This window comes from Trachurus trachurus (assembly GCF_905171665.1).
Source record: "Trachurus trachurus genome assembly, chromosome: 21".
Lineage (NCBI taxonomy): Eukaryota > Metazoa > Chordata > Actinopteri > Carangiformes > Carangidae > Trachurus > Trachurus trachurus.
In genome coordinates, this window is record NC_139899.1 from 22366423 (window position 1) to 22480251 (window position 113829).

General features: G+C 41.9%; 8 protein-coding genes across 12 annotated transcripts; 6 read left to right on the forward strand and 2 right to left on the reverse strand.

Annotated features, from left to right (window-relative positions):
• Window positions 1-10773: 10773 nt before the first annotated feature.
• On the reverse strand, window positions 10774-34592 carry arhgef7a (Rho guanine nucleotide exchange factor (GEF) 7a). Of its 5 annotated transcripts, none has more exons than XM_083997115.1 (21): window positions 34530-34592; window positions 29304-29388; window positions 29035-29168; window positions 28002-28203; window positions 27105-27193; window positions 26118-26212; window positions 25798-25893; window positions 24351-24473; window positions 23024-23162; window positions 22882-22941; window positions 22649-22795; window positions 22003-22089; window positions 21771-21849; window positions 21002-21141; window positions 19050-19271; window positions 18408-18501; window positions 16765-16854; window positions 12412-12511; window positions 11822-11876; window positions 11446-11564; window positions 10774-11152 (listed from the first exon to the last, which is right to left on the reverse strand). In XM_083997115.1, exons 4-21 carry the CDS (start codon window positions 28198-28200, stop codon window positions 11131-11133), a joined length of 1956 nt encoding a protein of 651 aa, XP_083853241.1. In that variant the 5' UTR covers window positions 28201-28203; window positions 29035-29168; window positions 29304-29388; window positions 34530-34592; the 3' UTR covers window positions 10774-11130. The 5 variants fall into 5 exon arrangements, with proteins under 5 accessions (XP_083853241.1, XP_083853240.1, XP_083853238.1 ...); XM_083997114.1 differs by lacking the exon at window positions 34530-34592 and adding an exon at window positions 33957-34063 and having other exon boundaries at window positions 11502-11564; XM_083997112.1 differs by lacking the exon at window positions 34530-34592 and adding an exon at window positions 33957-34063.
• On the forward strand, window positions 21501-86674 carry txndc9 (thioredoxin domain containing 9). Its single transcript, XM_083997117.1, has 5 exons — window positions 21501-21506; window positions 84625-84832; window positions 85125-85243; window positions 85756-86010; window positions 86479-86674. Exons 2-5 carry the CDS (start codon window positions 84659-84661, stop codon window positions 86597-86599), a joined length of 669 nt encoding a protein of 222 aa, XP_083853243.1. The 5' UTR covers window positions 21501-21506; window positions 84625-84658; the 3' UTR covers window positions 86600-86674.
• On the forward strand, window positions 46238-62619 carry aff3 (AF4/FMR2 family, member 3). The gene is made up of 19 exons (XM_083997111.1): window positions 46238-46420; window positions 48044-48088; window positions 51768-51842; window positions 52316-52346; window positions 52472-52529; window positions 53576-53627; window positions 54065-54099; window positions 54295-54487; window positions 56557-58587; window positions 58742-58869; window positions 58962-59124; window positions 59219-59322; window positions 59819-59882; window positions 60391-60527; window positions 60981-61052; window positions 61170-61263; window positions 61414-61463; window positions 61576-61781; window positions 62396-62619. The coding sequence occupies exons 1-19, from the start codon at window positions 46349-46351 to the stop codon at window positions 62515-62517; spliced, it is 3732 nt and encodes a 1243-aa protein (XP_083853237.1). The 5' UTR covers window positions 46238-46348; the 3' UTR covers window positions 62518-62619.
• Window positions 66750-82559, forward strand: rev1 (REV1 DNA directed polymerase). The gene is made up of 21 exons (XM_083996128.1): window positions 66750-67076; window positions 68455-68530; window positions 69050-69182; window positions 70249-70417; window positions 70847-71359; window positions 71906-72762; window positions 73396-73494; window positions 73625-73741; window positions 74238-74364; window positions 74491-74619; window positions 74710-74864; window positions 74953-75072; window positions 75951-76171; window positions 76269-76441; window positions 77159-77594; window positions 78724-78993; window positions 79319-79418; window positions 79535-79740; window positions 79865-79994; window positions 80542-80644; window positions 80745-82559. The coding sequence occupies exons 2-21, from the start codon at window positions 68465-68467 to the stop codon at window positions 80854-80856; spliced, it is 4236 nt and encodes a 1411-aa protein (XP_083852254.1). The 5' UTR covers window positions 66750-67076; window positions 68455-68464; the 3' UTR covers window positions 80857-82559.
• Window positions 86675-88402: 1728 nt separating the features above from the next.
• On the reverse strand, window positions 88403-91171 carry mrpl30 (mitochondrial ribosomal protein L30). The gene is made up of 5 exons (XM_083996355.1): window positions 90895-91171; window positions 89924-90007; window positions 89350-89496; window positions 89109-89182; window positions 88403-88982 (listed from the first exon to the last, which is right to left on the reverse strand). Exons 1-5 carry the CDS (start codon window positions 90919-90921, stop codon window positions 88850-88852), a joined length of 465 nt encoding a protein of 154 aa, XP_083852481.1. The 5' UTR covers window positions 90922-91171; the 3' UTR covers window positions 88403-88849.
• Window positions 91172-91706: 535 nt separating this feature from the next.
• mitd1 (MIT, microtubule interacting and transport, domain containing 1) lies at window positions 91707-95332 on the forward strand. The gene is made up of 7 exons (XM_083997481.1): window positions 91707-91940; window positions 92713-92814; window positions 93030-93166; window positions 93719-93805; window positions 93911-94023; window positions 94225-94285; window positions 94906-95332. The coding sequence occupies exons 1-7, from the start codon at window positions 91796-91798 to the stop codon at window positions 94999-95001; spliced, it is 741 nt and encodes a 246-aa protein (XP_083853607.1). The 5' UTR covers window positions 91707-91795; the 3' UTR covers window positions 95002-95332.
• Window positions 95333-99122: 3790 nt separating this feature from the next.
• Window positions 99123-105354, forward strand: cracdla (cracd like a). The gene is made up of 9 exons (XM_083996311.1): window positions 99123-99235; window positions 99446-99590; window positions 99703-99838; window positions 99928-100089; window positions 101106-101342; window positions 101436-102603; window positions 102790-103769; window positions 104631-104751; window positions 104847-105354. The coding sequence occupies exons 1-9, from the start codon at window positions 99187-99189 to the stop codon at window positions 105038-105040; spliced, it is 3192 nt and encodes a 1063-aa protein (XP_083852437.1). The 5' UTR covers window positions 99123-99186; the 3' UTR covers window positions 105041-105354.
• Window positions 105355-106500: 1146 nt separating this feature from the next.
• On the forward strand, window positions 106501-111550 carry creg2 (cellular repressor of E1A-stimulated genes 2). The gene is made up of 4 exons (XM_083996515.1): window positions 106501-106985; window positions 108793-108962; window positions 109470-109583; window positions 110319-111550. The coding sequence occupies exons 1-4, from the start codon at window positions 106572-106574 to the stop codon at window positions 110458-110460; spliced, it is 840 nt and encodes a 279-aa protein (XP_083852641.1). The 5' UTR covers window positions 106501-106571; the 3' UTR covers window positions 110461-111550.
• Window positions 111551-113829: the final 2279 nt, after the last annotated feature.

The window sequence follows — 113829 nt, forward strand, 5'->3', positions numbered from 1 at the left end:
TGCTAAAATGACTGCTATAAGTGATTTGATTGCCGTGTGTCAAGACATGATAACATTGACTTGATTTAATTTGTGATTACACTCGGCTGTTTACAGCTGTTTGACAGAGCAGGAATGTAATGCTCCATCAGCAGCAAATGGAGTAACCCATTCAGCACCGATACCGCCGCAATAAGAGACAGGAAGTATATCTTATTTGCCCACAATACTTTTCTAAATGGCCTCATGGCAAAAGTGATGAGTAGCTTTTGAATAATTGCATTTTCCTGCACAGACAGATTTCCTGTGGGAGGAGAGGAGTGGTAATTCAGATCATTTTCTGAATACACCTATTGCATTTAGCACAAATTACATTGTGTTTGGTATGTGAATATAAAAAATGAATTAAAAGATTTAGTAGGTAAATATACAAATCACTAAAGCGTCAGAATAGAAGCACATAAAAATATCTTTTACCTTATAATAACAAAAACTCACAGAGGAAATATCACTGCTTTTTCCCCCTTTCTCACTTTCTCTGCACACACACACACACACACACACACACACACACACACACACACACACACACACACACACACACACACACACACACACACACACACACACACACACACACACACACACACACCACAGGCTAATAATGTTATCGGCTCAGATCACCAACTCAGCAGATCTCAAACCACATGTCACCTACGATAACTCAACGTATGCACACACACACACACACATAAACAACACACACATGCAGAGTTTCTGTGGCCCTTGTCAATAGGACGTTAAGGGTTTTGGCACTAATGACCAGTGTAGAGATAAGAGAAGAGAGGTTAATGTGTTGCTGTGGGTGATCAAGATAAGACCGATCCCTTCAAGCCAACAGACAATGAGACAGTGAGAAAGGGAGAGAGAGGATACAACAACCTGCATGGGCCACAGGAGTTACAAAAATAAATAAATACATAGAGAAATAAGCAAAAGCATTCTTGATATGAGACGAGATGGACGTCTTTATGCAAAAAAAAAAAAAAAAGAAAAAAAAAACCCTGCCTGTAAACTACTGTTTATCATCATTTGATGTTTGAATAAGTGGATTCATGCAGATTCAGTCCAGTAGCGCTGCTGTGCACATGAATATGCACCAAGCACAGCAGAGTACGAAACACTAAAAACTTAATGGCCACCACCAACCAGTCCAGCTTTTCACTGAATGGGTTATCAGTGCAGCTCAAAAGACAGAGCGAATATACAGCCGCTGTCTCGCATACAAAAGCCTTTCTTTGGAGGCTTTTCTTTGTGCAGGTCAGGATATGTGTGTTTACATGATACAGCACTGCACTAACTGTGTGTGTATGTGTGTATGTGTATGTGTGTGTGTGTGTGTGTCTCACATGATTTGTTTGTTGAGTGTATTCTTAGCGGGATACAATACAATTTACTGTGATTGCTATATAAGTACTTGTTCAGCCTTAGCAGACACTCGTAACATGCATATATGTACACATCTACACACACACACATGCACACACACCTTCCTCCCTGTGTGTGAAAGTAGCATAAAATGGCTGCCCACCCCCCCCGAACCCCCCCCCCCCACACACACACACACCCCACACACCCCTACCCCAACCCTAACCCCCCCCCAATCTGTGTGGCCGGCTGGGTCGGCTGACATTTGGACACTTGTCAATCATCTCTTTCAATAGCAAAGCGGCAGGAAAAATGGAGTCGGGGGGTCAGCAACTCAGTGTATCGCCATGGCAACAACTGCACTGAAGTTCATATGCCTGCTGGGACTGTTCTAAGTGCACGCATGTTTGTGAGTGTGTGTGTGTGTGTGTGTGTGTGTGTGTGTGTGTGTGTGTGTGTGTGTATGAGTGAGAGTGTGTGTGTGAAAATGTCCATTTTTGTTTCTGGTTCGAGTGTGTGCATGTGTGCGTGCATGTGTGGTCCTGTGTGTTCAATTGTTCCCCATCAGCCAGAGGCAAATACTCCTCCCATTTTAGCTCCTCCACCTCTCACCTTGCAACCTCACATGCAGCTTTAGCCTCCCCTCTCCCTCCCTACCTCCCTCCCTCCTCTAGCCAGCGGGTCAAGGAACAAGGCCCTGCAGGAAGTACAGCATCCAAAAAAAAAAAAAAAAAAAAGAGGGGGTACTTAACCTTTCAGCACCTCGGCCTCTCCCTCTCTTTGCCCCACTGCCTCTCACCGTCGTTCTCCTCTTCCTTGCCTGCCTCCGTTTCGTTTCTCTCCCTGTGATCCTCCACTTGCACCTGCTCTACATCTAATTGTTTCCTCATCTTTAATAGTTGCCGCTTTCATCTGTTCGCCAGCAGCGCTGCGTTTGGACTTTGTTGTTGAGTGGGTGAGAAGTGTTGCACGTGTTACACCCCCCCCACACCTCCCAAAAAAAAAAAAAAAAAAATTGTGGTTCACATGTACTGTATATACGACCAGGGGGAAGAAACCGGGGCGACTGAGCCACGCCGCAAAACACAGCCACAACAAACTATATGGAGTCTGCTGCTGCGCCGGTGGTGGCCTGTTTATGGGATGAATACGGTGGATAATTTGTGTTCTCAGTCAGGGAAAATAGCTCAGATTGAGCCTTGGAGGACAATCCACTGACCCGTTTACCGAACACTTATCGCAGAGAGGTTCACCAGCACTATTCATCCTCCTGGGACGCCAGCAGCAAACACGCACACACACACACACACACACACACACGGACACACATACACATACACACAAGCCCGGCGACTAGTCCCTCCTATCTACCCAGACTTTAATGACAGCACAGTGTGCAGTGACAGCAGCCACACAGTAATGAATTCAACACAATGCTCCAAATGGCTTGAAAAACCTGTAGCTCAGGGGAATAAACACCTTTTATGACAATGTTGACATACACAACGTTTCCACAGCAGTTCGTTGCAGATTTTTTGGGGGGATTTGATGATAGTTTTAGCGAGAGGGCTAAACGCCAAACTTCTGTTCCATTAGATTTGAGCAGCACAACTGTTTCTTTTTGGCACAACAAAAAATAACCTCTTGGAAAACAAAACACTGTGCGAGAGAGAGCGAGAGAGAGAGAGAGAGAGAGAGGGGGGGAGAGAAAAGTACACACAGGTTGCTAGACGTATGTTAATTCTGTGTCCTTTCCTCTTCCTGTAACTACTAGTGAGTTTTATGACTAAAATCTGCTGCTAATAGCTGTTTGATGTGGATTAACATGCTCCATTACCCCAATGTACCAACACTGCCAGAATCATTACAGAGCACACACACACACACACAGACAGAAATACACGCTGCATGACACAGACACCAACACTGCTGCATCCAAATCTCCCCGACAACACACACACCACACACACATATACACACACACATACATACACACATACTTCTTGGTCCAACACTCTCCTTCTTCCCGTTCCCATCAATGGACGAGGCCCTGACTGGAATGGCGTAATTCTGGGGGATAATTCATGGATAATTTTGGGATAATCTCCAGCAAACCATTCGGAGCGCTGCCACCCAGTTTGCCCGCAGCCTGATTACCAGGCGCCGAATGCCAGCCACTTGTAGTGACCAGCACCGCCAGCAACCACTTTGCTACATGCAAATAAACAAAACAAACAAGGACCTCCAGCAGGGACACATCCAGCTCTGCTGCTTACACAGACACACACTAAATACTGCAGGTTAAAGAGGTGCAACAAACACACACTGCTAAACGCACATGCATATACACGCACAAACTAAATCCAAAACACATGGATGTAAACATATTGTGATCTGCAAATGCATGAGCAATACACAGCCAGCCTCCTCCATGCCCCCTGACACACACACACGCACACACAGATGCACACACACAATGAGGATTCTTATTATGTGTGATTGCCATCTCGTGGTGGGAGTAATCATGTAATTAAGAATAAATACATGACCTTTACTGTGACATGTAATCAAATATTCTATGTTATTTTGCATAGCTCCACCTCGGACACATGCAGCATTAAGTCAATTTCCCCGTTTCTCTTTCAGGTCATTTCACCAATCTGCCTGCTGCTCGTTAATGTGGAGTTATTAAAAAATATAAATTAAAAACACTGCAAAAGGCAACAACGACAGAGCGTTTGCTGTGTGTTATCTTGAGTTGGCGTTATATCTTTACGTCATTACCATAAACACAAATCATGTGGACATGTGGGAGAATATCAGCACATATGTTGAGCTTTAAGGTTAATTTGGATTTGTGTTGGTAATGTGTGTTGGGGTGGGGGGGTGGAGGGGGGGGTCGTGCTGCAGATCTGGTTCATAAGTTGATGAATACTGACATCTAGTGGCTGAAAGCAAAAACTCACAGTAACAGATGCACAAGCACCAGAGATGAGGATGGAGGTAAATACCACCACCTCTTGGCCAATTCACCCACATGACAACATCCAACAAGAAGGAGGATAAATATTTTAAAAAAAAACACACACACACATTTGTTTTTGTTGATAGACATTTGCTTATTTTTCTTATAAGACTTAAAGTTCTTCTAAGATCTGTAATATCTTCTAAGATATTAGAGTATTACTATTTTAATCATAAGGTATAAAAGAACTGATGTGTTTTGCATTCTTACGAGGATATAAATTGATAATGTTACCTTTCCTCCAACACTGCAACCTACACTAGTCTCCATTAGTCCCACACTTTGCAATGCATTCAGAGTGAGGTAGAGGACTACACGTGCATGCACACACACACACACACACACACACACACACACACACACACACACACTGCAGCTTAAATGTTTACACAGGTAGGTAACTGCAAACACACATCTGTCATATAACATTTTGCAATTATCATGTAAATCCAGTGTTCAGTTTTCACTGTGTTTGATGCTCTGCACACCTGAGTGAGTCGACTGCTGACAAGTTGCACAGTGTGAACAAATAACTGATGTTTTGTTTTATGCAGAAGGAGGCTGGTGGCGACACTTGACACTGCACTTATGTTTTGTTTTGTGTTGTCCTATCCACACTTGTGTTCATATTGCAAGTGCAGAAGCATGCAAACACACTCAGATAGATGGATGGAAACAAACACGCATACACAAGTTCAAGTCCATTTCAGGGTTACTCACCATCAGTTAAGAGCTCTATCTGTTACACAGAAAAAATCAAATCAAAGGGTGTTTACAGTGTCACGCTCTGACTCCACTGTCACAAAACTTCTTAGTCAAAAAATGTGACAAAAACTTAAAAAAGAAAGAAAGAAACTGGGAGTCAAAACTGCAGCACAAGTGTAAAGTATTTCCAGCAGAGAGGGTGTCTCCAATCCAACGGTTTGTATGAATCACTCCACAATTAAAATGGTAAAAAAAAAAGAAAGAAAAAAAGCCTGTGATATAAACTGAAACAGCTGCTCAGAGCAGATACAGGAAGCAGGGTCCCTTCAGTCAGCCGTCACTCCACACAGCACTTCAGTCCAGCACTTTGTTTCCTCCCTCTCTCCCTCTGTTTGAGAAGGTCAAACAGTGAAACTTACTTCTGCAAGAAGAAGTGTAGACTCAGCTGAAGATCATCGTCACACCTGTACGATCACAGAGGACAACAATGAGCCATGATCTAGAGGCAAACTGATGCATTTCAGTGGTGAGGGGAGAAAGAAAGAAAGAAAAGAGCTTACCTGTTTTCTGTAGCCACCCATCACGTCTCCAGGCGGTGAAAGCCTCTCTGTCAGCTTTTTTAACACCAGCGCAGAGTAGCCACGCTGGTCTCCTCTCCTCTCGCCTCGCCTGACTGCTTTTTGCCTCTGCTCTCTATCTCTGCACTTGACCAATCCACTCTATCAGCTCCACCACACTCAACTCCACACCGTGCAGCCTATTCATTTTTCTGATACTCTCGCTCACTTGCCTTCTTCCTCTTCTTCTTCTCCCCCCTCCTCCTCCTCCTCCTCCTCCTCCTCCACACCGCCACCGCCGCCGCTGCTGCCAAGCCAGTCACCTGTAGACTTGGAGGTACTCAAAACCATTTCCCAATCTCCCGCCCTCCTCGCCTCGTTCTTATCTTGCCTATCTCTCTCATTCCCGTCATTTTCACCTCCCTCTCTCCCACTCACTTCTCACCCCTACCCACTCTTAGTCCTTTCACTTCCTCAAGTCCTCTGCCTGTACCCAACCATTACCAATTTTCCCTGACCCGCTATTTGTTATTAGCCCCTTGTCTTCCTCCTCCCCTTCCTCTTATCCCCTCCACTCTCCATCCCTGTCTCTGCCTATCCTCCTTATATATCCTCAGCCTTCGCTTTGCCTTCTCCCCATCTCCAGCGGCATGAATATATTATTATCTACACAATGGGGCCCTGCTTATTGTTTATGAATTACCAGCCTTGCGGCCAAACAAAGCCTATTTTCATAAGAAACCTCCATTTCATTTCAGCTCCAATTAGATTGGGGGCTAAAGAATAGGAGTCCTCAGGCCTCAGCCCCTAAGGATGGCAGGTCCATTCAGCTTCATTCAATGGGGCCTTATTGCTTTCCCATACAAAAGAGCACGTGGACGGGCTTTCAGACTGAAACACCAACCAAAAATGACTGTGAGACAGTACTGTACAATAACAAATCTTTAAAGAAAGGACACTGAGTGCTTATCCTCCCATCCATCAATTCATCCCTCACTCTTCGCTTTCTTCTTCTCCTCTGTTCGTATATTGTAAGACCTGGACATTAATGATAGACAGTTGAAAGAGAAAGGGAGTGAAAGAAAAGAGAAGAAGAAAGAGGCAGAGCAGCTCAGTTTTTCACAATACATGTCAAGTCTAAATGATCACTGGCTGCTGAATAGACAGAGGAAAGGGAGAAGAAGTGAGTCATGTGTATGTATGCGTGTGTGTGTGGTGTGTGTGTGTGTACATCTGATTGATTCTCTGCTTTGAAAAGAGAGAGAAAAGAGTGAACGAAAGAGAGAGAAAGACCTTGATGCTTTTTCTGAGCTCCACAATAGTGGAAGGGGGTCTGAGCCGTATTGTGGAGCACCCACAGTGACAAGCTGTCACTCCATCCCAGCGGTCGGAAGAAAGAGGCAGAGAGAGTGAAGAGGGGCCGGGGCAGGTCAGCACCTTGATAATACACGTCTGTCCTCCTGAATTCACCAGACTCTCTCACCCACTAGACACTTGACATGAAGACGAAGACTCTTAAGTTTGTCCCGGTAAAGTGAGAGCAATAGAGAAAAGTTGGTGCCAATGTGTGTAAGTATTGCAATATGTACTTCTGTACCTCCACCTGGAAAAACAGGTGATATCAGCTGCTAAGACGAGTCGTCGACCGTGAGTAAACTTCTCATTTTCGTGCTCCGGTTCATTACTGGTGGTGGACAGTTTGCCAGCCAGATAACTGAGTGAGAGTCAGGGCCAAGCAAGGTCAGAGCAACGACAGCCAGCGCTGGCCCCGGCTTTATCTGCCAGGATCTGCTTCACAGGATGCATGTGAATTGTGCCTTTTGTTTCCTACACGGAGGGAATATTCAACACGAGACAAAAGGCAACTGTTTTCATTACTAATGAGTGGACAAGGTGAGAGTCACAGTGAAAAGGTTGACATCTGCGCTTATTCATCCAACAGCAGCAAAATGGGATCATCTCCCTCCACAAAGCCTGTCACGATTATCAGCGGACACAATGGCTTTCAATAGGCCGGTCGTTTCAATAAGAGCCGGCACACGCACAAACACACACACAAACACAAACACAAACACACAGGTGCGTTGATTTGGCACATATGTATGACATATGAACCTGCTAACATAAAAAAACACTTTAACTTTTACTAAGATGCAACAATGGTTTCAACAGAGGTGGGCAGAAATATGAATATGAATTATGAGCTTGTGCATCTTTTCAGTCTTTTGTGACCAATAATTACCTCCACCACACACACACACACAAACCCACAGAGTTTAGACCTCCTTTTGCAGCAACACAACAACTCCTCTCTCCTCTGGCACATGCACACGGACATGGACGAGCCAGGAGAGACAAGGAAGAGGCCAGGTTTAGGGCACACGTGTATGTATGAAAATGTCAACACAGCAGAGATAAGAAGGAGAGAAACTCACGTGGAAGAAAACTGCAAGTTGGAGTTATGAAATGCTATATGAGCAATAGCTGCAGTAGCAGTATGATGATACAAATGTTACAGAAGAGTCTGTAAACAAAACAGCTGAGCTCAAGTCAGAGGGTAGATGATAATCAGCTAAATCAATAAAAACAATTTGATCATAAACATTCAAACTGTGTGCACATAGAAGATCAATTTAAAGTCCTAACCTGATACCAAAACACACAACAAGCACAGCTGGAGAGCAACAAAAACACAGCCACTGTTGGACACCTCAGACCACAGGGGAAAATATTATATAAAAAACCCAAATGCAGCAATCATTAAGTGTATCAGCAAAGACATGCATACTCCCTTTGATTGAACCATAGCATGAAATATAATAAAGGAGGACTGTAAATAAAAGGACCCACGAAAAGTGTAGAAACAACAGAACATCTACAAACAGTGTCACACACTGCCAAACAAATAGGCTACATTCATGATAGGCTACTAACTCCTTCACCAATTTCTCATTGACACACAAACACACTCAGATTGGAGCTGATTGTATCACACAGGATTTCAACCATGTCACACACACACACACACATCCTATCAAAAACAACCAATTCAGACTCTCAGTGCTGCCTACTTCAATATGCCATATTATGGATATTTTGTTGCTGTTATTAACCAACAGGCCTAAAACAAGTCACTCATTCTGGCGGCTAATCAGCCAAACGCTAAAAGCAGCGTTAGTTTGAACCAGGTAATAAACTGGTACCTACCTGCCAGGATCGGGTTTTTTCCAGTGTAGCTAGGACGAGGGCGTTCAACAGGTGAGTGTCGCAGAGCTGTGTTTCTCACAGGTAGATGAACTTCTTCTTCTTCTCTAACATCCGCAAGAGCATTTCAGTTTCGCAAAATATCCATGTTCACACTTCGTTTTTACGACTTCCCTTCTCCAATGTCTGTGTCCATACATGATGTTTACAGAAACTTTCCCTCCTCATCTTTTTAACAGCTTTGGCGCGTAATTCCCGCGGTAACCTCTGACCTGAGTTCTTACCTCTGTGACGTCACAATGCTACGACACGGGCAGCAAACTAGTCCTACAATTATATTTCTACTTTCTTGCCAATGAAGTAACTGCATTATATGCTTCGTATTTTAACATACATCAAATGTATTTATGTGATTATTTATTTAAATACAAAAAAGCTAATTAAAGGTGAGCCCACGCACAGTGGAGGAGGGAGGGAGGGGGGGGTGTAGAGACGCCCCCTACAGGTCGGAGGTCACTATTGTATTGTGGCCCAGATGGCAGGATGGATAATCCATGCTTGTATTCCAATGGTGTCATTTAACTCAACTCTGTCACTCACAGAGATCCAATACAGCATTGAAAACCCGTATTGTGTTTGTCTACAAACAAAGCTTAATTATTTTCACAGTCTGCCAGATAGGCTACATGATTGATATTGACACATACTGTATCTAGAACATGCTTCAACTGGTGGCAGCAAAGTCTGGCAGCTCTGAGCTTTTACTCAACCTTTGCTTTATTTTTGTTGTGTGTTTTTGGTCATATTTTGTCAACTACTAACAGATACTTCTTTGGGGAGATGAGTTTCTTTCATTGAAAACGGAGCAAGTCTGGAGGACGCCACCCTGGTCCAGCTGAGATGAAGAGGTGTTTTCATGGTTACCATGCAGGTGCAAAGGTGAAGGGTTGGAAGTGCCGTCAGTCATCATGGGAAGTGTCAACTCTCTGCCCAACAAGAGTGATGAGCTGGAGATATCAGTGAAGACTCAGAGAGTAGACTTTTTTTTTCCAAACCATAACAACACTTGTGTAGCCTACATCCCGTCAAGTTCCATGTGAAGTTCTCCATGAAGCCGTTGCTAGGATACAGACTAAACATCCTGAGGCACTTTTAATAATATCAGGAGACTTCAATCATGTTTCCCTGATGGATTCACTGGGGGATGTGGTGGAGAGATGCACACTGAAGATTATAGAGGCCATTTAGAAACATCTTGAATCATCTACTTCATAAAACCTTGATGGACCAAAAAATGGTGGAGGACAGAGAAATATAGAAGATCCTTTGTACCTTCAGCCATCAGGCTTTTTAATTCTTCTGCAACTGGTAGCCTAGATGAGCTGCCAGACAAATGAATTTCCATTTGGGGATTAATAAAGTAATTTGTATCATATTGTATGTCGTAATCTTCTACAGCAGCGTTACAGTAACCTGCTGTTTTGTAAATGAATGAGTTGCAACATGACGACTTCATCATGAACTAGTAGGCTACTCAGAAAGTCAGTCTTGATCATGTGATCAGTTATAGTTACAGTTATTGGAAACAAGTGCACGACTGACAGGCCTAGTTTTCATTTATCTAATTTTGAGATAATTTGATTCAACAACCAAACAAACTTTCCTGTAAATAGGACACAACCCAAAACCTCTTACAAAGTCCTGAACAACACCCAGAGCCTCAGCTGCCAGCACTTACCTGCTTTACATAGTAACAAAGGCCCGATATGTAAAGAGTTTCTTTGCTCCTTCGTTTAATACATTTTAGCAGAAACTCAGAGTCATATTTCTAAAAACACATTTATTTCTCCCAAAGGACGAAGGCTCATCTTTTAGCAGTATTTACATCATACAGTACCAAGTCAATATCTGTACAGTTCCCTCAGGATGTCAAACCGCAGTGGTCAAACAATAAAGAGGACAGAATAGATGTGGGAAGGAGACCAGACAAAAACAAAATTAATTCAAAAATAATTATAATTAAATTACAAGAGAGGTTATGAGATGGTATGGTTCAAGTTTAGGCTTGTCCAAGACCTTTGTGACCATTAACACCATGAATGTACCGTTTATGTACCACTGGACAGCGTCCTGATAAATGATTGTAAACAGAGGGAGAGGATCTCTCCTCACTCGTCTTCCAGCCAGAGACAGCGATGATGGATGTTGCAGTGATAGAAATGTGCGGCTTCCTCACGTTCTCGTTTGGTGTTTACTGTGAAATAGATGATTGAGGCTGTTCAGCATCACATCCCAGTGATTCCTGCTTTACAAAAAGGGGTAGTAATGACAACCCTCTCAGAGCACAGACACACACACAAGCACCTGTTTCAAACAAGTACACAATCCCTTGCTTACAGATGCACTCTTGCCCTCGCTCACACAACCAGGCGTAAATTATGTATGTGAGTGTATGCATTTCACACACACAGTGCAAGCAAGTCCACACATGTACATGCTCTTTCTCCTTTCAGAGCTCCAGATGGAGACGGTGCACAAGAGCCTCACAGGTTGGTCTCATCCCACGTTGGGTCATTCATGCTCTTTAAAACCCTCCTTACAACCTTTTCCAGATCCTTCCGAGCTCTCTGCTCCTCTTCCAGTGACCTCTTCATCTTCTTATTATCCTGTTGTGAGAAGAAGAAAAAAACACTCATGTAACTCGTGGTTTTGTAAAACACATTGAGAGAAGGTATTTCGCCCTGAAGCTGAATCTAACATAAAACCCTAACCCATAAAAAAAAAAGTTATTTCAAATCAATTTGAATTCCTCTTAGCTGATATTACGCCCTTCATGTGACTCAGATAACATTTACTTTTTCTAGATTAACTTGAAGTTTTATGTTCAATAAATCACCATCACGATCCGTCATAAAACACTCACCTGTTTTAGCTCCTGAACCTCGTCCCTCAGGGCGTACACCACGTCCACCAGGCTCCTTGAAGACGGGCAGATTTACAGGTCAGCACTCAGGCCTGCTCATTACAGGATACGTACACTGCACAACTCTCAAGGTCCTCTGTTATTTTTGCAAATAACTGTTTTTGTCCCCCACTCTTTACATGAGGAATAAACTTGACAATCAGTGCGGGCAGGAGGAACAATTATATGAACAATTCAATGTACAAACATGTTGTTTTGTGAAGCATTTGATCATATGTGAGCCTACCCCCCTGAGCTCAGAGCAGCATAAACCAAAAGCAATACATTTTACTTATTTTACTAAATAATAATACATTATTCTGGTTATACAATACATTCCCTCAATGTCGATAAAGCCAATGAACAAAACAACAACTAACAACACGTTTAAATAAAGGGAGACTTGGCATAACTGATTGTTATTATGTGCTAAATGAATATATCTTTACTTAATCACGATACTATAATTAAAACATCCCCATTCTTTACGTGGGATTAACATTAGGTGTAAAAATAATGACTCAGGAATAAAGAGGAGCACATTATCTTACTTTTCTTCAGCTGCAGTTCGTCCGTTGCGACTGCGATCCTCCACAAGGACTTTCTCCTCACCAGGGATGATCACATGCAGCCCTGTCTCCGTCCGCGGCCCTGTTTTCAAAACACAAGAGCACTCAGCGTTTGGCGCTTGGCTTTGTCTCACCTTGTGTAAGACGAGTCAGTACTGAGTCATCTCCGGTACATTACTTTTCCAGACACACAGTCTAAACTTCTATATTGGAGAGAGAGAGCGACAAAGAGAAGCAAATATACACCACAATTGGCGTTAGCAGCAGCAGCAGTGTGTTAGTCATGCAGAGACGATATCAGACAACAGCCAAAAGAAAGGTGAAAGGAAATGAGAGGCTGTGGAGATATGTGGTTAAAAAAAAAGAAAGAAAAAAAAAGACCCACACAAATCCCTCCATTCAATCACAATACAATTCTCCTTCGACCTGAAATTAATGAGAACTCCACCGTCCTCCCCAAATGAAAACACACGCCAGACAATCGCATCTGCAGCCCTAACAAACCACCAGAATGCCAGCGTCTACCAAATGACAGATTTATTCAAAACTCATAATACAGCGTTTGGGACTTGAACACTTCAGCAGTGTAGAACAAATACACTGAAGGCGCTGTTTGCAGACAAGACATGGTCACATGTGTGAACTGAGTACAGCATTAGAGCACACAGAGAGAAATGTTGGTCAAAGACAGTTAAGTCTCTTCACCCTGCCTGTCCCGTAGTTTGACATAGTTTTTTTTTTTTTTTTTTTAATCACAGAATACACCTGTCACAAAGTATAGCACATGATGTAAGGACAGTGATATTCTTAGCTCAAATACTCATAGAAGGTAGAACAGATTTCTTTTTCCTTGTTCCATGACAACTAGTATTTACAGAAAGGGAAACTATGTGCTCTTCATATTTCAAGTCCACTCTGACAGTATTCTGAGGTTGAATGAATAGTTCACATACAAATGTTCCTATATAATCACGGCCTCTTTCTTCTTCTTTTTTTAAATTTAAATTTTTTTTTTTTTACCCTCAATGCTTTCAAAACACCGAAGGTGAGCATTTACACTACGAATGAGCATTTTACTTTACAGTAACACTGAATACTTAAGTCTACCTTTAGGACTATATCATACACACTCTAGGTAGACGACAAAAAGTACAGAATTTAACAGATTCCAACCCTCCCGCCCCTCCCACTGGCCCGTTACATGATTGTGCAAAATAATCCAAACACTTCATGTTATAATTTCAGTGTAAACTTTGATACAGACCAATAAAATGTTTGTTTTTAAAAAAAAAACAAAGAAGAAAACAAATGATTCTCCCAGGGATCATTTTGTAAACATTGACATACAGTAGAACATATAAATTAAAAAAAAAGTCTGTATACAAAATAATGAATACAATAAAGAAATCATTTTGGAAACATTAAATAGTACTGTAACTTGGACCGATATATTCCATATGTCACTCACATTGCTTACTGTAAGAGGAGATAGACTCTACGTGGATGCCAAACTGTACTTTTAATACCAACACTGGAAAAATACTTCTTCATAAAAATAGTCATCAATGCACGATACGGTACGGGAAGCCTCACAAGCCGGACGGCACACCAGGGACGTCCGGTTTATGAGGCTGTAGCACATGTACCAGTTTGTTAGTGACACAAGCGATGTTTCTTTTTTGACGCTACGTTGCCCCACGTCAGCAACAACTGCTACACCTTAAAGAAATAGTTCAACATTTTAGAAAATTGACTTGTATGCTTTCTTGATCGATACCACTCTCACATCTGTACAGTAAATAAATATATCTTAGTGCACCTGCTAGTCTCGCTAATTCAAATTGATGAGTCGTTTTCGGTTCTCCTGGTGCATTGCTAGAGGATTAAAGCATAAAGTTAAATGTACTTAACAGATGAGAGAGTGGAATCAATATAATACAGCAAGAAAGCTATTAGCATACTGTATTTCCTAAAATGTAAAACTATTCCATTAACAAGCAGGAGACATGTTCCTATCAAACCAAAACATTCAATTCGTATAACACAACTGTAGCGGTATGAGGTTGTAGTTTACAGTTGACCATCCGTGTGTCTGACTGGCATGCTTTGCTTGGTTCTATATGATTCTCTTTTTTTTTATTTGTTTCATTAATGGAGTAACTTGTGAAAACATATTGTAAATGCAACCCTGTGGAACCACTGACAGACAGCAACATTACTGAATCTAAGATCAGGCTTTAAAGGATGATGCTTTGGAGACTACACAATACAGTAAATGATTAAAATGTTAACTTAAAAGGGCCAGTTCACCAAAAATACAAAAAAAAAAAATCCATAATATTTCACTTCACTCTGGTGGTATGGTCTAGACATGCTGCTAAAGTAAAGCTTTTTGCCTCCAACTTCATACAATGGACATGACTGAAATTTCATTTGCTTTGTCCAGATTAATTTAAAAGAATCCCACATTGTGTCCAGACTGAACACCCATTAAACTATTTCCATACAGACATTTGTTCAGAAGTGCGGTGAGATTACCCAAGGTAATGGAACAATGTTTCTGCAAAGATTTATTCTTTCAAAATGTTTTTTACATTTTTTAACATTACAGCAGACGAAGAAATCTCTAAGATAAAATCTAAAAAACCAGGACAAATAAAACAAGATCTATCTGTGCAGCCAGACACTCCAGAGGGAAGTGAGAAAATGTGTCTTTTGTAATGTGGGTGAACAGACCCTTAATTCACCGTTCCTAGTCCACTAGCTTTTATTCAGTTTGTAAAAGCCTGACTAGAGTGAGTTGTATGTGATGATCTCCTCTTTCTGTAGCAGCAACTACGGACTGAGTTTCGCAAACTATTGAAGGTTAGCAAAGGGCTTTGAGTATTCAGCAGTGGTCTGGTTGTGTTGAATAGAGCTCTGCTTAGGGCTGGCAACATGAATTGAGCTTCAAATTATGAAAACAGCAATGATAGAAAATGCTAAGAATTTGGATTTTAAGATTTGCATGCTGCTACTGTATATTATTATCAGGCAGCTGGGGCACATGTGCCTGAATCTGTGTGTGTGCGTGTGTTGCATCTGTGCTATGTTTGAGCATACATACTCTAAAAACACATACTGGAGAGAATTAGTACATGGTAAATAGAATATACTCGTTCCTGAATTACATCTGAATATCAGACAGGAAAAGCTCAGTCCCCATCTCTCCCTCCCCCTGGGTCTCCCTCCCCCATATATTCCACTCCCGACATCCCTCTGCTCTCCGCTAAGAGAGGCTGCCACTCTTATGGTCAAACAAGGGGAGTGGTCACATTCAAGATAAATTAACAAGAATTATCTAACACTTACTGCATGACAACTACAGAAAGAGAGGAGGCACATAAAAGGGAAAGTGGCAAAGGCAACAGGGAGATGCTTTAAACATCTTCAAACAAACTGTCGAAAAATAAATAAATAAACTAAATAAGTTAACAAAAGAATGAACAAATATATAATATAAAATAAATAGATAAATTAAAAAAAGTCTAGTTTCCTTTAATACATTGAAGGTAAAAGAGGTAAACGTGCTGTACGTTACATTACAGTACAGCATGGCAGTACTGTACGTTCTTTAGTTCTGGTGAGAGATGCAGCTCTTTCGCGGCACCGAGCCCATCCTGTAACTGTGAGTGGTCCAGATGGAGTCATAGTCAGAGTCCTCCGAAAGGTCAGAGCTCAACTCTGGCCGCGACACGCTGCTACGGCGGCCCGGCGAGTCCACACAGGACCGGTCCACGTCAGCCAGCACGTGGTTGTGCATCAGATCGGTGCCCTGCCAGGCTGGTGGGAGGCGAGGGCCGAGGTGAAGGTGACGGTGACGGTGCAAAAAATGTAAAAAGGGAGGAAATGTTGGGGGGGCGAAGGAAGAGAGATGACGGTGCGGGAGGAAGACGAGGAGGAGGAGGAGGAGGAGGAGGAAGTAGCGTACGCAACACGCAACAAATGTCAAATCATAAAAACCAATGAGAGATGGAGGATGAGATGTGATGAGACGATGGAGCAAATCAGAATACATGGAGAAAAATTGTTGTCACGGTATGGAGATGAAAATAAAAGTAAAGAGGGAAAACCAGGTCGACCAGAGCAATGCCAAAGAGTGAGGAGTGGAGGAGAGACAGAAAGAAGAGAAGATACTGTTAGAAGGATCAGCTCAGAATACAAGTGTTAAAGAAAAGCACTGAGTCACAGGTCACAGATATAGTCATTAAAAAAGACAGGAAGCACCCGTATGAACCTCTCTTCTTCTTCTGTGCATGCACGTGTGTGAGTCACAAACATTTTGTGTTTTCTTACTGGAGTTCAGAGTCTGTCTGGTCTTGGCGCTGGTGCAGTACGCCTCGATAACTTTCAGGATCTGGGCGTCTTCTTCCAGAGCAGCTGTACCTAAAGAGCGAGAGGAGTAGAAAAACATTTCAGAAAAAAACGAATTCTCTGTTCTTCTGACATGAAAAAGATCTCACTCTTAGTGGCTTTGACTTCTGTTTTAACAATGCATTCAGGCATCTTTTAGTTCAGATAGTTCAACATTTTGGCAAATTGCCCCATGCCATAATCCCTATAGTCTTAGCAGTAGGTTTGTTACCTTTAATTGTCAGTGCAAGCTATTTTTAGAAGCCACAAGCTGCTCAGAGCTGCACTGCAGAGGCTAATGGGATTTCTTGGTTTCCCTCATCAAACACACAACCCAACAACTCCAAAGCGCTCTCGTGGACAAGTTGGGACACCACGCTATGAGATAATAACGAAACATTACAGGACAGAGATATTTTCAAGACAAATGCAGAGACTGCTTGCCGAAAAACTACCCTGGAAAGGAACGCGCATCAGCGGTTTTGCATGAATTTACCTCTAACTTAGTCTCGTAACGTTCTGTTAATATCTCATAGTGTGGTGAATGTGCAGGTCACAACTTGTCCACCAGAGCGTTTTGGAGTTGATGGATTGTGTATTTGATGAGTTTGAGGGAAATCAAGAAATCCCATTAGCCTCCGTAGCGTAGCTCTGAGCAGCTCGCAGCTCTGCTCCACTGTTCTAAAAACAGCTTGCACCGACAATTAAAGGTAACTAACCTACTTCTAAAATTATAGGGATTATGGCAATGTTGAACTATCCCTTTAACAACAGAAAACATGTTTCAAAAAGGGTTTGGGGAATGTTTGCCTTTAAAGAGAGAGGGGAAGTTCAGGGACAGGGGGATGACATAACAAAGGCCCATGGGTAGGATTCAAAGCCCATGGCCACTGCAGTTAGGACAAAGCCCACACGTGGCAGCCGCTCCACCAGGTGAGCCACCGGGGCGTCCCTGAAGTCATGCTCTTAATTATTTATTGGGAGTGTTTCAGGTATAACATCCGATCAAATCAATCACAGTGCCATCTCCCGTTCCCTTTAAAAGCCGTGCACTGTTTCACATTGAGTTTGATTCTGAGTGAATCATCACATTAAGTGTTATATGATGAGAGGTGTGAATAACCTTTATAGTTCATGATGCTAATGGATGGAAACACCGGTGGATTTTTCCAGATAGTGAGAAAGAAACCTCATGTAAGAGACACCCAAAGCATGGTTTGACCCTCTCTATTGTAATGTCCAACCATCTAAAAACATTTTCAACACTCTCTGCTTGTGTGTAAAAGTCAGTGTGTTTTCTTTGTGCCAAATATTATTCTCTTGACAACACACCTCTTAGAATAACAGTGAAACACTGCACCACTGACTTGAGACCAGGGTTTTACTGGTCTATCCAGGAATCTTTCTTCACTGCCTAAACATAGCAACGCTCCAACAATGTATTTTCTGTTTAACTAGTGTGAGCACAGGACGGGAAAATGACAACTATGACTCTGAACACACTTGCATTATTGTGCGCTGCGCTGATTTACACCAAATGTAAGATAGGACCCTTTCAATTAAAAAAGGAAAGACTTTGAACTTACTCTTCCTCAAGGCAAATTCCTCCTCAGACTGTTTCCTCTCAGGTTTGCGCTTGGGAAGAAGTTTCTTGACACTCTTAGGACTTTTACTAAGATCCTGTGAATGAAATAAAAACAGAATAAGAATTTGAAAAATCAACATACAGCACGTTAAACACACTCACTGCCCCTTTGTTCCAGAAACTTCAGATTCTCAACATTTATAACATAGATACTTATCAAGTGTTTCTTTTTACATATAAAGCATTACATGAAGTGAATATACCTGGTCACTTTAAAGATTATTTTAGACCAATCTCAGAGGTTCACTCTCATTACTGTGGAAAAGATACTCCCATCTAGGCAATAAATGTATATCAGTGAAATGTTTCAAAAGGTGTTTAAAGAAATATTTAATTGCTCATCAGTAACTTGTTCAGTATTGGTGTTAATTTTTTTATTTTTGTTTTGTTTTAGTTCTGTTTTATTTATGAGTATATATTTTTTTGTAATTAGTGTATTTCTCTGAATGTTGTAATATTTTTCCATAAGCTCTTTTTGCCTCTTCCTGCACTGTATCTTGTATGTCTTTGTGTGTGAATCTTGTTTGCTTTGGTGCAAATTAAGTTAAAACTTAAAAACTAAAACTGAAGCCAAGTCCCTCACCTCCTTGTAGCAGAGCGCAGCAGAGGGCCGTAGAGGGGGTGCGGGCCGCAAGCAGCTCAGGCTCCACGGTTTGGGGGTGTTGGGTGGCTCCAGTGGACCCCACATCAGCGTGCTGTGCGAGGTGCCATGGGAGGAGGGGTGAGGCAGGGTGTGGTAGGTGGGGGCTACTGTCATGCCCCTCCCCTCGGCATGCCGGGACGGGGTGAGGGGGTGAGACGGAAGCTGAAGGACAAAACAATGAGGTTTGTTTAATGGACAGTTCACTGCTGATTAACAACTGATGGTCTATAATCACTGTGTGGTTCAACAGGAAGACACACTTTACTCAGGCTGTAGTAGTGATTAGTAAAATCTAAATCTATGGTGCACTAATCTTAAAGGGATAGTTCAACCTTTTGGCAAATTGGCCCATTGAGGCTCATGGGATTTCTTGGTTTCCCTCATCAAACTCATCAAATACACAATCCAACAACTCCAAAACGCCCTGGTGGACAAGTTGTGACCTGCACATTCACCACGCTATGAGATAATAACGGAACGTTATGAGACAGAGTTGTTTTAGAGGCAAATGCAGAGACTGCTTGCCAAAAAACTGCCCCCGACGGGAACATGCATCAGCGGTTTTGCATGAATTTACCTCTAAAACGGCTCCTTCTCGTAACGTTCTGTTATTATCTCATAGCGTGGTGAATGTGCAGGTCACAACTTGTGCACGTGAGCGTTTTGGAGTTGTTGGATTGTGTATTTGATGAGGGAAACCAAGAAATCCCATGAGCCTCCGTAGCTTACGTAGCTCTGAGCGGCTCACGGCTCTGCTCCGCCGTTCTAAAAATAGCTTGCACCGACAATTAAAGGTAACGAACCTACTCCTAAAACTATAGGGATTATGGCAATGGGCCAATTTGCCAAAAATGTTGAACTATCCCTTTAAAGTCACAGACCACACTTTGCGCTCATGATCGATTGTTACCCTGTGACCCAATTAATAATCTGGCAACTGTTCTCAAAATGCAGATATGTAGCTACAGCTGTTAGATACAGACAGATTATCATGACCAAACAATCTGAGGAGAAACTGTGGAAGCTTTTGTTAGTTTAACTGTACAAAGAGAAAATGTGGTTAAGTTTAACTTGTTTTTGTAAAATGCAGTTGCCTTAAAGAAATGTTAGCTTCAGTGGTGGCACATGAACGAACAAATCAACAATATACTTTGTTGCATTCAAGTTAACTTGAACTAACTTGAGGATACAGATCCTTCAAATTTGGTTTTACCATAACTTCTACCAACGCAGTCCTACAGAGAGTGTTTTCGGTCATACACAAGGTAACATTGGTTCTTTCTGATGGAGACGAACACTGTAGAGAAATTCATCCCTCAGTAGACCAGATGTCCTATTTCTATACCCCTGACACATCCTCCAGCACCTCCTGGGGATCCTAAAGCATTCACAGAGCAGACAGGATATGTAGTCCCCTTCTCCCACTGGACATTCCCAAAAATACCTCATGATGTGGAGCAGCAAGTCCCTCACAATGACGTCCTGCAGATTGATTTCTGCCTTTTAAAGTTATTTTTCAGACAATTATGAAAGTGCCAGAGTGGAGCCCGGCACAAATGCAATTGGCCTACTGCAGATAAACTGATCGTTATTGTTGATTGTTCATTCAAGAGCCAGAGCTGAATGTTTATTAAGTGCAATTGTGTATTTTACAGCCGTTCTAGTGAGAAAATAAACCACTTCACACGAGGCTCTACACCCATTTGAGATGATTGCTGTGCGCTGTGTGAACCAGCCTCTCAGGTCATATTGATTTTTGGGTAAACACTGTAAAATTGGCCAGAAATCAACATATACACAGTATACTCATAGTTATATTTACACAACACTGGGAATGAAATGATTAGAAGGAAAATCATCTGTATGTAGGTCTGTGATCATTAGCTCCTGACCGTGTGGCAGGGAACGGTGAGGGGTTTGTGGCTCGGCGCTGTGGCTGTGGTGTGTTTGATCTGTCTGGTCAGGTGCTCCACCCAGTCCTGCAGGTCCTGCTGGTTGGTGCACACCACCTGGAGACGGTCAAACATGGTGCCTGCGGGGACAGAGACAGAGACAACGTGTTACATATAGCAAAATCAAACTCTTACATTTTTATTATCTCATGTCGACCAGTGGCAGCTGCTGATAATTTCAAAGAGGGGAAGTTCATTTTTGGCCTACATCATAAAATGTGTCCATTTATTTACCCCAGCCTATAGTTTACAGTGTGCATGAATGAACCAACTAACGGAACTATATTAAACTTAAACAAGGAAATGTGAGAATTATATTAAACCGAAACAAGGAAATGCTATGGTTATGTTTAATTTACAGTGTAAGATATGTACAATGGTTATGGGCTATATTGCCAAGCAAATAGAAGAAATTAGCTGCACTTTGTTAGTTTGCAAAATCCTCTGGTAGTGGTGTATGTTTCAAAATAGTTGTCAATCAAAAGAGGATTCAGCCTTTAGACTGATCTTCCAATCATCATGCAAAAGCCCAGCGTCCAGAGCATCCTGCGATAAGAAGCTGATTCTGTTCTAACGCATTCTTAGTCAATGAAATGTAAACACAACAACAGTTCATATTTGACATTGACATTTGACCTTTTTTTTACATTTTAGAGGAAGCAGAGCTTTCCTTGCAGTCTTACAGCAATCGCCTCTGATGTTGACTTACCAATGAGCTCGAAAGCATTTTTATGAGCTTCACAGTCTTCTAGTTTGGTCACTGTCATCGTGGCCAAGGGCAATTTTCCCTGCAAATTAAAAAGGAATCACCAGAGCAGACACAACACATGAGAGAAATTACCTTTCATCCAATATAATATGTTTTGAACTCTTGAGTTTTAACATTATAGAGGGAATGGCTGAGGCGCATTGGATCCTATTTATCTGTGTTAATTGCTCACCTGGAATATGAAGCCACTCATTCTGGGGCTGGCCGACAGCATGAGGAGGACGTGGGGGAAGAGCATGAGGTACCGCTCGTTCTTCTCCTGATAAACAGGAAGAGGTTCAGGACAGAGAAATAAATGAACACAAGAAATATTAAGATAAAAGATTCACAGAGTTTGATCAAATCTAAACAAACTGGCAACTTTTCCTCACTTTGAATGTCTGACATGTACTTTGTATTTTAATATTTGTTTGTTTTCACTGTTTTTATTGTCGCCCTTACTCTAGTGTTTTCTTCCTCTTCCCCATTGTTGGTTCTTTTTCTTTATTTTCTATTATATGTACTGTAGTGTTGTCTTAAACTGTTTTTACAGATGGAAATTAGCATTTTAGCTACAGTCTGGCATATTTACATACTTATATGTTCATCAATGTGCACTGTCCCATCTAAATAAACAAATACATACTTATACTTATTAACATCTTTATATCTCTGATGTCCCATTAAATGCTTTATGACTCTATTCTACAATGAAAATGACAGCCTGTTAATATGAATTACTTAAATGGCAATGGGCGCACTGTGATTTATGCACTGTGATGTTAAATTCATATCTTGTGGACTGAATTACAGCGTGAAGGAGGTAGAAGTGCTCGTACCTCTGAGCCAGGACTCTGGACCAAGACCTGGCTCATGTAGAGCACAGAGCCCAGGGTCTTGATGTCGTCCCCCTCCCACAGCCGGATGGACTCGGTGAGAATCTGCAGCTCCAGCTCTTTACGCTTCCGCACCTCCTGGCACTGAGCCTGGCATGAGGGGGAAACACAACCGCTCAAAGGTCTGCTCTCAGTGAAGTCTTATATTAAGTCTTGGCTACATGTTTTCAACTTACAGACAGATTTTTGAAAGACGCCATGCACTTCTGAATGTCTGGTCTGTCGGGGTAACTCTCCTGGAAGACGAGAAATATGTTGGTTATCACAACATTACATCACATCAGGATTAAATGTCTATATACACACACACACACACACCTCCATGTGCCTCTCCAGCTCTTTCAGTAAGGTCGGGTATTTGTCGATTCTCATAAAGGGTTTACTGAGGCCTGTGGTCAGGGTGAGGATCCCGGGACTGACTGCACCCCTCCCCTCCATAAACTCACCCAGTGCTTCACTGCAACAAGAAGAGAGAGACAGAGACAGAACATAAATGATTTATCTTATCTGGCAACCTTAATGATACTGCAGTGATTTTGAACAGTTTCTCAACAGAAATCTCTTTTTGCTTCTATTATTTATCTTACATTGATTTCTAAAACAGTGGAAGATATGGAGGTCAGATGTGTTCATGCCTTTATAATGAATAGTTAATAGGGACTGGCTAATTAGTGAAAACTTTCAGTAAGAAAGCGTGGTCACATACACATACAGATGGAGCTGTAACTATTGAAAACTGCCTCTCACTATTCTACTAGTACTTAGAGAAGGTGACGTCTTCAAATGTCTTGTTTGACCAAAGATAAAAGCGGCAAATCTTCAGAGAAATGTTATGAAATATTATTATGTAAAATATCTCTCAAACACCAATATGTACCAAAAAGGAAAACTATGTAAAGATAAAGAAAATGGTTAAAGACACTTATAAAATATATTTTCTTTGAAACACTGCAAATTATAGTTTTGAAAGATGACAACATATTTATAACAACACCTGTCACACGAATGTGCTGCCAAATGTCATGGCTGACAATATATAACGAAAGAATCTCTTAAATATGATTAAAATGACTGATAATTAAATAACACAGCCAAGACTGACACAGTCCAGATGTGCCTCAGGTCAACGTCTACCGGCTCAATTATGGAGTATTCCTTAAATAGACATCTTCACAGGTCCTCTCATTCCCAAGTAACCAAGACTGTTGGCTCAAAATCAATTTCAGCCTAAAACACACAACCTGCTGCTGAACCGCAGGTGGAGCATGTTGGACTCAGGGCTGAGCACATAACATCAGTCCAGTTCAGGTGTTCAGGATTTGGTCTAAACCTTTGGACTTTTTCCCTCCTGCACTAAAACAGCCAACACTGCAGTCTTTTTTTCTTCTTCGATTCGCTCTCCTTCAGTTGTAGCCTATACAAATTAAAACACAGTCTCCACTGCTGTTGTGCTGATGATGGAAAGTAGACTGCAAAGTTTGCACTTTGTGTCCGTGTTAGCTGCCACAGTCAGCAAACAGCAGGTAACTACAACTGTGAAACAAAGACAAACTCCACAATATAAGCAATCTCTCTATCTCTGTGTGCAACATGAACATCATCATCTTCTTCTTCTGACATGTGACAGGATGAAGACAGAGCATACCTGTACTGGGTCAGCACATTAACTGCACACGGGTGGTTGGAGCAGTACCCGACATAAAGAGCTTTCATCTGTGGCATGAGGTTGAGGAAGAAGCCTCCCACCCTCTGCTGACTTTCTGGAAGCCTGAGGGAAAAAAAGAAAAGAAAAAGATTAGACACACTGATAAAAATACAACTGTGCAAACTCTCTCACACGGACATTAGAAAACAGACTGGAGCAGAAGAATCAAATGTGTGACATGAGCTTAACATCAAAAATATACACTCACCAGGTAGTTTATTATTAGATACACCTTTCTAACTGCTCTTTAACCCAAACATCCGATAGGCCTTTTACACATGGCAGCAACTCAGTGCATTTAGGCACATAAACAATCAGCAGAAGTTCAAACCAAGTATCAGAATGGGGGAAAAGGTGATTTAAGTAAATGTGTGGCATGGTCGTTGGGACCAGATGGGCTGGTCTGAGCATTTCAGAAAACTGCTGATCTACTGGGATTTTCATGCACAACCATCTCTAGAATTTACAAAAAGAAAAAATGTCCAAAAAAAAGATTAAAGATCCAGTGAGCGGGAGTGAAAACGCCTCGATGATGCCAGAGGTTAGAGGGGAATGGTCTGACTGGTTCCAGCTGATATAAAGGCAACAATAACCCAAATAACCACTTATCTCAATCATTACAACCAAGGACTGCAGGAGAGCATCTCCGAAGGCACAAAATGTCAAACATTGAATCCAAAGGGCTACAGCTCACCAACATTTGGGCAATAGTGGTTTGGAGAAACGGTGCCTGTCTCGATTTCTGCTACGACAGCTGGTAGGGTCAGAATTTGGTGTACACAACAGCATGGATCCATCCTGCCTTGTATCAATGGTGCTGGCGGTGTAATGGCTTCTTGGCCGACTTTGTGCCCCCTCAGTACCAAATGAGCATCATTTAAACTCCACAGCCTCCCTGAGTGTTGTTGCTGACCATGTCCATCTCTACCCATCTCCTGATAGCTACTTCCAGCAGGATAACGTGTCATGTCACAAAGTTAAAACCGTCTCAAACTGTTTTTTTTTAACATAACAATGAGTTCACTATACTAAAAATGGCCTCCACAGTCATCAAATCTCAATCCAGTAGATTGAGATCACGTTTGGGATGCGACTGGGAGATTTGCATCATGAATATACAGCAGCAAATCTGATGCTATCATGTCAACATGGACCAAAACCTCTGAGAAACGCTTCCTACACCTTGTTAAATCCAACGCAGTACTAGTAAATTGTACTTAACAAAGTAGACAGTGGGTGTATAATGTATAATGCTTTGTATTCCTCAGGCTTCAGTTTAATCCCATCCCTGTAGTACAGTCAACCCAACACTAGATGTCCCTCTGCTTATTATGAAACAGTCAGGATGCTGCAGTGGGGCTGTGTATATGCATGAGGAGGGACTAACTTGGTGCACTCCTCCAGTGATTGGACGAGCATCTGCTGGAAGGTGCTGATCTCCTCCAGGTTTCCAAGAATCAGAGCCACATCCGCGCTGCTCAGCCTGCAGGAAGAATTGATAATGGAAAGAGGCAAAAATGATGACTATACTTATTTATTATCACTTATTATCTAGGAGACGTGTAAAAAAAAAAAAAGGTCAGGCACTTGATCCAAATTTGTTATTTGGAACAAAAATCTGATTGATTGTGCTTCCCATTACACAACAACATCACTAAAATAGCCTGGCTCTGGTTTGATCAAGCTTTATGTGTAAACAAGTCGTACTTGTCTATGTTCTGAAGAGGTCGCAGGTAGTTCGTCAGGAGGCTCTGCAGGTCCTTGGAATATTCTGTCTCTGTTTCCAAAATGTTTTGCAACACCTGCAATAGAAAGAGGAAAAACAGCTTTAAAAAGAAAACATCTTTAATATTGAAAGACTAGCAGTGTTCTTTGTTGAGACTTGATTAGTTTTTAAACCACAAAAAATATTATAACACACATTTACAACATTATTAGAGATTAAGCATTTAAACTGATCCTGCAGACCAGCAAAAAGCATCAACTGTATTGAATATGTGCCTCAATTAAAAAAATTCTTCGTGAACTTAATGAAAAATAACTCTCTTCTACCGAAATTTAACACCTCAAGAAAGAAACTACAACTCAGCTTCAGTTTATGCCAATGGAGAATCAGAAGGTGACACAAAACTGATAGTGGTGGTGAAATCGTGCAAAGACTGTGTATATAACTAATAGGTTCTTTATCAGAGTGGCATTGATTAGTTCTGCACAAACATATGGCATCATAATCAAATCAGAGGTGTGTGAGGCTACCTGACTAATTAACAGTGCGTTTACACTACAAGAAATACCTCGAGATGCCTCACACAACGTGAGAGTGTGTAAAAGAAAAAAAAAAGCGTTATTCCACTGTGCTCAATGTGCAACTGTGATCACAGCTTCGAGAAGGACACCTGCCCTCAGCCGCAGGAACATTTTCCAAGGCAATCAGTGAGCGTTTTAGTCAAGAGCACAGCAGAAAGTGTGTCAATGAGTTGTTTTGGAGTACGCTGTGCGTGAAGAGGCCAGAGAGTTTTTATAATAGTACTCCATATGATTACACGTAGGCAGGAGAATTTCAAATTGCTGAATGACAAAAATAACCCATGGATAGATACGGACAGAGATACAAAACAATGTGCACATAAACCTTTTCAATGTGGTGTTAGTGAAAAGAGAGAAGTAAGAAAGCAACTGAAATAACATCCTTACCAGGTTATAATAGGTCTTGCTGATTGCAGAAGTGTCAAAGCCTTTAGGTGGACTCTTCAGGGTGCCAGACTTGGGCGATACTTGTTTGTCTGTGACCAGAAAGAACAGAAAAAGTCACACAATAATCAGTGACACGGAACTGAAACACCACAGCGTTTTCAAACCGAGGCTCCTTCTTCCCAGGTCAGAAATAAAAATATATTGGCTGCATAAAGAAACGTCCCTCTAACAAATGCAGATTTTAGTGGCTGTAGTTTTACTGCACATCTAAAGCACAAAATAGCTTTACACTGCTCTCATCCCACAGTAAGGCACATTTATATTTTCTCTATACTTCTCCTAATTCTTTATATAGAATAACATATTTACATTTTTGTGCTGACTCAAAGCAAAAGGATTGATGAGAACCAAAGCCGCTGAAAATATACATCTCTAGGTCAGGTCCTTACACTCCTTAAATCAGTGCTAAATTGGTAAAGAAATAAATGTCGTTCAGACAGAGGATCAGATTTTGAGCTGCTGCCTCTCACCACAAGGCATCTCAACCAGTTTTACAAGCGAAAAAACAACAAACCACAGCGGGCCCTCGAGAGGCAGCAGATGTGGGGCTGTGCTATTGTCACAGGGCCAGATGGAACAGCAATGACAATGGCAACTGTGATGTTGTCTATAATTTGGCAGTTTTGGTGGGAGAGACGTGAAAACGTCTGCTTGAGAACATGATTTAATCTGTCAAGCTTCTGTGTTCAGTCGAACGAAGCAGTCACTACACTGCTGTATTAATATCATGTGTAGTGAGTTGTGTAGGAGGGCGGAGGGATTGTCTCTGTAAAAATAACCCGGGTTAGTTATCAATATCATGACAGAAAGTTGTGTTCAGATCTGTGAGGTACCTACCGGAGCCTTTGATCTCACGAACATAGTTACTAGGAAACCAGCCAGTCTTGCCATTGAGCATCCCCTCCCACCAGCCTCCATCCTCCTGTCGAGTCACACCGATGATGTCACCCTTAGCGAAGGTGAGCTCATCTTCGTTGTTTTGCTGGAAGTTGAAACGTGCCTTCACCAGCAGCTGCTGTCCGCTGTTCTCCGACATGTCCTGACAGAGGAAGAGGTGGACCACCACGTTACTCCAGAGAAGCACATCAGAGAGATGAAAGACGACAGCATGATGACAGCACAGATTTGTTGTGAAACATGCCGAGCCTTATCCGTTTTGTGCACACAAACATTGTGCAACATTAATTACTCATTACACATCATACTCAGTATTTCCATCTGTTTGAGACGGCTATGTGCAAACACTTTTTGAGTAATAGTTGGCTGCTGTTCTCCTGCAAACTTTTCCATGTGTCCCATGTGTAACTAACAATAACTCACTTTAATTGGACTGAAGTGTGATTGATTGTTGTTGTGAAAAACAGCAGATTACGTATTTCTTACACTAACTATAGAGTTCATATCAGAGGAAAATGGAGAATTAAAACACCTGCTGCAGTGCAGACTTGAAACTTGCATTGTTCCTGATAGTTAACATTTAAGGAACCTTTACTTTCCTATTTCATATTGAAAATAATTCATCTGCCAATGGTATTAACGGCAAAAACCGGGTGTGAAAGCAGCTTTAACATGAGGTCTGGTGACACAAATGACTCAGTGTAGTTCTGACTGCCTTTAATGCTGAGCTGAAAACAACATGTGTGGGTGCGCGAGGTCTGTGACGAGCCATTTACACATCGTGACACAAGTGTTTGCATTAACAAATTGAAAACAGTAATTAAAGTATTTCTCGCTAAATGACGGGACTTGATTAACCATTTTGTATAATTATCAATTATTCATAATACTTGAGTCCTGTGACAAATTAATCAAAACACATCACAAGCTTTCGACGGTGTTTTTTAAACAGTGCTGTCAGCGTTGACCTCACCAGACTGCGAAACTGGTTCTGCAGCAGCTTGGAGGATCGGCCCAGCGAGGCCTGAGAGGACAAGGACTCAAATGACTTGATGCGGTGGGCTGAAGAGTGTCGGGCGCACACCGAATCACTGCCCACGCCGATATCTGTACAGGAAAAGGAGGGAATCCATAAATACACCAGACCTGGTATTTGCATTCAGCGCCCACACACCTACAAGTACACATATGTCTTTCACAAAAACACACACACACACTCATATTGCACATATTTTGACTAACCTGCAGTCACTTTATTCAGTGCAACCAGACTGCTCAGCACCTTTGCAAAGTTGAGTCCCAGCAGCAGGTCACTGGCCTCGAATGGCTGTGGGGGGGAGAGGACAGAAAGGGGGAGAGAGTTGGTGACCATTGACTAAGAGTCATCGATGAGTGCGTTTCCTCTTAAAAGCCGATCGCTAATTCCAGCACAGCACGGCTGCGTCATCACTTGGCCGCGCTTCAAACACTGAACAGTTGATCGATAACTCTTGTTATCTTTGACAGAAGTAGCTGGTGAAACACGCTACAAGTTCAGTCAGTGGACACATGACTGCAGCAGATACACACAGACAGCAGGGCGTTCAATAAAACTGTTTGACTCATGGGCATTACTGAGGTACGGAGCTCCTCTGACTACTTCACCAAGAGCAGAAGCATCAAAGGATGAGACTGGTCATATTCAAAGACCAAAAACCAACAATTTATCCAACCAAAAACTACCGCCTGCAAAGCCAGAGTTTTATTTCCAGGGGCTAAATTGCTTATTCCAGCTGTTCACTTTCATTACAGAGAACCTACTGATAGAGCTTTTTTCCTTTTTTCTTTAGACTTTCATACAAAAACACCTGGGTCACTCTGTTGCTCATAATGATTCTTATGATGAATATGGGCACTGTTTCAGTCAACTGCATCCTCTCCTGAGTCCTGAGGTCTATCAGCGCCAAATGCATTAACTTTAAGTATTTTTTTTACAGTATATTAAGTCCTGCATTGTTTACATTCATGTATGCTAGTAGCAAGACATTCAAGCCTCTCTTTGCTGCTTTTTGATGCTGTATCCACATCACACTGGATGTAACATTAAAGAGACCCCGAGGAGTTTGCTTTTGGTTATAAAAGAGTCTCATATTAATGTGGATGAATCTACGTTACCCACACTTGTTAATGGGTCCATTTTCGATAAATACTGTATATCGTTTTGTCTTTATAGTTATTTTGATATTATTATTTAGTGGTCGACTCGCCCAGCATTTCCAAGCTTCGGTTTCCCGGACGCTGCCCGGCGGGTCATGGGAATAACGCTGCCAAATCACCGTTTATGGTCGGAACTACGACGGTATCTGATCGTCGAACCTCCGACTTTCATTCTCACGCTTTTGTCCGTCTTGCACCGCTCATGGGAAATGTAGTGAGAAAACACTTCACTTTCCAAAACTCCTTGTGGTCCCTTTAAGATGTGAACGTATTTACATCATCAGACAACACAAGGAAGTTGAATTACCACAGAGTTGCTGTAGCGATGGTTAAAACGCCGGTGTACTGACAAAATAACATAGCGGTTATCAGTTATACCTGGGTTTAATTACATTGAAAAAGAGTTTGGTTAGTTAACCCTGCTTGCCCTGTTTCAGACATGTCAGATAGACAGTTTTTAAGCTTTCAGCACTACTATATTATTTACCAATTGGGAACTTGTGACTATTACAATATGAACAGGGCAGGGAAGTCTGAACCACTGATAAGTGTTAATGATTTTTTTTTTCTTCGTACGATTTGCTGAAAAAAGGAAAAAGCCAGCCTTGTCTATTTAGCTGCAGGAGAAATGCAAGCACTGTTTGTATCACTTTCAGCGTGACTGTCACTAGCCTCTTGGTTAGTATGAATGGCAGCGATTGTATCTGTGTTGATGACTGTAGTTGTCCTCTCTCTTCCTGTGTAACGGCTTCAGATGATTAGCTACTCCTGCCTCAGTTATATTGAGGGTGAGTAACTGTCAGATATGAGTCTCTTTCATCTTCCGCTCTGATTGCAGATATGTCCTCGGGGAAAATGTGAATGGCTGTTGAATGTGTGTTTGCAAAAGAGAGTGCATGTGTGTGTGTGTGTGTGTGCGTGTGTGTGTACAAGCTGAAAAGACTCGCTGTCCTTGGTGAGGTATTCATGTGAATGCACCCACTTCCTCACCCATCCATACTTTTCAGTGGGTTCCCATGATAACTGTAAAATGGGAGCTCGTCTTCCTACACCTTCAGAGGCAGCGTCTCCATTAAAAAACTGTTACACATCTCTTAACAGTGAAACAGAGCAAATGGTGCACATTAAACATTCATGCAGGGAGAGATAATGAACATTACTAGCATGACAAGCTCAGACACGTCTGCCAGCACGGGCCTCAGCATCACAGTCATGTAATGATCCCTAAGAGCAGGCTGAGACAATAGTGCAACACCCCTCTGTGACTCAGCAAGCTACAACAGCATGGCAAATCGCTCCCACACTTCTAATGATTGAGGAAAGAGTGTTTACATGCACGGGGAACTACAACTACCCCATGTACGCGCATATGCTGTGTCGGAGTTGTCTCCATCCTGTCGGGGTTTATTTCTCTACAACAACCTGCTCGCTCTACACTATCCATGTCTTATTGTATGTATGTATTCACAACAGTGACAGTGGAGACAATAAAACAAAAACAATAGGAGCACAGATCACAGCATTTCAGTTTGAAGGGTAGGTGTCACCACATTCATAATAGCCAGACAGCATTGGAGACATAGTCATGACTCATAAATACACAGACGAGGCAACCAAGTGGTTTTCTATCTAACTTAATACTGTGACGTTCTCCTCAAACCAAGAACCAACCTCAAAACCTCAAACCAGCTAATGATGTGTCTCAGTTCTTAAAGACGAGACAAAAGACTAAATGCACATGAGGCGAGAGAGACATCAAGATTACAGCCTGGACTAGTTTTTAGATTTGATTTGATATATCAGCGTGGTCCGTTTATCTGTCTAGTTCTGGTGAGGATGGCTGCAGTACAGACCTGCTGCTTGTGTCTGTGGGTGAATGGTTGTAGCCTATCATTGACTGTGATAAAATAAGAGCCTTCCATTTAGTTTTGATACTTACTCTTAGTGAAATAAAGTAGTGTAATTTAATATAAAAACAGTCCTTCATGTGTGCAGAGCTGCAGGAGTGCATGCAGTGATTATTTTCATTGTTGGTCAGTTTCTCAATTATTTGTTCAATGCAATTAATCAGCTGATCGTTTGGTCTCAACCACAGTTTCCTCAATCCCAGAATGGTGTATAATTTAATGCAAGGGGAGGAAACACAAACTGAGAGTCCATTTAAGTTTGGGATTTTTGCTTCAGAAGGTGGTGGAGATGATGAGCAAATAATAAAATGGTTGCCAAATTTTTATCTTGACTGTGTACCCAAATAATAGATTCATTGTTAGGTGTTAAAATTAAAAGGAAAAAGTCACAAATTAACCATTATCATTTCAGTTCATGATTAACACAGACAAAATGATTGACAGAAAAGTAATGGATGATTAAAAAAAAACACCTCCTAGTCGCACCACAGAAAATAGACTCTGGCCAAATACCTTAAACAGCCTTACAGTACATGTCTACTGTGGTATACAATACAAGCAACACCTCTTATTTAAATTTTTGATGGTTATGGATCCAGACTCTCCCATTAGTTGAGACAGATGGATCTGAGATTATACTGCCAGGGTAGATGGAGGGTATACGGTTACTGTGGGACCAGTGGGGTCATGGGAACGCTAAAGATCACTTCCTGTAGTCAAAGGCATTAGAGGTGAAGGGTCGGTACCAGCAGCTGCCTAAGTGTCAGATATGGTTTGAAGAGGAGGAGGAGGAGGTAAGATCAGATTTTAAAAAGGGGTTAAACCCAGCTGAAATACACCAAGAAGACACGTCAAAACCCAGCAAGACCAGCATGTTGATGCTCAGCCAGACATCCTGCTTAACTCCATTAAAAAGGAGGTAGGTCAGCACTGCAGCACAGCAAAAAGCACAGCGTCTATCTATCTATCTATCTATCTATGGGTCAGTCTGTACGGCCGCTGCTCTAATCTGCGGCTGCGGCTACCTGGGTTCAGAGCCAGCACTGCTCTGGGCTCTGGAGAAGATCCATCGTCGCTCTACAGTACAGATGGTGAGCGGGAGGATTGCCATGTCCCAAACTACAGTACAATAATCCTTTCGCTGTCCAGTTCACTCAAAAACAAGTCACATACATTTGAACCCAATCTCGCACGCAAAGGACCTGAAGACTCTTTGGAAAATACAGGAAATTGAGGGCAGTGTTGACACAGCACACAAAGGACGGTCATGATGAGGAATCTGAATATTTGTTACTAAAACAAATTCCACATTAACGCTCAACCTGTCCATGTATTTAACCAAAACAAACAGGTCTCTCACAGAAATATTAAACTTGATGAATGTCTTTTGCTCCCCTGACAATCCAGCCTGCCGGTAAACTACTAAACAGCATGATAAACACACTCAGCATGACAGCGCTCTGTCTCGGCCCGTCTCCACCTCTTGTTCTGAGGCTGGAAGCTCCGAGGAGAGAGGCAACGCTGAGCGAAACACTGAGTCTCATTGTCAGACCCCGGGTGGTTCAATGACCCCTCTATGCACTGGCCAACAACACACGAGCCCTTAAACAGCACACTGTCCTCAATTTGCTAAAAGATTATGGAGATATTCTCATCATTAACCCAAACTACTTGGATATTTCTACACAGAGCTGCATGGGTGAGGTCTAAAAATCTGTGTGGACATGTACAGACTTCACACTTTATAACAATAAGACAGTATAATTACCATGTCAGAACTAGACCTACTTACATAACCATGGCTCTATGTTGCTTGTCCATAGCTGCAGTGGCTATTTGCTTTTTCCAAGGTTCAAATCTTTCAGTGTATATGAGCTGCTGGTGCTGCTGGTGCTGCTGTGAACTGGTGGTGACAATAAAGCCACGCGTGAGCCCGAGGACAAAGCTTTGCATTAATTAGCCAGCGTAAACATTGCCATGGCGCATCTAGATTTACGTGGGACATGTAAACAGGCCACAGTTTGATAAGTTTTAACTCATTAGTGTCGGTTGTAAGTTGCTATTGCGTTGGAAATGTTGTCTCCAGTGGACGTAGCGAGCGAAGCTTCTCTTGTACCGGGGCGATGGGTGATTGTTCTCGGGGCTGCTAGTCCACTCCTCCTCCCCTCTCTCTCCCCTCTCTCTCTGTCAAGGGGGCTGCCGTCCGTCCACTCCTCCATGAGCCCATTGTTTATTGTACCACCACTCTCCTCTTTAAACACACACACTAAACTTCACATTTCAACCGCAGCAACCCTGCCTTTGGTTTCCAAAGCAAAACGGGACCAAACAAACATAAAATATAAAAGAGAGAGAAGCCACTCACCTCGACGCGGAACGATGTGCAGCCCTTGAGGAACTCCTTTATGTTGCTCAGACACTCGCCGTCGTTTTTCGGCTCCTGGTAGATCTGGAAAAGACGGACGGAGACGCTGGTTGGTTAGAGAGACACACTCGGCTCCTCTTGCTTCTGCGTGTTTTGTTGTTTTGCAGTTCACGCTGAGGTTATGTGAGAGTTTCTTGGCCCTAAATAATACGACTCTTCTCTGCCGACGCGCATTCTACAGGCTGCGTTTGGTTTGGTTTAGCTCTGCAAGGGCCTGGCGCTCCGGGGAGGCTCAACACAAATCCCGCAGCGGGGAAGTGGAGGAGACTGTAGTATTGGGTCGAGGGAAATGACGTTGACAAATAGGGATCCCCCATTGATGTTGCTGTGTAGCCTATGGGTGCACTGGTTGTGTCATCATAACATTTCCTTTATAACAAAACGGATAGAAATAAGAAGTAAACTCATCATCATCACTGATAATAAATAAATACCTGCTGCAACAACATGAGGAGGAGCTATAGGCTACAACCCCTCGTGCTAAATCAATACCGCTGCGACAGTGTCAGCAACAATAACAAATGAAGACTGGCACCATAAAGACTGGGTTGCATTAGATTTAGACAGGTATTACATAAATAGCCTACATAATGACTGAACTCTGAGTTATTGTGAGAAATTAAATACATAACATTAAAAACACAACAACACAGTATTTTTGATAAGAACTTATATTGATAAATTCTGATCATGACAAGGATCAATCATCAGTGCTTTCATGGTTGAGGAACCATAGGAAGCCACTATATAGCTCTATATTTAATCTGCTGGACCTTAAGCTTTTCTTTAATGATATTTGGGATCAGTCTAAAGACACCATGTTGGTGCACACACTTCCCTCCTCTCCTGCTCTCACTCTCGAAAAATCAAAAATCTATTTTCCTAATATTGTCGATTTCCTTTTTTCCCCTCAAATTTTCTATTATTGTCATTTTTTTCTAAAGCATTCTATCCCATTTACCCACTCTCTGCCCTTAATATTGTCATTGTCTGTTTGTTTGGTTTTTTTCACATTGCCTATTGTCCTTATTGCAAATATGACCATAAGAATATTATGAGGAAGCTACAGTGTAGTAGGTGGATGTGAGTTTGTAACACAACAGTGATTCATTGATATGAGAGGACTCATTTTAGGAGGAGATTTAGATAAAGCTGAATATTACAGGTAGGATTGAGACCACACATGTTCCTCACATCAGGGGCATCATGACCACCGCTCTGCACATAGAAGATAACTGAGGGGAAAAGAAGAGGTGCAAGTAACGAAAGCAAAGAGGATTGTTGCTGCAAATTGTATAGTGAACTTATTATATAAGTGTTTGGATCTTCTTCGGTCTGTATATACAGTACTGTAGTTATGTCACTGACATTGACCTTGATGCTAGCTGACATCCGGCGCTGTTGTGCCCCACATCTCCCGCTTTCTTCTCGCCCACATACACACCCAGTAGTGCCTGCACTGATAGCAATTACTCAGACTGAATGTGGCTATGGGAACTCGGCCAAGGCATTACTGCATGAGGGCCACATCTCGAGGACGCCACAGGCCACATCTGGGTCAGATGTTGACTGGATGTGGGAGGCCAGCAATACTCCCAGAATTTACAGCCTGCTCATTAAGGAAAAGTGGAAATAGTGGCGAAAACCAAAAGCATGGCCTGGGGAAATAGTAAAATATTACTAGAAATAGAAGGAATATCACTGTTTGGACTGATAAATCAGGCCAGGCCAGGCCAGGCCGGACCAATATACCGGCCAGTGTTATCTTATCACACATTATCTGTATCAGTGAATATATTGGCTGATAAGGGACAAGACCTGTCAGTGCAGGGACGACAACAATCTGTTTGTGTTAAATCTCCATTACACAGCCTGTCCACCAGAGAGCACTGACAGCTTTCATTTCCAACTGTTAATGTGATCAGTACTAATGATGGTCACAATTATTTTATGCTAATGACAAAATGTCATTCTTAAAAAATATTGTAAGCCTGTTAATTAAAAAAAAAATGATACTGGTTGATTAAGGCTATGACAACAACATAACAAAAGTCTGTGACTACTGTTATGTTGTTTTCAGTCCTGTGGTTTTAATGTATGTAGCCTGCATCATGCACGTCATGCCCAAGTCATATTTTCCTGAATGGGACAATAAAGTACCTCTGATCTTATTTTATCTTATCAGATATTCACATGTCAATTTATATCTAAAATGTAGTGTTCAACAGTCAATGTTCTTGTTGTATCAACTCACTGTATTCACAGTTTGGCTCGGACCTATTAACATTTGTTGGAGGGTTTTACAGAAACCTGTCTTCACTGAAGATTTATATCTTTCATACAATTCTGTTATTCACAATCTGCCATACCATTATGATTCAACAAATCATTGGGCTTAAATAACCAATATGTTTGCATGCATGAAGCTAAACGCAGAGGACGAGAGCTCATGTCAGTTTTTTTTTTGTAAATCTTCTTAGCAGTTATTTGCAAATATAACATGAAATCCTCCCTGAAATGAGAAAATATAGCAGATTTAACAGAATTTAGATCAGCAATACAGTGGATGATGATGCCACATGCTGATTTTTTTTGGAGGGGGGGATTTCACCCATTGAACAATGTTCCAGTTGTTTCCTCTTTTGCCTGGGGATAACAACACACACAACCTCAACACATCACTTCCACACCATGCCTATACTATTATACACAGCCGTCAGGAAACGCTCATGTCTACAAAATGGTGCAGCACAGAATTTGATTATGCCACAACAACACCCTGTTGTCAGTGTGTGTGTGTGTGCTATGCATGGGGATGAATGGAGGAACCTGTTTTTGTCATTTAACAGGCAAATTTATCACGCTCATATGGAGCTGCACTCAGCCGGGGAGCAGAACATCCTCTTTTAAGGAAAGCATTGCAGAAGCTGAAGAGAGGAGGAGAGGCTACAGGCCACCATACGTTGACAGACACAAACACTGCGCTGTGTCTTTAAATGGGGAGAGGGTCTATCTCTCTCTGCCTGCCTGCCTGCCTCTCTGTGTATGCGCCTTTGCAGTCAATGGCGGCCCACACTTATAGCTGTGGTCTAGTGTGTGTGTGTGTGTACAGACAGCCGGACATCCCCTTGCTGCTGACCATAATGTTATGTGTATCAACATAACAGTGTCACACAAGCCTGGATTATGAAAAACAGAGGCTCCAAACGAGAAAGCTCATCTGCATCTGCATTGACACATATTTAAAACCTAGGCCTGGCTTCAACATGGAGATCTATATTGCAATCCAATCGCCAGTGATAGCCTACCTACATTTGATCAATCAGTTCTCATTGGGGCCTAGTTTGGAGCCGATCAATACACAGTGGAACCAACCAACCAGCGGCCTTTAAATAATAGGCTATCTTTCTCTTTTCTGTCCTTTTCTTTTCTTCCGACACACACACACACAGATACACTGACACACGTATGTTCAAGCATATAGTAGCGTTGTTTTCGCAGACAATAAACCCGGGCTGCCGTGACCTACAAAAGAAATCGCCTCATGGACCAGTGGGCAGAAAGAGAAGCCAGACAACAAACCGCGTCGGTTTCACGGATCTGGGCAGCACACAGACACGCCGACGGGGCGGGCGGTTGCAGAGGAGAGGAGAGCGGGGTGGGGGGTAGTATGCGTGTATGCGTGTGTGTGTGTGTGTGTGTGTGTGTGTGTGTGTTTATGTGTGTGTATTGTGTGTGTGAGAGGTGGTAGGAGGGGGGGCGGTATTGCCCTTACTTTTTCCGTGGACCCCGGGCTGAGCCGCTCCAGCAGCCTGCATAAGACCACCCCATCTTTGAGGGAGGTCTGCAGGAAGGCTTCGGGATCAGAGATGGTTTTCTTCGGCGACTCCAGCACCCCGAGCGTGATCAACCACGTAACCGTCTGTTCCGCCGAATTCATGTCCAGTCACAACAGATCCGATTCAACAAAAGCGGCAGCAGCGGCGGCGGCGGCGGCGGCGGTTGTTGTTGTGTGTATCTCAACAGCCTAGTCGCTGCCCCGGTTACGCTGTCATCATCTGTGCGTCAGAATAGAAACACAATTAATCACAATGAAAAAAAAAAAAAAAAAAAGGATGCATGAGATGTCGATGAGAGAGAGAGAAGGAGTGAGAGGAGAGAGAGGAGCTGCGGGAAAACCTCTCACCTCGGGTGGATGCGGATGACGGCTGGCTGCTGCTGGTGGAGATTCAGCAGGTCTGGTTCCCTCCCTTGGATGATGTGTGTGTGCGTGTGTGTATGTAGATGTGTATATGTGTGTGTGTATTTTCCCTCTAACCTGGCAAGCTGTCAAGTGCGGTTCGCCGTGATGCGTTCAGGCACTGGACTGCATACATGCGCATCGCAGCCGCCAGCCACTCATCCATTGGATGACATCACACCAGAGGGACAAGCCAGTCCAACCAGTTGTTAGGACACTTCAGCATGACATGAATAGGCTTTTTCTCTTGTGTGGCTTTGCATATCCTGCTTCTCTCTCTCCCTCTCTGTGTGTGTGTGTGTGTGTGTGTGTGTGTGTGTGTGTGTGTGTGTGTGTGTGTGTGTGTGTGTGTGTGTGTGTGTGTGTGTGTGTGTGTGTGTGTGTGTGTGTGTGTGTTGTGTCCGTTTATTACAGCTAACCGCGCCACAGGCCGTCTGTTGTTATCAGCTGTACACTGCGGTGTTTTGGACAGGTCTCAACTGAAAAGAGGAAGCAGCCGAGCAGATGGAGCACCACCAATAACATCAATAAAGACACTACATTTGAATATGGTGAACACACAATTTAACAAATGGTAGTGGCAATAATAGGATATTTATAGTTGGAGTTACCTACTGAGCTATGATGTTGTGTTTTAACTAAAAACAACACTGAGACATAAAATATTGTTTATGACTTTATTTCTCCTAATAGAAGAGCTCCCAACCTGATGAATCTGTAGGAATATTAACAGAAAAAAGACAAAAAGTGATATATTACATTTACATTCAACTTCTAACTTTATATTGCTTTTTCTACCTGTGACTTATTTGATTCTTTCACATTATCTGGCATCTAAAGCCAATAAATGACACAATTTGACAAAGGAAAAGTATAAAATCACTTTTTTTTTAACAAATATTTTAAAGGAGTGACTCAGAATGAAATAAGATGGGAACCAAAGCCTATGAATATTGTCCTCGTGTTCCTCAACGGTATTTCTACCTGTTGGCTGCCGAGCTGTTGAGAGAAAATACACTGGACTCTTACACACTGGGACAAACAGATTCTCACTGAGCACATCCCGCACTTTTTTTTTTTACTGTGGGATTTATTGGAGCACATGGCACTGACCAACACAAACAGGAAACTATGCAAAGTCTGGCATAGAGACAGGGCTGCACCACTGAGTCAGCAAGCCGCTGAAAAGGTGAAACTACTAGATGAGTTAATCAATCAATCAGTAAATAAATAAATAAAAAACAGCTACTATTTTGAACCAAAACTGCTGAACATTTTTTGATCGCAGAATCTCAGGTGATGCTTTGCTGCTTTCTTTGACGGCACTTTTTTTTTCTCTTGGATTGTAGGTTGGTTGTATCATGTCATCCACAGGCTTTTAGGGACACTGTGCCTTAATTAGACTGTTTTCCTTCTTTCTTTCTTTTTTTATCAATATAATTTATCAAGAAAAATGTTGATAAATGAATCACATCATATTCACAGAGCCTGTCTTCTGTTGTGAAAGACATAGTCACAGTGTGTGCGTTTTAGGTGTGTGAGAGTGTTAAAAATGCATCATCAAATTGTATTTGTCCTGAAGCCAAAAGGGGGGGGGGGACCATTTAAAGACAATTTAAGATAGCTACATATTTGGTCTTGGAGGACTGGGACTGTGATAGTGCAGAGGATTACAGCCTCACTTCTCATGTTGGCCACAGGATGGGGCTTTCTGCACACTGTAACCACTGAGCTGAACATCCAGTGTAGCATGTAGGATGCTGAGATGAAGCTCCTCTAGGGCAGTGGTTCTCAGTGGGGTCCGGGGACCCCCAGGGGTCCTTGAGAGGGTTCAAGTGGGTCCCCAACTTTTTCTTGAAATTTTACCACTTTTTATAGAATTTTTCAAAACCTTTTTTTGAGAAATGTTACCACATTTTTGAGAATTTTTACCACTTTTTTTCTAGAAAATGTTTAACTTTATTTTATGTTTCTTTAGAAATCTTACCAGTTTTTTCTAGATTTTTTTTTTAACCACTTTTTTTCTTTTTGGAGAAATTGTACCACTTTTTCCACACATTTCTCTACAATATTTCAACAAATTCACGCCATTGGCCCTAATTTGAACGTATACATTGACTGAAAAAGTAACGTTCTTCAGTCTCAGAAAAAATATTTGTGTATTTCTGGTGTTTGCGTCAAAATTTTGTCCAATGGGGGTCCGTGGTCTAATTTGTGTCAATTTTCAGGGGTCCTTGATGTAAAAAAGTTTGAGAACCGCTGCTCTACGGGGCCGAGAGCTGTACACACAGTACTGCACAAACTGCAAAGTCAGCAGTAAGCCAGTTATCTCCTGCTAATAACCTATACCACCCATATATGGATGATTGCTAAGGGCTCGATATATGGTGATAAAATTAAGCATTAAGCCATTACTGGTGAAGAAACGGACACAGAGCCACAGCACCTATACCTTTTATACAGTTACATGTTTAAAATACATCTTTGCAGTCTGCCAGTAGCTTACTACTGCTATTGCATGATTTATTAACGGGTAATAATGAATTATTTACTCATGCTTTATAAATTAGCTACAAGATATTTTTAGGCTTATAGTTTTTAAGTTGGTAGTTTATGGCAGGTGTTATCTTCATCTAACTTACAGTGAATATGTAACCTGCTTTTATTCTGAAAAAACAGGGCCAAAATACATTTATAACAACTTAATAACGTTTTGACTGTAACCTGATGAGCTCATCAAACACTTATCACCTCAGATGTGCTGGATTATTAGATGGTGAGCATTTATTAATGGTTTAGCCTACTGATTATTTTTCTCACACTGGCTGAGGGGAATTTTCTCAACCTGGCAACCCGAAGGTGGTCTTATTAAAGGCTTATAACTGTGCCGCAGCAGAATATGAGATAAATATTGATACAGTCATTATTATAGCTTACAAAGCCTTGGCAAAGGTCTCCTTATTAGACGGTGTTGTCAAATTGTTCACCTTTCTGTCTCTACCTGCAGGAATCTGGGATACCCACAGGATCTCCATGGTAACCAAAGCAAACCGCAGGGACAGACAGAGACGGACAGCGGAGCTCAAGCCTCCTCGTTCTCTTCAATCCCCTTTCCATCTCAATCTCTTATTTTGCCTCTGTGTGTCATGAGTGACACAGAGTGAGTGTGTCACTCTCTGCAAAACAGAAATATTTATTTATTATCTTTCTCACTATTGTTATTTAAACCTTTTTTAACACGGATACTCTCTATCCTGCACTTTAAGAAGTTTTCTGTATGTTCATTAGCGTTTTTAGGGGAAATTTTTTAGATGATTGTGTCAATGGGAGCAGTGTCCTTCTTATCTTATTTTAAATTTTATGCACCCATGACCCAACTGTCTTATTATTTATCTATGTTTGTTTCACAGTCCTATGTCTTAAGTGTGGCATTTCTCGCAATTGTTTTCCAATACGGACTTTACTGCAAATGGCAAGTGAATGACTCTGACTCTGTGTGTATGTGTGTGTGTGTTGTCAAGAAGGCTGACTCTTGAGGCCAGCCATGTTCTAAACAGGCGGTGTCGAGGGATGACATCGTGCCTTGGAGGTCTTGTTGTCGCCATGAGTCCTGTAACCATGGGTGTTATAGCTACTGTGTGGCTGTGGGGACTGGCCCCGGGCATTTCACATCCTGCCATTCCCAGTTCATCCCTTCGTACATTTCCACTTTGTTCCACAGGTGAAACGCTGCTGTTGTTTCACTGTTTGGTTTGTTTGCTGCTAAGGTTTTAGTGCAGCACACACGAGGAAGCAAATGCCTCAGAGGGAGACCGAGAGTTTCGGTAATAACAGGACCAAATGCTGTGAGTAAAACCAGTTTAGATGAGATAGAGAGAGATCCAACCAAATACACCCAGTGGCCACTTTGTCGGTACATAACCACAACACTTTGTACAATCTAATGAAACCAAACACAACTAAATACAACTATGCACTGGTGTTAATTGCATTTTAGCCCTGAGGTTACTCGCCTGCATCATATTCAGAAGGATCTCTAATATTCTGCTCTCTCTAGTATGTGAATATGAATGTAATGTAGTTTAATACTACATCCACATTAACCTTATACTCAGCAATAAACATATTTGTCAAAAGCTGAACTTAATGACTTTGCAATGGTGCAATTCAAGACGGCCTGTACAGGTGTTACTCACATGGCCAGAGCGTATGGATGCATGGATGTCTGAGTTACAAAAAATGTAAAAGCCAAAACATGAATGAAATTAATGAAGTTAGTTGGTTTCTCACTAAAATATCTTTTAAAAGTTAGTGAAAAAAAAATCTCTTGATTTTTTCCTAAAGCCAGACGTGTCCAAATGTCTTGGAAGCAAATCAATGGTCTAAATAGTTTCCAGTTAATTTTCCATTGATCAACTAATTGACTAATCATTAAAGTGCTACATTTTTGGCGCCACTGCACTGGTTTCTTCCGTGATGTTACAGACCAGGACTGAAAGAGTGACTGTACCGTACATGCATGTAAAGACGTTCTCCTTCTCACACCATCAGTGATGCGTAAATATTCAAATAGTACTGAAACATCTCTCTACAACAATAACCTTTGTCTCTTCCCGCGTCTCTTCTCTCCAAGAGCTTGTTAACTACAGCATATATTAATTTTTAAAATCACAATTTCATTACCTGCTTTAAAGATTCATCATAACACACAACTTATTTATGTTTTTCAACCATGTTGTGTGTTAACGGTGAGTTTTCACTCAGTTTCCAATGTCAAGTGTTATTTTTGTATGCAACTGAAAGCAATACATTTCAGAATGACTAACCAACAACTAATTCATCAAGTGTCTGGATTTCCATGCTTGTCACGATCCAATGACAAAGCCTTACCCGGCAAGAACCTCCTGATTTATTGACAAAATGTCAACAACCTACAGAATTAAATATGACAGAGCTTCTGTCTTTCTAGTGAGTGCAGGGCTCGTGTGGCCTAAACACACTCTTGAGTCGTTGTTAAACGTGAACCTTAAAATGATGAACTTTCTGCTTAAACAGGAAAGTGCACATGGCCTCAGATAAAAAAAACACTAACTAAATTCAAAGGAGTCATTTACAGCGACAACGTCAGAAGAGTGATAGAGAGAACGGTGCTCCTCTTATCTCTCATTTAAGAACATTATTTCCAGTGATGAACACAAACACTACATTCTCTGGTGTTCTGGACGTCTTGCACAGATCACAGACTAAATGAGTTTCTGCATCTGGACGAGTACCAGCTATGTGCACGTTGTCAAAACTCAGTGTCACAGGTGTCTGGGGCTGCCCCTGTGTTCAGTCCTTAACAGGTGCTGGGCCTATATATAAATATAAAAAGGCACAGAAGGGTCAGGTCAGGAGAGTGCAGCCCGAACCAATTTCAGGATTCAATAACTTTTTCTTCTTCTAAAGAATAATATGCTACTGGTTTAAAGGGAACTTAGTGGTTTTATAAAGAACATGGTGACACCTACATGGTCCCACATATTAATGCAGTTAGTGCTCTAATATATCAAGCTTCTTGTGTCCTTCTCTCCCTCTGCTCTCAGCCTTCCCCATGAGCCATCTGAGCCTGCTCGTATTTTATTATGACAAGGCAAACTCCATGCAACCCAGAGCCACTTCACAGGCCAGAATGCATTAAGCAAAAATGATGGATGGAGTGGACAAACGCACAATGCCAAGACAGAGGAAGCAGACATGATCGAACATACATTTTCTGTAACTTAAAAATGGGATGCAGCATACAGCCAAAAATCTGAAATTTGTTACCGATTCACAATGTAAATCTGTTACCAAAGCTGTTTTATGTTAGAAACCTGTAAACAATCCAGTCGCAGGAGAACATCCATCTAGCAGAAGGGGAAACAGTACGAGCTAGACAAATAAATTTAACAAACCTATTGTCAATAAAACTCAACTGAACTGAGGGGTGGAGCTTTCATTCACGTTGTTGTCCTCATGAGGACACTGAGTTTTCTCATGTTACCCTGAAACTGCTCACAGACGTCCAAGCACTTCATGATGCTAAGGAACTTTGGCATTTCTCATCCACGTCAAATTAATAATTCATCCTTGACCTTGGAACGAGTCAAAAAACAAACAAATAAATTACATATATGATTTATAAGCAGAGCAAAAACAACGGACCTCATTCAGCTGAGAAATGAAACTTCAGCTGTGAGCAAAAGTCCCTTTATGACTCTGGGATATTTTTGTAATGTGTACAATGTGTTTGACTTGGCTTCTCATTAACATACAAAAGGGCTATATGTTATTTATTTTACATTTAAAGCCCCTTAGATAACACGATTGGATATGTTTGGCTGCTTTCCAATGCTTTTTCTCTTGCCTCTGGAGTATATGTGATGAGAGGTAGCATCTTATAAACTGCAGTGGTCGTAGAAAACTTTGAAAAAAAATCAACAAAACTTAGTAGTAAACCTTGAGTACAATCATTTACACAAAAAAGTGGTTGTAAATAGTCAAGTGTGAAGTTGTAAATATTGGCATTTACTGGCTGAATGCAGTATGGCTCTCATGTGGCACACCATGGATGTTGATGGGCTATTCTGAAAATGCGTGTAATAATATTTTCATCCTAACAATGGCTGCGCATCACATGAAAGGCCACGCAAGATTATGGCCAACCCCACAGCTATAGGGGTGGTTTAGGGTCTTTGAGCTGATCTATTTTGGTTTCACTTATCTTTTTTATTGGGGTTAAATCAAAAACTCACAATGAGCTACACTGTCAAACACCAGACGGACAAAGTTAGCCGCTGGCCGCTGAATACTACGGACAATTTAACATCTAAAGGCCCTGATGTTTCCCTTAGGAACTAGTCCAGACCAAAATTAAGATAAGAAAGGGAAAAAGGAAAGTCAAGCCAACAGTTAATGCAATTACTCTTGAATGTTACTGTAAATAGTAAATAGGCAAATTTGATAGCCATTTACAGACTGTTGCACTGCCCCCAAGTGGGCACCACAAATCAATTAATGCGGGGTTAAAGCCCCATAATTCATAGCTACGCCCCTGTGGGTTGGACTAGATGTCATAAACATCATGTCACCGGCGTGTTCAGCGAGGATGGTGCTGTGTGCAACGATCCATAATTTGCGCATTTCGATATACACAGCAGCAGCCTCTTCCTGACTGTGTTCGTGTTGTAGACTATACGCTCAGTGCCAGAGTCTGAGTCGTGATCTCCCTTACGTGCGCCGCTGCGTGTGTGTCATCTCTGACGTTACCGGGAAACCGCCTACATCGCCCTCTGTCTCCCCCAGTGACACCAACAAGCCAACCCCGGCCGCCGGCAGCTTGCGCGGCGGAGCCAGGAGAGGAAGAGCCGCTCGGTCTGCTCTCTGGTCTGCTCTATGGTCTGGACTGTCAGCGCCGGACAACCGCATCTACCGCGCGTAACTCGAGTCCTCAGTGGTATGGACGCCGGAGGAGGAGAGCATTGACCATCCAGGAACCATGCCTACTGTCCTCGGTGGCAAAGGGAAACTTTCCATTGTCTGTTTTCTGCTCCGATGCGCATATTCTCAGGTGAGAGAGAGTATATTTATATATCTACATGGAGTAAACGGAAGGGAAAAGTTGTGATTATGTTTTGTTTGTTTGTATGACACAGACCGTTCAGTGACACTCGTCTGGCTCTTCAGTTGAGTCCTCCAGTGTTTTTCTTGCACCATACTTGCACCAGTTTGTAAGATACACGAAGTAGTTTCAGGTTGAACAATTTCCCTCCTTTGAACTGAGCCCTGTGCTAAGATGAGACGTGTTGTGCTCTAATCCTCCTAAAGTTTCAGTTTGCAAATTAAAAACCTTCAGATTTTTTCTACAAATGCACGTTGAATAAAGGCTGAAAATGAGCATAACTTCAGTAATTGCAGATACTTTAAGAATGCAACAGGTGGTTGGCAGTGTAGTTGGCTTGCATGCTGCTTGTTGCAGGTGTTATGATGGGTTGTGGTTTGACCCTGAGGGATTTCATTCATCTGGGTATTGCACCAGGGCTGTGATGCTAGTGGGTATAAATGTGTGAGACACACTCTACATGATAATATCCTTACTAATGGGCCTGTAAAGTGTAAACTGATGGAGCTTTTTTTTTTTTTTTGGGCCTGTGCACCGTCACAGGATGCTGAAATACTGTCAGTCTGTGTTTATGTTTTTCCTTTAGTGCCAGTGGCCTCATAACTGCCTCGTGGCTGTGATAATTTTCACACAAAGTGTTTTCCATCCGCAGGCATAAAGTCCAGCCACTCAGACACTGACCTTAGTGAGTCATGCATGCAAGAAAGGGGAGCACCACACACCCGCATAGACACACACAGAGGCATGCACGGTGCACTACAAAAAACATTTTTCAACTGTGCATACTCATGCTGCACAGATGACATCAAAGGCAAGAGTGGTGCATAGAGGTAAGAAGCAAATCGTCTTTCCTGAATGAACGCTTGAGCAGCACGCTTCTTGGCTTTCATGCAAGTGCAGTGAATTTGAATTGTGAGTTAAATCGTGAAAAGGAGAGAGAGAGATGGGGGAGGGAAAGAGAGAGAGAGAGAACAGAGTTGCTTAATGTGGATAGAAACACAAAGTTGCTTGCGACAGTATCAGCATCCGTCTGATCATCTGCAGCTGTGATTTCTGAGATGTGAGTCATCAACGTCCTCTCGACTCTCACAGTTTCTGTTTCTCTGTGTGTGTCTGTTTCTCTGTGTGTGTCTGTGTGTGTGGGTGGGTGTGAGAGACAGTGAGGTTTACAGTAAAGGGCCACACCGCTGTCAGTGTTTAAACTAAAAGGCGGGAAGCCGAGTGCAGAAGGTGATATTTTTGTGTATGTTGAAATGGAAGAGTTGACATCTTTAGTAAAGACTGAAGACAGAAATGAATGAATGAGTTCATGCACTGTGTGTGAGCACGTGTGTACAGTTATATTTGCTGCTGAACAATTCATTTTGTACAAAAATCTGAATTTTACGTGAACTTCAAACTGTACCAACTTTGTATTTTAAATGCTCGAACATGGATTGTGTGCGTAGTCAGCTGCAACTCTTGCCTGGTTGTTAAATGAAGCAATCTTTTTCTCTGGAGGGTTTCAAAACTTACCCCCCGAATAGATTATTAGCCTCAACTTCCTGTGTCTTTGTCTCATCTACTCTGCAGGTAACAAGAAGCCAACACAACAGCCGTGCCAAAGATATTCTGGAGGTAAGGAATGACTTTAAATCTTTATCGACTTTTTTAAAAGTGTCCCACTAGGACTAATTAACCAAAAAAGCTTTGCAATGATGAGCTTCATTGTGGAGTATCTGCATTTGATTATGTGGGGTTTGAGTCACGGGAGTCTTTAGATTTAGTAGTGTGATTAGTGCTATTGCTGTGAGGGGAAACACCTGCAGCTCTCACAGGGTGGTAACCGATGATTATTTTCACTATCAGATCATCTGCTGTTTGTTTTTTTTGTTTTCTGACTAATCAAATTTATCGCTCACTCGTACTCTTTACAACATTTGACCAAAACATTGAATTGGAAATAATATCTTAACATGTAAAAGTCAGGAATCAGAGACTTTATCATATTTGAAATGCTATAAAACAGAGAAAGGCTGCAAGTTTTCACACTGGAAAAGATGGAAGCAGAGAATATTTAGTAGGTTTGCATATAAAATAAAATAAAAACTGGTAAATTGTGATGACAACAGTTACAGATTGCAGGGCAGAGGGCGTCCTGTCATGAGTGTGGGACAGAGAGGAGGAGAAAGAGTATAGGGTTACAGAAGAGAGCAGTGAAAGGCAGATAGCAACACATAGTGCTCCACCGGGGAGCCTCGTCGTAGCCGGAGGTGGAGAGGGGTGAGGGCTGGTGCCGTGTCCTTGGTGACTGAGGGAGGAGATAATGAAGTGAAAGGATGAGCAGAGAGAGGAAACACTTGGCCCTTCAGGGCTCAATGCAGAGAGAGTGGGAAGAGAAAAGATTTAAGAGTCACCTGCCAGGTTGATTAACATAACAAGTGTCAGATGAATGGAGACAAAGACATGTGTCTGGTTGTGGGCTCCTACCAGCGTCCAATAGTTAAAACATTATATCTTGCAATATGTAAAAAAAGAAAAGAAAACCTCACCTCAAAAAAATGATAACAAAGTTTGGGGATTTTATTACTTTGGGATAGATCCAGTCAGGCTAACTGTTTCTGCCAGTTTCCAGTATTTGGTATGCCAAAATAAGCTAAGTCACCATTGGCTGTGACCCTGGACTGAACCAGGCTAAAAATTCAAAATTAAGAAAACACATTAGTAATAAAAACCTGCCCTTATTCTAATGGCAACTTGAGGCTGGCTCCTAAAGCAAGTCAATCCCCATTGACTCACATGAAATTATCAACTTAACAGCAGCCAGTAACAGTTTTGGTCTCTACGGCTGATCTCCTTCATGACGACTGTACGGGGGTGAATTTCAGTATCTTACTCATTTAAATTTGACTCAGGCTTTAAATTCTGTAAAATTCAGGGAGTGTAGCATGAGTGACAAGTGGGTGACTAATGGGTGATGTCATGGAGGCTACATCCATCTTTATTTACAGTCTATGTGATATTCTTAATTGGGTCTTGATAAGAAAGCAAAAAAAGTACATCCCCATCCCTGCTCCACCTCCACACAACCCCCCCACACACACACCATTAAACTTGAAAGCTGATAAAACCTGACCTTTTCCAGATCTTGCTCACTGTTTCGGCTGTCAAGCAATCTCGTGCCCTCCTTCAATGACTCCCTTTTATGCACGTATACTGTACTATACACACACTGAACCCCCATGACTCCACATTGTGACACAGCCGGGGAACCAGATCATGCTAAAATGGTAGATGAATGGCGCGAAATCAGGGTTTTTTGTCAGCAGCCACAAGGCCCGGTTTGTCTGAGTGTGGCTGCGGGCAATCTAATCAGCAGAGATGATAATCAGAGTCGGAGCAAAGACAGTGTGCTGTATATGCAGAGCTCTCACCATGTGGTTGGTTTCCTCTCCGTGCACCGTGCAGAGAGAACAAATAAGAAATGGGGTTAATCTTTCTTGATAGTCCAGGTGTATAATCATGTGTAATCATCACACACTCGTCTCTTCTCTCTTTCGCTCAGGGTCTCATTTTATTTTAAATCTCTATCAGGACTTAATCTGCATGAAAAGCAACAGACAATCACACTGATTGGGAAATGGCCGATGTGATTTTAGTAATACCTATAATCCTAAATGGGAATATTAGGGATTTATTAAAAGATGGGATATGCAGAAGAGTGTTAAGACTAATGGCTGGAGAGTTATGGATGTAAATATGTATCATGCTGCTGTAGCGCCACCTATAGGTGAAATACCTTTGACTTTTGCAGTGTACACAAAGTTCTTCATAACTAGTTTAGTAAGCGCTGATGATAATTTTCATTTTATATTTATGTATTGATTATTTCATTCACTCATTTTTAGTCTGTATGATAAATGTTGACACAACGTCTTAAATAGCGTGTAATATCTAAATGGGTTTGGTTAAGTGATATAATATCTAAAAAACACAAGACAATGTTAATAAGAGCATGTAAAGTCTTATTATTAGGCTATTTTCAGTGACCTGAATTATAGTAGTCTCCATCCATTTCCACATTGGACCACTCTTTGGCTTTTATACCAGCTTTGTTTTGGGGGGGATGGTGAATGTTCTTCCCAAGGTCTTCCCGAAAATGTTCAAACAATTCAGCTCATCAAAGTGATTCATAATATCCACTTCTATTGCAACCTCTTTAGTTGGCTATAATTGTAACATACAACTGCACTATGGTTTTAACTGTCGCTCTGGGGACTGATGATTACTTGTTGTGGCCCAATGCCACCTGACGTCTTTTACGTTCATCTCCCCAGGGCCATCTACAAGCAGCAAATGGTTTGATGGGGTGTCCTATGTTTTAGTTCACTGAATGTGCCATTGAGATAGCTGCCTTTGGAAATTTAAACAGAAAAGAAATAAATATCTAATGAATGCCCTGTTGGTGGCTGCTTAAAAATAGTTTTTATATTGAAGTGACCCCTACTTTAAAGAGGAACTATGCAAGATTTGCACATAATTAAACAGCTTCGGAGTAACTATGATGGTTAAATGACTTGTTACGGGGGGAATGGAGGCTCTCTGCCTACCACCTAGCATCTCTTGGCCAAAAAACAACCTTGATGATCAGATCAGTGCCTCCAGCCCGCTGATCCATGTTTCTTGCAAGGTCGTCTTGTGAGAAACATGGACTTCTCGCCCACTGTGTTGATAAAACCAAACCAAAACCAACCAAAACTCTGAAATAGTGACCGGACGTGCATAGTTCCCCTTTAAATACATGTTTGGAAATTACAATACATTCACTAAATGGAGAATGTTAACAGCAATTGTGGATTTTTAACTGGAACAATTTGTTTCTCACTGGGAATGACTGTGCTCCCCTGATTTTCCTTTATTGCCTTAAATTGTTTTTTGTTATCTCTCTATGTGTAACTCTCCAAAAGATTACTGTACAATGAGATCAATCAAAACAGAATGACTGCACAGAAATCTTGACACAACTGCAGAGTGCACACTGTGAACCTACACGAGACACTGAGGGTGACCTCATGTTTCCACCAACACGCACACTCCCCCAGATCGGGAGGACTGAGCTCATATCAGGAGTGTCTCAATAAGAGCTTGTCTGCACTGTATGTGTGTAAAAAGGGAGAGAGGTTAACCCTAAATCAGACAGGAATAAAGAAAGTTCTGATGACAGATTTAGGATGGCGGAGGTTTCTGAATGTGAAGATAATTACTCACACTGACATCTCACAATTCACCTTTGACCCCACCCACTGCTGTTGCACAGGACATGACTCAGTCCTGGCCGTCCCAGCAAGCCTTAGGGGGTGACCAGGCCCAAAGAATCCTCTACAATCCTAAGGTATGTGGGCGTGTTTGTTGTTTATCTTTGATAATTAAAGAGAAACTCCACCAAGGAATCTCACTGAACATGTGAAAAGGAAGTTTTGTTAAACCCTTTAGTGACTAAAGATAGAGCAGCATGAAGTGAGTCAGTGTGCCAGTTGGCCCTGAAGACTACAAGTTTGAGGATGGGATGTGGAGTTACGTGCTTACCAGACCTCTGTAGCCTGGGTAGCAACTCAAGTCTACATTGACTGCCAAAAGAATAACATATCCAAATGACAGAGCAGCATTGTGGGTAATGTAGGCGCCAGGTTTTTTAAAAGGATAAAGAAGGTATTGACTAAATTAAAGGATGTTATCTCTGATTCTGCTGCATCAATTTTGATCCTTTTCTCTGTCCATCATGAGTTAAAGTAGTGTGATGCTTTTAAATGTGCCTTTTAAGATTTGATTTTCAACCACTGTTTTATTGTCTCCCTCTGTCCTAAGGATGCAAAGCAACCAACACAACAAAGGCAAAGTGAGTGTTCACCGATTCAAGAGTTTGCATTTCTGATATATGCAACATTTTACAGCTGGTTTTCTCCATTAGTGGTGTAATATATGATCTATTTTCTGGTTTTATATGTTCTTTTACTCTCTTAGGTCAGGGGGATGTTCAACTGCGAATGACCCGTCACCCTCATGTTGCACCACACAAATCGTAAGTGAGGCATGAGGAAACAAGATCCACCGAAAGGTCATCAAACCTGAAGTGAAACTTTGGAAAACAAACATATGATAAAATATTTCACACCAAAAGCTGATGTGTTCCCATAAGTATTTTTTTATTTATGAAAAAATGAATTCATGAATATCCTTATCTGAACAGCCAAAAGGAAAAGCATTAAAAACAGAGAGAGTGGAGCGAAAAAGATAAATAGGGGTCAGTCAGCTAACAGTGTTTCAGGCTATGTAACCTAAGTCAGGTCAAAGGTCAGTTAACAATCCTGAAAGCTGTCAGTGGAGACCGATGTGCTTCTGTTGGTTAACTCTATACATCCTCTTTTTAACGCAGGACACATGTTCTGTAGCATAAGCCAACTGCAAGTCTCACCTTATCACACAGCCCTTGTTATGTAATACTGCGATTTTATGACGGTTCATGTTTCAAAAAATATTTGGAAAATGTTTTATTTTTATGAGCAGTGGGCACTTGTTTGCATTTTAACTGGAATGCATTCAGCTACAAAAATAAATGGTCTACGCTGATAATCGTAATCCTATTCCAAACAATGGACATGCGAGTAAAAACGAATTATTTATTTAAAAATGATCAGTAGTGTGAACTTTGTACCTTATTAAATGATCAGTCATCCGATCAACTTACATGCAAAACTGGTTATGGTTTTTAAAAGTAGGCTAACTGTGGAAATCTGTATTTTTAAAATGTAAGTTTGAAAGCTTTATCTAAGTTATTAATGCTGTGGTTATTATTAGGTATCATGCATGACACAAAATATCATTATTAAACACAGTTTCTTCATCCATATCATTAAAAAGTGAATGTGCTCCTATAATTTATAATCATTCAGACTGTGGCATCTTGGTTCCTTACATAAAACTGATTCCAGTTATTTTAAATTTAAGAAAGAGAGAGACCTGGTTTAAGGATTTGAATGAGTTGTGATAGAGGGGGGAAAAAAGGATGTACTGAAAACCCTAACAACAACTTGCCCTTTTTCTGACTGTGTGTTTGTTTGTTTACAGCATGCTTGCTGATGACCTGAAGCTAAGCAGTGATGATGATGACACTCAAAGGGTATGTAACGCTCTGCCCCTTTCCCCCTGAAAGCCAGACAACAAATCACCATGCTTCAAAGCCCTTTCATGATAATATGCCTTTAGTAGTAGCTGTGTCCTAAGCTGATCCTCATGCTGCTTTGCATGCTCGAGGGAGGCAGACAGTGTTAGAGGGCGGGGAAAATGTAAGGGAAAGCAAAACAAAGATGAGGACTGGAGTGTTTCACAGCTCCTGTTGAAGGATGCCTGATTTTGTTGTAGTGTTTCATGGTGTGCGCTCACACGTCTATGCGCAGCTCAAATGGCATTCAGATCAAATTCCTTTTTCGCTGCTAATCGTACAAAGATCAGGCAGCAGATGTACCACGTCCAGTGAGTTAAGTAAGTAAATAAGAAAGTCGTTCACTTTGCTGTTCCTGTGAATGATAACTTTCTGTTTGTTTTGTATTCTTAAAGGCCACTCATGAGTCAGCTTCCTGGGAAAGACACAGGTACCTGATTGCTAAATACTGTGTGCATATCTTTTATTTTGTGTTGATTGTTTGTCTGTAAACATAAGTTGGACCGTTTATGTGCCACGAATAACAACAGTATCCGTCTGAGTGGATGTGTGCTCTCCTCGGCCATGTACCTATGCTGACCCCGCTCTGATGTGTGTGTGTGTGTGTGTGTGTGGTGACTGACAGCCTGTCAGCACAGCGAGCGCACATACATGGCAGGAGGGTGAGACATTCCAGCTCGGACTCTTCAGGCTCAGACTCCTCTGCCGAGTCGGGCAGCAGCAGCCTCCTTCATTCCCGGAGCCCGAGCCCAGACGTCCACCCGGACCCTGCGTCGCCTGCCAACACGCAGCCACAGCGCAGCGGCAACAACAACGAGGTACCAATGCAGAGCCAGACTCTTGTCCTCTTATGTCCATATCTCACTTGTCTGTGTCTCCTCCTCTGTTTGTGTGCCTGTGGGTGAATTCTCTGCAGGGAGTGGTGGCCACGAGGCCGTTGACGGCAGGTGTGGGGAGGGACAGAGGAATGAGGAATGCGTGTGAGTTGGGAAGGAGGAGGATGGGGGAGGTTGAGGGGCACGGGTAGCTTTGGGAATTAGTGCCTGGGTGTCATGTCAACAGGCTGAGTCTTAAAGAGGAAAGCCCTCAGGAGGTGGAAGTGATCAAGACTTGGGTTCATGTTGACATCTACAACTGGAGCTACCCTCTATCTCAAAACAACATCTCACAGATGAGAATGAGGCCAGCTTGCATTTTGTTGTCTCAGATAAATACTGAATGGGTGATTTAATATATTACGGCGTATGATGGAGGCGGGTATTTGTTTGAGACGTGTGCTGGGTGGGGAATGAAAGGGAAACTTGCTTCTCTTTTATGAATGGAAGGCCCTGTAAAACATAGCAGAACTGTATCACTAAACACACACTACATTGGGCCCCTATCGAGAGGTAGGCAGCGGAGTGTGTGTGTTTTTTCGGAGGGGGAGGGAGGGAGGGAGAGAGGGAGAGAGGGAGGGGGGAGGGGTGTGCACCATGTGTTTTTCATTTATGTGGAGTGTTTGAGTGTCTCCCAGAGAAGAGATGGGGGTTGGAGTTCTGGACGCAGCAAATACAGAGTTCCAGGTAGTGAGAGAAAGAGGGAGGGACAGAAAAAAAAAGGGGAGGGAGGGAGGGCAGCCGAGAAGGTACAAGAGATGCAGTGTCTTCTCTGGAAAGAGGGCGAGGGATGTGGGGAAGGAGGGGAGGGTGGTCACTGTTTGACTTGAGGAGTAGAGGTCTAATTTAGCTCTTGGTCAGCTAAGAGAGCAAAAAGAGAGAAACGGGAGACAGAGAAAGAAGTTAGCTCTCCAGCTGTGAGTATCCTCTGTTTTGGGTTTTTTTTTTTTTTTTTTTCATTTGACTAAAAACTCCTGCAGTCTCTTGTGTTCTTCACATTCTTACAGTTACCAAGCCAGTTGTTAAGCAAACATTAAGTGAGTCATTTCACATAATTGGATGGGGGGTTGAGCTACTGTAAGAACAGATGTGGACTGTTAGACTATGTAGCAAGTAGGCTATTTGAAGGAGCTTAACATGCCGGTTGAAGTTTTTATAGAACCAAGTCTTTAGATATGAGTCACGTCCTAAGGTTTTCATTCTGACTTTCACTAGTTTTAATAGCAGCCGGGTCAGTGAGGTGCAGTTAACGTGGTGCAGTTAAGATGGCTCTATCGGTATGTGCAGATGTTGTGGTATGTGCACACTTGTTTGCAATGCGTGTCTGTCCCCACATGGTTAAATGTTAAGTGATCCTTCATTCTCTACTTGCACCTTATCTCTTTGCACATGAAAAAAACATGTGTACAGCAGGGAAAGTAAAAACCAAAACTGACTTTCAAATAACCAGCATTTAAAATATAATGCACGTTTCCTGCAAACACTTGTTACCAAGTCATGATTATGTAAATATAATAAATAATGTATGAGTATTCTTACATTTTCTAGTTTCAGTTTTCATAACTTAAGCAGTAGATTTTGTTTTGTTTTTAAGATACAGCTGTGTCTTTAGACCAGTTGCTTTGAATTAAGTGTGATGACTTACTTTTACCACACAAACAGATGTTTTAACCAGAGCCCTCTTCATAAGAAAATGTGTTTCTGGACTATTACAGAATGAACAGCCAAATGCTAGTCATTGAAATCAGCTGATTACATAATTATACATCAGTAATGGTAATATATAACATATTAAATAGCTACTACTTTGTATCTTGCATTTTGACACAGAAAGTGTCAGAGAAAATCCTGTTGATAAATACTCCACTCAGATTGTAATACTTGGTAAAAGAGCACTAATACATTGTTGTATTACTTGAGAAAACAATCTTTTTCCACCATTTCCAGTGTGTCTCAGGCCTCTGGTTCTATTTGTAATTTATGTCCTTTTCTTTTTCTTTTTCTTTCTTGAGATTGACCATCCCTCTGCTGCCCAGTGGCAGTTGGATAAATGGCTGAAGAAGTCCCGCAAAAAATCTGCCAGCAGTGAGCAGGATCCTTCCCACAGCACTACAAGACACTTGTCCTCTCTTCACACCCAGCGAGCCCCATCTCCGGCCAGGTCCTGGGACAGCAATCAGGACTACAGCCCAAGCCAAAGCCCTATTCCCAGCCCACAGTTCAATTACAGCCAAAACGATAGCCCCCTACCTAGCCCTGGTTACAGCTTCTGTCCTAGCCCCAGCCCGTTTCCCAGCACATGTGTAAGTCCCGGCCCTAGCCCAAGGCACAGTCCAATCCCCAGCCCAGTTCCAAGTGTTTGCCCCAGTCCATTTGGGAGCCCAAGAGAAAGCCGCAGCCCAAGCCCTTTACCTAGGGAGCCTCCAAGAAGCCCAAGTCCCAGCTTACCTCCTCCTTCAAGGGTTCGTCAATACCCTGAGGTTCAGAGTCAGAGCCACACGCAACCTAGCCAAACAACTAATTCACACAAGACAAAAATTAGGTCATGGACCGACACGTTGCCTAATGCCGACATCAAGAACAAGCCCACAAATAGTAATAGTCAACCGCTGCCAACTCATCAACATAGGCCCAAGACTCAATCCACACAGAATCAAGACCAAAGCCAAAGCAAATCCAAGACTTCTGCTGTTTTAAACTCTTCCCAGAGTCACAACCACAAATCAAGACCCAAGTCTAACTTTCAGCCAAAACAGCTCTCCGAAGCTCCGAAAGCCAAACACGCATTACATTTTGAGCAGGTCCAAGGTAGCAGATCCCACCACAGCTCCAACCACAAACCCAGGCCTCCATTTCAACCCAGCTCACAACATAGCCCCACAAGAGCAAAGCACTTAGTTGCTGCTAACCGTGAGACCAATGCTGGTCATAGTACTCATTCTGAACCTACCTCTAAAGCTGCCAGTAATACTGGTGGTGGGTTGAACTCTCGGGCTAGTCCTAGCCTAAAACCTAGGGCCAAGTCGTGGGAAGCTGCATTGTCAGTTCCTGTGCATGTTAATCAGACAAAGATATCACAGAAGAAATCCCAAAATAAGGAGCAGCAGGTAGATCACAGAGGAGACCACCGGACCCAAGCAGAAGGGAGAAAACACGAGAGGAAAGAGGACAGACATAGGGAACAACAGCAAGGGAAACAGGAGAGAAAGGCAGGCAAGAGGCTGGCGGAGGAACAGCTACTAAGACGTCCCTGGATTGAGAGTTCAGCGGAAGAAGAGGAGGCAGAGGAGGAGGAGGAGGAGGGAGCAGTAGAAAGGCATAGGAGGAGAGAGGATACAGCAAAAGGTGAAAACAGGAGGAGGAGGGAGCACCAACACAGACGCGAATGGCAAACAACAGTCCAGACCAAACAGAGACAGTCTACCAACACCAAGCAACACTGCCTTCAAGAGGAATCGCGCCACCAGGGGAGGACAACAAAGGGAAGAAAAAGTGAGGAGAGGGAATTACAGCCAGATCCTTCACCTCCTCCATCACGTACCCCAACCCCTCCTCGGCCATCCTCCCCATCATCCTCATCCTCCTCTTCCTCCTCAAATTCAGATTCAGAGTCTGAACACCCAGCTCTGATCACCAAAGTCCCAGCCGATTCTACCTCCCAGAAGAGATTTGCCAAGGAAGGGCGTCAATGCCCGGGCAGACCTGACGCAAACAAGCCAAAGGTGGTGCACTCCAAAGGACCTGTCTCAGCTAATCCAGGTGAGGGGCAGCAGAGTGGGGGGAGGCAAAAACTCTACACCCTGGTGCCTTTTGGGCGAGGTGAGAAGACAACAGCGCCTTCCCAGCGAGGCCTTAGAAATCTGGTGGTGCATATAGACCTCTGTCTTCTCAAGAGGGTCCCCGACAGCACTACTAGCCCTACTGTTAAAAAGCCTTTCTCCTCTCCCTCGTCCTCTTCATCAACCAAGGACAAACAAAGAGAGGCTATGAAACACCTATACACACCCGAGACCGCGACAAAGGACAGCAAAAGGAAACGCAAGGTAGACAACATGCAGTGTACATTTTTATATTCCGTCTATTATATTTTTTTTGTGTCTCCGACCCTGTACATATTTTCATGCATTAATACAGGCTGAAAACATTGATAGAGGTATATTCTTCAAAGAGTGCTTATGTGTTTTTGTGTGTGACCAGCTTGAAAATGGTGAGTCACACAGAGAAAGCAAGAGGAGTATTCCTCATGCAAGTGACCTCTCATGTCGGACAGAGTCATCAGCTCACACAGCGCAGTGCAACATTGTGACTGAGACCACACACAATGGGTAAAAACAAACACAACACCACAAAATATGTGATTATATATTATATGTATATTTAAATCTCACCTTACGTGTGTTTGGGTGTGTACTTGCAGGTACTTGGAGGAGTATTTAGACAGCAAGAGGCCTTTATCCCCCCTGTCTCCACTGTCCAACAGCCCTGAGCCCTCCAAGCCTCCCGTCAAAACAAAGACTTCTGAGCAGCATCACATCCACACCCATAAGAACAGAGACAAGAATAGAGTCTCTGCTGTAAAGGTAATACAAAAAGGACTGCTTGTTGAGATGATCCCAAGTCCATTGGTTCCAACATTTGAGTTAAATACACCTGTTTCTAAACCTGTACACTCAGCCCAAGATGGAGGTGGAATGTGTAAAGGTATCAAGACAACCCCAGCCCCCATGCGAGTCCTGGAGTCTTACAGAGCACAGGGGGACGGTGCCCAACCACGAAACGTGAGCAATTATCCCAACAACACACACAGTGCATCACTGCACAGCCCATGATGGTAGTTGAGATAGATAAAGCTTGTTGTGACTTACTGAAAACATCAAATACTTTGACTCAGGGCTCCAGACTGCCCCTAAATGGGAGCATTTTGCCCCTAAAATTTGAGACAGTGCAAGTACATTTTTCATCTACTTGCATGTGCAACCAGTAAATTTGCAGTTGTTTTTTTTTTTTTACACTGGCGAAATGCAGAAGGGGAGACTTAAAGACTCTGGTATCTGTCATTACAGGTGGCAGGCCAATGTGTGTGAGGATCATGAATGAAAAGGAAATGTGAATATTTGATTTGCAAGTCGATTTACAGTGTGCGCCCCTAAATTCTCTGATTGCACACTAAAATTTTAAATTAGGGACCACTATGCTCCTAGTAAAAAAAAGTTAATCTGGAGCCCTGCTTTGACTGTACCTCACTAAATCTGCATTTTTTGTTCACCTTCCTAGTCCACACCATGCTGAGTACTACTTACATGAAGCTAAAAGGATGAAGCATCGTGCCGACGCAATGGTAAGTTCTTGATCTTTGATTGAATATAAATGGTTGAGAGAGAGAGTGAAACTGCATTGTATGATTAGATGAAATACACTGATATTTTGGGAAATCCAATCTGTTTAGAAACAGAATGATTGGTTTGATTTCTCTGTTAAGTCAGCAAAATGTAGTAGGTCTCCTTTTTCCAATGAGGAAACAAAGAAATGAACATGCAACATACTGTATGTTAACATAATATATCAGTCAGTATACTGAATATATATTGTGCTTTGGCCATTTAGAAGTTGGTGTTAACATAGAAATTTTGATTAAACAGTAAAAATAAATGTGCTCAAAACATTTCCTCATACATATCAGAAATTAGGGTTTTTGTTTCTGCTGGATTATAGCCATTTGCTGCCTGTGCTGAGCTGAACATGACCTGTTGAAGAACTTACCATCTAATTCCTGTTTGTTTGGATACTTTAGAGCAAAATATTTAAATAGTCTGTCCTTTAATATTTCACCCAATCTCTTGTTTCAGGTGGACAAGCTGGGGAAAGCCGTGAACTATGTTGACGCTGCTCTTTCCTTCATGGAATGTGGGAAAGCAATGGAGGAAGGTCCGCTTGAGGCAAAATCTCCCTACACAATGTACTCAGAGACAGTGGAACTTATCAGGTAAATACGACATCAAAGCTACAACAGATATGTTATTAGGATAATGAAAACAAACAAGGCAAGGCAGCTTTATTTATATAGCTCATTTCATACCAAGGGGCATCTCAATGTGCTTTACATAAAAACAAAACATTTGACAGTAAAAATTGGAAACAGGGAAAAGAAACATTAAAAATTAAAATAAAACCCAAAATACCGGTAGTAAAAAGTTGGAAACATTAAACATACAATTAAAAGCAAGAAAAAAGAATAAGAGAAAGTACAGGAAAAAGAGAGAGAAAAGAATGCATGAGCAGCATTAAATATTGATTGTATTAAAACAATTAAGAGAGATTTAGATTTAAAGTTCTTAAAACGAGCTCAGCGATAAGCACATGAAAAGAGACGTTTTTAACCTGAATTTAAACAAACTGTATATGAGCCGGAGCTTCGTTAACAGTCCAACGTCTTCAGGTATGCAATGAGGCTGAAGAGCCACTCCGGCCCTGGGGCAAGACAGGAAGACAAACAGCTGGCGGTTCTGTGGTGCGTATGTCATCTTCTCTGTTTATACCACATCTATCAGCGTGCTGAAGGTCCTGCATTTTGAATATGATTTGTGGTCCGTTTTAGTCTCTCTGAATTGTGTTTGTATGCCCACAGTTTCCGATGCCTTGCCCTACTTTACTGGCAGATGTTTCGCTTAAAGAAGGACCATGCACTGAAATACTCCAAAGTACTGCTGGACTATTTTAAGGTATATCTAAAAAAAAAAAAAAAACAAGTCTGATTTACCACCATCTACTCACAGACACTTACACAGATTTCCGGACAGCTTTCCCGGACAGCGATAAGAGGAATGTAAACAGCAGAAAAACTCCAAGTCTTATTTATGTTCTTATTACAGAGTTCTCCCAAAGTGCCTAACACACCACCCGGCTGGAACGATTCTGGGAAGTAAGTGGAAAATAACTTTATACCATAGACTCTATTTCAGATTTGGCTTCTATTCCATCCGCTGAAAGCCCATTCATCACCATCACTCTATTGTATGTGCTTTCACTCCTAGGGGCGCAGGAGGACCCCCGTCATCGCTCTCACCCAATGCCAAACACCTTGGACGCGGTTCACATGGGGGCAGCACTTCCCCCTCTCTTATAAGCATCCCCCAACGCATCCACCAGATGGCAGCAAATCACCTGAACATAACTAACAGTGTCTTGTACAGCTATGAGTACTGGGAGGTGGCTGACAACCTTGCAAAGGAGAATAAAGGTAAACACACGGCTTGTACACACAGAAGTAACGGTCGTATGGTTGGAAAACTGTCATTGTTTGACCACACTTGACAGCAGTTTTTAAACAAAGGTTATTATAGTTTAAAAAATGTAATTCGTTTTTTTTTTTCAGTTTAGTTTTTGTTAGTTCAACAAGCGATTAAGCAGTTTTAGTTTAGTTTTTATTATTGAGAAATTGACTAGTTTTTATTTAGTCTTAGTTTTTCAGGTATTAGGAGAAAGCCTCTGTGAGACCTTTGAAGATGAACTTCCAAATTTGTCGGTCAGTCTTCATCACGTTACGTTCACTCTTATCTACCTGTGGGTCGTATTCGAAGTCGCCCCATATTGAGCTGTGGCATTTTCTTCATGCAACATCTCTAAGAAAACTAAACTATAAGATATTAATGTTATCTGCAATTCTGTTTAGTTTTAGTTAGTTTTGCATTGTTCATTGTCCGTTTTTATTTAGTTCTCGTTTTTTGAAATATTGTCATTTTTATTTCAGTTTACTAAATCATTTTTGCATGGCTAGTTTTAGCCTTAGCCTTAGTTTTAGTTAATTATAATAACCCTGTTTTTAAGAGCATTTTTTCCCCTTTCTCATTACAGAGTTCTTCAATTACTTGAATACTTTGTCTGGGCCATTGACTCTTCACAGTAGCATCGCTCACACAGTCCAATACACCAGACAGGCTCTTCAGTGGATACGCATTAGTGCCAAACTCAACTAAGGACGGATTTGCCTTTTACCTGTTCACTGGATCTCCAGTTCTCATTTGCTGTGAGATGAGAGAAAAACGCAATGCAGCTAACAAGACAGCACAGTTGGCTACTGTGCTGTGTGAAACGAGAGTTGGATAAGATCTGATGGGGCCGACATTTGTCATCATCAGGGCTTTTCTGTGTGCAAAGCCTTCTGAAGGTGTAAACTCTGAACATCTCACACATTCACTCCATGCGACTTCTTCCTCAACATTGGATTACTCCTGAGGAGTTGTGTGTGTGCTCTGTATTTGAAATCTCTAATCATTTGCCAAATATTGCTTGGATCTCATAGACAACTTTGGATTACATCATCATCATCATCATCCATCAGACTGTTTCTGTGGACTACAAATGACAAGATACCATGGAAGACCAACCAATCATCCAGTCATATACCACTTTCTCCAAAGTAGAACACTTGTTTCCTAATGAAGGACTCGTCTCTTACTTCTGAATTTTATTATATTTTCACTTTTATGTGTTTTTACTGTGCAATATTTGATGGATTATCTGTTTTTAGAAAATGAGAAAATACAAGAGAATAATGTTGGTGGGTCTAGTTGCCAACATTAAAGATTACAAAATGTATTATTGGCTCTTTGTTGAGTGTGTATAGTTGACTGAAAAATGTTGAGGAGGTCATCCAGACTACGACTTCATAAGTTAATTTTCTTGGGCATGGTTTAGGACCTTTCATTTTACATGTCCAGATTCTGTGATAGTGCGATTCATTCCAGGCTTGAGACAAAAGTAGAAAGTGTACTTGCAACATGAGTGACACAGCAAACAGCATTACCCTCTAGGTGAGGACTGCAGTCTCATCTGTGGGTCAAAACATTCCTCATCTCATCAGTCTATGAAGCTCATCCCAAATCAACTGGACTTCTGTCACCTACTGGGTCAGCCCTTACAATCATCACTTCCATTTATTTTTTATTTACGGTATTTGAAGTAGTTGAATCACTTAAAGGGATACTTCACCCAAATTGGTAATTCACCAATTGTCTACTCACCGTCATGCCAAAAGAAAGGGTTTGGAGAACTATTGGAGTCATCAAAATGCTTTTGGAGTTCCAGGGGGGGGTCCGGCTGGCAACGGCAGATTGTGCTAACTTTTGAATAGTCCAAAACACACACTATGAAACATCCAAATACCTCCATACTGCTCGTCCGTACTGACCCAAGTGGCCTGAAGCCGCCACATGAAAAAGTTGTTCAGAAAAAAATAATTTGATCTCTGTTTTTAGCCTAACAACTTTTTCATGTCGCAGCTTCAGGACACTTGGGTCAGTACGGACGAGCAGTATGGAGGTATCTGGATGTTTCATAGTGTGTGTTTTGGATGATTCAAAAGTGAACTCTCTCCATCGCCATTATATGAAAATCCGTTGCCAGCCGGACCCCCCCCCCCCCCCTGGAACTCCTAAAGCGTTTTGATGAAATTGGTGAATTATCGATTTTGGGTGAGGTATCCCTTTAAAAAACACGACAAGACACGGTTGGTGGTGAGTCAGCAGCGTTACCACATTATTTACAACTTATTTAGGTGTACCTAATAAACTGGCCACTGAGAGAAGGTGTGATCCTCCGTCATCATGATAATGATCATAACACTGTTGGCAGCACAGTTTTTGAAAGCATTCATTCACAGGTCCATGTATAGGCTGTCTCGCTCCTACCTTGGCTTTTTGTTATTGCTTGCAGACACACACACACACACACACACACACACACACACACACACACACACACACACACACAAGGTCTGAGTGACTGTGTGGGATTCAGACTCATTAGTCCAGTTGTGCTCTCTCACATACAGTCTCTCTCTCGCTCTCTCTGGCTCTACATCACTGCAACTATACTTCCTGCTGCACAAACACAGAAGTCGCACATGAAACTTCAGCATCCGATGTCTGGTACCATAGCAACAGAGAACAACCAATAAGGGGGCTCTTCAGGACACAACAAGCCTTAGGTCAATAGCATGCTAGCTTCTTTGATTTTTATGAAATAGGATTTGTTTCAAACTAATCCAGCACGAGATTAGATTTTTATTTCCCCTAGACTATGAACTACTTAACTCTACTATCCTTTACTTGAACCAACAAGATAATATGTTCCCCCCTTTAGCTGCCATGATTAATCTAAAAAAGGAAAAAAGAAAAAAAAAGAGAGAAACAAATGAGAATCTCAGTAAAGGTAGTACCATTTTTGCTGGTGCTGGCTCAGTGACCTTATTTCACTTGCATGATAATTGAATCCATTCGTTGAGCTGCTGAAAATGCACATAGCCTCTCTACGTCGTGAAATTGAAATGTGCTATCTTTTTTTTCTGACTGTGGGCTATACTGGAGTATTATTGTCACAGTGGGAGTAGAGGGGGTAGGGGGGTAGTGGATATGTGGAGTGGACCACCATGTCCACACACACGCACACACAGCCTGAGCTGCTGGTTCGTTCATCCGGCACGTGTCCCTGCGTCACGGCCCTTCGCTGCCTATGTGTGCCGGGCCGTCTGAGGACAGCCGAGCTCGGAGCCAGACAGTACACACACACGGCAGACAAAAATAAATAAATATATTAAATAAATAAAAACCCCTAGACTGCTCTGGATCTACTGTCTCAACAGGCGGCGTGGGCGCACTGGCCGTCGGCGCTCCTGATTGACAGCGCAGGTTATCAAAGGTGAACAATCGGCCAGTGCGCGCATGATGCGTTTAGTTTGGGATCAAACTGCTCCACACCCGCGGCTCACTCGTCGTCTCCTTCTTGTCCGAGGAAACCGGTGTGAAAGTATCAAGACTGGGCGGTTTAAAATGACAAAAAAAAAAAAACTGTACAGAGCTTTTTCCAGGAGCTTTTCAAGCAGTCAATTCAGATGCCACGGACTCGCTTGCCCGCACAGTGGCGGCATTACTGCACAACTTGAAGCTAAAAACAAGAAGCCGGGGATGAGCTGCATCAAGCTGGATGAGAAGCAGCGACACGACACCCGGAAGTTGAGCGTATTTTGTTTTTGAAAATAAAAGATACAGACCCAAATCTATTTGAAGACACGACACTGTGCAGACCAACTACAATGATTTCACACTTTCAAAAGTAAATGTATATAAAGCAACTATGCTGTGTCAGAGCAGTGATGGGAATAACCATAGACGCGCTACTTTTTCAGTAAGGAGTAATCAATAAAGTTACTGTTATTACCGTTATTACGCCTTTACCATTACTGACAGTAAAAAGCGTGAACAAGCGTGAACATTATAAACATTTTTTTTTCAGTCCATGAACTAGTCAGTAATTAAATGCCATTTATCTGGAACTTAGCAACTCACTTCCGCACAGACAGGCTCTGTGACGCGCTGTGTGGTAACTTGGTTATTTTGGAGGGGAAGTAACGAGTAACTATAACCAATTACTCTTTAAAAGTAACGTGCCCAACACTGCTAAAGACTGGTTTTGAAGGTCAAATTTGGCTGCTCAGTGTTAGCACAATCGGGCAACTGCCCAGAAGGCGCTAACCCAAAGCCAATTAATTTGTTAGCTTGTTTATGAGCTAACTTAAACTAGCAAGCCACGTGTGCTAAACGCAGACGCTCGTACCTGCTAATCTGTGCTAATGCTAACATATAAGTAAGAAAATATTATAATTTTACTCACCCCAAAAAGTAGGAGCTAAGAAGACGTCCTCTTGTTTGTCTATTAACAACACAACAGGCTAACGTTACTTAATCTGTCCGACCGAGATAGCCACCTGCCGTTAGCTAACTGCGACGACACACCTGTCACTCAAACTGACCACGCCCCCTTAACCATAAATCATTCATAGACAAAAAATAATATAGAAATATGAATAAAATTAAAAGTGGTGAGTTACATAAAAATTCAACAACGGAAAGTAGCTGTAAAACAAACTTTTTTTCTTTTTCTTTTTTTTTTCCACCATACGACCATTTCCAGGAACTGCAGGTTTGACACTTCCTTGTTTGTTTAAAAAAAAAAAAATCTCATGTGTAGTAGGGTTGCTGTTTGCTAGAAAAGCATGTGAATAGTTGTGAGCTGCAGCAATTTAGTTGAACTGAAATCCAAAAATATTTTTATTTTGAAATATTTCAACCGGAAGCGCCGTGTGTTCACCTCGCCCACTTTGACGGCTCGCTGCGAGAAGAGAAAGCAAAGGGATCAGGCGGTAGAAATGGAGAGCAGAAGGATTGGATTGGAGGGGGGTGAGCAGAAAACGTTGAAGAGAGAGACATGGCGTGGCAGCATGACAAAATAAGAGGATCTCGGTTTACCTAACACGGACTTCTTCTCCGGAGCAGCGGGACCAGACCAGGAGCTAAAACTAACTGCCTGGAGGAGGAGGAGAGGAGGAGGAGGAGAGCATTTCCATTTCGCTTTCCTTTGGTTCTTACCTCGTCTATAACAATCAGTGCGCACACAACAACGTTTGTGTTGTGTGCTGGCTGGCCAGTATCTGCAGAGTGAAGTCTGTGGCTAACAACCCAGTCTGACAGGATAAAAGGTAAAAACAATGAAGTGACTTTCCTCCCCAGGACTGTTAGTCTGTTTGTTTACAACCGCGATTTAGCACCGCACGGAAGTTTCGTAGGAGTCACACCAACCTTATCCATTGTTTGACGGCTAATTTTTTTTTTTTTTGCCAGCATTGTTATAGGGAGTGCAGACCACATACTTCTACTCGTATTTTTCTTTTGCTTGCATGAACTGACATGCTTTCTTTTTACCGTCGTGCCGTGGCGCAGCGACATGCATGATTAACTAAGCCAAGCCAAGCTAAGCAAGGCTAATGCAATGTTAGCATTGGAAGAGAGAGGTGCCACATGGGGCTGCTATGTATGTTGTAACCTAATGTTAGCTACCTGACAGTCAGTGGCAGAGAGAGAGAGAGGGAGGACCTGTCCGGGCATGCCCTTGGACACTGATATCAACAACACCCCCCTCCCCCCTTTAAGACAGACAACTTATATCACATTAACACCTATGCAGTAGTCGCACTAGTCCTGCATAATTAATTCATAACATAACAACTGTCATGACCTGTCACTGCTAGTAGTGTGTGTCTTTTGGCTTGTAAACAAACAATGGACACCACTCAGAGGGTGTTTACTTCCCCACAATGTCACAATATAGCAATCAATCAATCAATCAGTCCAATCAATCAATGAAGATTTATTTGCTTAGCCCTTTAAAACAGCCCTAAATGGTGACCAAAGTGCTTTAGTTTCAGTTTATTCCAAACAAATTCAACAAGACCTTTAACAGAACAAGAACAACCAAAACAAAACAAAGAATAAACACTAACATATCATTACAGTAACAGTACAGTAAGAAAATAACAATACCTGGCTTGAAACAGGGATGGGTGAAGCATAGCTTTTACATTTCCATCCCCGGTTTACATGCATATAGACACATAAAAACACCATCAAGACACACATGACAGACTAATTAAAAAAAAACAATAAAATAACAACCAACAGAATAAACATGGTACAACAGTTTTAAGTGTTAAAAGCCATTTTGCGTTACATTTTGCCAAAGAGCTTTACAATAAAACAACAAATAAATTAAAAATCAGTAGCAAGAGCTATTCCAGAAACAATAATAAAAACATAGAATAAACATGGCACAACCGTTTTAAGTGTTAAAAGCTATTTTAAAATAATAAAATTGATTTAAAAAGACAGCAATGGTGCACATGTCGGGGGGGGGCTTGTTCCATAGTCTGGGTGCGGCTACAGTAAAGGTCCGGTCGCCCCAAGTACAATAGGATGGTAATAATAACCATATTTGATAAATTACAATTCATTAAGCCTATGCCGTCTGAGTCTGTCTGAGTGTAATTCATTGTTGCTGAATGGCTCCTTTTGTGCTTCCAGGTAGCTCAGTATGAGTCGAGATGGGTGGACTAAGAAGAAAGCCAACGCCGGTGGTGACAATGGTTGGGCTGAAAGGGTGAGTACTGCTCAGTTCATCATAACCACAACAATGCAGGGTTATGCATTTCCCACACTATTCATTTTCTTCCTTTCTACTTGTTAATTAGATAAATGTTGGACTTGCACAGATACTGTGATGAGCGGTGCATACGACTCCTACCATCCTGTAAAAACATTTGTATAAGCCACGCAGGCCTGATATAAATAGGATAGTAACTAGATAATAACATTTGTGCCCTGAATTGGCAAAATATTATTAACTTGTATGAATACACAAACCGTTCCCTGAGGATCATAGAATCGATTGGGTCATTATAATGTAAAATAAAAAACATTCAGAGCACCTCGGGTTTTTAGCCTGTGAACATAAACAACAAAAAATATGATAAAACTCTTAGTTTTGTTTTTTAAAAATATTATATAAACCAAAGAAATATTTGCATGTGTGTCAGTAATATTGTTTGATGTGCTCAAATGTGATTCACCCTCTTCTGTCACTGCTCTACTTCTTGTGTGTGTGTATGTGTGTGTGCAGGGCGGCTACATGGCTGCCAAAGTCTCCAAGCTGGATGAGCAGTTTAAACTTGACGCCCCCAGGGAAAGACAGAAGGAAGGCTTATGCTCCACCATCTTCACTGGAGTGTCCATCTATGTCAACGGATACACAGGTAGTACCCTGCTACATCCATAGTTTGACGTGCGTACACTTTCTTCAGTCAGTCCTTCACAGTATGAACAACAGAGCAGCAATGTAAATGATAAGAGAATGTCAAAGATGAGTGTCAGAAGATAAATAATCATGCTTTTTAAAAATTTCTCAGTGATTTGAATTATACTGCACTCCCCTCATTTGGTAGTCTAAAAGAAATATTGAATGAAATTCTAGCTGTACAGAACCTTAATAAATCTCAGGAGTTCTTGATGTATTTTAATGGTGTGATTATGATAATAATCACTGGATTCACTGATACAGAAATTGGCCCATAAATTGGATATTAGCAAAAAGGAAAAAAAAGGGGGAAAAAAGTAATTTAAATGCAGTGCAATGAGCAAAGACCCTGCAGTATGAATGTATGCTATCTTCTCTCACATCCTTTCTGGTCGTTGTTTATCTTTTAACTGACTGTATCTTTTATGTTTCCTGTGCTTGTGTTGTTTTGTACAAATCCATAAATCAATGGCTGTCTGACTACCCTAACACACTTACAGTACTGTAACACTGTGGTCAGGTCACTGGGCACTACCCAGTGTGTAATGGGGAGTAGCATTGTACTTACAACTTAAAAATGTCACATTAAAATGACCCATTAAATAAATCTCACATAAAAGGTGGGGCAGTTCTTCAGTGCAATTTAAACCAGTCACGTTATTAGATGTGCATCAATTGACATGCGTAGCACATACTGGACTAAATCACACAGATTAAAGATGTTAAGGTACGGTAGCCTGGGCGTGCTGATCCCGGGAGTGAATGTGATGAAATTGCTGCTTTTCCTGAGAGTTGATAAGACGGTGACATATTCTGACAAGTAAATGTGAATCAACCCCTCATGATGTGCGTAGGAGGCTGTGGGCGTGTGGACATAAATTGCAAATAATGGAAGCAGGTGTACTGAACCGTGCTTTTTTTTTTTGCTGCAGGTGCTTCCTCTCAGTAAGCTGACATTATCTTTTTTTCTTGTCTTTTTTTTTTATTTGTCTCCCTGATGTTGTGTTTTCTTGCCTGTTTTGTAGAACCGAGTGCAGATGAGCTACGCAGACTGATGATGCTGCATGGCGGCCAGTTCCACGTCTACTACTCTCGCTCCAAGACCACCCACATCATCGCCAATAACTTGCCCAACACCAAAATTCAGGAGCTCAAAGGGGAAAAGGTCATCAAGCCAGAGTGGATTACAGACAGGTGTGTTCAGGGGGCGTGGTAAATCTCATGCTTTAAAGGGGGAACTATGCAAGTCTGGTCGCTTTTCTGCTGTTTTGCTAACCCTCCTCCCGGCCATGTGCATTTGTTTTTCACATAGCCAGAGAGAAAGCAATCCATGGAGCGGTGGATAATGTTATAAATCATTTACAATGTGTATATTTGTGTAGTTTTATCTGTCATAAACAAGAGATTATGGGTTACGGGGTGTGTTTGTGTCGCGGCTGAGACGAGAGCTGGGTTACAAGTCATTTATTTAACCATCACAATTACTCCAAAGCTGTTTAATTAAGGTAAAAATGTAGCATAGTTAAGGTTACAATCTTGCATAGTTCCTCTTTAACATTCACGTTATTTAGGTAACTCCTATTTTACAATGTTGGCTAAAAATGTGTGTTCATTTTAAAACAGTGTCAAGGCTGGGCGTCTCCTGCCTTACCTACAGTACCAGCTGTACACAAAGCAGAAAGGCCCGCTCTTCCCTGGTGTGACTCTACGCCAGACCTCGGAGATCGCAGGACCGAGCCACGGGCCGCTGCAGCTGAGCGTCCATCAAAAGCTGCACCTGCCACAGCGCCATGAGCAGTCGTCATCCAGCTTCCAGACCAACTCAACCAACCTTAATCCAAGCCACAATCAGCTCCACCACATCCAACCTCAGTCCATCAAGCACAGCCCTGCGGTCAGTTTCATCAACCCTCAGCCGAGTCATTTAGTATCTGGTCACCTCAATATGGATCCCAGGCACAGGAGTCCTTCGTACATCCACCCGCTGTCTAAACCGAGCCCCACGAAGCCCACACAGTCACCTGTTGAAACACCTCATTGTAATCTCAAGTACCAGAGAGCAGGCCAACCACAACCTCAGACCAACTCCTCCTCCATTATGCGGCTGAGTGGCTGCAAGGAAGAGGAATTAAGACTGTGAGTATGTGCAGTTACAGTCAAAGGATAGTTCAACATTATGGCAAATTGGCCCATTGCCATAATCCCTGTAGTCATAGCAGTACGTTTGTTACCTTTGATTGATGCAGCTGACGCGCGTTCCTGTCGGGGGCAGTTTTTCAGCAAGCAGTCTCTGCATTTACCTCGAAAACAACTCTGTCTCGTAACATTCTGTTATTATCTCATATCGTGGTGAATGTGCAGGTCACAACTTGTCCACCAGAGAGTTTTGGAGTTGTTGGATTGTGTATTTGATGAGTTTGATGAGGGAAACCAAGATATCCCATTAGCCTCTGTAGCGTAGCTCTGAGCAGTTCGCTGCTCTGCTCCGCCGTTCTAAAAATAGCTTGCACCGACAATTAAAGGTAACGAACCTACTGCTAAAACTATAGGGATTATGGCAATGGGCCAATTTGCCAAAATGTTTAACTATCCCTTTAACAAAAGGGAGGAATTATCTGTCTGTTGTTTTTGTCTCTTTTTAGTTTCCCATATAACTTAATTAATTATCCCTTTACATTACAGAAACGGATTGCAGACCTCACTGGATTTGATGAGCCATTCAAAAATGAACGAAATGCAAGAGTGTGGCAAAGAAGATCTTTTCCCTCCACGGGCGGTGAAGGAAGCCCCCCTGACCAATGGACACACTCATCTTGTTAATGGTGCCTTAAAGCCAGAGGACTTGTCTCCCGTTACAGACGAACCCTCTGTTGACAAGAAGCTGCCAGATTGCAGGGTCAAGAGTCCAGTGGACAAACCTCAGATTCCTCCAGTACACTCTCAGACCAAACCTGACCCGTACGAATTTCCCCACAGTCCTCCAAAGCAATCTGACCAGTCCCCTCCTGTCTTACTGGAGCAGTCCACCTCAGAAGGAGCCAAGGAGCAGAGACCCAGACCTCTCACACCGCCCACCTACCAACCTACCACCGAAACCCACCTCCACCCAAAACAGCCCCAGCCGTCCCTTCAGGTCGACCCCAGTCCTGAAAAGACTCATCTCTCCCCTGCATCTCGCTCTCTGTCGCATTCTCCGATTCGACTGAATGGAAGTCACCACAATGCCTTTTCATCTAATCCTGCCTCAATCAACACAACCAACACAACAACCAAACCCGAACCTTCCTCGCACAAGTCGTCGTCATCATCATCATCATCATCATCGTCGAGGTCATCAACACAGTTGCTGGCACAGACAGGGGACTTGATCTCCGAGTACTACTCTCACTCACGTTTACACCAGATCTCCACGTGGAGAACCGGCTTTTCCGAGTACGTCAATGAACTGCATAGCAAACGGAAAGCAGCAGGGGCCGTCTCCTTTCCTGGGAAAGACCGACTGAGAAAGTCTCTGGTGCCGCACTCGTCTGAAAGCCAAGGTAGGAAAAGAAGTGGCACTTTTCATTTAAAACTCAGACTGGCATTTGTTTTTTGTTTGTTAAAGAACTGTATATTTGACTGTCATGGTGGCTCGTTCGTCTTAAGATCTCATAGAGGAACTATGCAGGATTTTTACCTTAACTATGCTATATTTTTACCGTAATTGTGATGGTTAGATAAAGGACTTGTACTTGTTATTGGGAGAATGGAGGCTCTCTGCCTTTTAAAGTTGCGTTTCTTGGCTGAAAACCAAACTTGCAAGATCAGAGCTGCCGACCCGGGGTCCCAGCTCTCCTCTTGGCTGCACCGCAACACAAACACGCTCTGTAACCCGTAATCTCTGGTTTTTATGACAGATAAGACTACACAAATATACACATTGTATATGATAAATAACATTATCCACCGCTCCATGGATTGATTTCTCACCGGTTTACTTGAAAACAGATGCACATGGCCGTGAGGAGGGTTAGCAAAACAGTGGAAAAGCGACCGGACTTGCATAGTTCCTCTTTAAAATGTCAATATCAGTTCTTGGGACTTCTTGGGATACATGTTGCAACATTAGATGATATATTGTGTTTGTGATGTGAAAAACTCCACTGATTGTCTGGTGTCTCTTTGTGTGTCAGGTACATCAGCACCTGGAAATGTCAAATCTTGTATTCTTCATGTGGACATGGACTGTTTCTTTGTGTCTGTGGGGATCAGACATCGGCCGGACCTCAAAGGTGAGGCAGCTTATGCAGCGTCTGTACAAATCTTGTGTTCATATGTAATTACAGGCACCTGTTACTTATCATGGAGTGTGTATGTGTGTGTGTGTGTGTGTGTGTGTGTGTGTGTGTGGTGTTCTTGCAGGAAAACCTGTAGCTGTGACGAGTAACCGCGGACAAGGCAGAGTCCCCTTGAGACCCGGGGCCAACCCTCAGGTGGAGCAGCAGTACTACCAGAGGAAACATTCTCACCCTGCACCAGGTCAGACTCTCAAACACCACCTGCCAATAATTGTCGGTGCAAGCTATTTTTAGAACGGCGGAGCAGAACCATGAGCTGCTCAGAGCTACGCTACGGAGGATCATGGGATTTCTTGGTTTCCATTTCTCATCAAACTCATCAAATACACAATCCAACAACTCCAAAACGCTCTGGTGGACAAGTTGTGATCTGAACGTTACGAGACGGAGTTGTTTTCGAGGCAAATGCAGAGACTGCTTGCCGAAAAGCTGCCTCCGACAGGAACGCGCATCAGCAGTTTTGCATGAATTTACCTCGAAAACAACTCTTGTCTTGTAACGTTTCGTTATTATCTCATAGTGTGGTGAATGTGCAGGTATTGCACCGATAATTAAAGGTAATGAACCTACTCCTAAGACAATAGGGATTATGGAAATGGGCCAATTTGTCAAAATGTCTGAACTATCCCTTTAATTGCAACTTGCTTGACCAAGTGTATCCTCGTTTGGCCTCTCAGAGAGTTGTGAGGACGATTTACACAGAACCCCGTCACAACACAGTCCCGACTCCCACGCCAACGGACTGGACCAGGATGCTGCAGCACTGTCAATGGCCGAGATTGCATCCTGCAGTTATGAGGCGAGGTAAGATATAAACACACACACACACACACACACACACACACACACGTTCATTGTGTGGATTTTTCTGGAACAGCATGTCTGTGTTTAGTAAAAAGCCAAAATTAATAAACAGGATGTCTCTCACAGACAGGCGGGAGTGAGGAACGGGATGTTTTTTGGCAAAGCGAAACAGTTGTGTCCCTCGCTGCAGTCCGTCCCGTATGATTTCGAAGCTTATAAAGAAGTGGCTCTCACCATGTACGAGATACTGGCTAGGTAAGAGCAGCTCACCTTCACTTACTTCTCCTGTCGTTTACATGCAAAACGACCAGACACCCGCCATCTCACTGATTTTTCTCTTTTCAGTTTTACCCACGACATCGAGGCACTGAGCTGTGATGAAGTGTTGATCGACGGCTCTGCTCTGCTTGCCGAGTTGGGCATCAGCCCAGAAGATCTGGCCAGAGCTATCAGAGCAGACATCAAGGAGAAAACAGGATGCTGTGCTTCAGTGGGCATGGGTGAGTTTATGTTCATCCTGTGTTGTAAAATAAATCAAGATAATGTTTAGAGACTTTACAAATTCAATCTGACTCCTCATCGGTTCAGGGTCCAACATCCTTTTGGCCCGCCTGGCAACCCGACGGGCCAAACCAGATGGACAGCACTTCCTAAAGTCTGAAGAAGTGGATGACTTTATCAGAGAGCTGCCGGTGACCAGCTTACCAGGTAGATATACAGCACCATCTGCTGGTCCCGTTCATTAATCTACTGTTTTTAAAGAGAGAGATCAGTTTTTTTGAAGTGGGGTTATATGAGGTACAAATGGCCATTAGGTATAATATCTGCAGTAGAACGGTCTCTGCTCTGCCCCACTGAGAAACACCGGCGCATCCTGCTGCACCGAGACTCAGGAAGTAAGTAGTTGTCAATCTGGGGCGATTAATCAGCATATTTTCGCCACCTATGAGAAGTCCCGTCTCAAAATAATACACCAGTTCAAGAGTATGATCTAAAGTAAAAATGTACAATGCATTAGCTGGTCAGAAAAAAGTTAGTTTATCTGGAACTAACCAAATCACTCAGTATTCGCAGGTATATGCAGGTAGGCTTTGCGACGTGCTGTATCAATCCACCTATTAACTGTTTAGTGTCATAACTGTGGTTGCTATCCCAGAGTGTAGTTCAACTTTTCTAAATACTTAGAAGATGATCCGACAGATTTTACGGTCCCCTTACAGCTTTCACCGTATTCCTCTTTGTGATATTTCATTATACTCTCCTCACAGCTGAGACCCAAACAGCTGATAGGCGAATTGATGCAGCGTGTCACAAGGCCTATTTTGTCCGACCAGTTGATGCATTGTAAATTTTTACTTTTTATCGTTTTCTTGAACTGGTGTATTATTTTGAGACAGGGCTTCTCGTAGGCGGCAAAAATACGCTGATCAATCGTTCCCATTCACAACAGTGCACTGCCTGAGTCTTGGTGCAGCACGATGCGCTGGTGTTTCTCAGTGGGGGGGAGAAGAGACCTTTTTACTGCAGATAGCTTCTTCAGTGACACAAACAGATGACTGAAAGATTAATGTAAATCCTTTTTCCAGGTGTTGGACCTGTTATGGGCAGAAAGTTGGCTGCTATGGGTGTGAGGTCATGTGGGGACCTCCAACAGGTGCCTCTATCTCAGCTACAGAAGAAATTCGGACCCCGGACCGGACAGACCCTGTTCCGTTTCTGCAGAGGACTGGACGACCGGCCTGTCCGCTACGAGAAGGAGAGAAAGTCCGTCTCCGCTGAGATGAACTACAACATCCGCTTTACCAGGGTTAGACCTGCCGTCTCTCTCTCGAATGCAGTTTCTTCTTTTTTTTTTTTAGTCCCATCCTGCATCTCTCTAACCCTGTTCTTCTGCCACTCCCCAGATTGATGAGGCAGAGAGTTTCCTGACTAATTTGTCCATGGAGGTGCAGAAACGTCTTCAAGAAGCAGGGGTGCGGGGTCGCAGAGTTACCCTTAAGATGATGGTGCGCAAAGTGGGAGCTCCGCTGGAACCGGCTAAATATGGAGGTCATGGGATATGTGACAATTTAGCCAGGTAAGAAAGTCTTTACAATCTCCTCTTTCCGTTGCTAATCCATGACGTTGCCTCTCCGTTAGGGCTCAATCAAATATCTAATGCTTATTATGTTAAATATTCAAAGTATATTCGAATTTCAATGTTATTTTTGTTTTTTTTAGCTCATTTTATACACCTATATCAGCTTATTATTACGTCCTACGCCCACTAAGGCATTCCAACCAAATCTGTTATGTAACATTTGCAACACACTTAAGATTTACCAACTCATATGAAACATTCAAGAAGGGAAAACAAAATATTATAAGTAGTTGTGCAACAGATCACAGTTGATCCGTTCAGATCGCTCTCCACAGATCTGTGCACAAGTGGTCCGCGGATCAATCGATAGAAAAAAAATAAAGTTGTGTGTCTCGTGTGGGAACATGTAGGCGCACCGCCCCAGCCGTATTAAACTGGCAATTAAAAAGATGCTCGTATGCGCACAACAACAAAATAGTTTGTTTTATCAACATGTTCTCTACTACCCTCGCTGCTTCCCACCATCTTGTTAACAATGCCGTCGCAACACACGATGTTGATTTGCGTCGTTGCAGAAGGCACACGTTCGAACATCAGTTTCCACCTTCGAATGTTCCCATTTTTAAAATAAATCAAATTCTGTTCGAATAGCGAAGTTCGTTCCGACAGCCCTGCTCTCTGTGGACTCATTCTTATCTGTCCTCCTGCGTCCAGGACTGTGATGCTCGCACAATCCACCGACAGCGGTCAACTGATAGCCGCCGCCGTCATCAAGCTGTTCCACGCCATGAAGCTGCAGGTTCAGGACCTGAGAGGAGTCGGCATCCAGGTTCAACTCCTCGAGGGAAACCACTCCGTCCCCCCGGACTCGGCAGGCTCCCACAGGACACGCTCCATCAAAGAGATGTTGCTCGGTCAGGGGAAGAGTGGCCGATCCCACAAAAGAAATGTTTCAGGCGCTGCAGACATCAGCGCACACCGGGAAAATACTTCCTTGACTACAGCGCCGTCACCGGGCTCCTCTCCTCATCCTCTGTCCCCTCCTGAGCCGGTCCCAGGGACGAGCACAGACCAGCAGGCGAGCAGACGAACTCCAAAACACTCACGGACACGTCTCAACCTCAGCATCGAAGTCCCCTCCCCCTCACAGGTAAGTGCATGAAACTCTTAAAGGGATAGTTCAACATTTTGGACAAATTCACCTATTGCCATAATCCCTATAGTCATATCAGTAGGTTCATTTCCTTTTAAATATCGATGCATGTTGTTTTGAGATCTGTGGGGCAGAGACGTGAGCTGCTCAGCGAACACAATGGAGGCAAGGCAAGGCAAGGCATCTTTATTTATATAGCGCATTTCATACCAAGGCAACTCAATGTGCTTTACATAAAGACAAAACATTTAAAAAAAAAAAGAAGCATAAGACAGAATAAAAACAAACAAAACAATAAAGCAGAGTTAAATGCAAGAGCAAATAAAAGTAAACATTTAAAAAAAAAAAAAAAAAAGACATAAGACAGAATAAAATCAAACACTAAAAACAGGGTTAAAAGCAAGAGCAAATACAAGTAAAAGAAAAGAAAATAGATAAAGTTTTAAGTTCTCAGCTATAAGCACGTGAAAAGAGAAATGTTTTTAACCTGGATTTAAAAGTGCTTACAGTTGGGGCTGATTTCAGTTCTGCTGGTAGTTTGTTCCACTACCGTGAATGGTAGGCTACAGGTCCCCTGTCCCTCAAAACTCAAAAAAAAATTAAATACACAATCCAACAACTCCAAAACGCTCTGGTGGACAAGTTGTGACCTGCACATTCACCACGCTATGAGATAATAATGTAACGTTACGAGACAGAGTTGTTTTAGAGGCAAATGTGCAGCCAGAACTACTTTCCAGACATGGCTGCTGGGCGGAGTGATTTCAAAAGCACAAATAGTTCCAAGTATTTGCTTCATGTGTTGTATTGTTACATAATTGTACATGATTATTTCATAGTGTGGTGAATGTGCAGGTCACAACTTCTCCACAAGAGTGTTGGATTGTGTATTTGATGAGTTTGATGAGGGACAGAGGACCTGTACCATTCACCTCCATTGTGTTCACTGAGCAGCTCACGTCTCTGCCCCGCGGATCTCAAAACAACATGCACCGATAATTAAAGGTAATGAACCTACTGCCTACTGACTATAGGGGTTATGGTGATAGGTGAATTTGCCAAAATGTAAGGGAAAGCTGATCAGTGATGCAGTTTAATGGAATTGTTTTGATTTATCATTTCCCAGGTGGATCGTTCTGTGTTGGAGGCCCTGCCGGCAGAGCTGAGGGAACAGGTGGAGCAGTCATGGACCAATCGGGACGGGAGACAAAACAACCTGCGTCCACCCAGTCCACTGCCCTCCGCTCCTCCTCCACAGCCTCCCTCTCTGAAGCCTCGTCCGCCCTCACCTCCTCGACCTGCGCTGCACACTCCACCTGTAGGAGCTTTGCTTCTGCATATTCCAAACCAGCCAGACAGTCCGGGAATCGTACTGGAACTACCGAACTTCTCACAGGTAGAGATGCATCCGATTGAGACATATCAAGGAAAATTTTCACATTTTGCATCGCTAGAACTTCTTTGATGTTTACAAATAGTAACAAATAGATACGATTTTTCAGATTCAGATTCAGAATTACTTTTTCTATAGTTTTATATAGTGTCAGCAGACATTAGAGACGTTATTTGGTCAGCTTTGCTTTGGCTTTGCTGAACACAACATATATGCCAAAGTATGTCACAGTCATGAGCGCTCCACAAAATATGCTGAAAAAGCTGATTTTATAAGTTGCAACTTGACAGTCGGTTTCATTTTTTCTCTGTGACTCTTCTGTCTACAGGTGGATCCAGATGTCTTTGCTGCACTTCCCAAAGAGCTCCAGGAAGAACTGAAGTCTGCCTATAACCGTCTAACAAATGCACAGCCTCAGGCAAAAATATGTAAGTCCAGCAAGTGTATTACTAGCTGCAAAGAAATGACCTTTGTCTTTTCCTCTTATAATCCGCGTGCGTTTTCTCTTTTACACCTAACTGTTGTCATCTTTGTTTCTCTGCAGTGGAACAGAAGAATCCACTGTTGCAGCTGAAACAGTCAGGAGCAGGAATCGGCATCGGCCGTGTGAAGCGGCGCTACAAGCGAAAAAATGCAGTGAGTCCCGTGAAAAAAGGACCTTCCCCTACGAAGAAGCGTCACACAACAAACAGCCCTGCCAAAAGCCTTCCGCCTCATATAACACCATGGGAACCGGTTAACACAGTCAAGGTGAGAGTAAACACGGTTTCATACATTTTGTCACGCCAGCTACACGTGAAGATTAAGAGAGTCTGTGCTCGTTTTGCAGGTTTATCTGTGTCTACTCGGTTCAAATCTTATTTTCCCTTCCCAGACTGAAAACGGCCCCTCGACATCCTCCTCAAAACCAGAATTCATCCCTCGTCCTGCTCCAGCGTTAGCCGGAGCCTGTGAACTGACGGACATTAAAACACTCCTGCGGGAATGGGTCACCACCATAACAGGTATACAGCAAGGAATGTCTAAAGTATGGCTTTTGGAATGAGTGCAGAAGAAGTTTTGTGTTTTGTTCAACTCTCTTTATTGATTTTTCTCATTTTGAATATAATACACAACAGGCAGTAATATAAACATCATACACATTTACACTTACACGTTTACACATGAAGCTCATTATAGTTCAATTAAATTATGTATCTCAAAATAAAAAGAAACATAAACAGGTCACAATGGAATATGATAAAGGGGATTCATTCGAAAGAGAAATTTTATATACATACACATACATGTGTACAAAAAAAGGGAAACCCTAAACAAAGCAAAAAAACACATTTATTTCCTTATACTGAGGGTTAAGAGCACTTCTAAAATTTGCCATCAGACTATATCAATAAATCTCTGCCAGATTGTATAGAACTTTCTTGATTTTTCGGTAAAAATGTTATTTTCTCCAGCTCTAAATGTCTCATAACATCTGTCAGATTTGAATAAGTTGGGGATGCTTTTTGTTTAGAAAAACATTTGTTTTTAACGCTATTACTTACTCTTCAGAACCCATGGAGGAGGACATCCTGCAAGTGGTCAAATACTGCACTGATCTGATCGAGGACAAAGATTTGGAGCGATTGGATTTGATTATAAAATATATGAAAAGGTAAGTAGTACAGTTGCTCTGGCTCCACTCCTCTGCCCGCCACATGCTTTTTTTGTTTTCATTTATTCCTCCTTTTGCATCTTCATCTCTTATTTCACAGGCTCATGCAGCAGTCGTTGGAGTCCGTCTGGAGTATGGCTTTTGACTTCATCCTGGACAACGTGCAGGTGGTCGTGCAACAGACTTACGGTAGCACCCTGAAGATATCATGAAGAATGAGCGACTCTGATTTCACTGTGTTACCTTTTTCCACTTTTTGTTTTGCTATGTTTACAAGGTCAACTGCAGTACACGTTAAGACGTTGAAGTGATGAGTTCCCCTCTTGATTGTGACACTTGTGCTGCATCCGCCAGTTATTGACTTTGCGGACGCATACTAAGACATAGTGTTACAAAACCCATGGCAGTATTTGATGATAGTATGTACAGTACGTTTTTACCTGTACTTGCTCTTTAAGAGACAAGTTACACTAACTGAAGGGCAGGAAAGGTACTTGATGTAGAATCTACTCATCACAACCCCAAACAGTGGTGACTGTAGCAATTTTTGAGAATGAATCCGCTTTCATGTTGGTTCTTCTTGAAATTATAATAAGACTCAGTTCCATACATATGTGAATTTCCATGTGTAAGAGTTTTTGCAGACAATTCTTCACTGTTTCTTACATGTCCCGTTGAAACCAGGCCTCTGATTTTGCCATTGACCTCTCCTACTTGTCCAAGGATTACACATTGTGTTTTTTGTTGTTGCACTTCAATCAGTCTAGATTTAAAATATTGACAGCAGTAAACATAACTATCATGTTGAAACACAAAACATTTTAATGATTTTTGGAACTGATTAGTTTCGTTGCACTCCTCATACTTCAGTCGCATAAACGAGGCGAATAAATACTCTCTGATGTCCCATGCCACTTAAACTGACCTGTGAAATATCCACTACTGCGCTGTCACAAAAAAAAAACAGACAAAGTCTGGTGCGTTCAGTAGTATCTTTTTTCTTGTCTCTTGCAAAAAAAAAAAAAGTGCCAAACTCTGTTATTATAACATGTAAATAATGTTTTTAAAGATCCTTGTTAAAAGTTTTAAAAGAAAATATGTATGTAGAGGGCTTACCTCTTGTATTGTTTACATGTAGTGAACTCTTAGTAACTGTCTTTAAATTGTAAATCCCCTCACTCTAATTGTTTGTACGTGGTTCCGACATGGAAATCAGAAGGTGGCCAAAGCACTTCATATGAGGTTAACTGTTGATTCTCAGTGTCACTCTGACTCCAGAGGATGTTTTCTGGGGTTATGGCAATCAATAAGTAGCCTATGCATCTCTTTTTTTGACTAACAAGTGAGATGTCCCTTCAAGATAATGTAATATTTCATACAACCTTTGTACTTGGAGTAAAATGGTTTTTCCAGTGTGTTTTCACTGGTTTCATAAATCTGAATATTGAAACAATGCTGGATTTGCATAGGAAGAGAAGATGTACTTTTTAACTCTAACCCATCGTGTGTTCTTCACATGTTGGAGACATTTGTATGGCTTGTGGCTACATCATTGTATTTCTGTGAAGTTAACTGTTAACCGTGGTGATGAGAAGTACTCAGCGGATGCGGTTGGCTGGCTGGCTGGCTCATGATCTCACCATGAAAGACATGATGTGTGTGCTTGAAGCGTTTGTTTAAAACAGTATCCCTATATGCAAACCAAATCAAGCTGTTGTGTTTCTTTTGTTTTTTTTTAACTCGTTGACATGAATGTAACTCATAATGTGCAAGTCGCCATTCACTCTCAAGATGTTGCTTCTCTTCACCTGTCATATCTTTCCAGAAGGGAATGGCCAGGAGCTAAAATTGGCCAGTCTTGTCTTCTCTAAACTGGCTTGTGCCTGACGACCTTAAGCTGTGAACTTGTTTGTAAGTTTTCTAAATCTTGGTAATAAACTGTAAACTCCGTATGAATTCATTTGTCTTTGTCAGTTTTTTTTTTTAAGTTGCAACCTGTCTAGCTAGCAGAAGAGTGCTGAATGATTTCCATCTTTGTTAAACCTGTCTACATGTAGACATCAACAGTAGCTGCTGCACAAAATGTGTGGTCATTTATCCAAATTCAGTAGCTTCAATTAATTAATTAAAAAACTTGATATAAAACCAGTGGAAATGTTGGAAAAAAAACACTTAAAATTAGAATTAAAGATAAGGGTATGAGGTACAAAGGCAATTTTGGCAAGGCAATTTTATTTGTATAGCCTGTTTTTACAAACAGTTTGTCTCAAAGGGCTTCACATGACATAACAACATCCTCTGCCCTTAGACCCTCACATCGACTGAGGAAAAACTCCATGGAAAACCCTTTTAACAGGGAAAAATCAGAGAAACCTCAGGGTGAGCAACAGAGGAGGGATCCCTCACCCAGGACGGACAGACATGCGGTGCAATAGTTGTTGTTACAGACAAGAAAACAGTTTACAACAGAGAATGTGAGAAACATGGAAATGTTAACGACAGCTGATGAAGGAAGCTTCCTTTAGGCAAGGGAGGCAGGGAGAGCAGGCCAGCATAGTGGGAGGACTGGATGGTAGACTGGTTCATAGGAAGGGAGGGCAGGCAAACTTGATGTACTCAGGTAATCTGGGTTTTCTTTCTTATTCTAGGGTTAGGGGATTAAGATAAAGATAATCACCTTGTTTTGGTTTGTTTTTAAATAAACTTATAATACGCTAGTCCATTTATTAAAAAAAAAAAAAAAAAAAAACTATAAAAAATTTGAGGATCAGGAGTTTCCGTTTAGTGTTGAAAATGTCAAGGACCTGGAACGACGCGCATGAAGCCGGATCAAAACAGTATTGTTACTATTCTTTTCTTTTCTTTTCTTTTCTTTTCTTTTCTTTTCTTTTTTTATTGAGTGAGAGAGTGGTATCCAACCTGATCTACACTCCCAACCAGTCGGTGGGGGAACCGCCGGAAGAGAAACGCTGTTTGTTTGCCAACCGCTGAAAGAAAGAAGCCGGAAGCAGTTTGACGTAACACCTGCTGTGTCGTCACATCCGGGGCACGTATTTGCATTTCGCGCACGAAGCGGGTACCTGCAAAAATCCTCCAGGTAAAACGCAAACGGCAGCGAGGCTATCAATAGCTATATTTTAACTTTAACACCGTAGATCATCGATGTTTATTGTGATTTATTATTATTTCCCCGCCACGTCGGTCGTTGACGTGACGTCGACGAGGCTAATGTGAGCTAACGTGAACTAGCTCAGCAGGCTAACAGTTAATACAGCAACTAATCCTGTCTGATGCTAAAATATTTCCCGTGATTACCGGCTTAACTTAGCTCCTAGCTACATTTCCCGGTTTACATGCGTGTATTTGTGCGACGTAGAGAAAGAAAAAGGGAGAAGAGTCGAGCTAAAAGAGAGAAACCGGGCTGTAACTGTAGCCTAGCAGCAGCGGGGCTAACAAAGCTAACAGCCGGCAGAAACAAGGCGTGACCGGTCTGCAGCTTTTGTCTCCACCTGGAAGACGATACCGGGTCTGACAGCTCGTAGAGTAGCGTTTTCCTCCGTTACCCGAAGCTCTGACTGTTATGTAACGCTGATCCTTGACAAATACTGCTTTGATCTCCCTAAAGGCGATTGTCAAACTAGTTAGCAAAAGCTAAATGTGTAATAGACACATTCTGTAGTTTTAATATGACACAGTTATTATTATCACCACACTATTGTTACTATTTTATAACCTATTATAGTATATATATTAGGGAGAAGGGGTGGGATTTAATAAGCTTCGGCTTCTTTCCACTCCTTTTGAACATAAAATATTGTTAAGTTTAGTTGTTCTGTGTTCAAATTACCTTTCATTCAGTTTTTTTTAAAATCTGTGTCGGAAATAGAGAATAATATGGACAGTACAGAGTGGCCTCAAGTGTTACCTGGTGTTATGTCTTATCTCATCTGTTTGTTTTTATTATTTTTTTTAAATCTCTACAGGTTTTTAGCTGGTCACACTGAGCAGACAACCATGGCCAACCAATCAATGGACATTATCACCAAGGTGCTGGAGCAGTCAGCCAAGATGGTGGAGGACCAGGTGGATGCACAGCTGGCCAAACTGAATGAGATGGATGAAGACGATCTGGAGAGACTGAAGGAGAGGCGGTTAGAGGCGCTGAAAAAAGCCCAGAAACAGAAGCAGGTGAGTGGGATGTTGCCTTGTAACGTGTACTTACTGTAACATGTATTTACATACAACAACCTCATATATGTCAAGGTCTGCTGTGGTGAGAGATGGTCATTAATTGCAGGTTTGTTGTTATTTTGCGACAGCCTGATTTTGAATCCTGCTATTCCAGTCGTCACTGAATTAACAGGAATATCGTGAACTTTTGAGGAAGAAATCATTTGAAAATCTTTTGGAAAGCTTCTGTTTTTTGCCGCTATTTGAGATCACTTGTTATTTTACTCATCTATGTTCTCTCTTCCTTAAGGAGTGGCTGTCTAAAGGACACGGGGAGTTAAGAGAAATCCCAAGTGAGAAAGACTTTTTCGGCGAGGTCAAGGACAGCAAGAATGTCGTCTGTCACTTCTACAGAAGTTCCACCTTCAGGTAAGTCCACAGAAAATTTACTAACAGCCTTGATAGTGATTGAGCGACAGGAGTGCAATGGAGGAATTTGCTCAGGGGCCTTAAAATGACAAGTCAGTTTACTGTAATTATCAAGTCAAGAGAATTGCAGCTTTTCAGATGTGAAATCTGCTTCTGTTTTCGGCATCATTGCATATAATATCCTCCTGGTTTAACTCTGTTGAACAAAGCAGGCAGTTTGAATATATAGCGTTGTCATTTTTCACAATTTTTTATATTAACAATAAATTGGATAGACATGTATTCATGAAAATCATTATTTGCAGCCTTAACTTAACCACCATGAAACATGACATTTCAAGCAACTGGCTTTTACTTTGTTGTGCTGCTTTACTTGTTGTTGTTGTTGTTCACATGATCACACTTTCTTTGATAATTTCTTTGTGTTTCAGTGTTAGTTGCTGCAGTATGTTATCATCAGACTGCAAAACTCATCAGTCCGTTCTCTCTCTCTCTCTCTCTCTTATGTGTAGATGCAAGATCCTCGACAAACACTTGGCCATCCTGGCAAAGAAGCACGTCGAGACCAAATTCATCAAACTGAACGTAGAGAAGGCTCCGTTTCTGACGGAGAGGCTGCGGATCAAGGTTATTCCCACGCTGGCTTTGCTGCTGGACGGAAAAACAAAGGACTATGTGGTTGGATTCGCTGACTTGGGAAACACAGATGAGTTTCCTACAGAGATGCTGGAATGGAGACTCGGCTGTGCGGACGTCATCAACTACAGGTGAGACACAGACACAGACGCTGATTCAGTTGAAAACAAAGACACTCACACGTTTACATGACACTTGAAAAAAAAACAACTAATTATTGCCTTAGTCCGACTAATATCGAAGTTCTCCAACTCTGATTAAGACACCCAGATAATGTGACTGGAAATCGATTTTCTTCAGCATGTAGTTGAGAATTTATTACGCTTATTAAGTTGTTTATATTCAGTTTTTTACTCTGTAACAGAAAAGTCAACAGGACAGGGAACGACAGAAACGACGCCTATTGCCGCATGAGGTGGTCGTCAGTTATTCGATTTTCTCTGTTGCATGTAAACCGGGACAAGGACAGAAGTCCGATGAGACGCCAAAATCGAATTTTGATCATAGCTCGATTAAGCTGTGCATGTAAACGTACTTATTGTTGGCTGCTCTACCTTTGATTTTGACACTAACCTTTTGCTCCTTTCTGCTTTTTCCAGTGGTAACCGGTTGGAGCCCCCCACAATGACACAGAGATCAGGCACAAAGTTCACAAAAGTGGAGAAGAAAACCATCAGAGGGCGAGGATACGACACAGATTCAGATTCTGGAGATGACTAAGAAGCGCTGACAGTAGTTTTCTTCCTCAGGGCTACCTCATTTAAAAAAAAAAAAAAAAAAAAAAGGTCAAGAAGACAGCCCGCTTTAATTTTCCTTCTCCTCTTCTTTCATCAACTTACCAATTAAATACAAATTTCCATATTTTTAATCAAATCATTTTATGAAAGCATTTTCCTGTTTGTGTTTCAGCCTTATTTAATGATTTATATGCTGTGTTTTATATTTGAATAACTACAAAATGACACATGGACAGGTGACAAATTGAAGGAAGTGAGGCGCTGTGAAGTGAGACGCTGCGCTGCCACGTGCTGCTAGAACAGCTTCATGCTTCGTCTATGGAGGGATGAACACCACCGAGCCGTCCTCTAAGGAGACAAGTGGACCCAAGCTATGCCAGCAATATAAGCCCCCCTCCCCCCAGGGCATAACTGCACTTCCACATCCCATAACTGTTGGGATCAAGCATTTAGGCCTGGCAATTATATCACTGCCTCTGACACTGGATGTACTGTGGAGTGCACCTGCATTCATTCTGTCTCCACTTTCCTTTCATTTGTCACCTGTCGTGCACTTCAAGAGAGACATTTTACATCAACATGTAGACGATACATTTCAGCACTGTCCCCGTCGTATATCAACTAACTCTTAGTTGTTTTATTGTCTTGTTGATTTTGTCTCTTTATCGGCGAAAACCTTGAATTACTTTAATACTCATTTATTCAAGTAGTTCTGTTTATTTCACGTTTCCCTGTGACTGGTGTTTGAACAGAAACCATGATACATGTGAGTGCCAAGATTGATCATCTTTTAGCATCAGATGACATGTTCACACATGACTTTTCCTTGTAGCAAGAGTGTGACCTAATGCAGACTTAATAAAAAGCATAAAAGGTCCTTTGAGTCACCTTTGATTTCGTATGCTCTTCTATAAAGCTGTAACAGGGTTCCCACGCGTCCTGGAAAACCTGGGCACTAATTTTCCAGTCATGATACTGGAAAAGCCTGAGTTGCCCAGGGAAATTATTTATCACATGATATCAGCTACCAGAGCTCTATCTGACTTCTTCAGACCCCGCTAAGGATTTATTTTCCAAATAAGTGCCTGGCGAGAAAACTAGAGACTTGGAGTTGGCTGTGTTTCCAGTATTAGACCGTGAGCGTGAGGGTGCACATCTTTAAATCAGATTTCTGGGGGTGAGAGAAGAATAAACATAGATACAATCATGTACAAAATACAGTACAACTGTTGAAAAGAACACTTCTCCAAAGCATGAATGGGACAGGGGATGTATTAATGTATGGCGTGATGTTTGATTGATTGATTTGTGAGTGTCCTGCACATTTTTTGTGCCCAGCCCACATTGGCTTATAAGATACTAAACATTTAAATACATACATTGAAGAATGGCTAGCGTGTAATCTTAATAGAAAAGAAAGGGAAAAAATAATTATATTCATATTTAAGAAGCTGAAATCTGAGTATTTTGACTTTTTTCTTTAAAAACTACTCAAACCAGTTATTCGATTATCAAAATAGTTGACGATTAATTTAATAATCGATTGTTTGATTAATCAATTAATAGTTGCAGCTCTACTTTAGACCCTCTTTTGAAATGTGTGTGGAACTGGTGGAGCTTATAACTTCTAGAAGCTTATTAACTAATGAATGTGTGATATTACCGTCCTGTAAAGAGGAAAAACTGTGAGAACACCTGTATGGGCGTGTAGAGATGGCTTCTGAAAAAAAAAAGGTATAGTAACTGTGATCATGTCATGACGCAGCAAAATAAAAAGAGAGACATGTTTCATTTCAAAAGTTCTTTAATTCAAGTTCATATGAGTTGTGTTTAACAAAGAACCTCAGTACCCATCACCTGTTTGTAAACTGTGATGGAAAACAGATGAAACAGGTATGTGTTGACTGATAGGTTGTTATTCTAAGATGGGTGGACAAAACAGACCTGAACCTGTAACACAGCTGTATTCACATGACAGAGCTGTGATCTTCTTTCTTGTGTCATTGAACTTGTGATTATTTCATATTAGTCGGAAGAAGTTGATCGTCTTTCCTTCTGTCCATGTAACTTGCGATCTCTCATCTCATATTAGTCTGAAGAAGCGCAGCAGCTCACAACACACTGCACAAAGTTACCTTCAAGTAATAAGAGTCAGAACCAGCAGATGTGGAGCTCTGGGTCATTTCTAATATATTTATGTACAAATGTATTTTTTAATCTACTGAGAGCGGGGCTAGGACTCGATGGCCTTGGTGTCTACAGGTTGGAGGAGGCGACGGACAATCAGCTCTCCGTTGCTGTTAATGTAGGTGTCGGCCATGTCCTGTTCGTCAGGGAGGCCGTAGGGAGTCTTCAGAGGCTGGATCCTGAATGAATGAGGAGAAGAAACAACCATCAGGAGGGGCAGGATTTTCTGTAACTGCATCTTTTCATGATTTACATACTCAACAACTTTATTTTGAAGTAGGTGTGTTGCATTGACATTGACTTACTTCACCAGGTGCTTGACAAATTTCAGTTGACTGTTGACTGCAGGTGTATTTTTGTGAATTACAGGAACATGAGGCTGAACGCATCACAATGAGAGAACAAAGTGTAAAAACATGTTAGATAACTTTTTTGACCGTAAATCTTCTTGATACACAACCTGTTCATTCACAAAGCATACAGCACTAGACAAGAGGTAAATTAAATTGTTCTGAATTTCCAAAGGAACAGATTTTTTTTTTTTACCTTTTCAAGCCCCAAGTGTTTCACCATCTCCTTCTCCCAGTACGGCCTTCGCATCACACTTTTAACTCGAGTCACTATGTGCAGTTTGTGAGGCTGGTCCGGATCGCCCCCGTACTTTTCATGTTCTTTTGATCTCTCAGCAAAAATCTGTCAACAGAACAAATAATCTTAAGTAAAGCTTGAATTGTTTATAAATCCAGAGAAGGGGAGCATCATTATTTATTACCATGTTAGGCCAGATTCATTTCTAGTCTGTAGGTGTCCTGAGGCAACAATTACATAAAGATACTGTTGCTGTTTGACTCGGGGAACAGCATTATTGGGGCTTTGACTAGCCCTAATAGGAGCTGCTATAGGTATTCATCCAGGCTTAGAAATCACTGGTGGGATAGCCTGCTTATGAATTATGTGGAGAGTTGATAACTGATTCTCTCTCTGTGTTTCTGTCTCTTACATAATAAAAACAAATAAAATGAGATACAATAAGATAATAAAAGATGGGATAAAAGAGTTAAAACCGAAGAAAGTGTAAAGTAAAACAAAAAAGCAAGTGTTTTGCCTCAGTTCTTCTTACCTCTTTTGGGATTCTGGCTTTGCTAAATTTGCTGCGTGCAGGCACAAACCACGGGCAAGGTAACAGTGCAGCTTCTGTCAGGATCTGGAAATAGGCAGAAATAGTTAGACATGGTTAGTGGGCAGAGCAGGCGCCCCATGTGCAGAAGTTACAGTCCTCCAATTTGTTTCTTTCTTTCTAAACTAACCTGTCAATTAAAGGCAAAAGCCCAAAAACTTGAAAAAAAAGAAGAAAAAAAAGACAAGGTTAAAAGCTGAGGCAGAAGCAGAGATAGATAGATAGATAGATAGATAGATAGATAGATAGATAGATAGATAGATAGATAGATAGATAGATAGATAGATAGATAGATAGATAGATATTTTTGATTTATTCCATTCATGGTATACATTCTTCAAAAGGTTGCACATAGTATTTACATAATGCACACACTGTCACCATGAATGAAAAGGAGCAGGATGAAGAAAACTTTTAGTACCTGCCCCTCTCTGTTGTTATAATTACATTGGCTTACTTCAACACCAACTCTATTTCAAAATATTAAAGATGATGAAACATAGTAGTGACAAGAAAACAAACAAAATAGCAGTGGACACCACTTGTCTATCTATGTTTTCTTTTTCCCCTTCTTTTTCTCTTTCTCCTTCTTTTTTGTAGACACTTATCTTTTCTTTTTTTAATCATTTTTCTTAAACTGAGACATACTTATACAACTTTTCAATTTCTTGCTTTGTGAATGCCATAATTTTACACCTGCAACAGAAACACACTTTTGTTTTAAGCTTACAACAAGCTACAAGTTTTGTAAATGTAAAAGATAGATAGATAGATAGACAGACAGATAGACAGATAGATAGATAGATAGATAGATAGATAGATAGATAGATAGATAGATAGATAGATAGATAGATAGATAGATAGATAGATAGATAGATAGATAGATAGATAGATAGATAGCAGGTTCTTCTTACCTTCAAACCGCGGCAGACACCTGACATGTTTATCTTTCTTTCTGTTCCTCTGCAGCAGCTCTGATGTTACAGACCAACAGGCCAAGGTTACAGCTCCGTCACCTCGCGCACACAGCGGAGAACAAACGGGACTAACCGTTTACAACTACAAAACTACAAATGTCACTTTTTTCATGACAAATACACAAAATGTGACAAAAGTACAATGTTAATTCACGAGCAGAAAACAACGATGCAAAAGGTTGTTCACGTTGTGATCAGTCCACCACCGGAAATGAGGCGGTGGAACAGTGAAAAAGCACCGACGTGACAAGTGTTGCCAAGGTTACGTTCCTCAAAACTTTATTTGAGATTTAAAAAATAAAATTGAAAATACGCGATCTAGATTTTATATTAGACGATTTTAATAAATTATGAACACTTAAGTTGCATTATTGTGTTGAAAATGTACTTATCCGTATCCAATTCACCGTTTATTTAGTATTTTTTGCTTCTCTGGGACATATAGACTGTAGCTCTGGGAGTTATTTATGTGGCGCACTTAACCGGAAGTGTAATGAGTCACAGTGAAAATACACCGATGTTACACATTTTACTTGAACATCGTTCCGATAAACCTTATTTAAGATTTTTCAAGACATGATACACTATTTAGATATTATAATATGCAATTATTACGTGTGTATTTCTGCTGTTTGTTTTTTGTTGAAGATGTACCCATTTATCTTCCGTTTATTTACGCAGCGTTATGTTTCTCCGGGGATTATTTTTGTGGCGCACCTTTCGTATCTGACTGACTAGAGAGTGGGGAGGAGAGTGATACTTCCTGATATTCTTTAAGTATGACAACATAGTTTTGTGGATTTAACAAAAACAAAAAGTAGGCCTAGTTGACAACACAATGGCACAAAACCACGTGTCGGGGATGGAGACGTCCGCGGTGTCCGTCCTGAAACGGGCGGTGGAGCTGGACCAGAGCGGCCGCTTCCAGGAGTCTCTGGTCTGCTACCAGGAGGGCATCCAGCTGCTGATGGACGTGCTGAAAGGTACACACACACACTGCATTGGCCTCTCTTCCCTGGCCACTTGTAAAACATAGGATGTTTTTAAAATACTTTTATTTGTTTTTTTTTAGTTGTCCACTTCATGGACTAGCACCTGAGTATATTGCTGAACTCCTCCTCACTCCCTACTCCACCTCTCGTCCCCTCAGATCCTAACAAATCTCTACTTTCCACCCCATATACAAAGTTAAAAACCAGAGGTGACAGACCATTTTCCACATTTTGCCACATTCAGTTTGTTCTTCTTTATTTTTCTTTTTACCCACTGATTTTAAATGTTCTTTGTCTCTGTCTTTTTTTGTATTCCTTTGTTATTGTTGTTCTTATTGTTCACATTGTAAAGCATTTTAGTCAACATTTGTTGATTTTAAATGTGCTCTATAAATAAAACTGACTTGTCTTAAAATCTGAGACAGTGCAAGTCAATTTTCCATCTGCTTGCCTTGCACATGTGCAACCAGTAAATTTTCTCGTTTTTTTTGTTTTTACACTCAAAGAATCCGTAATCTGTCATTACAGGTGGCAGGCCAAGGTGAATGAGGATTATGAATGAAAAGGAAATGTGAATATTTGCTTTGCAAGTCGATTTGTGCCCCTAAATTTTCTGCTTGCGCTCCAAAACTTTTAAATTAGGGGCAACTTTTCTCCGAGTAAAAACAATTTAGTCTGGAGCCCTGACACACACATACAGCAGTGTGAATATCATAAGATATGAACATGATCATTGCTTCTTGTTTTCTTTCTCTTCCTGCAGCTGTGAAGGATGAGTCAAAGAGAGGACACTACAGAGAGAAGATAAAGGGCTACATGGACAGAGCCGAGCAAATCAAAGTTCATGTCAACCAGATGAAGGAAGGTAACTAACTGTCACCACTCACACCACCACTGAAGACTCCCATCATGACACAGGGCTGGGTCAACGAGCTGTGGGTCCTCTGGTTTAAATAATACATTTAAGTACATTACCAATAGACCAGAGCATATTTTCTCTTCACAAAGCATGGGTTAGAACTGAGGCTGTCATTTGCTCCACTTCTACATGTTTACACTTGTCTGTCTTTCCTCCGTCAGACGGGAAGTACCACGAGCAGATCAGGATATCAGAGGACGCTACCGGTCATAGCTACGAAGCTCTGTTCAAGCCGTACATCAGCAGTGCACTCACAGAGGTCTGGGTGGAGGATCCGTACATACGACACACACACCAGGTAAGATCCATGTTTTTATCACTCTGAGGTTTTATTCCTCTTTTTTTCTCTCAATTGATCATTTTTGTGTGATTTCATTACTGATCAATTGAGCCGCTAGAGACACCAACCTGTATTTTTTTGTATATATACAGATGACAAATGATGTTATTTAATGGAAAAGATAAATTACTATCACATTTCGTCTATTAATGATGACAAATTTTATAAGAAATATCTGATTTTTGAAATACATCTAAATGTGAAAATCTGAGGAAAACTAATTAGTCCTCTAATGACACCAGCTGATGATAAAAAAAATGAGATAAATCAGTTAAATTGATGATGAGATGTTACATCATAGTGGAGTTTGGTATAAAGTGTGGACTGACCTCTGGATGTTGGTTTTCTTGCATCACACAACTCATGGATAGCTCAACCTTTTCATTTTTTAAATGAACAAAGCTCTTTGCGCCTTAGTTTTGATGATATTTTGGTTTTATCCTCAACATAAAACTGCACCAAATGTACTCTGACAACACAAATGTGCCCTCACTCTTCTCTCAACCACAGTTGTACAACTTTGTGCGGTTCTGTGAGATGCTGCTGAAAGCGCCCTGCAAGGTGAAAAGGATCCATCTCCTCACTTCACAGGATGAGGTTGGTTGTGTTTAACTCCATGTAATGAAAAGGATCGCAGCCAAAACTGTCTCTTCTGATCAATTTACTCTTTTGTTTCCCTGCTGTTGTTGTTGCGTCCTGCAGGCAGACAGCAGGCAACAGAGCAGCGCTTTGGCCGAGCTGAAGGAGAGTCTCGGTGAGCAGGGAGTGACTCTGGATCTGCAGTTCTCCTCCACCATCCATGACAGGGAGATCAGGTACAAACATGACTTGTCCTCATTTACAGCAGCTTTATGGATACTTTGAGACACAACATGTCTTATATCTTTTTTTTGTTTGTTTTTTTTGTTTTAAATGTTGGAATTATTTTTGAAAGTACCATAAAATATTGAAGAATATAATATTTTCCCATTTCCTCCTCAATTTTACTTTATTTTGTGGCTTCATTCTGTTTTTAGGTTTGACAACGGTTGGATCATAAAGATAGGACGGGGGCTGGATTATTTTAAGAGACCAAAGGTGAGTTTACCTACCTTAAAAAAGGCACAACCATGATTTGGGTCAGGGGTATCAAACCCATTTTAGTTCAGGGGCCACAAACGGCACAATTTGATCTCAACTGGGCCGAACCAGTAAAATAATAGCATGATAACCTATAAATAAAAATAAAATTTCTCTCTGTATTAGTACATTATTAAGATGTTAACAGTTAATTAACTTTCCTTTTACAAAACATATTATGAACAGCAATTTAAACAATATTATGCCTCTTCTGTCTTGTATTTAATTGGACACACTGCCACAGGCCACAAGTTTGACACCCAAAACCAAAACTGAATGTCTTTTTTGTAATAAACTCAAAATATACAAACAGAAAACAAAACAGGATACTAATATTGAATCAATATTGCTTTTGATATGCATGAACTCTAATAGAAACTGACAGAGAAAACTAAAAATAATCAAATTCACTTCAGCCATATGAAGAGCCATGCACATTGTATATACTAAACCAAAACAAAACAAACAACAAATGTTTCTCTCTGCTTTTTTTCTTTTTCTTCTTTTGGTTATGAATGTGTGACAATCGACATATTGAGTTCTGGTGGTAAAGAAAAAGTGTTTGTTTCGTCCCACAGGGCCGATTCTCCATCGGATACTGTGACTATGACCTCAGGCAGTGCCAGGAGACCAGTGTAGACATCTTTCACACCAAACACACAAAAACACTATGAGACTCCTGAAGCCTAATTTAGCCTTTTATCTAACTCAGTGGACCTCACTTACTTACCTGCCTTCAAAGTGCACATACATACATATCTGCTGTGGTGATGAATTTGCCTTCTCTCATGCATATGATCAGCCTCGTTACAATTGTGCACCTGCGGGCATTCTTCAGCAGAGTTGTTATAACAAGCTTGTTGTGTCAATACTGTGTCTTAAATAACAAGCCAACTCTATAATATAATATTTTATATTTCTAAAGTGGATTCTCTCTTCTCCCCCTGTTTTAAAGACTCTTTTGTATGACCTTTGTCCTTCTAAAATTTATTTTAAATGTGTGATGCTGCCATCTGGTGGAAAATTAATTATTTGTTTAATAATAAAAATGCAATTTTAAAATAAAATGTCTCTTTGTGGATCTGTAAAACATTTATTTATTTGTCTTTTCACCATTTATTCTAATCTTATTGTGTGTTAGACTCAAAATAAACAGCTCAAAAGTACCTGCATTCAATAAATCAATAAAAATGCATCTCACCACCTGATTAAAAGCAATATTTTACTATATTTAAGTCTGATATGGACACCTGACCACAGTTACTATAATTCATGATGTAGTGGATTTTGAATTCAGAGATTAAAGCTTGTTTGTGTGCAATTTATGAAATAATCTTTTGACCACATCTCATGGTCTTCATCCACACATTGGGTTGTCATGGACACAACCATACATGTTTACACTTTCCATGATGGTCAGCACTAAATCGATTTCACCACACAACATAAATATAATTACAGTTTTATTGGTTTGGCCTAATCTGTATCTATTGGTTTTACTCTGCCATCACGGGACAAAGAAGCTCTTGTTATCTCTTTGCAGTCCAGTGGTTTGAAACGTGTCGTTTACACATTAACAGATTAACATGACTTTTGGATTCCTGGAGAGAAAGGCCAACACACACTGACATCTGGTTAATGAGTAAAACATATGAAACGTCATTAGAACCTATAGCTCTGTATTTGACAGTGTGGGAAAAGTCACCGGTGGCAGTGATTTACTGTGAGTCTAATATGAATCCAATGAAAATTTAATATTATTTTCCCAAAAGCAACATTCAAGACAAAAAAATATCCCCTCATTAAATATTCATGGGAATCATTTCCTGTGAATGAAAACCCATGGTGACATTAAACAAACAGTGCTGCTGCCGCCGCTGGATTATCTATCGGCCTTAATCTCGATATGCACAGTACTCATCCGGGCCTCTGAGAGGAATAAATCATAATCCATCAGGAAACCACACGAACCAGAGGCCATCATAACTGTAGCAAGCACCTCCGTGTCCCTTGAGGTTAAATTCCTTACTGGCAGGCGGTGCTGTGTATTTCAGCATGGAAAGGCGGCCCCACTCTATCAGCTGTATAATCACCTTATGAGATAAGATATGCTCCCGGTGCATGTCGTCCTTTTAACGTGTAGATGTCAGACAATAAATCCATGAATGGAAGGAATTAAAATCACGGCCCCAGACTCTTATGTCACTGCGGTCTGGTGACAAGCTGCATGCCATGAGTGTGTTGTGCTGTTGTGCATGTAAATCCAGATGTCACCGGTGTATTTCCTAACAGATGAGATGAGGATTTGTGTGGTGTGATGAGGAGCCTCATGAGAGAAGCTGCTTTTTGGCCACACACACACACAACATCACACAGTCAGACACAAAAAATATGGATGCTAAGGTTTTTTTTTTCTTCTGCTTTCCATTTTCCCGCTGCCCTCCCTCTCACTGATCGTAGCCCAGTGGCCTAGATAGTGTTCCCATCTCTGAAGACTGTGTGAATGTGCAGAAAAAGTTGGATTCACTGCTGCAGCACTGAAACGACCATCACATACATGCAGGAGACATATTTGTTGTATGATAGGACTGAATAGGATTGTGTTTTGAATATTTCTTGACTGGACAGATGTCACGCAGGTCCCACAGCTGGAATCAGACCAGTGGTGCTGCAGTTTTTTGTTTTTTTTGGTGAACCCATGAACCAAAAGACCACCAGGTGCACCCAACTGGAAGCATCTTTGATCAAAATGATTAATAAAATGTTGTGCAAAAACACTAATGGATGCAACAATAATAGATTTATTCACATTTCTCCTGTGGAATATAATAAAACACCAGATTTTGTTCACCAAAGCTGAGAGGTGTTCGATCCCTGGTTGGTATTATTTTATATAATAAAGGTGATGAATGAATATTCATATGAATTTAACTTAATTTAGCACGTATAGAGTCCCCCCAACCCCCCACCCCCCTCCCCGTGTGATCATATGGTGGTGGTGAAGGCAGCTCAGTCGGATACGTAAACAGTCCTATGAGCTGTAATTCCTGTATGCCTGTCCTCCTTCCAACTGGAGCTTTATTTTTTTCCCTCTACTCTCATTTCTGGGCCTAAAATCAGGTTAGCGTTTTATAAGGAGCTTAGCGCAAAGGGCCACAGTGTGCCACTAATGTAATAGAGTATCTCTCTCCCTCTCTCTCTCTCTCTCTCTCTCTCTCTCTCTCTCTCTCTCTCTCTCTCTCTCTCTCTCACTCTCTCCCTCTCATTCTCTCCTGTCCTCTTTTCTCTTTGTGCATTTGCCTACCCTGTCATAAAGTGACCTTCTCTCTCTCTCTCTCTTTCTCTCTCTCCGTCTCTCTCTCTTCTTTCTCTCTCTCTTTCTCCCTGCCTGTTTTTCTTTCTCCTTCCACTTCCCCTCGCTTCCTTCCCCTCTTGCATCTCCCTCCATCTGCAGATGTGCACAACAACACAAGCCTGAGGTTTAAACATTAGGACAGTGACACAGCTGAGACACGACAACCCGGACGGCAAAACAAGGAGGGAGGGAAGAAGAGCTGCTGCTGCCGTGTGACTGTGAGACGTTTGGTAAGTTCATTCATTGTTGTTTTGTTTTGTTTTTCCTTCTGCATAGTGTGTGAACACCTGTGTGTGTCCAAGAGAGTGTGTGTGGGGGGGTTTTCACACTGAGAAGGAGAACTACTATTCCCATGTAGGCTACGTCAGGTGAATTTTAATGCTGCTGTGCCGTGATTAAGCTGTTGTTGCAGATTATAGTGCTGTGAAATCTTACAAGGATCTCTGTGCAATGTCAATAATCCAAGAGATTATCCTCTGTTTCTGTTGGGGGCTATAGCTCTGCTTTCTGGATGGCAAAAGGTCTGAGGGGGAAATGGCCTGGTTCATGAACACTTTAAGTTTCATGCCCTGTGTGGTGGTGATTCAAGTTGGAATTCATTTGTAGGACAAGAGGTTTAAATGTTGCATAAGTCAAATGTGACATAGCCTGCAACTTTTTTCCTTCTGTGTCTCGCAGTCTGAGAGTGTGTTGAGTGATTCGAGAGGTGCAGTTTGTCCATATTCCTGACGCATCTCGTCTTATCAGGCGGACCGAGCTGTACAGGATCAAGCTTTGTTGACATGTTGTGCCTTAGATACACAGAGGAGAAGTGGATGAAACGCAGAAAATGGTGAATGCATATCTTGAATAGAGCACTGTCTCCAGGGCAGGGAGCAAAAATAGAGGCAATAAAATAAAGGAAACAAGCTCACTGCTGCTCTCAATCTTGCATCCAGCAACACATCAAACCAAGTTTGTCAGACTAGTGTTGCATAAGTAAAAGCTGCCCAAGAGCAACATTTTTGCTTTTGCTTTGTTCACAAAACACAACATGTTACCCCGGCTGCACTGTACAGTGTTATAATTAGAAACCCTGGTGCTTCCTTGTAAACTACATAGCCTGTTTTATCTTGATGACACTGCACAAAATATCTTTTCTGTGCTGCTGTAAAAGCTGCTTTGATTTTATTTGATTGGATTACAAAGACAGGTGTTTCCTAACCACACCCCGTCGAGCTACAGTCAAGGTTTGTACAGTTCCTGATAATGTCAATAAACCTTTGAACCTCAAGTCCTTTGCCACATCTTCAGGCTATGACACCAGCAGTGCCATTCAAGTGCACACGGTTGTCAGAGGACAGATAACATGCGACTGGAGTATTCATACGTCGTTAGACGCCCTTCACCACGTGACGACAGCCTTTTAAAACTGCAGGCCTGAGGTTTATATTGTCACGATTGCCTCTCGTTATCAGTCTCGCTCTTCTTCACACACGTGTCCTGTCGTCTCCTGCCTGCAGGGATGGAGTCTTTCTCTGGAGATGTAGAGGAAAGCAGTGAAGATATTCCAGGTGAGGTTACATGTACCTGTCATTAATGTTTTACATAACGATGAGAAGAACGATGGTGAATAGCAAACAGCATGAGCTGACGTGTGTCTGATGTAACAATTAGGAAAGATCATTAGATAATTTATAAGAGACGAGATTAAGTGAGTCCTGCCTGTGTGTGTGTATGTGTGAGCTGCTGTGACCTGGATCTTCTCCATCTCAATCTGTCAGGACGCAAAAAATCCAAACTCAAATCTCTGAGAACTCGTCTCTTCGGGAGGAATAAGAGAACAGGTGAAGAGGAAGACGCCAAACTCAGTCAGTCGGCCAGCGACATCACTGCAGGGAAGGGACTCGGATCAGATGAAGATTTGGCGTGAGTGTCTGCACGAGAGGAGCTGTTGTAAATGTTTTCTTTACAGCTTCGTTCTCTGGTCTCATCCCTCACTCTGTGTCTCTTCTTCTTCCTCCTCCCCTGTTTTCCTCAGATGTCCCCAGGGGTCGATGGGGTCACGAGCATTGTCCCATGACAGCATCTTTCTGGCTGAGCAAGACCTGACAGACACTGAACCAACCAGGGTTTTATCCCAGGAGAACGTGCACAGCAAGATCAAAGCTCTGCAGGTACAGTCTGGTGCAGTCAGGCATTTTGTTTGGAAAGAGGTCTCTACAGGTGTATTAAAAAAACAAAAAAACATGCCCTGGTGTTGCAGATGAAGCTTCAGCAACAGAAGATGCATTTGGGGCCACCGCCGATGGTTTTGCCAATCAGACGTCCAGAGGACCTGGGCATGAGGTCAGAGGACGACAGTCTACCCCACAGTCCCCTCGAGGTCTCAGGAGGCGATGCTACGTCCCAGGGAACCTTCAGCAAGGTGATTAATTCGTCTCACTTAGGTGATACACGCTCAGTTATCTGCACGATGCATCAGCATTAAGTTCTTTTAGCAGAATATGGGGATGTGTTTTCCTGGATGCACAGCTCCGGTTTTCATCAATTGTTATTAACAGTAACATTAACATTACCTGGAGCTGTAGCCATAGATTTGAGTTTAGCAATGTCATGCACACACCTTGCCTGTGTCTGCCTGGCAAGTGCAACAAAACGTTGTGTTTTTCTGTTTCTGCACAGTAGTTGTTAACTTGTGGAGACCCTGCAACCCTAAATTGTAAACATTGTGTAAATGCTTTTTGACGGTGTAAATCTGAGATTATAATTGGGATTTTGTTCAGTTTAAATGACAGGGCAAGTGACATTTTAGGCTTATGTTTTCTATTATTGCTGACAAATCCCATAAAAAGGTGTGGTACCCAGTCTTTACTACTGATGTTGTAAATATTCAAAAACAGGTCACAGATATGAAATTTCAACATTATAGGATGAAGATGTTTCAGGCCTGTTATAGGACCAGATCATTGTTGGGAACTTGTTGACAATTACAACTATTTCATAACATGAAAATAATATGCAATAATATTTGTAAGTTTTGTTATTGCTACATTTCTAGCTTTGGCATTAACAACTTCATGTTGCATCTTAATTCACTCACCAAGAGCTTGAGTGGTGGAAAGAAGCACCAACGTTAACTCGCTGTCGTTTTTCTCCTGAGGTTAGCATGCTAGCTCGGCTCCTCTTGTCAGTTTCCAAGAGCGTATCACATAGTGTAGACACAGCGCTGCTCAGAGGGCGTATTAAAACCTTTTGTGTTGTCAACGTAGTGTTGGCTGAAACTCTGATCAAGGATCAACCAAAAATACATGCTTGGCAGCAGAGTAAAGTCAGCTTTAGCTTGCCTCTTTAGGACAGAGTCAGGTTGAAGAATGAAAGACCATCTTCATACCGTCTAAATAATATTGCTGATGATTTTCTTGATTTACTCTTTCTTTCCAGCCATCCTCTCGTCCACTCTCACCCACCCCTAAACCTGCACTGACCAAGTATGTGCCCACAACTCCATCCCATTCATTACCTCCTACTGCCCCGTCTGCGTCCACTGCCATCGAGTCCCCGCTGGACTTCAGTGCTCCGGTTCAGTTCACCCCCAGCTTGGATACCTCTGCCGCACGTCACCGGATGTCTGTCAAGCCCAGAAACCAGAGAGCAAGCAGCAAGAAGAGATTCACTGCAGTGAGTGACCATATACCTACCGTTTATCAAACATCACATTGTAGTACGCTCTCCTTCTGCTTCCCTGACCTCGATATCCCTGTTTTCTTTCAGACTGATTCTAGGTCTCATTCGCACACCCTGAACAACATCGACCATCCTGTGTCTGTGAAAGAAGACGGGGAGCAGCTCGGCGCTAAAGACGAAGTGACGCTAGAAACAGAGCAAGGAGAGGCAGACGTTCCCGTCACAGCTCATCGTCTTTCTCCAAGATCCCCAGAGGTGGCACCGATCGCATCAGAAGCAGCAGCACCCAAACCATTCAGTCTGGACCACCACGCTCCCATTGGAAGAATCCCCTCTGTTCCCTCCCGCGTTAAGCCCCAACGGCTGATGGATGGAGCGTCTAGCGAACGGCCACATTCAGCCTTTTTTGAGTCAGAACTAAGAAACAAAAGAGAGGGGGACTCTGAGATACAAGTGATGTCCTTTGAGAAGAGAAATAGTCTAAAAAGGGCCGGCATGACCGAAGACTCTCCAGACCAGCTTGGCTCCGTGTCGGCGTTCAGGCCTTCCACTGTTCAACAGCAGGTTCAAGGGGAGCTAGAGAGCACAAGAGGAATAAAGAGACCAGCCCAAGGATCCGGGTCTTTCCATTTTTCCATCAACACTGCCAAAAACCAAGATGGAGAGAGACCACGTTCGGGCAGTTTTATAGGAATGCTGGGACAAGCTGAAGCCAGGCACAAGGCCGCTGAGGATAAACCCTTTCAAAGAGAAAAGGAGGAACTGAAGGACTTCCAGCTCAGAGGGAGCCTGTTTGCCGCGGGGAGACCGAAACAAGAGGGAGCGCCACCCAAAAGCGTCGTACTCCCATGGGACAGGAGGGAAAGCCTCAAAAAGACAGAATCTGTCACAGCATCTAAAAGCACCACGACAGATACCGACACCGCAGCAGCAGCAGCAGCAGCAGCAGCAGCAACACCAGAGGTTGTGGAGAGCAGCAGCCAGGAGGACGTGGAAGTGGCAATGGAAGCACAGGAGCTCCAGGAGGAAGAGGGAAAGACGGCATTTGGCGTTAAACTGCGCTCAACGTCTCAGGCGATAAAATTTCGGTCGGACGCTGCTTCTAACCATCTCTCTAAGCCGCCGCCAGCGGTGTGTGAAGATGACAAACAGAAAAGACAGGAAATGATTGATAACGTTGGTCATAGTATCTCTACAAAGCTGCCAACAAACTTCTCCTTCACGTCCTCCACCTCCGGAGACCATCGAGTGACAGGTGAGTATCTGTCTGGGAAATCTTGTTATAAGTTAAAAGTTCTGCCACCACCTTCGAGTAAATAATCTCTCTGGAGTGATAAGGTTTTCACTGATCACAAGGGACCTTTGTACTCATTAAAATACCATCCAGGCTAACTTTAACTGTGCTGCCAAGCGTGTCTAACAGATTTGTGTGTCTCCTTAGATCCAACCCCTTCTGGCCTCTCCCTCCCAGTCAAGAACAACCTGCCATCTACGGGCGAAGCAGCTCACACCACACCTGCAGCGGCGCAAGTGACCTCCTCAGACCCCAGAGAAGTAGAAACTGCCCCCACAGTGCCTCAGGAGCCTCAGCCCGGCCCTCAATCTGCTTCACCCGAGGTGTCCTGGATGAGCCTGGCGATGGAGAAGACCAGAAGTCTGCAGCAACTCTTCACCAGTCGATTCCCTAGAGAGTTTACAGGCGCGCAGACTGTGGCTCGACCACAAGCACAAGCTCACGTGCAGCCGACGAGTCAGGCAGAGACGCCGGCCGGTGCGGCAATGCAGACACAGACTGTAAGAGTACAACAGAGCACACCACCAGTAAACTTTACAACCAATCAGCCGCCAGCTGATCCGGTAAAAGCAGCGACAGCGCAGAGTAGAGTTCAAACACAGACTGTCAAAGCACCGCCGACGTCAGTGCAGCAGAGGACGACGACGACGACGACAACAATGTCTAATGTGCAGTCAAACTCTTCAAGAGAAACACAAACAGTGAAACAAAGCGGTGAATCCCAGTCACACCCAAATACAGCGGCTTCGCAGTGTGTGTCTCATCCACCTGCACAGACACACCCGTGGACGACCCAGGCCGCTTTGCGCTCTTCCACACAAACCGAAACCTCAGCTCCTTTCGCACGAGGGAGTGCCGCTCAGTGTCTTGTTGCACAACCTCATCTGTCCTCCGCCCAACAGCCTCCCTGGTGCAACCGAGGTCTCAGCCACCCGACCAACCAGCTCAAACCCACAACACCAGTTTCCGCTACCTCCTCGTCAGCCGCACCTGATCAGCCAAAGGAAAAAGAGGCCAACGTGCAGGAAACAGAGGGTTCCTCATTCTCAGGAAGACGAGCAGTGAGCGAGAAGGCTGCCTTTCTGGAAAAACGAGCAGAGTGGACCAATTCGTCTGCAACCAAGGGGGTTAGTCCTGCTTGTGTTTCATAGCACGGTTGACTGAGAAGGAATTAAAGGATAAGTCTGGTGATACTGTACTCTCTTCTTCTTGTCACGACATTCAGATTTCAGAGAATTTCAGAAAACAGATCACCAATAAATTAAAATTTTCAGAAAAGGCAAATACATGCTCTTTAAAGGGATAGTTCAACATTTTGGCAAATTGGCCCATTGACATAATCCCTATAGTTTTAAGAGTAGGTTTGTTACCTTTAATTGTCGGTGCAAGCTATTTTTAGAACGGCAGAGCAGAGCCGCGAGCTGCTCAGAGCTACGCTACGGAGGCTCATGGGATTTCTTGGTTTCCCTCATCAAACTCATCAAATACACAATTCAACAACTCCAAAACGCTCTGGTGGACAAGTTGTGACCTGCACATTCACCACGCTATGAGATAATAATGGAACGTTATTAGTTTTTTCGAGGCAAATACATGCGAAACCACTGATGCGCATTCCTGTCGGGGGCAGTTTTTTGGCAAGCAGTCTCTGCATTTGTCTCGAAGGGATGAGGGAAACCAAGAAATCCTCCGTAGCGTAGCTCTGAGCAGCTCGCAGCTCTGCTCCATCGTTCTAAAAATAGCTTGCACCGACAATTAAAGGTAACAAACCTACTGCTATGACTATAGGGATTATGGCAATGCGGGCCAATTTGACGAAATGTTGAACTATCCCTTTAAAGGTATACTAGTCCAGGACATAAATTATTGTGTGTTTTTGTTTTATTATTGGATTTTTGACAATTTATTAAATATAAAACATAGATTATATAGGTTTTTCCGATGTTGATGGATCCTGAGTACTTGATCTAACTCTCAGTTTTTCTCAGGTCGAATTGAGGAAAACTCAAACAGAGGTGCAGACATCAGCTGAATCCTCTGGCTTGTTCAGAACAGCATCTCTCAGCAAAGACACAAGACCAGAAGGAAGGCAAGGGGTGAAACTCTCAGGTGTGTTAATTTACGGCTTATATCAATCATAATGGCATTCGTATAGAAATACTCCAGTGTCTCTCCACCGTGTGACACCGAGCTGTTTCTTTCAGAGTCGAGCCCGGCCAGAGTTCCTGACAGGCCTCGTGAGGACAGGTGGCTTCGGAAAAACGTGACATCTTCATCGCCCTCGTCGTCGCCCACACAGCCGTCGGTGCTTCAGTCCATGTCTGACAGCGGGCAGCCGTCCTGGATGGAACTGGCAAAGAGGAAGTCGATGGCCTGGAGCGACAAGACCATGGACTGAGACAGGAAAGAGACAGGTGTATACAGGGTATGAACAGCCATGCAAAACAAACACCACCTTCATCAAGGTTAATGAGTTGGATGCTTGCTGAGACTGAGGTCGATACAAGTCCTTGGTAATTCATGTAGTATGGCTGTTTGTGTCTGTCTGTGTAATGAATTGTATTTAATTGTAAAGTCTTAATGTTATACAGGAAGATTGAGAGAGAGTATATGTTGAGAGGTTCACTGTAATCCTTCTCCTCCACAAATACTTTAAGATAAAGGGTATATGTTTCATCTGATTCAGCATTTCACTGCTGTGGATACTTTATGTTGAATAATAAAAAATTCATACAAAGCTTTTCTGTTCTTTTCTCTTTATGTACGGTGGTTTAGCCCCAGAAGGCCCAGTGCTGTATGCGCATTATACTGTTTCAACACCACCAGAAGTACATAGTGTTAGTTAAAATAACAAGCGAATGGGGAACAAGACTGAAAAAGTTACTGTACTTCAACGATCTGAGCCTTTTTCAAGACTTTGTTTCAGGATTTTTAAACCCTGCAGTGATGTAGTACACATTATATAAAATCCATTTGCCCACTAATTTGGCAAAACAACCGCACCTGCAGACCAGAGCAACAATTAATGTTGAGAGTAACACCTGTGTTTGTCCCCCTGCTATGATGTCATCATCTGCTGCTGTGAACAAGGTCATGGGAGGTTCACCCACACAGGTGTTTCCACTTATGTAGCCTGATTAAATAACCCCCCACCCAGGACTGTGAGTGTGGACAGAGTGCACTTGACTGTTGCCGTTATTAGTCCCTTTCAGTCAGCGACTTCTGAATCTGTTTGAGCCATGAACAGATGTTTCAGCCATAAAAAGGACGTGCAGCGAGCTGTTTAAAAAATAAAAAATAAAAAATAATTTTAATCTCCTGTTAAGACTTATGAGAGAATAAGTTGAAGTACCAAGTATTTGATGAACTACAAGAGGTAGTGACCAAATATGCTAACAATATCCTAAATTAAACATATATAATATTAATGTATGCAAGGTCATAACAGCAACATGTAGGCTATAGTTACATTTTGAAAACCACATTGACAGGCTTTGAGATAGATGTATATTTATGTAATTTATGTCTACAATATTTCAAACACAGACCTGTATTAACATATTTGTTTGGGCTATAAAGTTTATTATTATCATATGTCAATATATGGAATTTTCCAATTTCTAATTTTATTTATTTATTATTTTTTACATGTAGGCAATTTTTTTTTTTTTTTTTTAGGTATCGGCCTATAGAAACATTTAATATGACATTTTTTTGTTATCAATGTAAATGTCAGTATGCTTTATTTATGTCATACCATTAATTTCCCTGGCCTGTCAGTAGGGGTCGGTGTAGACGAGCTCTCTATCTTACACAAAAATCTCCTCGTGTTACGAAAGCACACACACGTGAGTTTGTAAACAAGAGAGTGAGTGGGTGAAGCAGCTGCAGCAGGAGGACGAGGCCATCGTTTCCCCGAGCTCCATGCTATGAGGGCCCGCTGCTACTTTCCCCTGCTGGCGCTGCTGGCCAGCGTGCTGCGTGTGTGTGGCGGCTACACCCTGCGGAGCTCCGTGTCCTGGGTCGTGTCCTCCAACGATGTAGTGGAGGACTCGGACCTGTCGGAGGAGGTGGCGCCGGCGCTGCTGGTGGACGGCGCGGGGCTGTGGAAGCAGGAGAGTCCGGGGGAGCTGGTGAAGCCCGAGAGCGACGATGTGGCGCAGCTCTCCTCCCGGTTGTTCTCCTACCGGCTGGAGAAGGTGAAGTCCCCCGGCAGCAGCAGCAGCAGCAGCGGCAGTAGTAGCAGCTCTCCTCCCCCGCACCAGGAGACCGCCAGGATGGCCAGATACATAGCTCATAACAGTGACTGGGGTCATCTGGCCACCATTTCAACCCAAGACAAGGTAACACATCCTGGGGGGTGGGGGTGTAGGAGCAGGGGTGGTCCTGATGTAATATGATAGCTGGGACAAACTCATGTGTCTGTGTGAATATGAGTCAATGCATGTCAGTATTTTGGGCCTGCCCTGAGAACAACCTGCAAAATCTTCTCGTGTGAAAAACAAAGTAGCCTACATTTATTCATGTAGGGTACTTACACACGTGATAATTTCAAGTTTATACTTCCTATACTTCCTATATTCTTCCTATACTGTGAGCAGTAGGCTATTGCAGTGGTTCTCAAACTTTTTTTTTTACATGGAGGACCCCTAAACTGACACAAATTAGACCACAGACCCCAATTGGACAAAATACGCAACAAATACGCAAATATTTGTTCTGAGACGAATAATGTTACTTTTTTTTTAGTCAATGTACATTTAATTTTACTGCCAATGGCATGAATTTTTGGAACAACTTTAAAGAAATTTCATGAAAAAATTTTAATATTTCTGGAAAAGAAATTGTGGTAAAAGTTCAAGAAAAAGTTGGGGACCCTCTCAAGGACCCCTGGGGGTCCCCGGGTCCCATGCACTGTTGAGAACAACTAGGCTATTGTACACTCACTGCATATATCCATAGATGGTTTTACACAAAACATATATGCATAAATATGTTGCATTATTATTAGTATTCATTTAAGGCCCTACAGCGCTCACACAAGTGTCAGTTTGGCCGGTTGGAGTTGTGTGTAGGCTACTCATGAGATGGGTCAACATGCCAGTGAGAATAATAAAGTTGTCACAAAACAAACAAGAAAGCCGCTGAAGGCCCTACAAATTAGTTAAAAAAAAAAAAAAATCTTATGACACATGATAAAAGATTGTGCGCCAAAATATCTTGTGCACACAGAATTTTCTTTTTGGGACCTTCAGAGATGCCTTGTGCACAGTATGCACTTTTAGTTTTGCCAAGTTAAGTACCGGTACATTTACTTTTCTAATACACATGACTTCTATCGAATTTGTAATGAAGGTTTTTTAATTTTAACTGTCTATTTCATTTTAGAAATGAAGTAGACTCTAAACCTGCAGAAATAAGGCAAATGCTCACATTGATGCCTCCTCCTCATTATAATTGGTGGTTTCATGTACTGTCCAACACTACTGGTCTTACTCTATTCGATACCCTGCATTTGTGAAAAATTTCTCTTCAGTCAAAGCTGCAGTAGTCATTTTAGAAGTACTGAGGTCACTCATCGCCTCCACCCATTAGAAACTGAAACGTTTCCATTCATTGGGTACTTCCCATTTTAATATTTGAAATTTCTGTCAGAGTTTTTATTGACTCTAAGAACAGGATCTCCACTGTACAGTGGCCTAAAACCAAAAAAACAAATTAAATTCTGGTTATTTTCTTTATTTTACTGAATTGAAAGCTGCCCAGTTTAGAGACACTAAAAAACTAACTTGAAAATATAAAATTTCACCTTATCAGAATAAGAATCAGAAATAGAGGATCATTTTTCTTTGTTACAAACTCCTGAATAGTAAAGAAAAAACAATGAAACATGTAATATACATAAGAGTGAAGAATACATATTATTACTAAAATAAAAGCAGAATAAGATAAAATAGAATAAAAATGATTAATGTAATAATAATAACAATTCACATTATGTACTCTTATTTACTTAATTCCCCCTGATATACGAATGCAATATCCTACTCTTGTTTTATTATAAACACAGAACACACAGGATTTACATTTACAGTATCTTTAATGGCTGAATTTTGCTGTGACACCAGGTGTTTGGGTTGTTTCTTACAGATCAAAGGTATCCCGTTTGGGAACATCTTCTCAGTCAGCGATGGGCCACTGGACAACAGCACTGGAGTGATCTACTTCTATATGACTCCAATGGACAACTCTGTGTCGGACTTGAAGAGTAACCCCTACGCCTCTCTCACCTTCTCGGAGGCCGAGGGGGAGTTCTGCAGGTGAGCTCCACTGAGGTCACGATGACCACGTTAATTAACTGCAAATAAACTCCTCGGCCCCTATTAGCTTCTATTTCCTCTCACGCTACAGGCAGGAAATACTGGCTTGGCCGAAGGTTTGCTGAGTGGTAATTTTTGGTGATTATACATAAATTCATTAGAGCAACAATGCAAATACATACAATTTAAATAATGTGGGTCCTAAAACTCACCAACTGAAGACAGTGGCCGTAATAACACAGGCTCAGATTAGGTAATGAAGGACAGACGGGCTGCAGGAGTTGTGCTCTCACAGTGCTTATTTTCAAACAGTTTCCCAATACAATCAGTACAGATCCATTTACACACTGTCTGGAGCCTGTGGGGCCCTGGACAGTTTCCCACTTTCCTTTCCTGGCCGGTCCAAGAATTTATTGAATTATGGCTGTGAGTTTCTAAAAAGGCCGGGGAAAAGTGTGTGTGTGTGCATTTGTTTTACAGTGGTAACATGGTCCTCTGTGTCCCCAGGCAAATGGTGTATGATCCAGAGGATCCAAGATGTGCTCGACTTACACTGACAGGGAAGATGGTGGAAGTGGCTCCAGACGAGCTCGCATTCGCAAAGGAGGCCATGTTCTCAAGGTGAAACATGGGGGGAAACAAAGAGATTTGTATACGCACAGTGCAGGGGTATTATAGTTAACTAAAACTAGCAGTGAAATATATAATTTAGTTAACTTTGTGTGCATATTTGTGTAGTTTAGTCTGTCATAAACGAGAGATTACGGGTTGCGCGGTGCATTTGTGTCGTGGTGCGCAGAGACGAGAGCTGGGACACGGGTGATGATCTTGCAGAGTTGTTTTTCAGCCAAGAGACGCAATAAGTGGCACACGTGTGAAAGGCAGAGAGCCTCCATTCTCCCTGTAACAAGTTAAGCCATTAAAATTAAAGTTAAACCATCACAATTACTCCAAAGCTGTTAATTAAAGTAAAAATGTAGCATAGTTAAGCTACAAATCCTGCATCGTTCCTCTTTAATATGGGACGACTTTGAGTACGACCCACAGGTAGATAAGAGTGAATGTAACATGATGAGGACTGATGGAAACATTTATGGGATGCAACTAAAAGGGAAAAATCCCACAAATTTGGAAGTTCATCTTCAGAGGTCTCATAGAGGCTTTCTCCTAATACCTGGAAAACTAAGACTAAATAAAAACTAGTCAATTCCTCAAAATAAAAATAAAACATCTTAATCACTTGTTGAAGTAACTAAAATTAAACTGAAATAAAAACTATTGAACATTTAAAAACTATAATATCCTTGGTACAGTGGCCTTTGTGACCATATGTTGCTGTTGCTGTTGTTTTTGTAGACATCCTGTGATGGCCAAGTGGCCGGTGGGGCACAAGTGGTTCTTTATGAAGCTGGAGTTGATCCAGGTGTGGCTGCAGGACTGGGTCGGAGGCACATCGCTCGTTCCCCTGGAGGAATACTTTAAAGCTACACCTTTCTGAGAGCATCCCTGCCTGTGCATCGCCTCAGCCTGCAGAAACAGATCGGTTCGGCTGTCTGCTGCACACGGCACCGTCACAAAGGCGTGACAGGTGTCAGAACAGCAATATTCAAGGAATATTTTGCACATTTTTCTTCCAGTTACTTTTGCTATTTGCCACTATTACAGTGATTATTCTGAACACCTACATTTCCTTCTTCATCATTTCATCAGTTTCAAGTGTTTGGTGTGTGAATGTATTTTAAATCACAAAGCTTATTAAACTGAATGGTCACAGTCATGACAGCTCACACAGCGTGCTGCCATTTTTCATGTATTCTTTTTAAACATTGATTTTACTGTTTTACAGGTTGGCATCAAACTATATGCTATGTTTTGAAAAATAAATGAATGTTAGGATACTAAATTATTGTCTATACTTTTTTTTTTTAGAGAAAAATATTCAATTGTTGTGTTGAGGTTGTTTTAAACCATCAAACTTATTTGTACTGTCAACGCTGGGTCAAAGTCACCAGGCCTTAGCTGTGTAGTTATTGTAAAAAACAACAACCTTGTGCCTGGATATAACAAAGGCAGCATGCAGTTATTATCAGCTAGACTGTGTGATAAAAAAAACCTACACTGTTTCAAGGTTCATATCACATTCCCCTCATTAGCAGATAGAAGTTGCGATGTGCAAATTTCGTTCTTCTTTTTTCTTGTTTTTTTTCTTTTTTTACAGACTGATTCTGCTGTGAGAATCATGAGATAATGATCAGAGGATGTAGAGCTCTTAACTAAGTGGGTCTTGAGTTGAAATTGTTTTGTAAGCTGCTGTTTTCAAGGTCAAGAATGAACTTTAATTAAATTAGCATTATGCTCTGATACTTTGAGCACACACTGACTGGCATGGCTCTTATCTGACGCACAATCACAAAATTGTGTTTTTTATTGTAACCGAATTGTAACCCTGTCATCTCCGCTCTTCATATTTGTTAGCAGAATTAACCTCCAGAACTGATGTGTGAAATGTTGTCATTAAATGTGAGTTATCTTTTAAGGTGTAGGTATGTATCATTTTACTCGATGGAGACATCTGATGAATACTGATAATGCATACTGATGACATCTTCATTAAAGCGGCTGAAGACAAGGCCACTAGATGGTGTGCTTTCTGCCTGTAGCATGGGCTACAAGCTACTGCTGCTGCTGCTTGGTGGAAAACACAAGTTGGTCACTTTAGGCTACAGCAGAGACCAGCAGACAGATTTTACCCATGGGACAGTTTTTTTCAGCACTGGTCAGCCTTTTTGCACTTGTGATGGAAATACAGGCTTTTATATTTCATGTTTTCTTTATTTATTCATTTGAACAAGAAGCATTCAATTAAATAGCATTCAATTTAAATTTTAATGTAGGCCTATTCATTAAATTTAAATTGGACAGAATAAAGTTGGTCCAGGTTTATCTGTCCAATATGAATATATAACAACACATGCAAAAAAATAAAGAATAGTGTTTTAAATCCAGATTTTGGCTAATACTGTATCACTGGTGCAAATTGATTACAAATTCCTGAATAATCAAATTATCTAGGCACAATTATTTAAAGCAAATCTAGGCCGTTGTTTCTATCTGTGTGAAAATCCAGCCTTGGGTGAATCGACTGTCCGGACAATAATTGCTTTATTTTGAAAGTCATCGCTACCGGAAGACTTGCTCGTTGGTTAGACAGGTGAACCCCGGCAGCTACTTTTTGAAAACAGTTTTTGGCCGGTAATTGAATGATTTTAGGATGTGTGTTGACTGAAGCTGGGAGACTTAAATGAGAGAAATTACTCTTCGACAAACAGTGACAAAACCTGGACAAAACTCGTCGATCTCGCTGCGGCTGCTTTTGTTTTGGTGAACGGCAGGTTGACGGACCCCGGTAACGGAGCTAATGCTGCGTTCGGGACAACTCGGATTTTCCCGACGTCCTACTTGAAAAAGTGCACACAACAACCTGCACCGCGCATAAAAACCAAACATCGATTAAAATGCCAAAATACATTAAAAACGTTCTGAAATATACAATATTTACTTACGATAACACAGTGCATTAATGTTGTTATTTCTCTTCGATTTTTGTGTGTTTCATTCTTTTCATCTTAAATGCTTCTTTTTCTGTGTAGCTATAATGTTTTAATGCCTTGCTGCGAATTTCTAAACTCAACATGTTTCATAACGAGTTTCTTCATTTCATAAAAGCCCTCAATATAATAACATAGCCTGCACGTTTTCCCCCCCCTGGGTTCTCAAATGCACCCGTTTCTTTATTGTGTTATTAAAGAAACATATGGCATGGATGTTTGTACATAACTACTCGTGCAATAAAAAACAAAAAAACAGATGCCTTGCTTGTAGTAGTACTTTGAATGCAAAGTTTGTCCGGGTCCGCCATGTTCAGGGTTTATACAAGAATCTTTAAGTTAATTTTAATACCTTTTTAAGACTTTTTCAAGACCTTCTCAATATTTTTCAACACCTCACCGCCACTTCAAGCTGTAACCATCTACATCAGTGACACTTTTTTCAGTTTTAGTTTGTGATAAAGACTATAGACCACTATGATACAACAGAATTCAAAATAGGCTAGGATAATAAATAAAAGGCAAAGTTTATTAAAAAAACAAAAAAAAAACATTGCTCCACTCTCAAAAAACAAAATCAACAATCTTCTTTTCTTTTTCATGTACTGGTTCATCTTTGTTTTTAATAAAATGAATAAATTCACACACTTCCGGAATGTTTTTTAGGACTCAAACTCTTGGACAGCTAATTCAGAAAAAATGCCTTCAAAATGTAAGACTTTATAAAGACATGAAAATACTTTTTAATACTTTTTAAGGGTCTTAATTTTCCCAAAATTGATTTATCACTTTTTAATACTTTTCAAGACCCCACAGATACCCTGATGTTATGTATGTTTTTAGTTATTCTGGCGTGAACGCTTTGAAGTCGGAAATCGGAGTTTTCAACTGGGAGATTCCGAGTTGTCCTGAACGCAGCATAACTACCGGAGTTCCAAGTTAACGTTAGCTCAGCAGCAGCAGCAGCTAACTAGCTAACAGGCTAACACACATACACACATACACACACGGAGAGACCGACACACACCAACACACACGCACTGTGTCGCAGTCAGTCCGGCGGATAGACACCGGCCACAGCTAGCAGGCAGCATGGCAGGTCAAACTCAAAAGTGACCAAGTTGAGTTGATAACACCAGGCTCGGTTGGTTGGTTGGTTGGTTGGTTGGTTAGCAACGCGCAGATTGTGATTTTTTTTTCTTCTCATCTGTTGCCAGTTGAAGCGGAATTTGAGGCGTCGCCTTTCGGACCCCGTCAGA

What these genes read in the sequence shown, in the direction of transcription:
- arhgef7a (XM_083997115.1), bottom strand. Translation starts at nt 28,200, where the DNA reads ATGTCGGAGAACAGCGGACAGCAGCTGCTGGTGAAGGCACGTTTCAAC. An exon ending in GGAATTTGCCTTGAGGAAGA is followed by an intron (nt 16,855 to 18,407) that starts GTAAGTTCAAAG and finishes CTCGCTCTTTAG; the next exon opens with GTACAGCTGCTCTGGAAGAA. An exon ending in CGAACTGCAGCTGAAGAAAA is followed by an intron (nt 11,877 to 12,411) that starts GTAAGATAATGT and finishes CCCGTCTTCAAG; the next exon opens with GAGCCTGGTGGACGTGGTGT.
- aff3 (XM_083997111.1), top strand. Translation starts at nt 46,349, where the DNA reads ATGCCTACTGTCCTCGGTGGCAAAGGGAAACTTTCCATTGTCTGTTTT. An exon ending in ATAGAGTCTCTGCTGTAAAG is followed by an intron (nt 59,125 to 59,218) that starts GTAATACAAAAA and finishes CTGTACACTCAG; the next exon opens with CCCAAGATGGAGGTGGAATG. An exon ending in ACGGTGCCCAACCACGAAAC is followed by an intron (nt 59,323 to 59,818) that starts GTGAGCAATTAT and finishes TCACCTTCCTAG; the next exon opens with TCCACACCATGCTGAGTACT.
- rev1 (XM_083996128.1), top strand. Translation starts at nt 68,465, where the DNA reads ATGAGTCGAGATGGGTGGACTAAGAAGAAAGCCAACGCCGGTGGTGAC. An exon ending in CCAGAGTGGATTACAGACAG is followed by an intron (nt 70,418 to 70,846) that starts GTGTGTTCAGGG and finishes ATTTTAAAACAG; the next exon opens with TGTCAAGGCTGGGCGTCTCC. An exon ending in CTGTGCTTCAGTGGGCATGG is followed by an intron (nt 74,865 to 74,952) that starts GTGAGTTTATGT and finishes TCATCGGTTCAG; the next exon opens with GGTCCAACATCCTTTTGGCC.
- txndc9 (XM_083997117.1), top strand. Translation starts at nt 84,659, where the DNA reads ATGGCCAACCAATCAATGGACATTATCACCAAGGTGCTGGAGCAGTCA. An exon ending in AAGCCCAGAAACAGAAGCAG is followed by an intron (nt 84,833 to 85,124) that starts GTGAGTGGGATG and finishes CTCTTCCTTAAG; the next exon opens with GAGTGGCTGTCTAAAGGACA. An exon ending in TACAGAAGTTCCACCTTCAG is followed by an intron (nt 85,244 to 85,755) that starts GTAAGTCCACAG and finishes TCTTATGTGTAG; the next exon opens with ATGCAAGATCCTCGACAAAC.
- mrpl30 (XM_083996355.1), bottom strand. Translation starts at nt 90,921, where the DNA reads ATGTCAGGTGTCTGCCGCGGTTTGAAG. An exon ending in AAGCCAGAATCCCAAAAGAG is followed by an intron (nt 89,497 to 89,923) that starts GTAAGAAGAACT and finishes TTCTGTTGACAG; the next exon opens with ATTTTTGCTGAGAGATCAAA. An exon ending in AACACTTGGGGCTTGAAAAG is followed by an intron (nt 89,183 to 89,349) that starts GTAAAAAAAAAA and finishes TGATGCGTTCAG; the next exon opens with CCTCATGTTCCTGTAATTCA.
- mitd1 (XM_083997481.1), top strand. Translation starts at nt 91,796, where the DNA reads ATGGCACAAAACCACGTGTCGGGGATGGAGACGTCCGCGGTGTCCGTC. An exon ending in GCTGATGGACGTGCTGAAAG is followed by an intron (nt 91,941 to 92,712) that starts GTACACACACAC and finishes CTCTTCCTGCAG; the next exon opens with CTGTGAAGGATGAGTCAAAG. An exon ending in ACATACGACACACACACCAG is followed by an intron (nt 93,167 to 93,718) that starts GTAAGATCCATG and finishes TCTCAACCACAG; the next exon opens with TTGTACAACTTTGTGCGGTT.
- cracdla (XM_083996311.1), top strand. Translation starts at nt 99,187, where the DNA reads ATGGAGTCTTTCTCTGGAGATGTAGAGGAAAGCAGTGAAGATATTCCA. An exon ending in CCCAGGGAACCTTCAGCAAG is followed by an intron (nt 100,090 to 101,105) that starts GTGATTAATTCG and finishes CTTTCTTTCCAG; the next exon opens with CCATCCTCTCGTCCACTCTC. An exon ending in ATTCGTCTGCAACCAAGGGG is followed by an intron (nt 103,770 to 104,630) that starts GTTAGTCCTGCT and finishes AGTTTTTCTCAG; the next exon opens with GTCGAATTGAGGAAAACTCA.
- creg2 (XM_083996515.1), top strand. Translation starts at nt 106,572, where the DNA reads ATGAGGGCCCGCTGCTACTTTCCCCTGCTGGCGCTGCTGGCCAGCGTG. An exon ending in CCATTTCAACCCAAGACAAG is followed by an intron (nt 106,986 to 108,792) that starts GTAACACATCCT and finishes TGTTTCTTACAG; the next exon opens with ATCAAAGGTATCCCGTTTGG. An exon ending in AAGGAGGCCATGTTCTCAAG is followed by an intron (nt 109,584 to 110,318) that starts GTGAAACATGGG and finishes TTGTTTTTGTAG; the next exon opens with ACATCCTGTGATGGCCAAGT.